This window comes from Thunnus albacares, chromosome 15 (genome assembly GCF_914725855.1).
Source record: "Thunnus albacares chromosome 15, fThuAlb1.1, whole genome shotgun sequence".
In the NCBI taxonomy this organism is placed as follows: domain Eukaryota; kingdom Metazoa; phylum Chordata; class Actinopteri; order Scombriformes; family Scombridae; genus Thunnus; species Thunnus albacares.
This window is the reverse complement of record NC_058120.1, coordinates 8,218,483-8,362,661: the sequence shown is the minus strand read 5'-3', so window position 1 is coordinate 8,362,661 and position 144,179 is coordinate 8,218,483. Positions and strand designations below refer to the sequence as shown.

The window sequence follows — 144,179 nt, the reverse complement described above, 5'->3', positions numbered from 1 at the left end:
ACTTGTAATGCTCTACTTTCTGGTCTCCCAAAAAAGAATATAGCTCAATTACAATTACTTCAAAACTCAGCTAGACGTGTGTTGACTAGGACCAGAAAGAGAGCACACATTACACCAATTTTAAAGTCTCTGCATTGGCTACCTGTTTGCTCCAGGATTTATTTTAAGATCCTGTTATTGGTTTATAAAAGTTCTTAATGGTCCTACCTATTTATCAGATTTGCTTTTTGCCTATGAATCCTCTAGAACCCTCAGGTCTTCTGGTAGTGGCCTTTTAATTATCCCTAAAGTTAGAACAAAAACCCACAGTGAGGCATCCTTTTATTACTATGGCCTTCCTGAAGACCTGAGGGTTGATATTTTTAAAAGCAACCTCAAGACCTGCCTTTTTAGTCTGGCTTTTAATTGAACTTTATTTATTTGTCTATTTATTTAAATATTTTATTCTTTTTACTTCTGGGTATATCCTTTTATTCATTTTTTTTCTGGATTGTTTTCCTTTTTACGTACTTCAATACATCTCCTCTCTTTTAGTATTTTATTATTTTATCTTGTGCTCTTAACTTTTCATTTTCTTTTTATCTTCTGTTTGGAGTTTTTATTCTATTTTTTTTCCATACCTCTGGTGTTTCCTGATTGTAAATTGATGAGATTTATAGCGTTTCCTCAGTCACTGTTTTTATTGAGTGCTTTATTAATTACAAAGTCATTTATCGCTTTGTGGGTGGGTGGGATGGAGTGGGGTGGGGGGGGGGGGGGGGGGGGGGTTGTTTCATTGTGTGAAACACTTTGTGTTATATTTTGTTTTTATGAAAAGTTCTATACAATAAAGTCTGATTGATTGTAAGGTGCACTTAATGTGTATCTCTCTCTAAACAATGCCACATATTTTATCCCTGCTTGTTCAATACATTAAATAACAGACGCATTTTACTCTGCCAGTGACGTCATGTTATTTGTATGAATTTCTATTCCTTCCTCACACTTTTGATTTGAATATGTTTTATGATTTTTTGTAATTTTGCCAGCACAAAACCTTGAAACTTAAAACATTAATTATAAGTAAAAATACTCCACATACTATACCGTATATCTGACAGTGTGTGATGCTACTAACCTCTTTGTACACACTTACAAAGTGTTTTTCTGTAGTCACAGATAGCTGTAGGGGTTGTGACAAATGTTCCAATTTTAATGAGCGATAATTAGTGCTTTCAGTTGTTGGTATTTGTCACTGACAAATGTTGATGACAATTAGAGCTTTTATGGTTCTGTGGTAGCTGCTAATTGAACTCTGTTGGATTTGGAGGTATAAATACTGGCAGTATTAGAATTAAATGAATGGTGACAATGTTGCTTCTAAGCTTTAATGAAGTGAAACGTTATCATTATGTTTTAATATACATGTCAAGAGCATTTTCATATATTAAAAAAAAAAGATCTTTAATGGTAGCACCTCCTTTTTTGGATTCTGTATCTCAGCTAATTTGCACTAAAAGGCACTTAACAGATGCTCGTTAAGAAACTAATTCTACACACTTCCAATAAGTTGCAAGTACTTGGATTATTACAGCAGGATTCACACTGAAGTGGCTTGTTTGGGATGATGTTAAGAGGCCTTTTAAAGAACAAGTTTAATGTGTCCTTGGAAGGTCAATGACCCATGTACAATCAGCTGACAGTTACAGGTGATGAGTCACACTCAGCTTTGTTGCATTCAGCTACGTGACAGATTCAATCAGCTATGTGTCAGCTTCATTCAGCTTACTGTCTGCTTGAGTTTACAGGCTGCTGCTTGGATCTGAACAGCATTGCACTTTGACATCCGACTTTCTGCCTTGGCTGGTTCTGGGCTAGTTGTCAGGTTCCAAAAGTGTCCTTTAAGGAGCTTTTAACAAACGGGTCCCTATGAGGCGGCTGAAACTGCCCAGTTACTTTCAAATATGAATGTTACATAATTCCTATTGTTGAGTGTGCTTGTCATGATGGTGGTACTGGGAGAGGGATGTTCTAACAAAGCAAATGGCTGAAAAACTTAAACAACATGATGTTAATTGACACAAGTCATTGTCAAGTCAAGTCATCCCTCATTTAGTTAAGTTTAAAAAAGATGAACAACCCAGACAACCTGTACTTGTTTGAACCGAAGCCAGCAGTAGTAGTAACAGTAGGACAAAATTTCAATGTAGGTAAAAGAAGGGAGTGATTTGTACAGCATCAGAGTCCATAGTCCATAGTACTCAGATAGTACGAAAGTTCTAAAAAATTGAGATCTTTTTCTAACGAGGTGGAATTTCGTTACAGCTGAGTTGAAGAAATGTCTGCATATTTAATATAATTTGCTTCATAGTATTGGCTCAAGATAAAGTTGTGTGTTGTCTCCATAGAATATGTTTAATGCATCTTTGGAAACACAAAATTTAACCTAAATTTACCTCTAGGTGCCCTTACAATTACAAAAGCAGATGAAGCATAACCAACTACAGAAACTACTCTTTCATAAACATGATATAAGCCAAACTTGGGCCCCTCCAGATAAACCCTCACACTGGTATCCAGCAGATACCATGTTCTCTATGTAGCTATCAAATGTAGCTGGAAGTTGAGAGACAACAAAACCGAGCTCCTACCAGAATCTGCATGCATCAGAATATGAAAATTAATAACCACAGTCTATGAAGACAGTTTTTTTCTGTTTTTCTGAATCAACTAGTAATAAATACAAAGAATGTGAGAAGAAGCAACTTTAAATCTGGATTACTGCTAAAAACTGTCAGATGTGGTGCAAAAATTTATTTGTGTGATCCATTAAACAGTGTATTCCAAACTGGGCTGCTAAAACTAAGACCTTTTAATGCCATCAGGTAGCAATAAAGAAGGTCCAGATTGTCCTGTGTGGGGCAGAGGGTAGCACAGAATTTTGAACTGCTGCTTCCAGAGCTGTTCAGTACTGCAGCGTCTGGAAATCCTTCAGCTGAAATAAATTACTACAGTTCTTCAATGCCAGGTTGGACACATCTTGACAAATATGTCACATGCCATCAATACAACAGTGAAATGAGCAAAATACATGAATAAAAAGAAACAAAAACTTGCCAGCCGTACTCCCAATACTGCATTCACGGTAATACCAATGTTTCTATCTGCCCAGCTTCTGTTGTCATGGTTTGTATGTGTGAATGAGTGTTAATCACCCGCATAAACAGACGAATGTCTAAGGAATTGGCTTAGTGTGGAGATTTAAAAGACACTGCCAAAGGGTTTCTCTTATTCAGGAGGTAAATGTAGCAAATCAATTGTATTGGCCTGCTCCCGATGATGAATCCACTAATGAGATTTTCACAACAAAATGGTTTCCAGATAATTATAACTGTAGCTCTACATCTCTAAACCTTTCACTATGTCCTTTCATCCCCCAACAACCCCTTTTCCACCACAGCATAAGAGTCAGCAGTATGTTGTATGTTGCACCTACACAAACTTTGAGCTGGGGACTATAATTAAAACATGTCAAGTATTTCACTCAACATCAAGCACTCAGAATGAGGTGTACTGCAGACAGTGTTTCAAAGAGCAGCAAGTCTTTTTTTAAAAAATTTCTCAGACTTGACGTGGTTTATGGCGGATTGTAATTTGGTACTGTTTTATTTCAGGCTGAATGCTTCCAGAAAAATACGTTTTTGCATTATTTGTAGATATTAGTGATGTCTCTTTGGTGTCAAATACTGAGGCAGAAATAACTAATGTAGTAATGTTTTAATGTTGCTGGTGAAGATGGTCATTTCACTGCAGCGCATGATGCATTGCTGTGTTTCCAGGCTAGATGTTGAGTTTAAATTCTTTAAAATCTTAAATGCACTGTAATGCTTTCACATGATATACCAGTTTTACAATGTACCGTATTTATTGCCATTATTACCATGAATACATGACTACTGTTGTTTTCAGTGCTCTTGCCTTGATTAGCAGTTTTATTTTGATTAGCCGCAAGAGAGGCTTTTTGAGAATAATTCTAACCATTGATACACCCACAAAAACAAAGAAAAAAATTAACACATGAAAATATGAATGGATGTGTCAAATTAAGGGAAACAGACACTGAGTTGCATTCAAAGTAATTCCCAGTCAACTGTATTTTTGGTGCTATAAAGTGTATTTTATGCTCATGCTTTTGCATTGCAACAAAGTTGAATCATATTATTTAATCTTCAGTGTTTGTTACGTTTGATAAAATCCTGCATGGTGTGAAGAAGTCATTTTATTGTATTTCAGTAAAAGCAGTATTTCAGGAAAGTTTGACACAATATTGTGATAACACTGTGATATTTTTGGCCACAATAATCGTAGCGTGATACTTTGATACTGTCTCCCTATTTCACACCTGACAGTTCATTTCTGTCTTTTCTCTTTAGTGTAGTGAAATACCTGTTATGATAATGTACTGTATGGCTTGATGTAGCTCTTGCATTTAGACTACACCCAAAATCTTACCCATGTGTCTTTCTATTTTTCCTTTATTCAGAAACCCTGGATTGACTGAAATGATAAACACTCAAATCCCTGCAACCTGAATCTTAAAAAACCCCCAATAAAATACTACAACAAAAAACAGCTATGTACATGGTGTCCATATGAAAGGCAGCCAAGTGTGTACTATAGCACATGCTGTAGTTTATGTCTTTAAATAACTAAATGCCACTAACACAAAAAGGTGATTCTGTGTCGAGGAAAGCAGAGAAGCTTGTGCCATATTATTCTCCCTCCTGTAAATGTCTGTATGTGAGGCCTTGTAGGTGTTTCAATGGTTAGACGAATGTAATCCGCTGTCTTCCTGTTAAGCCAAACGGTTCCAAAAGGTTGTTTTTATATTCTTTACAGCAAAGTTTGAAGTTGGGGTCATGTTGTAATGTGGTAGAATGCATTACAGGAGGAATACTGAAACTTAGGCCCTTCACACTGAACTGTTGTGAAATCTATCTCTTGAATAGTTCTTTTTTTCTTCTTGTGGTCAGTATGATCTATACACTATTTTAAAAAGTTTGATTCTTCTGAAGATTTTAATCATTAAAAAACAGGTTGTGAATATAATTATTTGATATAATTATTATCACAATTATTTTGAAAAAAAAAAGGCTTTGTTATTTGTTTAAGCAGCTGGGCACTGTAGTTTCTAGCAAGCGTTAGTCCAACAGGAGTAAATAGTGCATTATTAGGGACTATATTCAGCTGCAACAATGGAGCTCTATGGCAATAAGAAGAATAAGATATATCAGACAAGGAAATATTTGTTAGTTTTGGTCTTTTCATGGGATTTGCTGACAGTAAGAAAAAACAGCCTTTTCCTTTGACTATTCCATATTTCACGTCAGGATGCTAAGATGCTAAAGGAAGGACTCAAACCTTTTTATAATAGAATATCTATTTATACATGTTTTTCAAAATTTTACTTTTGTTTTATTTACATTTTCAGTTTGATTTAAAATGGAGTGACTAAGCAGAGTAACTGAATATTGTAAGTTTTAAACCAACATTCTGTGCATTGTATTAGTGTAGTTAATTTACATTTCAAAGGTTATTATGATACAAGAAATCAAGTGGTAAGAAAGAAGCAAAGTGAGGAGGAGCGTAATGGGATTTGAAACAGTTCAACAATGTTAGTTTTTACAGAGGATCTAGAAAAGCATTTACAAGTTTATTATCGGACTTCTACACAACAAGACCTCCAATGACCCCACTGCACCATTGTGATGCTGTATTCTCCTCATATGGGAATAACTGTCAAAACAATCTGACAGTTAAAAGCATTCAAACTCTTTCAAAGCCATCAAGAGGCAAGGATTGATGTTTTCTGACTGCAGATGAGGCTATTCCCACAATGCTCACATACATTTAATGAGTAATACATTTTAATGAGGCTTCACAGGGAGACCAACAATGTTTCAATATACAAACAATATCCAAAAGTTTCTTCTTATTCTGAGTGTTTTTTTTCTTGTAAACTTTATAAACTCAGAGACGTAAGCATCAATTGCTAATAATTTACCTCCTGCAAGCTTCATAATCTTCATATTATGTTTTAGTTGGAAACTTGCATCTTGGATGCAACACAATTTGAAAACTCTTCAGTAACTGAATCCATCTGAGAGACTACAATTCTACAGAAGCCACAGTCCCAGAAATGAGCTTCAGGTGTCCAGTATGAGATCCAGGAGGGCGGGGACACAGCTGCATGTTGGCAGCATTTAGTTGCTATTTTCTTTCATAAAATGTCATTTTCTCCTGTGGTTCAGCTCCAGAGCCCATTCTGCTTGTCTGTTCTTTGTCAGCTGGCTCTGCCGCTTGGTTTAGTAGCAGCCTTGAGAAGTTTATAGGTGTTTTCATGCTTTTTTCTGACTTTAAAGGTTTTCACCATCAGAATTCATTATAACTGACAGGAATTCAAACTGACCACAGCCTTTATGTTTTCTGAACAAGCAAACTACCACCCCAAAAGTAGAGCTAGACAAATCAGCCAGGCCAATATATCAGTGTATGTGTCAACGATAACAAGAAATTGCAATACACAAATATCAAAGATATGTTTGAGATAATTTAGAAATAGTGTCTCTAGTGTTTTCAACTGTAAAATGTCCCGTTCAGTACATATTATGGTCACAATTTTGTAATAACCAAATGTAAGGGGTTGTTGTTAAAGATGCACTTTTTTTTTATTATAGTTTTAAATATATACCGACAATTTACAGAAAGAAAATATATATACACAAACAATAAACACATGACCCCCCACCCTGAAAAATGAGAAAAACAAAAAGAAACAAACAAAACAGAGGAAATTACATCATAACAGAGCTGTGGTACACTATGTCTCATATTACAATCACTGAGGGAACATAATGTCAGAAACATATGTCCAGGAGTTATTTTCCATTGATATCAACTAATTTCCACTGTAAACTAGTAGGTGACTTACTCCCCAAAAATTAAATAAACTGGCTCCATATTTCCAAAAAAATTGTCTATTTCCCCTTTTGCAGCAAATGACCATTGACAAGTTTTTCCATTGACAAGCAGTAGCAAAAGTCTCTTGTCCACTGACTTATAGTTGGGGCTTTTATATTTTTAGAATTCTCAAAGTCCTTTGGAAACAGTTCCAGAATGCATACTTGTGGGCACAGAGGCAACACAGCCTGAATAATAGAAGATTTTCAGTACATTTATACAAAATCTTTGAATCTCTACACACAAGCAAATGCAGTGAAATATACTACCCTTTTCTGTCCTGCATTACACACACACACACACACACAGTCATTTGATCTATTGTTCGTGTAAAAATATTGAAAAGTGCAGCTTTAAAGTGAGTTGGCCAGCCCACACCTCCCCTGTGATTCAATTGGCCCTATCTGCTGACTCCACACTGGCACTGTACTTTGAGGGCAAACCATTTCCCAAACAGACTTTTGCTCTCACCCTCACAGTCTTCTAAGTTCTCATTCAGCATCTGAGGTGAACCAGATACTGACAGCAGGGGGCTGTAGCAGCAGTGTTTCACCTCCTCAGGGGCTTATTTGAGTGGAAAAAAAGCTGATACTTAAAATAACTACAACATACTGTACATACCTACATTCATTAATACTTTAAGTGGTACTTTAAGTAATGTACAAATCAAGTACAAACTGCAGGGAGGCCAAAATGAAATGGGTAGGTACTCCGCAAGGCCAGTTCAAGCAGTGCTTCTCACTGGGTGAAATTATATGAAAATACATAACGAAAAACATTATGAAATAATGTATATATCATGAAAGAAACCTTTCTTTCATGATGATACAGGTGACACTGAATAGGCAGCACACAGAGCAAAACTAAAGGGTCATGAGAGTATGGCAAAGGTCTGTAAGAGTGCGAGAGAGTGGGGTTGAATTCATGTAGGAGTTTGTTGTTTTCCAGTAAAACTGTGGCGATTTATCAGTGTAGTAGACTTTGTCCCTTTCGTTCTCTCAATCTTTCATTATGTTCATTAGTGATCCCTGTCCCTTTTTGTGCAGCTCTGTGACAGTGTGGGTGGATGTTATAGAATATTCTATCAGAACACTGGCTCTACAGTCAGAAGCAGTGAAGCTCTAAACACACATAAAAAATAAAAAAAACTAGTGGGAGGAAAATCAAATCTGAAGTGGCTTTTGTGCAAAGCATCAACACACTAAAACCTAGAGTTTGTCAGCATCATACAAAATCCTGCCAGTTCAAAATTTGCTTATATGCAGAAATTTCAGCCAATAAAGTTGGAGAAATGACTGACAACATATTATTATATTGTTGAATTATTACATGTTTGTCACCACACCGTTGAAAGGATGCCACAATAGATTTAGATATGCCAGAGTCTCAATACATTTCTGACTTAATCTTTGCTCTTCATCATGATGACAGCAACTATAAAGTTATATTTGACTCGCAGTGAGCCAAGATACAGTGAGTGTGACATCACCAGCTAATCCCTAGTTTTTTCTAGCTTCACATTAGTTTTGTTTCCCCAGCAACTGACAGTCATAACAATGCTTCATTTTACATTTTCTGTTCAAATATTATTACTATGCTGTGCCTTTTGCCTTTTTTTGAAGAGTTTCTCTTTCAAGTTCTTTCTGGCAAGGGAACATAGGAGGCAAACTACATAGTTTGTTGTATTTTATATAAGGCTGCATGCCTGTGCAGCTTTTTATTCAGTAAATATATCAATTACAACTAAAATCTAACTTGGATGAGTATATACTCAAAGGGAGACTATGTGGCTTATAAAAGAGATATACACAGTCTTTATTTTACAAATGAAAACCATAATTCAATTCAATACACTCAAGGGTTTTGCTGCTGCGGCATTACTTGGTCTGGTATGACCAGTGGCTTATGATAGCTAATGTTAACTAATGTTAGCTAACTTTAAGTAGATATGGCTGTTATACTGTCATTACAGAGTCAGTTTACAGATTGATTACTACTACTGTTAGACTATGTTTTAGTGTTTATCATTTTTCCATAATTGCCACTTTTGGCCACCATGGCTGCTGTTTAGCGAAACTTACATAGTCTCTGTGTTATTTTGCAGGGAAATGTATCATGGTCAGGAAACCCAATAAGTGAGTGTTTTAAGGTAACAGTTAAACTGCTGAGAGGTAGTTTAGGAGCAACAGAAACACTGAATTTCTTTTTCATTTAAAAGCTTTTTACGTGCAAGACTACAGTATCTTACTTGTATTTAATAAGCAGGTAAAACCACAGCCGCTGCTGAAGCCAGTGCATACGTGTCTTTAGCTACAGAACATTTCTTCTGATGGCTGCTCCACACAGGGTCTGATCTGACAGTTTTAAGCTTCTAGTTCCAAACCAGCAATGAGATGGTGGCAAGTAAACCTCCTAAAGAGGGGTTTTAGATAATGGTGTTCTAATGCCACATCCATGTTTTTTACAGTCTGTGGTATTTAACAGGCCTTCCAGCTAGTCTTCAGTCTTTGTCTCTGGACCAGATTCGCACACATTTTTTTTGGCACCTGACAGACTGCAATATGAAGGTCCCTCTCTGCTTGAGAATTTGAAACCCTTCCTCTCTTTGACTCCTCATGCCATCTTAGAGTACAATCACTAACATCTAACTTTTACTACAAACAAAACATTAACTGAAATTATCACACTATCTTACTCTTCAAGTTTTCATAAAACAGTTTTGTTTTCTCAATTGTATGCTGTCCTGTTCTGCCGTGTCTCTGTCATGCTTGGTGAAATGTATTAATACCTTCCTGATGCCATGACTAGGTTTCCATCCACTATTCCAATTCAGAATTTCCTGCTATTTTTCATGCAGGTTGAAAGACAGAGAAGACAATAAAGCATGGAGGGGGATGACAGGGAGGAGGGAGAAAAAAGAAAATAAGGCAAACCCACTGAAATTATTTATCTGATCTAATTTTACACCGGGTGGAGGAAGTACACCAACTCTGCTTTGTTTCCTGCTGTTTCTCTCACATGTGATTTTGTGTCATGTACATTTGTCTATTCCCTCCTCTCATCTGTGGAGACAGTGACAAAAAGACTTACAGCTGCACAGTATGTCATCTGCACAAACATGCAGTGATGAACGGTTCTGTATGTAACGTTACACTGAACATTGCACATAATATATTATTCATACCAACACTTGAGGATTATTTAATCTTAAGTGTTTTGCAAGAACTAGAGCAGAGAGAGCTAGTTCCATGGGGTACCATTCCTCTCACAGTACTTAAAAACAAAACTAAAATCACTATTAAAAATGTCACAGGTCAAATGGTTACAGAGGGAAGGTTGCTACCAAATAATCTGACTCAGTTGTAGATTTATCTGAATTGAAGACAGTTCTGTCCACTAGATTTTAAAATTAAGTTGGTAGAAATATCTGAAAAGTCCCCAATCTAGTGACACAGTTTCTGAGATGGCAAAATGAGTTTGGTTGAAAATTAGGTGAAATTGGCTAATTGACAACCCCCCTTTAATTAATAATTCATAATAATAGAAAAGAAAACATGGATTAAAAACAAGAGACTAATACTTGAAAAATTCAATATTACAAGAGGAAGAGATCATATGTAAAAATAAAATTCAGTTGTTATGATTTTGTAGGGAATTACATTAACATTTTAGATCATGTATCACCCTCTTGGGCCAATCAGTGTACATTTTCAAAAAGATGGAACACCATTTGCATTAAAACCTGATCAATGCTTTCTCTGCAAGTGCAACACCTGACTAGTGGACTAGGGAGTGATGTATTTGTCCTGCCAACAACATTGTCAGTTGACATGATAGCTACAGTAGGGGTTGCTAGGAGCAGTTTTTTCACACTGATGAAAGAGTTCATTTGCAAAAACAGATAAAAGCCATTCTTAAAATGAATAAACAAACACCTGTTTGATTGATACTCCCTGGATTGAACACACACAAAATAATATGATTTAGAATAATAAATGCATTATCCTGAAATTTAGAATTTTTTTTTTGATTGTTTATTCATTTTAAGAATGGCTTTTATCTGTTTGTGCAAAAGAACTCTTCAGTCGTTTTATCTGTGAATTGATTTACATCAACTTGTGCAGCTGCATCGATGTCATCCACACGTTTCCAAAATGCGGACGTTGTGTTATGTGGTATGCGTCTTAACTAGCTAGCTACCCTGCTGTTTTAATTTTCATGAATTTAACTAGCTTGCTGGCCTGGGATAACCCCTGACTGCATGAACAAATACATAGCCCTAATTATACTGTTTACGAAGCAGTGACATAAACAATATAGTGGACATTTAGCAGTGACAGAAGATGACAGACATATATCATATGCCAGCATGTGATTGTTAACTAATTTACACCTTGAGGATGCTTGTGAATATTAATGTGTAACATTTATGCACATAGCGTATGTGAATTATGATTTATAATGAAATCTTAAGCAAAATTTTTTTTCAGAACTTGTCTGTGCATACTCATGTGACTGCTTTTAAAACCATCATCATTTGTTATCTGTTTATTTATTTGACATACAAAAAAATATAACCATCTTATCAATTTTATCTTTTACCCTATCACTGCTCTGCAAGATTGAATATGGTGTCATGTCACATAAAAGTAATAGATATTTTTGACATATGAAAGCAGCTTTTATTAAAACCGAGGTAAAAGGTTCCAGAGGATGCTCAGGCTCTCCATTTGACAGGAAAATAGAATACAAAGCAAAAAAAACTGGATCTTTATATACCTTTGTATGAAAATTTGATTGGAAACAGTTCTGTATAGCTGTATCAATTTATTATGAACATCTAAGTAATAGGGCTTCAAAGTGTTTTCTCCTTTTTTACAGGCCTGATGAGCTTCTTATTTATTTATGAATTTCCTGTCAGACAACCTGTGACACATGGCGCTCGTGATTGTGATCATGCTTATGAACAAAAATAACTGCGCTTTGTTGATGTTTACCAGGGTTTTGTTTTTGTTTTTATTGTGGTATGTGATGACTCATAAAAGGTGCTGAGAGAACAGTAACCCCAGAGAACAAATTACCACAATCACTCTTTGGTGTATATCTGTGAACACACACATTTGCAAAGAGCTGTTCTCTGAAAACCTAAAGTTTCTGTATTATATTACAAAGTAAACAACCTTTTCACTTTTAATTCAATAATTAATTATTTTGTCAATTTGTATTTTATCTTAAAGTGGTAAAAAGAATAATTTTATCCCATTTAAGGTACTAAAATCTTATTAATCTTAACTGTCATGTCTTTTACGTTCATTGTGGTTTTGTAAGATCTTATCATGGTATGGTTTTCACAGTGAAACCTTTGGACCCTATTGTTTTCTTGTCGGCACAGCTTTGTGCCAGTAAAGCGAAATTTTCTTGATGAGCAGTGATAATTTCAAAATGCTGAACAGCTTGTGACTGTTTGGTGGGTGGCTGATTTGACCTGCACCAAGCTGTTGAATGTTAAGTACCATGTACTGGTGGCACATACGGGTGTCTTGGGGGCAAAAGTTCTTGCCCACCACTGCAAGTTCTTGACAATGGCAACTTTTGCTTGGTTGTGTGTTTAAACTAACATAGCTGGCTGTGTTCATGGGTGGGAAGCTGGTATAAGATCATGTTGAAGTGACCACTGACTCTGTGTAATGGAGGGAGCACATGGCTGTGTACACACTTCAGGCCTGTGAGAGTCAGCAAGCATGAGGGAAGTGTCCGTTCCAAATAAGGGAGAAAATAAGTGAAAAATGGTCCAAATATAGTTATTAATGGCTATAGAATCAGCAATTAACCAGTGGATTCAGCTGTTTAAAGGGTTTATAGATAAAGTGGTTTGTACCCTCCAATCCATTCGATTGATATGATGGATTTAGTCCACTTGTCTATTATAGAATTTTTGATGAATTAGTTTAGTTAGTTTGATCATTTGAATAGTTTCTTGTGAGGATTTAAGAGGTTTTTTTGAAAGAATAGTAACACATCATCTGCATAAAAGGCATATTTTACAATAATGGTGGTTTGTATTCCTTGGATGTCTGATCTTTGCCAAATAATGGCAGCTAACTGCTCAAAAAATAGCAAAAACTGAGGGGGTGAGTGGGCATCTTTGTCTTGTGCCAAAGCGTAATAAAATTTTGTGAGGATGTGCCATTAGTGATAAAAGTGGGATGTGTTAGTGATGTGTGCAGCATCTTAATCCAGTCAAGGAATGATATTATAAACTCAAATTATTGTAATGATATAAATGTGGGTTTTCAACTAACATTTTTCAGGTTATTTGCTGCATCTGAACACACACTTGCCCAAACTAAACACCCTGTAATTCTCAACCACTCCCTTGCCCACACACATGCACATACCCACGCATTCATTACTGTTTTGTGATGAATACAAAATGACATTTCAATTTAGCTTTTCCCTGTTGTGATGTTGTGGCACTTGCATACCATATCAGCTCTCTCACTCATTTCCCATCTCTGCCTCTCTCTTCATCTCTCACAGAATGAAGAAATGCAAATAATGGGGGCGGAATGTACAGGGGAGCAAAATGTGAAAGTTAACACGTTATATACAGAAAGGTCTGTGGAGTAGATTGTATCTGCCACTCATCTGTGTGTGTGTGTATGTGCATGCGCATGTTCCTGAGCATGTGTGTATAGATGTCTGAATTTGTTTGAACAAGAAACTGGACAGACTTTTTATGCATCTGTTATAAGACATACATTGCTCTGGTTCTTTTTTTTCCTTTCCACTTTTACCCATTTCAGTACCATTTCTCTCCCAAAGTTGGAAAAACTGCCCTTTTAACTCTGTGCGTGTGCATATGTATTGGCTATACAAAGTTTCTGTGTGTGTGTGTATGCATGGACTGCTGCAGGAAATCAACCTCTGCCCGGTATCGGCTTCCTCACCAATCAGTGGCTGTTGTTCAGAGTAAAATGTCCAGGCCCACCATTTGGAATAAAATGACAGCCGATCACAGGCTGCATTTCACATAAAATGGCAGCCAGATGACTCAGTTGGACCAAAACCTTCTGAATGAGAAATCATAGGGAGACACATGTTTTTTTCTAATATGAAAGAAGCATTTTTTTTAGTCAGGATTCAGTGAATCAGTGAACCAATCACAGTAGGTGTTATTCTGACTTTATGCTGTATTTTTTATACATATATTTAGTCTCAAAATGATCTATTTCTTCACTATCATCTACTAAATAGCATTTTTTGTGTCTGTATGTACTACTACTACTACTACTACTAATAATAATAATCATCTTTATTCACATAACACTTTTCTTAACAATGTTACAAAGTGCTTGACAAAAAGAAAAGAAAACCAGACAAGGCAGATAAAAAGAAAGTAGAGACAATAAAATGAATAGGATCAAATAAATAAAAGCATATATCAAAACATTTCCAAAAGCTTTTATAAAAAGAAAAGTTTTAAGACGAGATTTAAAAAGGAGCTAGCAAATTTGACTGCTGAACTCAGACAAACTGAGAGTTCCATAATGTTGGAGCTCTTATAGGAAATACCCGATCACCCTTAGTTACCAACTGTGACCTGGGAGTAACCAGCAGGGCTCCATCCACGGATCTTAATGGTTGAGAGGGCACATACTAGGTCAGTAAGTCAGAGATGTATCTAGGTGCAAGGCCATTTAAGTCTTTAAAAGTGAGCAATGATATTTTAAAATCAATGTGAATATAACAGGGGAGAGCCAATGTATGGAGGCAAACATGGAGATAATGTGATCATGCCTTTTTGTTCCAGTAAGAAGTCGAGCAGCAGCATTTTGTACCAATTGGAGACTGAGGAGGGAGCACTGGCTTTTGACCTCAGAACAGAGGTTAACATACAATATTGTCCCTAGATTTCTAGCAGCCTGTTTAATATTTTTTGACAGATTACTAAGATTAGCAGCAAAAGAGCTGATGAAATCTGGGGGACCAAATAGAATGACCACAGGCTTATCATCATTAAATTTAAGGAAGTTTTGGGACATCCAGGATTTAATATCAGAGAGGCAAGTTCTAAGATATGCTAGGCTGCTAGAATTTGTGGGTTTTAATGGCAGATATAACTGAGTATCATCAGCATAAAAATGATAAAACCCATCAGAGAACATGAGGGGGCCAAGAACAGAACAGAACTCAATGCTCAACTGAGCCATTGAGGTAGTTACCCAGAATAATGGAAAAGTTCTGTTGGAGAGGTATTAATGTAATAAACTGAGAGCTGTATGAATACAGATATTATATCATTATGATAAAAATACAAGGAACTAATTTTTTTTTTTCACTGACCGAAGACGAAAAAGCAAATTATATACATCAGAAGCTAGACACATGAGTACTTTCACTCTTTATGGAATTCCAGATGGGGTAATGCATGAAATTTGATTAATCCTTTGGGATGTCAGGTTATATCAGACAATATCTTACAAATGGGACACTTAAGATGCCTGTTATACTGTATACCACGCAATATTTTACAGCTTGTCTACTACTGTACATGCATTCCAAAAGCATGTTGTTCAATCCAACTAGAGTGGAAATCAAACACTTCTTGCCAGAGTGCTAAAAATGACAATAAACTAAGCTAAACCCCTTTACAGAAAATCTCCATTTTAGTTGTTGAAAGTCATGGGATTAATGTCAGGACCAACATACATATGTGTCCACAATCTAAATTGTTTCTCTAATGCAATGTTGATAATGAAGGCAATCAATCTGTTTTTGATCTACCATAATGAGAGCATTAAAATGGAAATGTGGATTATCAGAGGCAAGCCAGATCACTTTTCTCGTTATGACTGTCATGTGGGGTAGCAGGAGTCAAACCAAATGCAGAGTTGACAAAAATTTCCTTTAATCTTGAAATGGTCAAGAACAGAACAGAACAAATGATCCAACAAAGACTGCACAGAAAACCAGGGCTTAAAAAGTAACTGAACTAACAAGGAGATGAGGTGCAGGTGGGGAGATGGGTGGAGACCTCAGGAGAGGGGAGTGAGCAGACAGGGAGCCGATTGGCTGGAGAAACACAGGGAGCAGGGCAAGGCTGATGAGGCTAACACAGGGCAGGTGTGGGGAAAATAGAGCAGGGCAGGGCTAATGAGTCCAAATGCAGGGCAGGCATGGAGGACTACATGAACACACAAGGGAAACAGAGCAACAGAAAACCAAAACCCAGAAAATACAAACTCTCAACGCAATCTACACTAACCCATCCAAGAATACCCACGGACACAAACCCAAGTACACAATACAACAAGCAAAACATATGACCAGGAGGACTCAACAGAAGTGCAACACAGGACACCCCAAAGAACACAAAAACACAAAGAGTCCAAAAAACACACAAAGGCCAGGCAGGATGTGACTGTAAGTCAACTTTTATAGAAATGGTTCACCAGTCTTCCTTTCAGTGTCCTTCCACTCACATACATCATGAAGGGAGCTACTGAGCAGTGTCAACCAATGTTAAAACTAGGGCTGCAAAAAATGATTATTTTTTAGTGCTGATTAATCTGACAATTATTTTCTTGATCAATCAATACGTTGTTTAGTCTGTAAAATGTCAGAAAATGGTGAAAAATGTTGATCCTTATTTCCCAAAGCCTATTACTGTCATATTCATTTCACTGTCATATAAGACTAAAGTAACCAGAAAATATCCTGGAAACAGAATTTTTTTTCTTAAAAACTCACTCAGTTAAACAATTATCAAAATCATTGCTGAATAATTATGTGTCAATCGACTTAATAGACTGATCGTTGCTCTAGATCCTATTTCCTTTCATGGCTGGCTTTTTGGCTCTGTTCATGTTCTTCTTGACATCTTTTTGCCTTGAGGTCAGAGGTCATTGTGCTTCTGTGTTCCTACACACACACAGATAGACTATTAGACTAAAACATCATAATTTTGAATTTAGCTTCTTATGTTCCTGGATTCATCCACTACATGGCAATGGGCCTGAAGTTTTATCAATATGTAAAGAGGCTGATGGGTAAGTTTTGTTTGCATAGATTTTGTCCTGCCCTTTACTCCAATCAAGATAAAAGAACACATATTGGTATAACCAGTCCAGCAGCCAGTCTGTCAGTTTCACTACCATCCAGTTGCGTCTAAATCATTTAGTCAGCCAGTCTCTCCTGCACTGAGCCGCTCAATTAGTGGACCAGTCAGCTGCTAAGCCAGTCACTCAGCCAAACAGTCAGTCTCACCTCAGATAGTCAACCAACCACACAGCCAGTCAATTACATACTGAAGCGCAGGGCCACCGTGTGTGAGTGTGTATGTGTGTGTGTCTGTGTGGATTCAGTGATCCTTTAGATACCTTGCTTAATTTAGCATGCCTGATAAACTCCATGCTTGACCAACTACACAGCCTTGCCAGGAATATAGACATATGCACGCATTTTAAAAGGTCACTCATCATGTGCCGTAGTCTAGTATTTTAAGTCTTACGAAAAGAGACACTAGCATGAATACACCAGTCAATTTTAAAATCAACTGATCTGCTGATGCTTTGGTTTCTTTTTTGTTGTTGTTGTTTATAGTGTAATACAAGTGACCAACATGAAAACAAACAAAACATATGACACAGCATAAGACAAGACAGAGAACTAGACTCAAATGAAACTGAAACAAAAAACAAAAGCAAAACAGCAGCAACAATAACAACAACACGAACAAAAAAATAAACGACGAAAAAGAAAAAGCATAATGTTTGGCTTAGATTTTCTTATTGTAATACACATGTGTTTAGGTAGGTGTGTGTTTGTGTGGGTGATATAGAGGGGAGAGACCAAAAGGGGGAGACAGTATTAACCAAAGAAAGAAAGAGAAACAGAAGAAAAATTACATAGCTACAAATCTCGCCGGGGTGGATCTGGGCCGGGTCAGGTCAGAATTTTATGTATTTATTTATTTTTTATTTATTTTCCCTTCCTTCTCCTCCTTTCTTTTTTATTATTAATTTTTAATCTGTAGCTCCTTTCCCCCTCTCCTTTTCCTTGCTTTCTTAGCTCTTGCCTGCTTTAGGCCACCACGATAGGAGGTTGTAGGTCAGATCCCTTTAGAACAGCCCCTGCCCCAACAGGAGGGGTCTGTTCAACTGGGTCTGAGGAGTAGCTTTCTATTTAGAGAGGGGCTTAGCAAAAAAAACAAGTAAATTAAGAGGAGAAAAAAAGAGGAAACAAATGTTGAAGTAAATTGGTTGTTGTGTCAACAGGTTTGGTGCAGTTTATAGCCTCAGAGTGAAGATGTTTGTGTGTTGTTGTGCATGTTGTCATGTGGCAAATGAAATCATTCTTATCAGATTCAGATTCATATCAATATTAATAATAATAATCATAATAATAAGGGATTCTTCCACTGTATGGTGTTTAGGTTATTTTTTTGATCTCCAGTTTAAGAAGACTGTCTTCTTGGCAATAGTTAGGGTGGTAAGGTGAATACTAGTAGTACTGTGTAATTGTTGCCTAATGCTGATAGGTTGCCTGAGAAGCAGACCTCCAGGGATAAAGGGGTGTGGCAGTCCAGTACATAAGATAATTGATCTGTAACTTGGAGCCAAAAGTGCCTGATTGGAGAGCAGTGCCAAGTGGCATGCAAGTAAGTTACAGCTGTGTTTCGTGAACAGTGTGTGCATCTGTGTGATTCATTAAATCCCATTTTGTGTAATTTCTCACCAGTGTAGTGTATTCCATGAATAACCTTATACTGTATGAGTTGTAAGTTCATATTATTGCTCTCGTTGAAGTTATTTTTGCAGGTTTGGGTCCAGAGGTCACTATTGGTACTAATAGAGAGGTCTCATTCCCACTTTGAGACTGGCAGAGATATTGAGTTGTCTGAGCTGCTGAAAATTATGTAAATTCTTGACAGGATTTTCTTTGGACTGAAGAGGTTCAACATTTTTACATTAGAATTGGATGAATTAGACTGCAGAGAGTTCTATGAAGTTTTGATAGGATGGTTGATTTTAATTGCAGGTACTCCAGAAACTGTGCATTCCCAATGCCGAACTTCTGGATTGTTGAAAATTAACAAAGATACTATCTTGAATGATATGGTTAAGTTGTGTAATTCCTTTATCCTTCCATGCAGTGAAATTTAATGTTTTTTTTATTGATAGAGAACAAATTGGTGAGCAGAGGGATGGTACAGCTGTGGAGTTGGTGATTTGAAGTGCTTTCCACCAAACTGACAGGATTGAAGCTATGGTTATGTTTCGAAAACAGTAATGTTAGTTGATGGTTTGGCTGATAACTTTGAGGTCTGATAAGTGTAGTCATTGCATAATGCCTGTTCAGTTTCTAACCAGAAAGAATCAAGTTTGGGGGGGTTGAGCCATTTTTTTAAGATCTTTGAGCTGATTGGCTGGGTGATATAATGTAAAGTCCAGAGCTTATAATCCTCCCTAGGATTTTGGTTTTTTGAAAAGTTGAGAGTTTTATCTGTGGAGTTTTGTTTTTCCAGTAAAATTTGATATAGCTGAGTTGAGGAATTTAAACCAGGAAGTGATTGGAAAAAATACGGATCATTGAAAATAAATAGTTGATTTTTGGTAAGATAGACATTTTAATTGCTGCTATTTTTCCAGAGAGGGAATTAGGTAGGTTGGTCCAGTGTTAAGTTATCTTGTATTGATTTCAGTAATGGTGTGAAATTTAAATTGAACAGCTCTGACAGCTTTGGATATATATTATGCCTAAATATTTAATATTGTGGGGAGGGGATAAGGTCTGCTGATGCTTTTGAATGTTCATGCATTCTTTTTCTCTCTCATACCTAAATACACACGCACACAAACACTCAGTGCAGGGTGTATCAAATTGCAATTTTAAGTCGAGGCTTTCAAGCTATTCAGTATGTAGAGGGCAATGCAGGATTTCCACTCAAGCAAAGTCATGGGTAATTACATTCACCTGGTGTGCCAGGTGTAAATCAGTCCCTGATAAAATTGATAGAATGAAAACTAGCAGGGCTCTGAGTCCTGAGGAACAGGATTAAAGACCAGTGAGTTCACATTAGTTCGGGCAAGCCAATATATGGGGTCCAAATTGATCTTTTATTAAAAACGGGATACGGTCCAGTCAGCATCATTGATGTGATGGGAACGGCACAGTTTGTGTCATTGTAGTTATGCTGGGTGTCTATGGGAAGCCTGAGCTGATTCTAAAACAATGGATCCTGTTTCATGAGATTTTCCACTTTTGAGGACATTTTTGTAACGTATTATGGAACAGGTTGGTGGGGCTCTGCTCTGACTCCAGCACACCTGTCTCCACTCACACAATCACACACACAGGGACAGAGAGGGAGCCAGTGGGGAAGTGGCAACAGGGAGGGAGACACAGGACTGAGGCAGGAATCGTGACCATTTTTAGAGAGAAATAGATTATAGATATTATAGCTAAATAAAAACAAAAAGACAGGAAGGTTTGCTGTGGTTGTCTGGGGAACTGTTGACTTTATTTGAGGTTAAGGGTATCACCCTCCAAAATCTTGAATCTGTCTGATCTGAAGCACACATTAGGTCCCTTAATTAGGTCATTAATATTTTTGTTTCACATGTCATCCCCACTTTCTGCTTTGTATTCAATGTCACTCTCCTCCCTGTGCCATCTACTCAAGCAGAAACTCTACAAAGATAACAAAAAAAAAAATACTGCCCTTTAATTCAGACATCAGAACTGAGGAGGTGAACTGTGTTGCAACACGGCCAAGGTGTTGGAGACACAGAGAGATATGGTACAAAGAGGAAAAGAGCCACTTTAAAATGCTGTTATACCAGCAATCTGTGACCTACAAGCTGACATTCAACTAGACTGTACACACACACGCACGGCAAGCTGAAAAGAGCAATGTGAATCAGAAAGGTGGGCCAGTAATTGTTTGACCTTTTTATGTTGACAGTTGGGTTGAAACGGTGGACAAAGACAAGCTTACCATGACTGGGGAAAAGTTAAGCCTGACACTACATGCAGGCTTAGTGGCAGCAACCCAAAGTCCCCCGTGTGTGTGTTTCTGATTTTGAGTGTTTGCCCGGCTCAAAGTGTCAGAGCAGCTGCAGTGTTTTTTTGGAAGCTTAGCTGTTTGCTTTTCATATATACTGAGTTAAATTTACCTACCTATATTATATACAGAATGGAGTTTATCCACCTTTATAGACATGATATGAATGTTTAAAGCATTTATTCAAGGTATTCACTAGTGATGCCTTGCAAATGGATGTCATTTTCTTTGAATAAATGAAAAGAATCTGTTGATTTCCCCTTAAAACAAGATCAACAAACAATACTTGCTTCCCATTGCGCTACTGTAGGTACAATTATGAATGTGAACAAATATTTGCATGAGTTTCCATCTGTGTGAGTCCCTTTTTTCAAGTATAGCATACAGAGATGAGATGGTGAATGAACAACTGACATTTACACAGCACATCCAGAGTCTCTCATTAACAATTGATGGACTTTGCCTTCACTTTGAAAAAGTCACATGTGAGAAGTCACAGAGGATGGATTTTTAGGATGGATGCTGGTTGTTGAATGTAGAAATTTCATGCTGTTAATTTGAGGAAACCATCTCATCTCAACGCCCATTTAGTAGCTGTTCTGAACCTTTCTGAGGTCAAGAATGAACTTTGTAGGCAAATATAGATGAGAAATGTTCAGACAAAATGGAAAATATAACAAATACAATTTAATGATGGCTGTCCAAATGTATGATAAAAAGCTCCAGAACAGATTCAGGCATCCACCTGAGTAATCGGCCCCACACCCTTTAAAGATGGTGACAACACAAACAAGATGGTGACGCACCACTGGAGGAGAGGCAGAGTCTGTCTATCAATGTGTCCTTTTTAGTAGTGTCCTTGCCAATCCTTGGCCCCCTGTACAGTACGTGGTTTATTGGCAGGAGGAAATACCACAAAGGAAATACCCAGAACTACGTCTTCTTCACCATGCAGGCCTCCAAACAACCCTGGACCTCAGCAAAATAGAGGACTTCACTCGGCACATGCATAGATAGACCACAAAGGGGGCTTGAGCACCTACACGTTAGGCATCCTAGAGAGAAAGTGCCCTTTTCAGGGGTGTTTTTTTAAAATAAATAAATACGTGTTATTCCTGCTATATCCAATATTTTCAGTACCCCATCTTGTTTCTGAGTATGGCTGACAGAGAATTTATATAAGTATATGTTAGTGTTAACTGTAAGGTAAAGTGACTGTAGTTGATGGAACTCAATAGTGTGGAGCTAACGTTTGGGGGGACCATTATTGTCATTGCACATTCTGTGCAAAGCAGATATGGACACTGTCACGTTACACGTTTCACTAAGTTGTTTAAGTTTATGTGTAAGTATAAAATTATGAAAAAGGTTTGCACCTTTATCCCCCACAAGCTACAAGATATGATACACTTAAGAAACATGACGAAATTAAGGATGTTCTCCTCCCTTCTGTAACAAGCAGCCAGTGAGGTGTGTTCATTGTGAGCTAAGTTAATCTGAGTTTCTAGCATCAAAAAAAACTTGATACAATGAACATGAAGTGGGTGTTAATCAAGAAATTGGTAAAATTAGTAAGATTGGGTGTTACTTGAAAAATGGGAAAAGTGAGTAAAGGGGGGGTGTTACTCGAAAAATGGGTAAAATGAAAAGGGCGTCCGATTTTCCCGAAAAGCTGATAAAATGAATATGGGGTGGGTATTAATCGAGAAATGGGTAAAATTAGTAAGATTGGGTGTTACTCGAAAAATGGGTAAAATGAAAAGAGTGTCTGATTTTCCTCGAAACTTCATAAAATGAACTTGGGGTGGGTGTTAATTGAGAAATGGGTAAAATTAGTGGGATTGGGTAAAGTGAGTAAGGGGGGCATGTTACTCAAAAAATGGGTAAAATGAGTAAGGGGGGGGGGGGGGGGGCGTGTTACTCGAAAAGTGGGTAAAATGAGTAAGGGCAGGGTGTTACTCGAAAATGAATGCTAAATGTGCGCTGCGATGACATACTGTAAGTTACTACAATAGAAAATGTGACAATTGGTCCAAATCACAAATGGTCCGTAGATTTTACCATTTCATGCAGAAAAGTTGTGGTAATTTAGGAAAATTGCAAACTCTTGCAAATTTTTGAATTTGCATTAGTTATTGCTATCACAAAATTGCAATTCCTGGAGAGACTGTATAATACATCCATGATACTGACAGTGTGACAGACTGACTACCGCTCAGTGTAGCATGAACAGTGATGTAGAACTGGTAGTTGGAGATAACCAGCCTTGAGCGGCTGCTGTCAGAGTCTCCGACATCTCTAGAAACACATTCATGGCCCTTTGTAAAAGTTTCCGTGTAGTACCTGTGTTGTAGCTGAACTAGCAGGTCAGAGAGGCTGAGAGGCTCTCTGGTTTGTGTGTGTCTTTTAGGGAGTGTCAGTACGCAGCCATAGCCCTGCTGTTTATCATGTTAATGTCATCAGCCCAGCACAAATCTTATAAGGCTCTGAATATAGCACCGTTAGCTATCAGTGGGCCCATGTGTTGTGTTTACTGCCACAGAAAAGTAATACGTCTTTTGGTCATTTGCATATCTATGGTTCTCTGAGTAGCATGACGTCACCTCTCTGTTGTCTTATCAGACCTGCTAACACTACCAGCAACTCTGTGTAAGAAGCACAAACTGATGCTACAGTTAGCCAGTGTTCTGATGTTTATACTTGGCGTGGCAGCTAATATGAAATATACTTTGCAGTCTTGCCTATTACGTCATGATTAAAGAAGTTGACTGAACTGAATTTTCAAATCCAGGCAGACAGAAATAAGCTCATTTTGAGCAGAAAAAGTAGTATTTATATAGCATATGTGTATTGTCAAAAATCACCTGTATTAACATATGACAGCATATGTGTGTAAAAAATTTTTTGGTGTGTAGTTATTCAAATCAAATATGAAGTAATTGAGGGTAAATTGCAGATCAAAAATAATGATAACAATAGATGAAAAGTATTGATGTTACGTAAAATGTATCAAATATCAAGTAAGACTTATGAGATACAAATTTAAAATTACGACTTAAATTACGCAATACATATGAGATAGTATGTCAAAATTATGAAATACTAACTGAATTGGTATCTTTTAATTTTGACTTTAGTATCTCACATTAATGACATAGTAAATACAAATTTTGATGTATTATGAGTATTTATTTCTGTCATGCTCGCTTTTCTTGTATTTTCCTTTCTTTTCTTGGCAGAAATGGGCTTCCATAGCTTTTAATAATGTTATAATATATTTTAGCTCCCCAGTAAGCCATGCCAGAGAGCCAGCATAAATAATTCCACGACCCTGGAACAGGCACAAATGCAGCTGTTATAAAGATCATTAGCTCTACCTGCACATTTAGTGCTATGACAAGTCAAACTGTCTGCCATGAAAAACGTATATGCAGTGTGAGCATACTGTGCTTGGTTATTATTGCTATTAAATACAGCTGTATGGCACTGGGATGTTGGCTGGATACAAATGAAGTATGATGGGTTTCAAACAGTGAAATTCAGTTAATTACTTTACTCCATTAACCATGTTTATCACCATCAGCTTCATCATCATCAGCACCATTATTGCCTGTATGGTCACAGTCAATCATTGTCACGGTCAGCAGAGATTGAATTCCTCTGCGTTAACAGTCCACTGAAAATGTGTGTGTGTGTGTGTGGGATTGAATAGCAGTGATATTGATTTTGGGTCAAGCAGCACTGCAGGGTCACTTGGTTTAATCAGACACATGTCACCTAGCACCTAGTTCAGGTAGGAAAGTATGAGTGCGAATCCACTCAAGGATATGTCCTTTCTGTAGCAAGCCTTTCTCACAACAATACTGGAATGTTTTAACAACACTTTAGGAGTGTGAAAGAAAAATATTAAACTGGCCTCAAGTAATGTCACTTAAAGCATTATGTGTGTGTGTGGGGGGGGGGGGGTGAGACCGATGACTGTTGTGTCGTCTGCAAATTTCAGGAGTTGGACAGACAGATCTTCTGAGGTGCACTCATTTGTGTAGAGGAAGAAGAGCAGTGGGGAGAGCACACTGCACTGCTGACTGTCCAGGTGCTGGATGTGATCTCTCCCTGCCTCACCTGCTGTTTTCTGTCTGTTTGGAAATTTGTGATCCACTGATAGGTGGAGGCGGACACGGTGAGCTGGGTGAGTTTGGTGAGGAGGACTTCTGGGATGATGGCGTTGAATGCCAAGCTGAAGTCCACGAGCAAGAGCCTTGCGTACATCCCTGAGGAGTCAAGCTGTTGCAGGATGTAGTGCAGTCACATGTTGACTGTATCATCCACTGACTTGTTTCCCTGGTAGGCAAACTGTGGGGGGTCCAGCAGGAGGCCTGTGATGTCCTTCAGGTGGGTCAACACCTGTCTCTCAAAGGACTTCATGACCACAGACATCAAGGCAACAGGCCTGTCGTTGTTCAGTCCAATGATGGAGGGCTTCAGGCTGACCAGGATGATTGTGGAGCGTTTGAAGCAGAAGGGGACTTAACACAGCTCCAGAGATCTGTTGAAGATCCATCTGAAGATGGGGGCCAGCTGATCAGTGCAGACTTTCAGACAGGAGGCTGACACACCGTCTGGGCCAGGAGCCTTCTTGATCTTCTGCCTCTGAAAGAGCAGACACACATCTTCTTCACAGACCGTCAGTGCCAGGGGGGGAGTCAGAGGGGAGGGGGGAGGTGATAGCAGGGTGTGCAGCAGGTTGTGTGATGTCTGAATTTGAGCTTTTCCTGAAGCTGGTGATGTCCTGTAGGCCTTTCCACCCTGACACAGGATCATTAGCTGAAAACCTGTTTTTTCCGCTTTTCAGTGTAGCACCTCTTTGATACTATGATCTCTTTTGTCTTTTTGTCATGTCTCTTTCATGTTTCTGGCCTGGTTGTACAGGATCCTATCCCCACTCCAGTAGGCCTCCTCATTGGCCTGACGAAGCTGCCTGAGCTTTGCTGTGAACCAGGGCTTATTGTTATTGACGGTGCAGAAAGTTTTGGTGGGCATACACATGTTGTCACAAAAGCTGATGTAAGACGACTTGTATTTGTTACTGTAGTCTCCAGAGATATGGAAGGGTGGTCACAAAACAAGTCAAATTAAAAAGAGATGAGGAGCCTGTTTATGATAAATCTGTATAACTATTTTTTTGCCGGCAGTATTTGTTAGCGTTTTTCTAGAAAGGCTGTAAATAGCTTTACAGCCTTTATATGCACCACACATTATTATATTTCCTACGCATCCAACAATTAATCACCTGTTCTCTCAAAGGTACCTCTAAGCAAATGTGGGCTATTTTGTAATAACTACGACAGATTACATACATGTAATCACCACAGCTAACAAATGTATCATCACAATGCTTTGGGGTCGACACATAATGAGGTTATCATGACTGCCTATTAAGAAAGTCGATTAGTGTAATTTACAACTTAATTCCAGATTAATGGAGGTTGTGCAAGGAGACTGGATAAGAGTGCAAGGAGTCCAGAGGCTGGAGACCTGTGGGGGGAGGTGAGGATGGGTTAATCAGACACTATTGTTCTCTTACTGCACACACACTGTCTCACACACATACACAGCAATTTAGGCTACCAAGCGTAATCAGTCCGGCTCTGAAGCGATGTGAACACTCGACTGATTTTCTACAGAACCTCGCCACATTTTTTCTCGCTCTTTATTCTTAGTTCTTCTTCTGTGAAAGATTTTGTCCATAACTTTTCTTTATCCGTCATCCTTTAACTAATCAGATAATTGTATATCAGATACTGTACTGTCCACTCAGACTATTGTATGTGCTGAAATCAACTTCTGGTGCTGGGACAGTCACTAGTTATGACAGCTTTTCGGCATATTTGAAGGCAATTTAAAGGACAATCTTTTCTGACCTTATCTAATTTTCACAGTTTCTTTCTTCTGTTGTTTACTGTTTCATTACTGTAACATTCATGACGTAGCTACTAAGTGCACAGATTGCTTTCCTATAATTCATCCCACAGAATAGGATTGATACCTTACTGTTTGTAGGGTTGGTTTTAAGTGTTTTAAGTTAATCAAAGCTAATTTAGTGTATGCTCCATCAGACTAAAGGAGTGACATGTCATGTTCAGGCCCCATGGGTGCCGCAGAGCCTGTGCATATCTACAAAGTCCTGAAAAGAGATCTAATCAGTCAAAAATAACTCAATATGTGTGTGGGTGTGCAGGTATTTTAAATTATTCATGGTCATTTGCATCATGTCCTGCAAACCTTTTCAAAACCTCTTTTTTTCTTTTGCACACAGATTTAATATTATGTAAGCACATTCTCCTTAAGGTGTCCATTTGAAGTAGAAAGGTGCAGCTACAAGTAGGGAATTGTTATGAACCCTCTCATTACACATAGAACCACTTTTAACTATAAATATTTTCCTCCAAACACACAATCTTCAAAATATTGACTAAAAAACTTCAACCTTTCAAATATCCTCATTCATTTCAGAGCTTTATGAAATGGATCTGATGATTTCCCCAGTGATGAAGCTGCTGTCAATACTGGTGCCAGTTTGTCAACATAGTCATATTTGTAACAGTCCTCTGGGAACTTGTGTATTTATGGTTACCTCCTATTTTCAAACTAACATCCAATTTTTGTCTATATTAATAAATGTCCCATTTGTTGGTGACTTTTTTGTAGCATGTTTTTATCTGTCAAACAAATATCATCATTTATGCAGTTTCATCTGGTTACACCACTGAAACTACCAACACCTTGCACACTTACCTGCAACAAGAAAGGTCCTTATTAATTCATCTTTTTCATGTGTATCCAAATCATATTACATTCAAAGGTCTTGCTTGACAAGCACCAAGCTGACTTAACTCCCTGAAACACAGAAATCACCAATTTGCAAAACCTTTTACCCTAAAGTCAGGGATAAGATGAATAATAGTCACAACTAACATCAGGTACAAAGGTAGGCAGGTATTTCGAGGTAGGTCTTTGTGAATAAACTGATATTTGATCTCTACAAACTCATGAATCCCTGCAAAAGAACATTCACATTCTGTTTCTTATCGGTATGACCATGTTATGTGTGCCTGCTCACAACCTTGACTATCAGCAACCAAAACAATACAGCTGTGGTTGCTATGGCTACTCAAAGAGGAATCTGTAGCTGCATTGTTATTCATCAGCCACTCTGAGAGCTTGTTGGAGAGTAGAGATGGTGTATGGATTTTGTTTGTTTGTATTTTTAGGGGAAAAAAAAGTTTGCCATTGATGAATGATAAGGTTCAACTTCTACTGTGTCTCTCACATATGTTTACACCTCATAAATAAGCACACACAAACAAAGACACCAGAGACTCCATAGGGCCTAATGAAGTTCAGCACCATGGACAGCAGTGATTTATTTCCTTAACACTCTTAATTGACCTCAGTGACCATAAGACTGACATGCCAACCATAATAATGACCACTGAAAAGCTCTCTAACCATATGGGTATAGGGACACCATCATATATACACACTATATAGAGTATACTGTATGTACTGTATGTATATGTAACTAGTTTGTATTTAAGCTTCAGGAGGAATACATCAGGTCTATTAATGTGTATCACTAACAGCTTGCTATTAATTATGTAATATGTTCTACAGCTAATGGGGGAGTAAGAACCAAGCTGGCTGTAGTTGATCAATGACACACACAGAAACACACACACACAACACAAAACCACAAAAAATAAATAAATAAAAGCACACATGCAAGTTTACCTATTATCAAAAAACACAGTATATCGAAGGTCTTTTTGCATTTTTTGCTCTAATGATTTACAAATGATGGTCATTATGTGTCATGACTATAATGTATGATGATTACAAGAACACAAAAGTGTGGAAAATCACAGCACAGCTTGGATCTGTGTGGAAAGACACCTGCATGTTTTTTTATGACAGACTAAATGTATTTCTGTTATCACTTTAAAACTCTTCTTAAACTCTTTTAAAGAACTTTTATCTTGCTAATATGTAAAACTGTTAAGCTTGGTCATTTCCTGTATATCACAGTTCTTATAATTCTTGCTTATTAACATGTAAACATGTGTTACTGCTATGATATGTTATCTTCCAACATCTCTCCACCCAAGTCGAGGACCCTTCTCAGATTCATGAATGCACTTGCATGTGTGAGTGTCTTTGTAGATCTGCTTGACTACTAGAGGATGTGAACGTGTGTGTGTGTGTGTGTGTGTGTGTGTGTGTGTGTGTGTGTGTGTGTGTGTGTGTGTGTGTGTGTAAATCTCCCAGCAGCCAGAGATGGAGTTATCTCAAAACCCAGACTCCCCATGTTACCGTGGGCTGCCAGGCATAGTGATGTTTTTCCCCCTAAGTTTTTGTGAATCAGTAGAGCATTTTAACAACACACACACACAGACACACACAATTTCACTGACACGGCTACTTCCAGGCATTTCAACACTGCTTTTAAGGTAAACTCAAATTAAGGCTACATTTACACTGCAGGCATAAAGAGTCATTTCTCATTTTTTTGCCAGTATGAATATTTTTTTCTTTTGCTGTCTGTTTACATCTACTTTTAAAATGAAGTCATATATAAACAATGTGTTAACACATTGACAATCTGTTTTTTTCCCATCATTGTACAAAATCAATAATCTGAAAAGTCTTTTGAGATACATAATCTCTTTTACAAGAGACATATTCAAAATGAACACACACACACAATGAAATCACCACATTCACATATAGGAGAATAAAATTGGTCCTGAGAGGCAGTTAATGTTGTGTAAATTCACACAAATGTTACTCATACATCGTCACTTATGTTCTACACTGATGTGATTTAGGATATTTTACAAATGTAAGATGATTAATACATTTTCCAAGAAAAATACACCCAATCTAATGAATAATGTGGGATATTAGACATATGAAATATAGTGCACACGGCATAAGGGTATATTTCAGTTATATTACATATAGAGTTACATTTGTTCCTTTTTATACTGTCAGGGAAGTGTTTAAGATGCACTGTTGAGGCAGTGACTACAGAGGTAACTAATTTGAAGTGCTATTTTTTAGCTGGTGATAGGTTACGTTGTTATTATGTCTGCACACGAACTTCTTAATCATTTTGTCAAAATGTTTGAGATGATGCTCTGATGATTGCGGATGATTTGCACACTGATTGTAGGGTAGCTTTTTCTCACACATGTTCAGAGGCTCATTGTTGGATAGAACTCAGAGTGCCATGTATCACACCATTGATCCTTCAGATTTGGCTTGAGCAGGCGAGCCCTTGATTAATCTCTATCTCTTCTTTTCCTCTGGGGAGGGTGATGTTTTAAGACTGCTGCAAAAACAGATGTGTAACTGCTGTGACAGACCTGCTCCCTGTTGTAAATCACCCAAGACTCTAAGTAAACTTTTTACATTGAACTCTTGTCTCTGGTGTCTGCAACTGGATCCCCATTTCAGAATTTACTAACTTACAAGTGTTGCTTTTTGGGTCTTGCAAGTTGAGGGGTAAATACATGTAGCAGTTCTAAGCCTCTGAAATGTCACTGCACCCACTGGTAAACACAATCCCAGTAGCCAAAGGCAGTAGCAGAATTAGCAAATATTGTGTTTATGACCAATATGAGTAGAAAGTAGAAAACTGAATATTTGGCATAATGGTGGGGCTACAGGAAAGGTCATTGAGCCTCCAGATCAAGATCTTCCACCGGTGGCCTCAATTTACACTGCAAATTTTATTCAAACTGAGCCTTTAGTTTTTGTAATAATCAGACAGACTGAGGCAATCACATAATATCTGCTCCATGGTGGCGGTAACAGATATGCTTAATCAGTAGTGATGGTGACACTGTGGCTAGCTGCGCTATGAGGGCTCTTTTAATGGAGCTGTGTTTTGTCACCAGAGACAGAATTTATTTCAAGAAAGGCATGTAATAAATCCCAATTGTAAATATATATATATATATATATATATATATATATATATATATATATATATATATATATATATATATATATATATATTAACAAACAATCAAAAAAAGGTTTGCAAGATTCTATAATTTTGCTCAAAATAGATGCCTGTTATTTAGAGGAAAAAGTTCATTAGTTTCATAGTTAAAACTAATGTGTATTGAAGCCTTAACCCTGAACCCTACTTGTAATCGTTTTACCTACTGTGCACTGTGCAGAGCCCAGAGCCTCTCATGCATCAAAGGTTTCATTTGTAATTATAATCTAAAACCAATTACATTACAAATGCATTCAACATTAACTTGACATATTATATGCATGTCTAATTAGTCAAATTATTAAAATAGCAACAGGCACATACAGACAATGTTACTCAGTAATAACCCAACTGTAGGAGTTACAGCAGGCAACCTCAGTTTGATTTAATTTGTTCTAACTGTTCTAACTGTAGCATCATGTTTCTCATCTATGCTTGTCTATCTGTCAACCTGCATGTCTCCTTTCTATCTGCCTCTCTGTTGCTTTCTCTTTTTTTAATTGTCAGCTTGTAGCTGGATCGCAATCTCAGGAACAATGCAACTAAAGATCTTATGGAGTCTGATGGGGAGGGAAAGAGCATATAGTTGTGGATTTCTACTTTATTTATTCCATCCATTTCTAGAAGATGAACCTTTCTATAATCAGAAATACTAAATTACAAAACAAACTTAACCTGTCATTTTATTTGTCTTTGATTTTCGTATTCATCTTTCTCTTTGTTGTGTCATCATAATCAGCTCTAAAGGCAAGGTTAAACTTCTTCTTTCTGAATAAATCACAACTGAACAAATTATTAAGTTGTCTTTGTAACAAAGTCATTGAGATGAGATACAATTTAAGGCTTTTTGCATTGCTGTTCAAGGCCGAACATCATTTGAATTATGCAGCACATCACAAGTAAAGTATCCACTGCCCAAAACAGATGCATGAAATCATACAAATCTCCTCCATATACATGCATAGACTGGCATAATAGAGGATGTTTTTTATACGCAATATATTAGCATCAATATATCATCTATTATAGCGAGTACATACTGTACCGATTCAGCACCATGAGCAGCACTCATAAAAATGATTCATTATCATCAGCCTGTCATGTCCAGATAATTTGATACTGTATCTGTAGAGCCTTGGTTTATGTTGGGTTGTTTACTCTTTATACAAACTTTGAATCACATCATCAGATTTGGACAGTTTTACGCCCCAAACTGTCTCTCTTTTGCCTTCTCGAGTTATACTGTCGATAAAATGGATTTAACAGTAGCTTTCCTTTGTGATGTTATGCATTATATTTCAACTAGGTATTAAGCAGTTACACATATACATAAATAACCAAGAAAAAAAGAGTGTGTTTTTAATTATGTGCATTCTATACTGTTGCTATTTGATATAGCTCACAGTCTGGCTGCACCAGGATACTACAGAGGAGAATGCTGTTATTGTTTCAAGCAAACTAATGATGGGGAGGTTACATATATGCTGTGAAAACTTTTGTGCTTGCAAACATGTTACATGTATAAATAGATTAATTAGTTGTGTTATATTATCTCTATAACACACAGAGACTCTCTGGGGCTGTTTTCTGGAAGGAAATGGGACAAGATTAAACATTTTTCTTCACTCGCAAGGAAAGGAATCCAAAGATTTATTTAGTTTTTGACCCCAAAACATAGCATGAAGAAGGGGTTTCACAGCTATTCTTTACAACCTACATTTTCATTGCAAGAATTTTAATGATCCAGTTCAAGTCCTCTGGCTTAAACACACAGTGGTCGCTGCCAGTATTTGGACATCAACGCATTTTATTTGCTTGTTTTGGCTCCATACTCTTTAGTTTGGATGTGAAATGATGACTTTGAAGTACAAGTGCATGCTGACAACTTAGATCACTTTCAGCCAAATTAAAGGCCTTATTTATAGCTGTGACATTTGCACAAACCCAAACTTAACACTTAGGTATGCCACTTCCCACATAAAAGCTGTAACCTGAAAATCATGACTCAAGAATGTGTGCACTTATTGAAACTCTGACCACCATCAACAAACACATTATTTGATGCTGATGGCCAAAAAAGCCAAATGTTCCAATAAACCTTCTCTCACAATTCAGCTCTGTTCATTTTATACAACCTTTTATATGCATATACCTTAGGCCTTATAATGCTATGTCTGACACCATAAGATTGTCGCAATATCTTGGTATATTTAATGTTACTTGATTATGAAACCTGCCCTGCATACCAGCACAATTTAGCCAAATTAGCTAATGTTAAGTCACTAGCTAACGTGTTCCCAGTAAGATGGTGTTTGCTTCAGTCAGAGGTAACAGGGCGTATTTTCAGAGTGTGAAAGGCAACATCCAACACTCCTTATTTGGAAGGTCCAGACTCCAATGGAAAAGATGGCGTTGACCATAAGCAGCAACTCTGGGCTTCAAACCAGCTCCAATGCAAACCAATGGAAGACATCACACCTTGCTACGTCCATCTTTATATACAGTCTATGTTCTGAAGCAACACCCACTAGCTTATGAATGATTATGAAAGTGCAGTTTGTATATAAGGCTTCAGGTGGTATATGTAGCTAATTAGATAAATAGAAAACAATAAGAACCATGTTGCTGCCACTATATTTTTTTTTCATATTTTCAATTTTAAAAAATTGACTATTTCAATTACTAATCCCCACCCAACAATGTAACAATCATGATAAGTTCAGAAAAAGTTAATTGCAGGCAACACTAAATGGATCAACATAAATGTTATTGTTATCAGGATTACTACACTATTAGCTTCAAACAATTATTGCATATATGCTTTATCATAACAAAATTTCAAAAAAAATGTATTATTACCCTCAAGCAGTTGGCACAGTTTGTCTGAAAAGCATGTATACCTGTGAAGTCAGTGATAAACAATTCATCATCAAATAACTGAAGGTAACAGGCGGATTCCAGTATTAGAGTGAGTATATCTGCTTTAAGGTAAGGGCAGAGGACTATTTCATACACAGTTATCTTTCTAAACCGGGAGGGAAGTTACATGACTATGACAGCAATTGGTTTCCATTTACAAAAAAAAAAAAAAAAAAAAAATCCAATATGTATCACATTCGCTCTCAGTGAGGCCAGTTACTCTTTGATATTCTCTCATGAGCTCCAGCATCCTGACAGGAACACTGTGCCCCAAATAAAATCCATAGTTAAGCTCTGCACGGAGCTTCACACAATAGGAGGTATGACTGAAATGTTACTGAGGTGGAGCATGTATTGAGCTGCAGTACTTTTTCTTTACAACCCAATTTCTGGATGCACCCCAAAAATTGATTGGATTCACAAAAATATTTTGTATTTTAATGTATGCTATGGACTTCTTAATGCGCAATAAACTCTGCAAATCAGAGTCCCTTTTTAGATTCTTTTTTTACCTCACGGTACTAAAGTGTCTCTTTTAATGTCTGGCAGTTTGAGCTAATATACAGATGGATTGTAAACCATAAATGATAGATTTTGGCTCTAAAAACGATCCCTAACAGCTGAGAGAATTAGCAGTGTGCATGTGTGTTTATAGTCTCCACAGTGTTTACAGTCAACAGAGGCTTTCCTAAATCAGTCTAACGAGATTTTCTCCCATTGGATACTCCCCTGTCTGATTGGAGACGGGGATAATTGTCACAGCCACAGAGGAGAAATGACGAGAATACAAATTATCACCAGCAGAGAGGAGGGAGCGAGAAATGATTGCTATCACTAAAAGAGAGAAAATTACCATCTTAAGCAGAACTGATTGGTGTCTTGCTGAACGGAAGGCTTCACTACAATAATCAAATAGACTTTAGAGCCAATGAAATCACATGAGCAGAGCAGAATCTTTTCAGTCCTTACTCTATGGAAATATCCTGCCACCAACAAACCCACAGAAATGAGGGTTTCTAAGAGCTTTCCTGAAATTAGATAGTACATTTCTACTTTCCTCTAAGGGCCCTTGACTGTAAAAACTCGGGAAGATTTCTCTGGAAAAAAATATTCTGACTCTCAGGCAATTGTAATATGCACTTTGGCTGCAATTCCCAGTGGGCTGAGTTAGGGTCCACAGAGATATTTGTGGTAAACTATTCATATTCACACATGGACTACAAGGGTACTTAACTCACACTTTCAGCAAAATGTTGAAATCAGTCAACTGCAGCGCATGCCCACCAGATTAACTTATCTGATTTATTTTTAGGAAAAGTCACTACAGTAATGTCATACATCAAGTCCCCAATGAGTTTTATTAAATGAATTACAAGGTTAGACTGTACTTTTGTACTAGTAGTATCTTAATTATATTACATTAGTGGTAAATGACATGGCTTTGAGTAACAGAATTTATTTGTAAGCCAAAGTTAAATTCAATTTCTTAGTTTCAAGATGACATAACTTCCAGATACCAATTCCAGATATTTAGCAACAAATAATAACAACTTCATTTGTAAGCCTGAAATTAGAGACATCTCAGGACCTGTAAACTTGTTGCCAGAAATGTATTTGATACAAAAGTAAAATCTAAGTCTGAACTTCAGTGCACACAGTCACTGTGTTAAATCCCCTCTGTGTAGATATACTATAATTTGAATCATTAGTCATCAATTTTTCACACAGAGAATATTTTATGTGAGAATAGTCATGTTATTCCTCTGTTTTATTGTGGGATGGTGATGTTGGTCAGTAAGCTGGTTCATTACTACGGTCTAGACGAAAAAATCTCAGCTAGTAGTAGAAAGATTGCCATGAAATTTGGCACAGACACCCATGTTGCCCAGAAGATGAATCCACATTTCTTCTGACCTGTTATTTATCACCACTTTCTGTTCAAAGTTTTTAATTATCCAGTAAAACATTTCAACATCTAGCAGGATTGACAGAAAAAGTTGTAAGGACTTTCACTGATCCTAAACAATGAATCCTGATGACTTTGATGATCCCTTGACATTTTCTTTATGCTCCACCATGAGATTGACATTTTCTTTATGCTCCACCATGAGATTGACATTTTTGCTGTTAAGTGAAATGGCTCAGCAACTCTCTTGATGAAGATATGCTTCATCTCGAAATGGTAGTTGCTGCACCTTATTAAAAAGCTCCAACTATAACTGTGTGCTCCAGACCTCATCGCACCCAATCATGTCCCAACAACTATTGGACTGATTGCAATGAAATTTGGTCTGGACCTTGATGTTCCTCACAGGCTGAATTATGATAACTTTTTAGCCTCACCTTTAGTGCTTATTGCAGTTATGTACAAGTGTTAGCATGTTAAATTAAGATGGTGAAAATGGCAAACATTACCTGCCAAGCAATAGAATGTTAACAGCATTCATGGCACCAGTGTGCCTACAGTGAGTACAACCTCATAGGTTGTATGTTCTTAGCCTTGTTTTAACCTGCCTGAAATGCCTGTCAGGCAGCATGTACTGTAGCATGACCTTGGAACAGATATTGATGACCTGTAGCACAGAGTCATGACAAACTGCTTGATCTGCTTTTTGAGTTTGCATGTAACTAGTGACAGAGCAGATAAAAAAGGCAGAATGCTGCCACGTCTTTTGCAGCACCAGAAGAATACAATATACTGAAATTGAAAATACAGAAGTAGAAGTCTGGTCTGACAGTGGTTTATAAGGACATTTTTTTCTACTGGCAAAAGACCTTGGAAAATTTAAAAAATGGTACGTTTTAATTGCTGCCGTAACATCAAGCCCTCAGCCCATCTCTGACTGTGTAAGGATGTGCTCTCTGTTCTTGTGAAATTCAAACATTCTCCAAAGTCAATGGGAAAAATGTCATCATGCGTGCTTGGTGATGAAATAATGCGACATGTCAGTCTACGACGTCAATGACCATTACCTTCATGCTTCCCCTCTTCTTGGATTTGGCGTGCCCAGTAGCTTTATGGATGATGGTGAATCAAAAAGAACCAGCCCCCCAGGGACGGAGATGTAGCTATAAATTTGTGTTCCAACACAAGCCATCACCATGCAGGGCCCGTCAGAGCCGAGGACCTGTCTGAATATGTATGCCTGGCACAGAGCCTCCCTGAGGGGCTAACCAGCCTGGAAGAGAGGGCCCACTCTGGAGGTCACCTATGTGTCATCTGTTTGTGTGTAGGTGTGTGTGTGACGGAGAGCCCTGACGGCAGACTGCAAGCTGAAACACACACACATGCAGCAACAGCTTTGCTCTCACAGTATAGGTTCACACTCTTTTGGCTACATTTGGGGAAGGAAATTCCATTTATTTACATATACTTCCTCACCATTACATTAATCTAACTCTATATTCTAACCCTGAATTAGCTGTGCATAGGAAGAAAACCTAGTAACAAACACACACACACACACACACACAAACACACACACAGGTCTATGTGTGGGAGCAGAGAACAAGCCTAAGGATAGCCATGTATCACCAACCCACTGCTCAGTGTGACAGAACAGGACAATATCACACAAACGCACACATGCACACACATACACCTTACTAACACAATGTAATGGAGGTTGCACCGATAGGCACTCGTACAAAATAACATGGCTTTGTGTATGTGGAGCTGAAAGGAGATGAGGGGAGATTAGAAGCACCAAAGAGAGGCCTGGCGTCTGAACAGAGAGGATTTTAGCTCAAACTCAGGAATATGTGAGCATATTTTGTAGCAAGCTTTTCAGTCCACTGACCTGCCATTCTCCCTGAGGCATTGAGATCCAACATTTTTTTTTTTACACTATCATTCATACTGCCTACTCTACACCATTTCACCCCAATCCTTGTCCCCTCCTTGTGGACAAATACCAGCTACAGTGGATCAAAACGTTTCCCATGAATTATAATCTTAATATACCTTAAAAGAGTACAGAATGCTGCAGTGTGAGTGTGTTTAAGTGTGTGTGTTGTCCAGATATTCTGTCCCCAGCCTCCTATTGTCCCAGTCTCTGCCTCATTGCCTTCACAACTGCTATTGATTTATGGCTGGGCATTGTTTCCCACAGCCTCAATGGATACTTAAACTGTGTCCCTGCCTGTGTGTGTGTGTGTTTGTGTTTATTGTGTGCGTGTGTGTGTATGTGTGTGTATTTTTAATGCTCTTTTTGTGTGATTTGTGCTGTAGTGTAGACCAATCGTAGTTATTGATTTTTCTTTCATTCTTTTTTTTTTTGCAGAGGGGAGACACAGATAACCACAGACAGAATAAAGACAAAAAATGGGGAATTTAATGCTGGGAGATAGAGAGATAAATAGAAAGATGAACACGAGGAGAAAGATGTATCATAACATTGTCCTGCCTCGTGGTGCATGAAGTAACTAGGTGACAGCCATTTCAAGAAACAGCTAAGGTAATATTCTGTCATGTTTTTATATAAATAAATGTTCTATCAGCTATTGCTGAAATACAATATTAATTACACTTATGACTTGTTCATGAGACCTTTCACGTTTCAATTTACTTATATTTTGTATTAATCTTTTCTTTTCTGCATCTTTTTTGTGTCATTCCATTTGTTTCATTTCCTCAGACATTTGTTGACACTTCTGCTGCACTAGAAAGACTTTTTTTAAAATCATTAAACAGTAGTTTAATGTTTAATGCTACATTAAAATGTTTTTTTTTTTGTTTAATCAGTATGTGTAGAGTTAGTCAAACCCACAGGAAACGATCACCTGACTCTTCAGCTATCCTCAGCTGCACATAGTGTTTTAGCGTCTTTCAGCTCATTGTTTTGAGCTCATTGTATACCTGTTTGCTTTCTTGGGGAGACTCCAGTGTGTCTGATGTACACATGATCCAAATGCGTTGCTTTCCAGCACCATTGCATCTTCTGGAGACGATCTGCTGATATTCTAGCTAATGAGTATGTGTCCACAAGGTCTGTGACAGGAGCGATCTTTTCCCTACTCCACTATGTTAATGTGCAGGGTCTATTTTTGCAGCTATTTAGCAGCTCCCGTCTCTAGATCCTGAAATTCATTCATTCATTCCATTTGTTTCTGGCATTGTCTTCACACATAAACAGCAAAACTAGATTTTTATTTTTATTTTGTTTGTTGTTAGTGTGAAAGAGAGAAAAGTGAGTGAGTGAGAGTCTGTTCAACCTTCTGCCCTCTATTATTAATAGTTTTAATGCAGTCAAACTTACAATATATTTGTTTTCATTTGCATATTTTTCTGAACAAGTATGAAATTTGATCGTGGCTCATAAATATTATGTTGACCAGCAGTCATCATTACCCGCTTATTTCACCTGCTGAGCTGCAGGTAAAATCATTATTTCATGGTTACTACACCGTCAGACAAAATAAACAAAAACACAAGTTAATGACAGCAGCTGTGCTGTGAGATCGGCTGCACTGGAATTTAAAATGAGTGATGACAGAGAAAGTTGTTGTCATATTCAAGTACAGCCACAAAGCATCTGTTGCCACATCTGAATGAGCTTCAGATGTGTAATAATTCTTGTAAAACACAACAAATGTCAGTAAACTAAACTATATTATAAATGTGTCTGCTGAAGAACGGATGCGCCACTTCTGTAATGTTTCCTGTGTTTATTGAAACCACAGTGAAATCATGACTGAGCCAGAGTGCAGCCAGAATGTGATGCAGCACCTGCTTTGAACGTTATCACTCAATTGAATGGGTATCATCAGTGGCTATGAGTCTCATAGATATGGTTTAGAAGGAGCCTGCTACACCTTTGAGTTAGTAAGTTCACCTTTGAGTTACAGGTGCCATCCAGCAGCTGTAGTAATTATGACCCGGGGAAGTGACTTGGTTCAGATGACGTCAATATAAGATGACTTGATAAAATGATTTTTCACTAGATAGGAGGAGGTGGGTTGTGTGAATGGCAAGATAATGGCACAAGCTTCAAGTTGCATGCAAGAGACGACAGTTCGAGACCACCATTCGCATCCGTCGGGACATTTTCACTGAATTTTGCTGCTGTTTAATCTGATGTTTTTATCACATTTTACTGCATTTTTTGCACCTAAACCTAACCAGACCTTAACCACAGCGTTGTCACATCACGAAATATGATTATTTTGCAGCCTACTGGCTATTACCTACTGGTAGGTGCCACGGTCCAATCCCAGTGGATTGATATGCACCTACTAGTACAGTAGGTGTAGCAAGCCCCTTCTAACCCATATCTATAAAGCTGATAACCACTGATAACACCCCTTCAATTAAGTGATAACATCCAAAATGGGTAAACACAGCTGGAGCCAGGAGGTGATTAGCTTAGCTTAGCATAAAAACTTGGAGCAGGGTGAAACTGCTAGCCTGGCTCTCGCTTTTAGAGATGCCAGTAGTACACTTTTGAACTTTGGACTGAGCCAGGCTACCTTAACCCAAGCTATGCCAATAGGTCTTTTTTAAACAGAACATGACATGTCACTGCGCAAAAAGCACAAGTGCAAATTAATAATGGCTTAATTCAATTAACTACTTTTTTGGAGGGTCTTGGTATTATACATGCTGGGTCACTTCACTGTCGTACTGTCATGGTTCACTGGGACAGTGACACTAGTACAAAGCTATCATTAATGTTATTAGTAACACCTGTGCTTTTCCTACGCTGATGGAAATTCATCTAAGTCTCAGCATGATAGCTTATAAGTGTGTTTTCCAAAATGACAAACTATTCCTTTAATGCCCTGACTGGAGATAAATCTGCCACTCAACAGCAGCTTTTAATCTGTTTTCACCTGCATAATGCATCCCGAAGGCTGTCCCAGTCACTGATTGTGTAATGAGCTGCTGCCTTAGTAAATCAGACACTAATTACATACAGTTGGAGTACAAATTGAATGAAAGGTGCAAATCTGGTGTCTGGTAGGTCTTTCCATGGGAAAACACAGTGACATGCGATGCAAAAAGATGTGATTTACACAAGCTGTCTAGTTTGTCAGAAAATGCAGTGAAAAAAATATCACAGTAACATTCAGGTGGTTTAATAGGTTATCTCTTTGAAGTGTGGCAAATTACAAAAATAGCTCCTATGCTACTACTTTAAAATGCACTCTTCTAAAGTGCTGTGTGTATAAGGAGGGTTAAAATAGAGAGTCTGCTCTATCATACAGGATAATATGATGAACACTTAGGTGAAGCTTAGCATATGTTGAGATTTTAACCCAAATTAGCCTCAGAAGACATAAAGGAAGACATCTGCAACAGAGGGCAGCTCATCCAAACTAAACCCATTAACGCAATCAGCTTGCTGTGTTGCCTGCCACTGGGGGAGAGTGATATCTGACTTATCTTTATTGAATTTCACATAAGTAAAATTTACAAAAAAACAGTAAGTTACATTAACCATGAAGTGCAACCAATGCCAAAGTGCAAAATATCAATAAATTGCATAGAGTTGAACCTGATTAAAGTGCTGTCAGTTCATAAGTCCAGTATATTCCAGGGGAGGTGCTGAGATTTGTCCATACTTCTCCTCCTTTGGAGGTCAGTAAGTCTGTTTGGGTACGGTTTCGCTATTGATTACTGTCTGTTGTATCATAGCACATCTTGTTTTCCACAAGTCCAACACTTATAATTAATTGTATCCGTTCTGTATGTTTAGATGGCAATTAATCTTCAATAATACAGTCCTCATACTCAGTTGATATCTAGCCACAGTAATGAATGATAGGTGGATTAGGTCTAAGAACAGAGCAAAACAATCAATAGAATAGATGCACAGATATGTATTCATATAAGTTACAATGTGCTGCAGTATAGGTATAAAATGTATTGTATATTTAAAAACCAGAGGCATTATCTCAATGTCACTTGTCTGTCAGGTGCCTCAGTTTGAACCAGCATCTTACAACCCCAGCTCTACCGATCAGCATTTCTGCTAACAAGCCAATTCAGAGCTTTGATTAGCTTGTTAAGGAGTCAGTTAAGCCCTACTGGTCCTCCTCTGGTTTGGCTTGATGAGTGCCTAAACGCCATCGACTCATTGGCTCCGTCTCTTTATGAAAGCAGACAGAGTTCATTAAAAGTCTAGTTAAGAGTTAATTGAAAGTCGCTGAGCGCTGGCAGCCAGATATTGTAGCTACTGCATATGAGTGTGTGTATGTGTGTGTATTACTGTCTGTGTAAATGAACTGAGGAAAAAATTGTGATTGTGTGTTTGAATGAATGAGACTGGCAGAGAGCAAATGTGAGTGGCTGTGATTTTTGCTCTTTTGTTTCTGGAATGCCCACATAGCTCTCCTTCTCTCATTGTTAAATGGATTTTTCTCCACACCTGTCACTGAATCTATTTATACTGTTAAATTAAAATAAGAGTGGGAGCAAATCCCCCCCAAATAAGCAACAAAATCTAAATCTGAGTGCTTGGAAGGGAAAAAAACCCAGTATTGCTTTCATGGGTGACACAATATAGGTACCTTATTAATTCAAAATCTGGATATTTTATGTAGAATTCTGTTACTTATTGCATACATCTACAATAATTCCATCCATACAGTAGATTATAATCTAATCCAGATATATGAATATCTTGTTATGATATACCCATCTGCTGCCTACATACCTCACTGTTAAGTTATCTGTAGTTGGTAACTTTATAAACGTTAACATGCTCTCATGTATGAAAAGATGCCACCTGTAGCTTTTTAAATCATCATTCACCACATTTGTCGTTGCCACATTTGTTTTGAGACACTGGTATGATTATCAGTGAGAAGAGTGGCAGTCTCAACCAGCCTCAACACTGCATTTTACAGCGTGTTCTACCACACTGAATTTAAAGCTGAACTGATTTACAGACCTTAGCCAATCAAAAGAGAACACTTTGTGGCAAAAAGCAACAAGAGGAAATAGATCTATAATTTTTGAGAAATGCTTTCATGACTAGCATGAAATAGAGGTGTATGCCGACTGTGATATTTATTTATGGTGATTATACCAATGTATCACACTTCAGAACTATGAATACAGATGCACCTTCCAATGCTTTTAAGTTGTGTTTAGGGTTGTAACTAATGATTATTTTCATCACCAATTAATCTGCTGATTATTTGACTAGTATTTGGTCTATAAACGGCAGAAAAGTCACAATTTTCTGAAGTGCAAGGTGATGTCTTTTTTGTTGTTTTGTGTGACCAACAGTCCAAAACTCACAGACATTCGATATATCTTACTGTAAGAAAAGGAAAAGCAGCAAATTCTCCAATTTTAGAAGCTGGATCCATCAAATGTTTGACATGTTTGCTTCATAAATTACAAATGATTAATTGCTTACAAAAATAGTTGACGATTATTTTTAGACTATGTCTGCATTAATGTGGTGTACTGCAGTTTCACACAGGAACTTTCAGGCAGTAAACCAGTGGATCCATAATTTAAAATCAATACTGGTGTGAGCTTGGAGGGAGAAATGAGTGTTAAACATTTGGACATTGCAAACACATATGATCACAACCACAGAGCTGTTCAGTGTGAAACTGCCAAGTGGTCTGTAAGCTACAGAGTAACAGTGACACCAGTATCCAGGGTAACTCCCCGGCTACTATGCAAGCAGGATAATCTTGGTAAAAACAACTGTTGCCCGGTGAGATCCCTTAAACAACATGATTATGGCAGCTCACCACACCACAAGGGGGTCTAAGTACTACACTTAACAGTAGTACAAGATGATAGTAACTGACAGTCATGACATGATAAACTCACACAGAGGAGAAGCAGCAGATGGGACAGAATACAGCTGGAATGAAAACAATGAATGTCGAGGATATTGTCATTAGCTGAGTCATTTGGAAGGTTGTGTAGATATCAATGTGACAAATATTATTATAGCAGTTTACTACCAGCCTCGGGCCAAAGAGTTTCTCTGCTTTTATAAAATATGTGATTTTGTTTCGGAGTTTCCACATGGGAGATGATTGTCTATCAGTGCATCTACAGGTCGATTAAGTCCATAAAACTAGCACAGACAGTGGATTTTCAAGAGGATTTTGTTTAAATATGATACATTTTAGTATAATTTAAAAAATATATTGGTATACTAAGAGGGATATATTGAGTTGTTGTCTGGTTGACAATAAATAGCACATACAAATGTAAACTATAGAAGTGTAAGGTGTAAGTTCCAGAGGGTTACTGACTTTTAAATCAGTTGTGTGGCTGTGAGTGCGGCCATCACACCTTCAATCCCTTTCTCAGGAATAAGTAACAAACCCGTAAGTTTGCCTTTAAAGTTACAGTCCTGTCTCCTCTTTTCCCTTAAGTACCATTTTTTGTTGCACAGAAATTCAGCTTTTTTCCTGTCTGGTCCCCTCGGGCAATGTCAGTATCATTCTCTACATGGAGCTTTGACTCAAATCTCTTGATGCAGTCACATCCTTCGCAGCAGTCTCCCTTTCCTTTTGGGAACATGTGGAAATTTACAACATCATTTCTTCTTCCCCTTGACATTCTGAATGAATTGTAGGCCTGAAACACGCATGCCATTGAAACGTCTCAAGTGAGCATATTGGTATGTATAGGAGTGTAATAAGAAGAAAAGTTTCTCTTGGCAGTAGGAAAATAAATCTGAAATGCCTAGGGGTAATGACAGTTTATAAAAAGTTTTTTATTCATGATAGAATGAAAAGTTCACATGAAAAATGAAAATTGTCTTATTTTAGGGGTTGCTTATTGCAACAATTCACAAACTCACTTTTTCCTCCCGTTTGGCTCAACTCTGTGGTGTTTTTGCAATGCATTATGATGAAGTCTGAGTTTCTCTTTTCTTTGCTCTGCCATGGTGGTGCCATGTTGACTACCCAGTTCTTCTTCTGTTTATTTAAAGGGGACATTTCATGCTTTTTGTGATTTTCTGTAATTTATATACTATTATAATGTCTGATTTTTACATGGTCAAAGTGCCAAAACTCAAGGTCAACATATGTAAAACATGTTTCCTTACATCAAAATCCAGGGCTTCAACCTGATTGTGATTACATCCGATTGTTCATGTATGCCAACAAATGGCCGTCTGTTTCGTAGCCTAATTTTAGAAGTTTCCATTTCCAGTAAATAACAATAAAAGGAAGTGAAATCCTACTACTACTGTTTATTTTCTGTAGCCTCCCAAGCTGCCTGGCCAATCAGAACAGAGTGGGCTCATCGGGAGGGGAGCCTTAAAGAGACAGGAGCTAAAATGGCCTGTTTCAGACAGAGGCTGAACTGAGGAGCTGCCTAAAGGGCCAGTGTAAGATAATTAAGGAGTTTTTTGAACTGTTAATCATGCAGACTTAGAGCCCCAGAATAAAAAATATAGACCTGGAAATGTGCCTGATACATCACCTTTAAGACAAATTGCTTGTATGATCCAGTTATTTCTGACAGTTCTTCATTTGAGTGAAATGCTGATCACTAATAAGCTGTGAATTCATCAGATCGTACAATTGTTATGACAGATCTTTGCATCAGCTTTCAACTCTTGCATAAAAGCCTTGAGGTCTGTCAGACCATCTATTGTGATAATGTCATATTTTTCAGATTTTCATTCATTACCAACGCAGTCTTCAGGTAGACAGCACACTACTGTATGCAAGGAGAGTGTTAATGCTTGAGTCTTTGCCTTCTTAAACCATTGTCTTTTCATCAAACAATGAAAGAATAAAACCCTGCAAAGGGACTTCATTGCTTATCCCTGTGCCTTTTGAAAAGGCTGTGCATTGTTCTGGCATATGCGCTTGTATGGTTTTATACAGACGAGAGTGCTACCCATTGATTTCCTGCCTCTCTTTGACAGCTTCTCTCTGGATTTTGATTGGAGTGCTCTGCTCTCATCGGTCGCCCTTGATAGCATTGAGATTCAGCAAGCAACTGTAAAACGTGTGTATGAGGATGGGTGTGTGTGTGTGTGTATGTTTGTATGTGTGTTTATCAGATTCTGCTGGTTGTATTCCTATGTGAATGTGTGTATGGATATGTGTTTGTGCACGTTATCTGCTACGGTATGGACCTGTGTGAGCTAATGCAGGTGGGAATGTTTGTGTGAGTAAGAGTGTATATGTGTGTGTGTGTCTTTAAGCTTCCTTCAGCCAACAGATAAAATGCAGCAGCTTCCTATAATTTAGTCTCAAGACACATGGATGTGCAACCATGGTCACGAGTCATCAACCCACAGTGCAAGTGAGAGAGAGAAGGAGAAAGAAAGAACATGTCAGAAAAATGGAAGATGTAAAATGATAACTTGCTGGAAACACGCTGTAAGTTAATGCATGTTGTGACTACTGGAGGGAGGTGCTCCCACATTTCATTTAACAAACAATTAACAAGATCTTTTGTTAACTTTTTTATTTGGTTTTACTGGTCTTCTTCGTGAGAGATTTTGTCAGCTGTCATAAGTTGAGAGGAAGTCAAAGAGGAAGAAGGAGAAAATAAGGAAAAGAAAGAGGTGGAAGTACTGTACATACATAGCGTACAAGTACAGTATACATGTAAAATAAATCAGTCACAAACATACACAACAATCGTATTTTATTGACCTAAATGTAAAATTCATATAGTTTTACACATGCAAATAATTTTAGTTAACAGATAAAGTCACTAGTTTGCTAGTTGTGCTAAAGCTTGTGAGTCAGTAAATGTGAGTTTTCAGTGTCCACAGAGTTCATCATCATGTAGCTGCTACAGTAGTAAGTGCCTATTAGATCCACAGAACCTGCAATGCTGGTTGACAACTGCCTATGTGATGTCAAAAACTGGATGTCAAAATTTTTTTCTTCAGCTAAACTCAAACAAAACAGAGATCCTTGGCATTGAGTCCCAGTATGTTGCGAAACAAATTCTGCCATCTGCTGGTTCCCTATTGGAACACATTAAGCCTGTTGCAAGGAATCTTTGGTTTGGTTTGATAGTAATTTAAGTTGTGAGTAGTACACCACAAAGCTTGTGTACTCATGTTTTTATCATCATAGAAATATCTCAAAAATACAATCTATTTCTCTTAGTACCATACAAGCCAGTACGTATTTTGAGATCCTCGAGCAGAGGTCTTATCTATTCCAGAGGCCTGGCTGAAAACTAAAGGGGACAGAGCGTTTGCAGTCAGGGCCCCGAGGCTCTGGAACAATCTGCCCGAGGAAATCAGGTCGGCTGAGTCAGTGATTTCTAAAGTCTATTCTTAAAACCTACTTTTATCGGAAGCCTTTCCTGAGTTTTTCTTTTCTTTGAACTGTCTTTTATATCTGTTTTTATTGATTTTAAAATGTATCTTGTTTTATCTTAAACTAAATTATTTTTACCTGTTTTTTAAAACCTAATGATTTTATGATTTGTCTGTTTTATATTGCAGCCTTTGTGAAGCACCATGTAAAGTGGATTTTGAAAAGTGCTCTATAAATAAAGATGATGATGATTATTGATGATGATGATGATGATGATAAAGTCACTCCGGGTTGAGTCAATTAACGACAGCCCTAATCTTGTGAATTTTAGTTCAGGGTTTTTCATTCTCCTTTGACAGATTATGAACAAAAGCGAATAAGGGAGGAGGTGAAATTGCCATGGTAACAGTGTAAGTAACTTGTTCCTTTTTTTAAACATGATGTCATGTCTTTATCCCACATTCCTGTCTGCATGTTACACAGACACACGTGCAGCAGAAACACACTGTACCAGAATGTTCGCTAATTTAATAATTAAATGTAGAAAGCTATAATTTGCATAAGACTCTTTTAGGATTTGTTTGTCAACTTGGTAAATCTAGATTTGGGGGATTTATCCCTCATTCTGAGTCAAGCTGAATGAGGAGCATTTGTCTGCAGCTATCTTCAAGTGCTTTCACAGATTTTCAACAAGGCTCAGCTTGTTGCTTCAGCTAGGCCACTCACACACTTAAACCTCCTTCCTCTGAATATATTCCAGCGTTTGGCTTTGTGCTCAGTGTCATTGTGCTGTTGGAATAGAAATTGTTTGCTTGCTTCAAGGTTTTTTGGCACGTTGGATCTGCCTGAATTTAAAGAGTCCATCCTTACAAATTTGTCTAATTATCTAAAAAAGGGTGGTATTTCACTCCAAAAATATTAGACATACTATTGCTTGGCAGTTAATTTAGTGTTGAAAACATCGCACACAAAGGCCGGTAATGATCTGCCAATAACATTGCAGCACAAGCGGTAAGGAATTTCCAATTTACAGCTGTATGATACTGCCATTTTGAGTGTTGTGTTCCATGTGAAGGTTTGTTATAAATATTCTGCTGACAGTGTTCGCAGCAGAATACATTACCACCTGACACACCTAACTGGAAAACCCTCACAGGTTTATTTAAGGAACCCCTGGAAAGACTGGGTCGGCAAATTAATACTTTTAAGATGGAATCAGACCCAGTGTTTCCTCAGCAGAAGGGATTTGTTTTATCTGGTGTCTGCAGGACCTCAATAGTGAACTGAAACTTCACTTGTGAAATACTATTGTGTTAAGTTCTAATAAATGTTCATGATATCAGTAGCTTAAATGACTGGTATAAAGACAATGCAGAAAGCATTGTTATTTTCATGATGAAAACTGTGACGAAAAATATTCGTTAATGCACTTTTTTGAAGACGAAATTTAAAAAAGGGACACAACCTTTGAAAACAAGAACTAGGATGAAATGTATTGCATGTTTCGTGTTGTTGTTTTCATCTACAATCCACTAAAAATTAACCAAGAAGTGGAAAAAAAGCAGCTAGCCCAAACTACAAAAACATGCAGGCAGCATGCTAATGTAACTTGTGATTATCAAGTGCTGGATGTAATGTTAAAGGGGACCTATTGTGCTATGCTTATTTTCAGTCATATATATAATGTTACAGTGTCGGAATGCTAATTCAGTGAGGAACACATTTTACAACCTGTAAATTCTTCACAATAAAAGTCTCCCGTTATTTAGTAATTTAAGACTGGCTGTTAGAGACAGAGGCTGAACTGAGGGGCTGCATAAAGGGCCAGTATAAAAATAAATAAGGAGTTTTTTGAACTGTTAATCATGCAAAGCTACTCTAGTGAAGTCCCATAATAAAAATATAAAGCTAGAAATAAGCAGAATAAGTCCCCTTTAATGTTGCTTTCAGTCAAGTATGTTTACTGTTGCTATCTGAAAGAATGAGTAAATTCAAGGATTAATGTCAGCAGTCAGTCTTACTCTAGATGTTCACTAAATAAATATGGCTATGCTATCTGACGTTTTAGCTTCTCCTCCTCCCTTGAGCTAAACTCAGACAATGAACAGTATTTTGAACAGGAGAGTGAATCCTGCTTGGAGATCCAGCAGTGGAGAGCACAAGCAGTTGTGGTAATGCTTGGTGAGCAGGAAAAGTGAGTGAGCGAATCTGCTCAAACAGACTTTTGGAAATGACAACTGGATTTACTGAGGTGAGTCAGCCTGTTGTATTAGTACATGGTCACATGGACACTCTGTATGTCACCTGTGCCTTTTCCACTAACCTTGCAATAGATTAAAAAAAACACATGTAACCATGTCAACTGTACACAACAAATATGGTAACAGTGGTAGCCTCAAAATGCTTTAAGCTCTTACCAGGAACCCCTATTTTTGTGCACAAATTATTGTTCCCAAAATATAAAGGTTACTCTTCTTCAGCACTTCATTTGAAAGGCAACTCTTTAAATTTTCCACCTGCAAAAAGTCAGTCAGTCTAGTCCATTCAACTTAGTGACCACAAGCTTAGAATGTGTTTCATGATACAGCCTTGCTTCAATGAGTAGGAGTGTACTGTATATCCCATGATTTTATATATTCTTTAGAAGAAGTTATGAAATGGTGCAAAGATTGAAAATACCCAGCAAATGAATAAGAATCATAACTATTTGTAGAGTACCTTTCTTGCCAAGATGCAGCCCAAAGTGCTTTACAAAGCAGAATTAAAAACCAAAAAATAAGGCCAAAAATAAAAATGAAAATAAACAATAAGTATAACATAATGTGGATAACAGAACAGAACAATACCAATAAAACCAACAGGAAAAACTAATAAAAATACCAAAGCTTAAAATTTAACAAGGTTTTAAAAAAATCCAATTTGAGATTAAAAATATACCCAGGTAGTTTGCTGCCCTAAGATCAAAGTAATGCATTTGTATAATCTTTGCAAATGTCAGGAAAAAAAAAAAAGTTTTAAAGAATTGATTTTTAAGTTATTATTGTTCTTGGCAGAGAGCTATTTCTTCCAAAATTGCATTCTGTGTGAAGACAAAATGGACTTTGCAATATTATAATGCACTAGCTGTCTATAGGGAGAGATCGACACACATGTAGACCATCCTAGGATAACATTTAAAAGCAATCAATTTTACACTCTGAGGTTTTGAGATTGAATCATTCTTCTGTGTAGTCATTCTGCTATGTTTTTCAAAAATAGTATCTATAACTATTTATCACATAATTGCCCTATTGACAACACTTTCCCACTGTACAGAGTTTGTACACTGTGCAAACTTTTTGGATGATGGAGTTTTTTCCATTAAGCCTTTCTAATTCAAGACAGATCCAAGAGTACTTAGACAGAAAGCCAGCTCGTGTCACCCATCACCCTTACCCAATGAAAATTGCTTGCCAGCAGTGTTTGAACCTGATAACAATGAGAGAGCAGACACGTGCTGTAAAACAGACAGCAGCTTTTTCTCTTTCTCCCCGTCCATCTTTAATCTGTTTGTTCTCTTGTTTCTTTGTCTGTGTGTCTAAACCTGTAGCCTTTGTAGTTGGATAACAACAAAGGCAAATACATATCTTAGCTGACATGCTCTCTGTCTCTGTCATCTCCAGCTCTCTTAATAAGCTGTTTATACTGCTGTTTCTTTATGTATGGTAGTCTCTGACGGGGTTGAGCCTTTGTAGTCACATAATGTGAGCTCTTCTAACACATCAGCCTTCCAACAACATAAAAGTGTTAAGTTGCTCTGTGTGTGAAAGGCTTTCCATGTTGCTCAGTTTTGGAAGGCACTTTATTAATAATCACACTCAGATTACACATTCTCACTGCTGGCAGATATAAAAAAGTCAGCTTCACAGGGAGGGAGAAAAACTGACTTGTTTTCCCTGCTGACCCTCCCTATATGCTTTTGTGTTTCCAAGGCTTTTGAAAGGCAAGTAAAGGGGCTTGAGACCATGGAAGACGCACAGCATGTTATTAAAGATCGTGTCTAATTTTTGTTCAAGTAACCATATTTAAATAACTCGACAAATTGGAGTTTAATTTTAGATGTGTTGTGACGTGTGCGTTCATACCTGCAGAAGGGGAGAGAAGCTGAGAAGCAGAAGCTTAAAAAAAAAGTCAGTTGAGTTGGGTTGTTGAAAATTTTACATTGATTTTGATTCTGGATGTACATATATAAGACAATTAGTCTTATTAAATTAAATTAAAAAAATTAATATATTAAAATTGTTTAATGGGTCAAAAGTCCCCCCAAATATTCCTTTAACTGTGCCTTTAAGTCAAACAATAGATAGGACTTATGCTTCATTGAAAGACATCTGTGGTAACTTTGATCATGATTGGTGTTGCCAGTGGTTGCATCATTTAATTGCCCCGTTTACTTTATAGCCTTCACCTTTTACACAATGGCTTGTAAATTAAACACACATGCACTAACTCACACTAAGACACATGTGCACTTATAAAAATGCTTAAATTAACATACAAAATTAATGGGAAATTAGGCTGTTGGTCAACTAGCATCTACTACGAGATGGCTATGCTTGAACATCATCTGTGTGTATGGGCTTGAATGAGAACAAATGAGTGATTAGTTTGAATGAATTGAAGTGAAATCCATGAAGCCTAATCTTCAAACATGTTGTAGACTTAGCATTGTTGCGTTCATTCGCAGTGCGACCTCACTTAAGTGACAAGCCAATGTTACTGTGTGGCAGTTACATTTCACAATGTCAGCAAACAACTTTACCTTTATTCACCTTTTTTCCATCTGTGACATTAAATCCAAAATGCTTCCTTCCCAACCACATTAAATGGTTTGATGTTCAGCACAACTTACTAGTTTTCTCCATTTTGTGTGCTAAAATAGCAAAAATGTTGTTGTTTCAGTTGGACAGTTGCCTGTGGTCTGCATGTTGTATGCTGAGAATTTTGAATTTGAACAAAACATTAATGATCAAATTATTTCCTATGTTTCGACAGGAGTTCATATTTAAAAAAAAGATTTAGTAGTCACAAGAGCTCATGTAACAGCCGTACATTTTCTGCAGCTAGCTAGCTAGCAATGTGCCTGCTGTGTTTGTGTGACAGCTTGGACTCTGACTGATCCCAAAATTTACCAGGAAATCTAGATCTTTTATTACTTTCCTCAAGGTCTCCAAGAGTTATAAAGCCTAGGGATGAACATAGTATTTTTCACTCAAGTTGAAACATTTTCATCTTGCCTAAGTTTGGTCCTCCTGTAGCGACCCCACATCTCTTTGTGTCCGTATGCTTTGTTGCGTCGACTTTATATGCAGTCATACTGCCAATGTATTCACTTTGTGTTTACTCTGAACACAGTTTAGTGATGGTTGGCTGTTTAAAAAGTGAGAAAATAAAAACTTGAACAATAAAGCTAAATGCTACAGTAGGTATGCTAACCTTAAATCATGTGGTCAAGTCCCGCAGATTTGTGACAGAGGCTGGCAAAGTTGGCATTAAATATGTATGTCTCTGCTGTGACTTTGACACCACAGTAACTTTCATCAGAGCTCCCTGCATGCTAATCACCTGTTTGACAGGCTTGCATCATCAAAAAAAAAAAAAAAGTATTTCATACATATAACCACGTCAGTCAATAATACTGATATATACACTGTAATAAGATTTCTGTCACATCCCTGGCTAGACGTGGTTCTGCATGTATGAATCTGTGATGTGATGTTCTCATGTCAGCTGCCAGTAATCAGTCCCTGGTATGTGTAGGTGTATGGAGAGGAACAGCAGCCCTGTCTTTGATATGGAAATACTTTGACAAAGTTGATGAATTGACAGACAAGGGGAGGCAGGCTGTGTCTGTGATGTGAAAATAAATTTCAGAAAAATATTGCAGGTGAGAAAGTAAAAGAGCAGAGAGAGCAATGTCATAAGAAAGACACCGGGTTACTGACAATACCATCATTACATCATTTATATACACCGTTTACTGTTCATATGTGTACACATTCCTTGCATGTTAAGGCACCTGGGGAACATGCCACAATTTAATTGGTCATAAACAAAGCTGTTAATTAACATTATTGTGCAAATAATTATCCAATAAATAAACTGCAAATAGTGATTTCTTTATGCTAGTTTAGCTTTGTGTATAATGATCGATGGAGTGATTGTAATGTGGATTCATATAACATCTGTGTAACACAATTGTGTTTTTTTTTTAATATGTATACAAAATTTTATGACCAGGGGAATTAACATTACTGTGGTTGGTAGGCTCAATCCTTACATACAGTATGAATGAAAAGGGAGAGAGGAAGAAATCCCATTAACATTGTGGTGACCCCATTAACCTCCATTAATAACATGAACCACGGGGATTCATTATGTTAATATCACTCACTATAATATCAAACAGTATAAAAAGCTTCACACTGTTAATGATATCGCCAATCTTATTTAAGAATAAAGGAGCATGACCAACATGAAAAACACGTAATGGAATGATTTGAATATGCAAGAAACTACACATGAAGATTTCACAAGCTTTTTTATGCCATTTAAAGTGAAAAATGATCAATTATTTTTGCCTGTTGCTGCATTTTGTAACAGTATTTAGCTAATGATAGCTGATATGATTTTATCACTACATTACATTTACACACCTGCACTTATGATGCACTAAGTTGATCATATGCAAAATATGATTCATTTTTATAGATTTAAAGGCCCTGAATACTCATACAGCTGTTTGAGTATGCAGTGCTTGCCCCTCCCTCATTACCACCACTGAGGTGACCTTGAGTTAGGTCCTTAACCTCAACTGCTCCAGTGGAGCAGCTCATTGGCCAGCAGGTTGTACTGGGCAGTTTCCAGGTGTGAATGTGATCAAGGTGTTCCTGCAAAATAGAGGCTTCCTCTCAGTGAAACTTCCCTGAATAAATGAAGTTGAAAAAAAAAAAAAGTCTTGCTCATGTTGGAGTTGTACAACGCTATGTTGGGATTTACGTGAGGTCACCAAACTCCATGTATAATAAGAAAAATAAAGCTGTACTATAACTTGACCCAATCCAGCCCAGTCTGTGCATGCCCACACACACGGTCATGAGAAAACTGACAAAAAAGTGGCTTTTCAGGGGCAAAAATAATAATTTTATTCCATGTACAAAAGGTGAGTTCACTTCATCTGATTAATTTATGGTAAATAGGTTAAAAAGGTGTGTAAAGAGACCATCCCTTATCTGACAAGATGATTTGCCTTGATACTGTAGCAGTCTGAGCTGATGTTTACCTCTTGCTAAAGACACTAATTTCATCCATAAACAGAAAATCTCCTATTGGCTTACATAGTGATGATGTCTACAATCTAAACACACTGTTGGTCACTTTGTCAGTGTGTGTTACTCCCACACTGTTGTCAAAGAAACGTGATTGTTCTTGTCATCTCTGTCAAGGCATAAATAATGTATAGATGTTGAATACAATCTGCCCTCTTGAAAATGTGCAGTTCTGGGAAAAGACTGGTGAGGATGTCAGGAAATATTAATATCACTCCAGGTCTGTTTCCCCTTCAGTCTCCATCCTGTTCTTTCAATCTGTCTTTTACTTTCTGTCTTTATATATGTTTCTGTGTGTGTGTAGTTTCCCTAGCTGTCTTCCTTTGTGCACACAGTGTGTACATGTAATATGAACCCAGTATCCATGGAGTTATTCTTTCCAGTAATTATGATGTTTGATCTCAGTTTATGTAATCCTTCACCTTCCAATCCTTATCATTCACTATTTATCTCCACTACTGAGGAATTGTTGCATCCCAGATTGCTGTGTGTGTGTGTGTGTGTGTCAGTGTAAATGCCAGCAGCATCATTCAGACTGAAGGCCAGACTTTTACACTGACCTTTAAACCCTCATCAACCTCTCTGTCCAACTGCACACACACTCTGTCTGTCTCTCTCACACACATACACACAGCCTTCCTGTGTAGCAGCTAAAAAGCCTCTGTTACTCTCAACTGTTTTCACCTCCACTTAACCTGGAGGTAAATATCACACAGTCCACTAACAGTGCTTCCAGCACTCACTCGTCCTCTCCTCCTGTCTCAATTTAATTCCATTCAGTCTAATTCGGTTTTGTTATGTCCTGGTATTTTGTAATGCTAGGGCATTACAAAATGAATCTCAAAATCTGTATGCATGTGAAAATGTTCATCACTGTAAAGTTTAAGATGTGTAACTGATGGGCTAAAACATGCAAAACCACAAATATTGTCAACTAAGATTAAGAGTAATCTTTTTTACCATTAGTGGACATCTGACTGACTATGTAACACGTTACACGATTTTTTTCAGTAATGAGTATTGTGAGGGATTACAATTTGAAATTCAGTAATTATATTGCAGTAATCCCATAGACTGTATCCCAGTAACACTCCGTTACGTTTACACTTGGGGGTTGGTGCTGCTGTCCTACCGGGATTACTGGAGGGGTGATACATAAGTGTGGTCTCTGCAATCAGCTGACAGATGCTCTGGAGGAGAAGGTATGCAACTTGTGGAAATTCCAAAGTTGTCTTATTTATATGTTGTGTGTTCTTAGCTGACTAACGTTAGCCACGGGTAAGCCTACCTCAAGTCACCTGACGCTGGTTTAGTTCAGAATTACAGGGTGTGTGAATCGTGCAGCTGAGGTTGGGACTTCTTGAGTGTTATGTGCAGTCACTGAGGCTACGTTAACATTAGCTGTTGGACGGTCAGTAAATCCTTCCAAACTGTATCCTGCCTGCTAGTTAGACCACAAAAATCTAATTTTCTACATGTGTTGAATACAAAAGATGTAGTGTGTGGCTGTGCAGGATTCTGAGTTTTTTTAAAGGCTTTGACAGAGCCAACAGCTGAGTAACAAAAGTAAAGTAGCGAATAATGTAATGCGTTACTTTTGCTCAGTAATAAGTATAGTACATTTTTTGCCATGCCCCCTGTCTAGTTCCGCTCTTGCAGCTGAAGTTTATGGGGATGTCATTAGTTTTGTCAGTAACTTAAGTACTGGACAAATTAAAACTTTGACTTGATGAAAAAGAATACATTTCTGTAGTTATGTTACTATTTTATTATTACTAGGTATTTAAAATCTAAATGGCATACTAACACACCTAAGTAGCCTACACATGCATGCATACATGGATTTAATTAGGAAACTATCAGCATTAACTAAAGGACATGTCTCTTTAAAGGGGAACTATTATTCTCATTTCCAGCTCTATATTTTTATGTTTGGACTTCACTAGAGTAGCTTTACATGATTCACAGTTCAAAAAACTCCTTATTTATCTTATACTGGGCCTTTATGCACCCTCAGTTCAGCCTCTGTCTCTTAACAGGCAGTCTTAGCTCCTGTCTCTCTAAGGGCCCCGTCCAGATAAGCCCACTCTGTTCTGATTGGCCAGCTTCAGGAAGCCTGCCCAGAGGCAGCACATATCAGAGGCTTGTTAAGTTACCGCCGATGCAAACCCAACATTTCCTGCTTTACTGCTTCAAATTAAAAGCTTTTAAATAACTAAACAATGGGAGACTTTTATTGCGAAGAATTTACAAAAAAAATGAAACATCACTGAATTAGAGCTAGATTAGAGCTTTGTTAGGGGCAAGATATGGAGATATTTGGAGCTCTTTGTTCAGCGGATCAGTTAAAAATAATGCAGGGAGCAATAGTACAAGCAGAAACAGCCACAGTGATGATGATGTGTGATGAATAGCTGCAGATCACCAGCACACCTCCAACAGGTAAACAACTTATTTTACTTTGCAATGCTGTGTAATGGAAAAACATTCAACTCATCTCAAGTCGCAGCTTGGTGTGACTACCCCAAAACAATGGAAAAATGCCATAATATTAGTGGTGCAGTGAACTCACATGTTGTGCATGGAACAGATGACCCCATAAAGAAATCTGTCACAAGCCAACATCAGCTTATTTCACCACCTCAAGCAGAAGCACCAGGTTGAGTACGAAGACAGACAGAAATCCTGTGAGGAGTATTTTGTCATAGCGTTAAGAATATCATTATTGCAGTAATACCCTGCCATATCGCCCACCCCAAATGTTCATCATTGTTCTAGCGTAGTGTGTGATTGTCTTGCATATCGATGATTATGATTATTATGATTATGATTATGATTATGATGATTATTATTATTATCACTATTATCATTATTATGGTGTCCCTCCAGTCTGGTTCAAGGTGTCAGGAAGAGACGTGGGTTTGATTGAGGATGGTGTTTGTAGGAGTAGTACTTCAATCACCAGAGTGTATGACAGTCTTCTTGACACCTGCATCACATCAGTACAATGTCTGCAAAGGAGGAGAAAGATGAGGATTGGTGGAAGAAATGCTTTTGTGGTCATTGATGAGAGCAAATTCTGCCACAAAAGAAAGGTGTAGTACTGTATTATACATGCTATAAATGGTTTTTGTTTTGTGTGTGCAATTAGTTTTGGGGAGTAATATTTATAATTGCACTTACTGAGTTTGTCACATACATGAAAATAACTGTACTAATGAGTTTTCCATTTCATTCAACACAATCGTGGAAGATTTGGCAGAATGTGGAGAAGACACTGCTCATGGGTATTTGGAATGCTGGAGGTGGCAGTGGAACGTCAAAGGCCAATATTGAAATGGGCGAAGTGACGTTCCAAAAGGCTCCTGGAACGTATTTTGGAGAAATACGTGAAGCCTGGAAGTGAAGTAATCAGTGACTGCTTGAGGGCATACACAAACTGCAGCAGAGAGGCTACAATCACTACTAGGTGAACCACCAGCGTTTTTTTGTCCATCCACAGGCTGGGGCACACACGCAGCATCTTGACTGCGCTTGGCACACCTACAAAGACATTGTATACAGATTTCAGAGCAGATTTCAGAGCACTCATTGAGGAGAACTCAGGCTTGGAAAACAACATTGACATTGACACCAATTGGCCGTTTTCTCCACGACATTAGAAAGGTGCACAAGGTGCAATGCAAACACAATATTGTTTATTGTTAAAAATGTATTTACATAATATAATATATGCTGTTACTGTTTGCTGTGACGTGTTTATAGCTTAAACAATGTATGTGCTTTGGTCTATGTAAAATATTTTTATACCCTGACTGGCTTTGATATTAAAATATTTGTCAGTAATAATAAGCAATTTCATTACCTTTTCTTAACACTTGTTATGTAATAAATCTGATTACTACTCAATGAATAATCAACAATGTACTGTGTCAACATAGCAATTATGATAAGATTGTCTGAAGACATACAGTGAGTTTAAGTATATTCAAAGGTAGTGAGTGAAATGATAGAAATTACTATTTTAAGGTCTATAACACTGTTTTGTAGGTTTGAGCAAGTAGTATAATTGCTGTATACTTTATTTCACTGCAGACCAATATCCAATTTTTTCTGCTCACCACACCAATTCGCTGACATTGCACTGCTTTTGGCTTGTGAGTATTACGAGTGTGACAGCCCTCTGGCTTTGCCAAGGCCTTTAGGTTTGTGTTTCTCCCTTCGGATCCAGGTAGGCAGAGACTGTGTTAGTGCAACAGGGTGCACCTAGCCAGTCCATCCTGAATGCATTTAGGATCAGCCATCCCCATTCCTTGGTTTCTCACTTCATTGCTGGCTCTCCCCCTTGCACCACACGTTTTCTTTTGTTTGGTTGTGTTGCACTTCTCTTTAGTTTACGCCATACAACACTACACATTCACATGTCCACTCACCAACACTACTGATCTACTGACCGACCATTCCCCACATTAGATTAATATTTTGTTGCAGCTTCTTAAAAAAATAAAAATGCTTGATTTTGAGTACAACCGTTTGTATTTCCCTTTATTTGTCATGGCCTAAGAGCAGGGTCATAACACAAGTGGCAACTCTATTCAACACACCGTATTCGTTTTCGATTGAAATAAGATTTTAAATACCATTAAGGCATTCACTATGATGTCTAGTACCCTGCACAACTTGTATTTGCTGTAACAATAGAGAGATAGCCTAGAAATCCAAACAGACGCCAACTTCGGCGTCATTAATGTAAATGTTGAGTCTTTACAGCAGAGCCAGTTCGTCAGCAACGTCATTCCAGGGACGGTTTCTATTTGCCTCCCTTAATGTAATCAATTAATATTTTTTTAAATTCTTGGCAGATGTTGAATATATAGAAAGGCATATATATGTTGAATAGCCTATTTTTTTCTTGGTTGTTACACTGGTACTAATGTTGAATGTATTTTTTCTCTAACAATTAGCTAGTAACAGCTCCCAGCACATTATCCAACATAGTTTATTTTCTTTGCTTTTTCTTTTGCAGTTCTAACATGGAGAACAGTCTGAGAGTGGAAGCCGTGGTGGGAGTGATGCAGACAGTTAGTAGTGCTCCAAATTCCTGCTATGATACAGGTAGTCTGTAGACCTTTTGATTATGTTAAATGTTGTATTTAAGGTTGAAATAGTGTCGGTTTGCCGTAGAATAAAGCAATCTACATTAGTTTGACATGTTCTGTTAACATAAAGTACATGCAACATGTCATATACAAGTGTCATTAATATAACAAACCATTATGATTTACTTTTCAGCTTATACTAATAATTCATGCAGTGACTTAACTGTTACCACATTCAATACTTAAGTCAATTAGTACAGTTCTATAACTTTCTTACAATTACATTTCCAAAACTCCAAACTAATTGAAATTCATCTTGACAGTTAGTGGACTAAATTGAAATTTGTTGTCAAATAAAGTCTGGTTACACCCTCAACACCTAGATTTTCCTCTTTTTTCTCCCCAAATATTAAATGTGATGTTAATGGGGATACAGGTCTTTGCACAGACATGTAGAGGTGCACAGGTTTACACAAAAAATTGTCGGACTTCTCTAGTGTATCACAATACAGTTCATTTTCAATTAAAATGAAACAAAACTAAAAACTGCAAGCTATTTAAATAACCCTAAACCCTGAGAAATTTAGCCTACAATATTCTAAGTTGTAGGTAGTTAACGGAACTGGTAAATGTACCTGCACCTTGCAAGTACATTTTTTTGAAATGTATATATTTTGGGTTGTTTTGCTTTGTTTTTTTCGCCAGCTGGTCCTTCTGAGAGTAACACCCAATGGCAAACAAGAAACAGAGGTGAAGCGCCCACTGTCACACTTCAACTGAAAAAAATGAGAGAGGAAAAGAAGAGATTAGTTGAGAAGCAGGATCAGCTGAGAGCTGACCTCAGCAAACTGGCAGACTCCACAGTTGTTCCAGGCTGTTTCGACCCCGCCCAAATCCCTGGCTTCCTCTCCTCATCAGTCAAGTTAGTGTTACATAGATCTGACAATGTTTGGAATGGTTGAGTGTGTTTTTAAACTTGTAAATCTCTGCAAGTGACAGTCACATGGAGAAAATCCAGACATATTTTAGTTCCTGTATTACTTTCTGAATGGAGGACTATATATTAGAGTTAGTGTCACATCCTACCGGGACTTTTTCTGTTTTTTGGACTCTTTGTATTTTTGTTCTTTTGACTTCCTTGGTTTTTGTTATCCCTCTGATGCCCTCAGACTTTTTCTGTTTTTAGTTGGACTTTTTGAGGGACTCTTTCATTTGTGTTGCATTTGTTTCCTGGTTTTGGTTTTTTGTATCACCTGTTTGTTTACTTTAGTTTTATTTTGAAATATTTCCTCCTTGTGTATGGTCACTGTACTTCCTGTGTTTGATAATTTCATGTGTCTCACCTGTATCTCGTTTCCCTCATCTGTGTTTCATTTGCAATCACTCCCTGTTTATTTATAGTCCAGTGTTCAGTTTGGTCTTTGTCGAGTACTCTGCTTTTGTTCTGCCTTCGCACTGTGTATGCTCCGAGTTTTTTCCCTGCGTTTATGGTCTTTGTTCCTGTTCCCAGTGTCTCTTGTGATTTTTGAGTTCTTTCATTAAATATTCAGCATCGTATCCAACCTGCCTGCCGTCTCTGCATTTGGGTCTACCTGCTCCATTCATCCACCTTTGTGACAGTTAGAGCAGACTGGGAGATACTATATTAACAAATCATTAAGTAACGATTACTCCATAAACGTAATACCTAATCATGAAGAACTAATACTTAAACATTACTCTGTATGTTTAACCCCTAAAAAAGTGATGCATCATACTGAGTAGTTATTAAGTAGTCCATTACTTCATGATTAGTGTTACTTACCATTTTTGTGCCTCCTAAAGTAAATTGGTGAATCATACTGAGTAGTTACTGGTAAGCAGATCATTACTTCATGATCACCTGAGTATTACTTATGGGTATTCACACAACTCATGAGCAGCTACTTATGTTTTTACTGGGAATCCTGTCAGCCAAGAAGCAACCAAGCTGAGGAGACATCGGCCTCTGATGGCTCACCTCCAGCTGTCAAAGCAAAGCAGAGCCGGATGAGGAGGCTCTGTAAATACTTTTGGAGGGTCATTAGAACTGTGTTTGGAGCAAAAAAGAAAACGTGATTTTTTTAAACTTATGTAAATAAACTCATTCATTATAATTCCTTCCTGAGTGTGCTTTGGAGATCTTTTTCAAGTACTGCGGATAGTTTTGGTCAAAATGGGCACGTTAGTGTTGTGGCATTTTATTTCAGGTCATCACTCTTGACTATGGCCATTGTTTCTTTGCAAATCAGTCTCAATGGTCTTCCCTCAGGCAAAATGAACATGCATTTCTCAGTCCTCTAATCCATTAACACACAATTTTCACTGTCAACCTTTCTTTTTTGTATCGGCTAGGTTTGAACGAGCCATAAGGTGGCTTTATACTCCTTCAGACATGCTTGTCAGATAGACCTTTCCGACAGCAGCGCAGGGCCATTTCTGTCACTTTCTCACACCCACAAGCTGTCATTCACACCCAATTTATGCAGCGATTGTTCAGTTGTTCAGTGGGTGAGGGAGGAGTCAGGGTTTGAACTTCTCTCTCAGCTCTCTTTTTCATTCTTGACACATCTATTTCTGTCACTTTCTATATGAACAACAAAGTGTATCGCTATTAATGTCTTCCACTATTATCCCTGTATTTAAATTATATCACTTTTTTTTGGATTGGCAATATGGCCGTTAATATTCCACAATTCCAGCCATATAAAACAACTTTAAATAGCCATACAATAGCCTACATTTAAACGGCAATAAAACACAAAATACACAAATGCTGTGATCTAACAAATGCATTTTAGTCAGCAGAATGAACTCTTCACAAACTTTGCAAACTGTTTTATTTTATGGTTGTAGCTTGTATGCTCAAATAGTCTTGCTGTTGTTAATTAAATGCAGCCATGCGGGCAGCCTGCAGCTGCAGCTCCACCACCACCTCCACCTGCTGCGGTCTCCCCGAGCCCGCCTCTCACCGGGGCCGGGGAAAATTGAACCGGCTGCATCATGTATCTGCACTGCACATGTGTTGGAAGGTGGTGAAAAAGTTAGTTTCAACCCCTGTAAGTTACTTTAACTCTTATGTAGCCTGCTATAAGTTACATGGTATAAATAAATGGTATAAATATCAACAGCTGCCAGTCTTTGACATCTTCACATCAAAATTGGAGATTTTGCAAGACGTTTAACATTGAATGAGTTCATTACCATGAAACTTGCTAAGCACATTCGTGCTCCCCATAGGATGAACCCTTTTCGTTCCAGGCAACCCAGGAGAGAAGGCATCTAGACATTAAATTCCTTTTGTTTACCAAGTACTGGAACTGTTTTAAAGTTACTTTGGGCAGATATGATAAATATTGCCTCCCTACTACTAATTATTGCTTGTCTACTGAATTGTGTCAAGCATGTTTCTCACCATCAGGGGTGGGTCTAATGTTTAAATGTGGGGGAGCTGACTGAATGTACATTTAAGGTTAAACTGCTTTAGCACAAAAAACATAAACCCAGGACAGTGGTAGATGTCCTTTTTTTAGCTGAATCAAGGCATCAGGAAACATGGATTGTGCATTTGTGTGGACAGATACTTGTGTAATATAATGTATAATTTAAATGTGTGTCCACTGTTACTGTCATTTGCCTTTCCTATTACGTTACTTAAAAGGGAAATTCTGGTTTATTTCAACCTGATGTACTGTATATCTCTTAAATGTGGCCATTGTGGCTCTATGGATCATGTTAACTTTGCACTTGCCTACTCTGTTATAGAGCTTTGGGGAAATGGAGACTCACTCAAAATGACATGTACTGGGGTAAGCTGCTGAGCCTCATACAGCTTTCCAAATATGATTTTACATGAATCATTTAAAACATTTGTCTCTGAGTCTGTATAAAAGGCTGACTGGATAGGGATCTATATCTGGGAAAACTTTCCAGTTAACCAAAGCACCCTGCATCCACCCTTGCCAGTTTGTTTACATGGACTATTATGAGGACGATCGACAGTTCACTTTTGATTGCCAACTGTACTTAGTTGAACAGGAGTCCAGAGAGGAGCTAAACCATTTTATTTCATCTAAATTACTACTTCTCTAGCATGAACACACAGTAAGTTATCTGCTTTCCCTCACAGATCGATGAGCAATCCTTATCCCTACAGGTGTCTCGTTTCTGTGTCTGAGCAACCTGCTGAACCTGCAAGTCCAGTTTTTGTCCACCAACCTTTTTTCATCTTTGTAAGTGTTAGAAATTTTTGCAATTATTTGTAAAAGTAAAAAAATAAGAGTCCCTCTTTGACTGATGCTGCTCATTTTTCCACCACACTATACACCTCAATACTGCTGCCTTTCATCCTGTTTGTAAGGGTCCACCATCCAAAAACCTTACACTCACACTGCCTCATTTCCCAGAGTCTCTATAGAGGAATATGAGTTGCAGGTGGAAGTAGCCAAGTCGCCATTACTGTGGTGGTGCCTCACTTGTGAAATTGCATAGCACTGTAATTTATGTAAAAATATCTAACTGGATGTTTCTGCCAAGAAATGTCCAAGAGATCCTATAAAAGCCGTTATGTTGAAAATATAGTCTTCATATTCCATTAAAATACAGATTATAATCCACTAAACCAATTTTTTTTAGCTAAATCTACTTCCATTTTTACAGATGGCCTTCACTGTGCTCTTATTATGAGCTGCTCTACAAAGAAAGTGACACTTTTGGTGGGTGGGGGCCGGACGGAAATAAAAGTCATAAGCCTCATGAAATAAAGTTTCTTTAAAAAAATCTCCATCAAATCCTCATGTTTTGATCACATTCTGACCAACCAACAGGCACTGCTAAAGACACAGGGCTGACTCACAAAGGCTGTGTCCTAATTAATGTCGTACTCATACTGTCGGAGAGGGCAACTGCCGACTGTGATTAACCCAAACATACCTGCTTTCGCTGTCAATATGTTCAGTTAAAAAGTGCCACTGCAGTAATGGCGGCATAAATCAGCTGCTGGATTCATCTATAACAGAACTGGAGAGTGCAAAGTTAGCTTGGTACCCACAACGGCCACATTTATGGGAAATACATCAGGTTGAAATAAATCAGAATTTCACTTTAAGAAAGTTATTAAAATGGTCATATTCAGAGCGCCATTGCCACCCCGCTGGCCATCCTCACTTATGAGTCAAATTAGTAATATATGTCTTCAATCATTCTACTGACATCTTATGGACACCAGAGAGAGAGAGAGAGAGAGAGAGAGAGAGAGAGAGAGAGAGAGAGAGAGAGAGAGAGAGAGAGAGAGAGAGAGAGAGAGAGAGAGAGAGAGAGAGAGAATTTTATCTGTCATTTTGCAGCTGTTGAGCTGTGAAACTGATTTCAAGGTTTGCAGTTATTCAATATAGATGGTATCCTGCAGGAAAATACCACTATTTGCATTTTTTGCTATTAGTGAAAGCTGATGTCAGGCCAAAAACATTGATAAAAACTGGTAAATGTGGTGAACAGATAAAAATCAAAAGACAAATGAAGTCACTTGAACTTTCAGATGTTTGTTTTTTCAGAACCCTGAATCTGATGTTATACTAAAATCTAATGCAGCAGCTTCATGTTATGGATTATGGATTAATGTCACTACAGTTGTGTATTCTGTGATGCTTAAATTGTGATTAGATTTGTGGCATCTCACAGATATGATTGTAAATGACAAACTGTTTCACATTTAGCAGGCTTTGAGTGCAGTTGATTTTGTCAACAACAACTATGATGACAAATATTCTTGATCTTTTTTTCATGATTAAATCAAGACTAAAACTAAATAAAAGTAACCTTGAATAAAAACTAGAGGATAATGTGAGAGATTCACAATTCATGTTCTCCCACAGGATAAATTGTAATTACCTTGTTCAAACTGACTTTCCATTCAGCCCCGTTATCAGATTAAATACTTAATTCATCAAATACTTTGGTTTATGACTAAATTCCTGCATTTCTGCAGTAATGACACTCCTGTCAGCCCCAGCTGTACTTTGTGTTCAGCACTAATTAGCAGATGTTACCATGCTAACACACTAAATGAAGATGGTGAACATTAAACATTATACCTGCTTAAAATCAGCATATTAGCACTTTTGTTGTGAGTGTGTTAGAATGCTGGAGTAAACATGCTAGCTAAAAGCACAGCTGTGCTGTTCTCAAAGAACTTTCAGCTTGACTCTAGACTATCTTGTTTTGTGTTTTTTTCAATATCTCTTCCCTAGCATGGTTTTGTTCTTATAATTACTCAATCTAGGACCCAAAATACAGGACACATACTCATAGATAGGAGTTTAGACCAGGGTTTATTGCAAAACAGTCTGGTTTGATATCACCAGAGTCCAATGTAGGAGCGGGGCAGAGAGTGGCAGATGGAGCAAGTGGAGTGGACAGGTGAGAAGTTCTGTATTGTATAAACTGGTTGGAGAATGGGGTTTGCAGCAGAGCTGGGCAGACGATGAGTCAAGGATCCAAACCAAGCTGGTCGTGGCAGGCAACTGTGGCAGACTGGAGTGTGCACGTGAAGCACAGGGACACTCAGAATTAGCAATGTGCAAACTGATACAAAGAGCAACTAACCAGAACTAGCTTTCATGTTTGTCCTGTGTGGTAGACTGAACGATCTGGCAGAGTCTTGATGGATGAGCTGGGGTTTTATTGTGCAGTGGCTTGTTGAGTTGATTGGGTAATCAGCTGCAGGTGCACAGGCTGAACAGCGGGAGAAGGAAACCAGGATGCCATGCCCGGCATACACACACAAACACGGAGAGAGACAAACTGGGGACAAACCCACACGCAAGGGAGGGAAAAACGGAGGAGAACATGGAGAATATGGGAGACCTAATCCACTCATAACATTTGTAGAGATATTTTGCTTTTGTTTCTTGTCAGTCCAGAGACAGCACTGATCTTTAACAGAATGTTTCTCTGTCCTTGAACTGAGCAACAATTGTGTTGAGCCTTCTCATCCAAAGAGGGAATCATTGAACTGCCCAACCCCACCCCCAACCTTATATCACAGAAACGCATGAAATGACCATGACCTCTTAACATCGCATTACATGGTGGTGGCACGTAATGTATTAAAATTACGTGCCGACACCACAGAAACAATGCCAATGGAAAGTCAGTCAAGATCGTTTGTCGTGCTGACACACACAAATTCCCTGGTTCAACATAATGCAATGGGCAGTGGTTAATGTTCCTTTCTTGTCTAGAAAACTTTACTTTATTGTTATTTTTACCATCATTTGACTAAATTTATTAATTATATATAATTATATTATATACTGGCTTAGTTACAATTTTTTGTTCTCTAAACATTGAATTGTGTGTGATATAACTGTCATTCTGATATAATGAAGTAGGTTTGAAGGAATGTCAGAGCTTAAGCTGTGTCAAATAGATTGTCCCCTTTACATTATTAATTAGGCAATTATATGCCTCTTTTATCATTTTCTCCCTAATAATGATAATTCAAAATGATGAATATGACCACTCCCCCCTCATTGGAATGACACATTTGTTATGATATGATGACAGTGCTCACCCATGGTTAATGTGACTTTTGCTTTATTGTGAATTTGCATATAATTCAGGTTGATATGATTTGAAATTGTGTGAATACTAGAGCTCCAACATCATCTGTGTTATAAATAAATATTTGTGGTTGCCTGTACATTGTTACAAGGCGGATATATATTTTTTCAAATGTATTTTCTTTCATAGTAATATATTAATAATAATAACAATGAATCAGAAGAGGATACGTTTGTAACCACGGCAATGTCATGGCACCACGCTTCTTACCCATAATCACAGCACTTTCACTCATTTCACCTACCACTGGACTATAGTAAGTATGTCAACCTAAGGGGTGCTCATTTGTTCAAAACACAAATAATATTGCTGTTATTTCTTCCATTGTAGCCCAGTCGCTGTAGCGTTTCATCCTTGGAGATTAGGTTGAGTGTGTTAGTGTGTTGCATTAACTTTTACACAGCTACCTGCCAACCATTTGCCAAACGCAGCTTACTAATGCTAGCTGTCATATTGAGCTAGCAGATTCAGGTTATAGTTAGCTAACCAGCTAAATGACAACTAGCTGCCCCTGGCACAGTTGGATTGTGGCACTGCCAAATGGAGCTGAGGTGGGCCGAATGAAGCCTGGTTGCTGAAACAACCCACCTAGTGGCTAGCGACCTGTCAATCAAAGCAGCCATGTCTTTAATTATGCATAACTTTACAGCTTAATAAAATTTGGGTGAGTCATACAAAAATTCATCCCCTGTAGAGTTGTCATGAACAGGGAAATTTCTTTCTTTCAATCACTCTCTTTTCATTTTGTGTATTGCCTGTATGTTGTGTCTGTATTGTTAGTATTTGTATGCCATGTCCCTCAATTCTGACGTGAGGGTCCTTGATTATCACAATGAGGCCAGGATCCACGTGCCAGCATTAATTAGTGATGCTCATCTCCATAAAGCCAGAGTGAAACTTTTCATGATAAGCCAGTAACCGAGTCAGTAATATGATCATTGCTATTACTGTTAATTGATGTGATGTAAAGGATCAGTTAGACCTTTGCAACTGTTGTATATGCTTAATTATGCTGCTGTCTTATGCTGTATCTTACAACTTCGTTGTTTAGCTTAAGTTTGATTGCACTCTGCAAACATATAGGCTGCCATGGCCATGGAAAACCCTGCCTTTCCTCAAAGAAAAAAAGAGGACAAGCAGGAGGAGATCCCTCAACTCTCAAATCTCTGTGTGTGAATGTGAAATGTACATAGCTGATTGACAAAAGTATGATTGGTTTAGAACAGCTTGTTTTGGTCAAAAGAGAATTGTGTCTACGTATAGTATCTTAGTATTTTGTGAAACATGCTTAAGCTTTTTTTTTTTTTTTTTTGCTTGGACACAGTGACAATGACAGTTGGAATAGTGCTGTGGCCAGTTGTATTAATATTGAGTGGTTTTGAGGCACTATTTTGAGAATAAGGTTAGAGTTCTGGGGAATGCATCTAAGGGATTGAAGAAAAAATTGTAAATACACTCTTCATAACTTCTTTCTGTATTGCAGTATGTCAACTGCCTAATTATACAACAAGGTTCAATCTGTGAATGCTCTCATGACCTCACAGTCACTCCAAGGAAGCATATTTCTGTGCTCACCATCAATAGTATGCTGTTCTGGAAGCCCTCCTTTTTGTGGAAGTAGTATTGTACGACAGAACTTAACTGTGTGCAACGCAAAGCTTTTTATCACCATGGTCATTTTCGGACAACTCTCAAATGCCATGTCAAATAGCTAAAATATCATATATGTACATCTCTGTATAAAATACAATATTTACAATATTATCAGGCAGTGTGCTTGAGCCAGGCCTTGCTAGGTCAGTTGATTATTAGCCATAAATTTTTCTTCAGTTTAATCAAACATGGGTTTCTCTTACAAGGACTGAACTGTTACTGTGGTGAAATATTTGCTTATCCGATATTTCTTCAAAGCGAGATGTCAAAGAAGGCAAAGATTACCTTCTTCGGTATGGATGTTACATGCAGGTAATCCTCATTGCAATATTGCAAATCACCATGTTTAAAATGTCCTGTGCCTCAGCTTTATATTGAAGGTAGTCACTTTAGATATGGTTGTCATGTCAATTGAAAATGGATCTTTGTCAGACTCACAAAATGCTGCTCTTGCTTTTTAGTTATTGGCCTTACCTAAACAAAATAGCGGAAGGGTTACCAGAGCTTCTGCCATGGACAGAAATGAGGCCATTTCTTAGTGTAATGCATGCTAAAGCCTGTACAGCAAAAAGGTACATGCGATTACTTTAATTCTGGTGTGACAGTAGCTACAGGGAAATAGTGGGCAGGCTAATAGAATGTGCTGTGTGTTAACCTTCACCGACTGCTTGTCAATTGCCTGTGCAAATTTGTAGACCAGGGATTTAGTTTTCCCATCCAAATGAAAGGTTATTTCATGAGACCATTTATAATGCTATTTTTCAAATATATTAATGTAAATAAAACATACAATCTTTAATGCAAAGGATTTTTAAATGTTGTGCATGTCATGCCTGATTGGATTATGTTATGTCAAAACTTACTAAAGTAATGCTACATAACACTTCTCACGCTGTTGCAGGTTAAGATGTTGTGGCAGAAGCCAGGCTGGAGCAGGAAACACAGTGGGAGAGGAAGTGGAACAAGTATGTTATTAACATCATTATTGTAACTGTATAGATACAAAAACATTAAATATACTTATTTGTCATCTAAATGGCAAGCCTATGAGTCTATCCATATCAAATATATTATCAACAGTGTTCAGCCAGTGTCTCAGGGTAGCAGGGTTCTCTTTGCACCATTTCTGGGCGATTGCCTTCTTGGTCGCTGCTAAAAGATCTGTTAGTCTTCATGTTGAACATTTTCCCTTGTCAGGTTGCCTAGATATAACACCGCACATATCTTTGGTAATTCATTACCCAATATCGCTTTCAACTCCACATATACATCATCCCAGTATTTTCTCATTTTCATACATTCCCAGAAAACATAAGTATGATCTGCATTTTTCTCTCCACACAGTCTCCAGCATGTCTGTTGTGTATATGAAAATTTACTTTTAGTCTTGGGAGTAATGAAGAATCTGACTATGTTTTTCTAATAACATTCTTTCCACATCCTGGAGCTGGTGGTTGTTTGCTGTATGTTAAATATATTATACCAGTCTTCTTTGAACAATTGTATTTTGCCTTCCCCATTTTCTCCATTTATCTCTAATATATAGTGTGGAGATTCCTCTGCTCATCACTAGTCCTTGATACTGCACTGATCACTCTACCTGTATTATTCTTGTATGCAGCATTACAGTCACTCTGACTTGCAGATAACTAAACAAATCTTAGTCCTCCAAATCAAATTCTTTCTTTAATTTTTGAAAGGATTTGATTTTGCTCGTGTCAGTTATTGTGCTTATCTCTTTAATGCCCTTTGCCTATTATTCAAACCTGTTATTAAGGGTCCCTGGTTTAAATGTGGAGTTTTAAGCCATCTAGCTCAAAAGTTTAACCTCTCTCTCCAAATTGTATTTCTCATTTTCCTATTTGCAATCATCTTTTGGACATGGCATCTAGTACTTTTAATCTTCCTCTATAATCCAATTCAAATTTCATTCCTTATTATCTTTAATATTCAAATTATATTCTATTTTTTAATGCTCAAATTTGACCTATTATTAATATTTATTATGTACCTATACACTATATTCAGACTTATGCATTGCTACTGCCACTATCAGCATGTGGTTGTTATACATTCTCTACACAGGAAGGCGTTCCAACATTACCAATAAACAGGTGATAGCTTTCTTGCTAAATAATAATAAAGTTTAGGCACAAAATGAATAACATTAACTAAAATATAAATATCAAATAAGCTTTCATTGTGCTGGATCATAGTAATTAAACTATGCACTTAAATAAAATATAAATAAATTCACCTCAGTATGCGCTTGTTTACATCAATACATAACGTGTTATTTGGGTCAGGATGCACTGCGAGCCCATATGATAGCGTGAGTAGGAGCTCTGTGTCCAAACCCCCATACTGCAGGCTGCAGCACTGATCACTCAGGTCTTTTACTGGACTGCTTTTGATTATTTTTTTCTGTTTTGTGGATGGAAATCCAACAACTTTCGACACATTGCTTTTTAAATGGTCAGGAGTGGTGATCTCCATGGGTTCATCGCTCTCTGCCATTTCTGATACTGTGATGTCACGTTAGCACATTGAACATGAGACTGTGTGTGTTCATTAGATGCAGATACACCCATGTATTGCAAGCCCAGCAGCCTGCAAGGCCTGAGCTGACCCCCCTGCCAGGCCTAAACATCTGGGAGTTTAAAAAAAATGGATTTAAAGATGTTTTCTAAACTAAAATGTGTTATACAAGTAGCATAGCTCCTTTAAAGAACAGCTCCGTGCATAGCGAGTGTGCGGTCTAGAGAGAAGCGGGGTTCAAAACTGCATACTAACGTACTGCCTACTACATACTCAATCAGTATGTACTGCATACTGCCTACTAAATGAAAGACTAAATATGCCTTTAGCAAACTGTTCACACTGAAATATACAGCCAAGTATCCCAGAATACATTTCACACCAACCCGTAGCAATAGTGGAGATTTTAAAGCAGGCTAAAAGCAGTTATAAATTTTGCTGTAGGACTGTCAATATGTCATTTTATTAAGTTTTAATATTTTTTCAGGCATCTAGATTTCCAGTGCGTGCTCAGTTTTTCCAAATAACACCTGTTTGTAAATCTTTTCAGAGAATTGAAGAGGACGCTGGCTGGGTTTGTTTACTCAGCTGTACCTTAATGTCCTGGGTCCCGCTTCACATTCACTCGCCATAATCTCATTAACATCTTATATTAACATCTTATTAACAAAATTTATGGCTGAGCTGGTGTATTGGATTACATTAGATTGTACAGGTGGACCTAATAAAGTGGCCAATGAGTGTATGTTTGATAATTAGTAGATATGTATGAATAAATAAATAACTAATAAGCAAAATAAATAGTGCCATGTTCACATTGTACCACCTGGACAGTTTGCTGCAGACTACTTTAACCAGAAACTGTTCCGTTCTGTCCAGTTTCAAGCCGTCTGTGACAACAAGGGTCGCTTTCTCAATGTTCACGTGGGCTTCCCTGGCTGTGTGCATGATGCCAGGGTCCTCAGGTGCAGCCCCTTCTATGTGCTCCAGCTGTATCCACCTCCAGGATGGTACCTCATTGGTGATTGAGGGTATCCATGTTTGGCTCAACCCATTTGCCTGATGACCCCATTCCGTGAGCCTGTCCAGAATGCTGTTGCGGGCAGGTACAACACAAGGTTGTCCAGGGCAAGGTGTGTGGTGGAGAGAGCATTTGGGGTGCTGAAGACCAGGTGGAGCTCCATCTTTTTGAAGGCACTAGAGGTCAAGGTGGAGTATGTGTCAGAGGTCATTATTCACTGCCTTTCCCTCCACAACCTCTGCATCAGTAATGGGGACATTTTGGAACCTGATGAAGGTGGTGATGATGGGGATGACTGTGATGAAGCCAATTAGCCACCCAAGCAGTTTGGGGACAACCTCAGAAACAAGCTCAAAGCTGCAGTGTCTGCTCCAGATGATCCCCGTACGGCAGGAATATGATTATTGCGAAGTTTTTGTTTATTTCGACCTTTACTCAGGGAGTTGTTTAATTTTCCTCATTTCAATTTCAATGTTATCCAACCCTGGTGAATACACGTACATAGTTGTAGTGAAGTTAGTTCACATTTACATTTTTACATTTTACATATTCCCTGACAATACTTTGTGCATTCCTGCAAAAAACTGCACAGCTCTATTATTTAAAAATCTTATTAAAAAACTTATTCTTGTAACAGTTTTTCATATCTTTTATTGTTAATTTGTCACTTATGTTTCTTGTATTTTGCAGTACTTAGCTGTTTTTGTCCTTGCACTGTATATTGTTATGCATCACCAAAACAAACTCTTGGCAATAAACCTGTTACTGACTCTGACTGCACTGGCTGTCTCCTACATTTTCATGAACCCTTTTAAGTCAACAATCCTGCCAAGATATTATTATTATACTAATAATTGTATTACTTTGATTTAGACAGGGGTCTGTAGCATGGAGCCAAGATGATGATCATGGGGATCAATGTTTGCTCAATGCAAGCATCAGACTACACTACTCTCCCTGTTGGTATGAGGTGTATATACATAATTCCTTATTTTATTTCACTATTGTGTCATTACTGTCTCTCTGTTCTATTCATAATCCATCTGAAAAAATGCTATAAAATAATCAGAAAAAAAGACTGCAAATCTTTTGTCTTTTATTTCTTTTTTGCAAAAATGACTCTAACATCACCATTAATCTTTCCTCCCTAGCTCTGCTGTCCATGCCCTCTTGCTCCCTCCTCTCATTGTGCCTTCTCTCTTCTTCTCTCCTTTCTCTCTCCAGTGCCTCTCTCTCTTTCTTCTCCACCCTTTCTCCCTCTCCTGGAACATGAGCCACTCCGACTCACGTCTTCTCTTAGCTGGAGTGCAACTTTCTGCTCTGGAGAGACCACTGCTGCAGGGGTTGGTTCCATGGCAGAGGAGATGAGGGTTGGTGGGGTTATGGATGGTCTTTGCCCCATCACCTCATCCATGATACCAAACCACTTCTGTGCGTGGTGCCTTTAGTTCCTACAAAACAATATATGCAAAGGTCATCTGATAATCATTATTTAGCTAAACGTTTCACCACTAATCATATACTCTGTGATTACATTAGGGAAACCAGGGACAGCAATGTTTTAATTAATTGTAATTATTACCCAGCACTGACTTTGCCTGATTATTTTGAAGAAATCAAACCTCATAATCAAACATCATCATGTTTCATTTGTGTTAAACATCAAGACTGTAGTGCTTTTGATAGTTCAACTCACTTTGTAGTTGCTTTAGATTGTCCCACTTTTTCGGCCCACCCAGCCTCTACCTTCACCTCCAACCTGTGCTCCTTAACATACATCCTGTACAAGCATAACATTGGTCAAGTTACCATAACCTTTTCACAGGGGATAGGGTGTGAACTTTTTAAAAATGTGAACATCTACCAGCCACTGACAGATAATTGTTCAAATTCACCTGTCACTAAAGAGTAAGTAATTATTTTGTGTCTGAAATCCACCATCCACTTTCATATTTTACCGGCATTTGGCTGGTGACTGGTGCTAATTTCCCACCTTTATGGTCATTGAAATGATCCCTTAACAACAAAACTAACTGGTTATCAGCAATATGTAAAATAATACATGTCAGGAGAGCAGAACATTAACTTATAATGAGCCATGCATATGAAAATTACAACACTTAATAACACAACGTTATTTATACGTTTACAACGTTATATGTTTGCCAGTAAAGAGGTCCTCATTCTTAGCCCTCCATTTAATGAGTCGCTCAGTGTCTTCATCAGTCCCTTGTAGAAACCAACAATGATGTACGGCGTTATTAACCACAGTTACTCATCACACATCCACATTTACAGTTCAGTTGTGATTACGGTGTTATTAGCCAGCTCGCTAACTTCTATGCTAAATTACCATGTATGCTAACAAGCTAGCAGGTCAGTCGAGCAGTACATATAATTCCAACAATAGATACATTCATTACGAATATAAACGTCGTCATTTGAATATTATTTGACCACGTACAAGCCGTATTAGAGTTTGGTTACTCACATTTGTAAGCGCTCTGTTGCTGGCTGAAAGCTGACACGAAAGAGACACGAAAGCTGTGTTTGAAATCGCATACTAACATGTTATTCATACTAAGTAAGATGTCAAATTGAGTATGTAGTGCGTTACAACTTCATAGTATGTGGATTTTGTGTACGTGAGAAATACCTGGATGTGTACTACATTAGCAAGAATTTCTGAGCATGCAACATGAGCTTACTGGACATACTCAACTGCCCCACAGTACTCTTCAGACTGTGCAATGGAGGAGATGAGCCAGGCTAAAAACTGTTGTAATTTTCACTATAGGACTGTTAATGTCAATTGACTACATTTTAATATCTTTTCAGGAGAGAAAGTCAGTCTAGCAAAAATAGACCCTGCACGTAAAGGTAGTGGAGCCTGACAGAGCCAGACATTACACTCCACCTCTACCGGTCCCTGTAGGCTATATTGCTTTTTAAATGATCAAGCAGCAAGAGCTTTCCAGGCTTTATTGTGTGTTGCATTGATGTATGAGCGTTTTCTTTGACAATTTACTTTAAACATTGGAAAGGCTGCTTTCAGTAATTGTAAATGTTTCCATGCGCGCAGTAATGTCACTGCCGCAAATATCCTGATATTTAAGCAGCAAAACTAAGAATAGTAGTTATCAACTTGACAGGACAGATGAAACTCTCTGGGGGAAAGAGAATTAAACTTTTAGCCTCTGAAATAATATTTTTAGACAGTTCTGATGGAGGTCAGGATTTATCAGGAGGACAGCTGCTTTACTCCAAACAATATCACTGTATGAACCTGGGCTGTGTGTGTGTAATGGATCACTTTTTGGATGTGTAGAAGAACGCAGAACATTAATTATCATTAGATCCTGACCGATCCTGTCGGTGTGTCTGGAGATTTAAATAATCAATGAAGTTACACCGCTGTGCCTTGTTAGTAAATGTGCACAGCGTCTCTGCAGGGGGGATCACTGCAGGTATTTAATGAACTCAAAAACTTTTTGGGGAGGCAAATAGTCAGAAATCCCGGACCCCCACCTGAAATCATGTTCCCGTGGTTATGTACCTGACTGTACTGTGACAAAATAATGTCCACTCAAAGCTCCACTAACACTTTTTTTCTCACCAAAAAAATAACCTAATTAAAAGAGAGATGTAGTATATTATGTTATTCAGTCTGTAATGTAACTAGAATAAAAATCCAAACTGTTATGTAGCTTAATAAAATAAAATGAAATTTAATATAGACTGATCTGTTCATTTTACTATATATATATTTATTGAAATGTGGTGACAATCTGTAGAGCCGCAGAGGCAGCGCTGTTGTTCTGTCTAGTAAATACATTAAGATTTACAGTCAAACTAAAGTGGCAGCTACAATTGTTAAGTCTTCCAAAAGGAATTATATCATATATCAAAATGCTGCAGAGACATTAGAACCAGTGGTAAATCACCAAAGAGCTGCACAGATCAGTTCATTGGATCATGTTATCTCCCCGGGATGACGACACAGTCAGGCTGCTAGCAGCTGAGATGACTGGCTGGTCCCAGCCAGCGGCTCCTCACACCTCCAAAAACGTTGGAGCAAATTTCCAAACAGGCAGTATTTGGATAAACTGACCACACATTGTTAATCTACATGGTTACTTCCTCGCCTGAAAACTTAATAAAATGACATATTAACAGTGCTACAGTGAAAATTACAACAGCTTTTAGCCTGCTTTAAAATCACCGCTATTGCTGCCGGTTGGTGCGAAATGCATTCTGGGATACTTTGCTGCATACTTAATCATTCATTTAGTACACAGTATGCAGTACGTACTCTTTGAGTATGTAGTAGGCAGTACATTAGTATGTGATTTCGAACACACCCAGTGCATTGTGGGGCAGTTGATAATGTCCAATAAACTCATGCCGCACATTCAGAAATTCTTGCTGATCTAGTATTCATTCATCTGGGCATTTCTTGCGTACACAAAATCCACATATTATGCAGTTGGAACTCAATACATACTCAATTTGACATCATACTTAGTATAGTACGTTAGTAGGTGGTTTCGAACACAGCCAGAGAGAGAGAGATCATGTGTAATAGTGAGGCTGTAGCTGGCGGAACCCCTGAAATGTGACAAAAGCATTTTGTTTTCACATGTGCGCAGGCCAAGGCGAGAATGGCAAGATTTGCTAACGTTGGCCAACACGTTTGCAAAAAAAATTTAAAAATACACATTTGAATAGTAATTTCAGCATTCCATTGGTATCATTTTTTTTCACTATTTGAATTATATTCAACTCCTGAAATTTGTTCCAATGGCCCTAATGGCATCCCTCCGTACTTTCCATCTTGTATTATATCTTTGTCAGGGACCAAGCAGTAAAACTCAAGAACACAAGATGTATAAAGCAAAAATTAGTAATTTATTTACAACTCAGTTTCAACTTAACAAATTATTTTTTCAAAATACAAAAATAGGAAAACTAGAAGAAAGTAATTTCAAAAACTAGGGCCCCTTAACTCAAATTGAGGTCAACTAAACAAACAGCAAACTGAACTGTTCTGAACATAACAGATCTGACAAATGACACATAGGGGGGGGTTTATATACACACCGGCTAGCCTACACAGACACACAAGGGGGGTAGGAATAAATAATTAACTCTATAACACAAATTAACCTTGATCTCAACAAAGATTTAAATCAAGAAACTATTTACAACCCAACTAACTATCAAAGGCAGGAAAAATAAACTTAAAGTCCTAAAGTAACTGAAGTTAACTGGATCCCGAAAGGCAGACTCCCCTCTGGCGTGCCCAGTTGGTCCCTTCCACTTCCTGCCAGCCACAGTATAAGAGGCCATCTTTACCGGTGCTGACTCTTTTGGCCAGAGGGAGGACTTGCCGGATCCATGAAACAAAAGACAAAGGTAAATCAGAATTTAACACAAGCAAGAAATATTAAAGACAGAATGTTAACCAAAATGCGTGCACTCAAATTAGCAAACAAACTGTCAATAATAAGGTGTGTGCTGTATGGAAACAAAAGACTATGTGTACTGTGATTATTTAAAAAGTTTGTATGTTAAGTGTTACAAAAGAAAACTACTAACACTTGCTCACATGTGGTGCGGCCACCACAATCTTGTATCACACCAATATACCAAAGGTCAGAGCTGTGCAGAGTAATAATATTCTTGGAGATTTGGTAGAGCCACCCCACTTCTGTCTTTGGGAACTTAAAGAGTTATGTACTTAATTCTTGGCTTCTTTCTTCCCCAGATTAACCTTCAGATTTTTTTTGTCCCACTCCACAAACTGTAACTGAGGAGTTTCTACTGGCAGAGATTGAAACAGATACATAATTCTCAATCATATCTTTTCTGGAGCTAAAGTCTGTGAGTACTGACCACCTTTCCATATCTTTTTTAATTTCCTGATTTAGAGCTGTATAATTGGCTTCATACAATTTTGTTAAGTTATTTGTAATAATCACTCCTAGATATTTTATTGTTTTTGCGTTCCATCTGAAATCATATGGTTGTTGGATAGCTTGTGATGAGGAACACTTCATGGACACAACCTGTTCCTTTGCCATATTGAGTTTATAACCTTTAAAGTAATTATAAGATTTAATTAATTTAGGGAGACAGGTATTTAGTTGTTTTAAGTAGATCAAGACATCATCCGCAAATACCAATTTTGAGTTCTGTGCCTTTCACCTTCATCCTCTCAATGCCTTCATCTTGCCATGTTGCTTGAACCAAGGGTTCAATGAAAATTATAAAGAGTGGATGACAGACAACATCCCTGTCTGATAAATCTTTCCATCTTAAACCAATCTGTAAGATTATCGTTTCTTTTTATTCTTGCCCTTGGATCTTTATGGCGTGTTTTCATGCAGTTTACTGAGTCTGTATTAAAGCCAAAAACTTCCAGCAAATGCTGTTGAAGACTTTTCTGCTTTTAAGCTAAGTAGCACTGCACATTCTCCTTTTTTTGTACTTTTTCAAATACATATGTAGTGTCCTTATGTTGTCTTGTTTTTGGTACCCCTTAATAACACCTGATTCATCCTCACTAGTTAATTTTGACATAAGTCTCTTGGATATAATGGTTGTAAATATCTTATAGTCACAGTTCAGTTTTGATAGTGGTCTGTAGTGTTCACAGAATTCTTTGTCTTTACCTTCCTTGGGGATTACTGTAACTATGGCCTCAATCAAAGAGAGAGGGATTTTGCCATTTTTTAAAGTTTCATTGCATGATGCAAATAACAGTGGGCTTAGTTCCTAATTAAAAATTTTGTACCATTTGGACAGGAAACCATCACTTCATGAGACAGACATACAAGTTTATAATTTCATTTTGTTTTTCTCCTATTGCTGGTAGATCTAATGAGTTTAAAGAGTTTCTTACCGATTCCTCAACCGCTGAAGCTGGCTGTGAATACTTATACTGCTTTTCACAATGATTCTTGAATATTTTATCTATCTTTCCTGGTTCAAGTTCTGCTGTGTTGGTTGTAGGGTCTCTGATTTTATGGATTGCACAGCTGTTTCTTCCCTATTCATCTTGCTAGTAGTTTTGTTGCTTTGATACCTGCTTCGTAGTTTGTTTCAGGAATCTAAATTTCTTCTCTATTTCATTTCCTAGTGTCTCATTCACTGTTTTGTTCACTTCTTTAATTTGATGAAGTAACCCTGGGTCATTTGAGCTTTTATGTTGCTGTTCTAAAATTTCAAGCTCTCTAATCCTTTTCTGATATAATTCTAACATAGTTTTTTTTAAGGTATGCCAATCGAGATATTAGTTTTCCATGCATAACCGCCTTCATAGCATCCCAGAGAGTAATGCAGTCTACTACCTCATTGTCATTCTCTTCTCTGTATGTGTTTCCTTTTTGATCTGCTCGAGAAATCCTGGGTCATTTAAGATACTAACATTCCTTTGCCAAGTTGTATTTTTTCCCCTACTGTATAAGTTTAATGTCAGGTACAGGACGCTAAATCCGCTATTGCTATCTTGCATTCCACTGCTCTAAATCTATACAGTGTATTCATGACAAAATAATATATTCTTGTATATACTGAATGCGGGGCTGAGTAACAATCCTTAAATCCTTCTCAAGTGGGTGTAGTTCCCTCTGAACGTCTATACGTCCCAGTTTTGTCAATGCAGTATATACGTATTGAGCCCATTGTATTTTACTGCTTTTCTTTGTACAAGTTCAATCCGCAGCTGTCCGTGTACAGGTAGGCTCAGGAGTATATCTGTGGCTTTATGATTCAGTGTAATGTTGTCAGTATCATCCACATGTCAATATCTGTTCCGTTTCTAGGGCAATGACATCAAATAAATTCTTAAAGGAGTATTTGTCACTTTCCAGGGGTGCATAAACAAATAATCAGTGTAACCATTTGGTTACATTTTCACCTTTACCAGAATGTATCTGCCTTCTTTCAAACATTTCTTTTACGGTCTTAAATTTTGTTACATTTAATATTAAAATTGCTACCCCCCTCTTATTACCCCCTTTATATAAACGATGTAATGTATCTTTAAATTCCAACTTTTTGAATTTTTCATGTTCTAGCTCTGACAGGTGTGTTTCTTGCAAACCCGTGTTTTTTCCTTTTTTAGCTTCCCCCTTTTCATTGGATTATTCAACCCGTTCACTTTCAAAGACATCATTTTAAAATGGTTAAGCTGCATCTGGTCCTTTCTTTGAGTATTCCTCTCTCCCACTAACAATTCTAACATTAGAAACATTAAGAACATTTCTCTATAGTCTTTCTCTACCAGCCAGATTATTTCTTAAAAGAAGTCTTTGCACTAGGAGGTAAGTAGCAGCCTTGTATCTCTCTGTACTTGTAAGCAGAATGAAAATATGGCACCAACAGGTAATTTATTGTCTTAAATAATACTTCTTTCTCAACACTTATGCTGATCAGTAATTAAATATGCTGTGCTGCTCAGCTTCAAAGCATGGCCTTGTTTTTTTAAGATCATTTGAAAAAGATGCCCTACACACAGCTTTTCCTCCCATATGTCTCAGATGTTTTCTTTATCTCCGAAACTCGTGTAGTTTTATCCTTGCACACTGAGTTAACTTGCTTTGCGTTCCTGGTTCTCTGACGCATTGCCATGACAACACTCTTTGTACCCGGTCCTCCATTGAGTGTCACTTGTCGGTTTCCTTGATCCGCTCGTCCACTCTCCTCTTTCTCATCTCTTTGCTGCACTGGCACTTTATTATAGAGCCGGCATCCTTAGGCTCAGTGGATTCAGGGATACAACTGAGCCATTTGTTCCTCAACTATCCTGGCAGTCGGATCCCTTTTGTAGTAACAGCACTAGCAGTTAGCCCATCATTGTCATTCCTCTAGACTGACACGTTCACTCAAACAAGAAAGTCTAAACTACCTAGCTGGTAAAATGAATGGTGCTGATACCCAAAACACTATTAAATACAAGTTTTTGAATGATTAGCAGTCAGATAATGTACACTGTTTATTAACAGTAAATTTTTTTCACATAAGAAAAATCCCGCCAATTATAAATATCAGCACACCGGTAACTGTAGCCTCAGTTTGTGCATTCACAGAGGCTGCTGGTAGCGTTAGCAAGTCTGATAAGAGACAACAGAGAGGCAACGTCATGCTAATAACCCAAAGATGTATTCTGCTTCTGTGGCAGTAAACCCAACACATGACCTGCTGATAACTAACTGTGATATTCAGTAACGTTAACATGATAAACAGAAGGACTATGGCTATGTACTGACCCACCGGAGAACCTTTCATAGTAGAGCTGCTAGCTCAGCCACAACAGTTACCACACACAAATGGCTATGAATATGCTTCTAGTGACTGTTAAAGCTCCGGCAGAACTCCTGTGTTTCGTATGCAGACACGGAGAGTCTGAAAGCAACTGCTCATGGCTGGTTGTTTTGCTTACATTTCTTTTGTTGTCACCTACAGTTGCCATTCATCTGACCGTCACCAGTTTGTTAAACGTCTCCATAAGGAGGCAGAGGGTAATGGCGCTCTGGTAGTGGTAAGCCAAAGTAGCAGAATCAATTCAATTGCAGCTGTAGTTTAAATCACACAATGATGAATTCACTTCTTGCCTGTGGTCCAACACAAAAAGGGAAATGATAGTTCAGTTCCTCTTCTCTCCTTGATACTCCCCCTTGGAGAAATGGTGCTCCCTCAAAATACAGATCTTGCATCAGGCTGCCCTCAGTGGGTAAAAGGGCGGCGCAGCTTTGTGGGGAATAGCTGTTCATAAACAGTCATTTCTGGCCCTGGTTTATTGGAGGAAATGCTGTTTTGGATTAGCTTGTCCCACATCTCACTGACCAGGGCAAACTTGTCACTCAACAGTGGGATGCGCCTAGTGTCTTTTCGGTTGAACCGTACATACCGCACACAAAAGAATATCAATATTTATAATTAGTTTAGCTGGAAGTTGTTTTTCATTTATATAGCACCTTTCAGAACATAGTTACAAAGTGCTTCACAACCACAAAATAAAAGGAAGAGTCCAGTAAAATTTCAATAAGTAAGAGGAATATAATTGTCGTATTAGTAATGTAAAGGGAACAATCTATCTAATCTATACAGCTGAAGCTCTGGCATTCCTTCAAACCTATCTCATTATATCAGAATGACAGTTATATCACAATTCAATGTTTTTAGAGAACAAAACTAAGGCACTATAATAAATTTAGTCAAATGATGATAAAAATAATGATAAAATAAAGTTTTCTAGACTAGAAAACAACATTAACCACCACCCAGTGCATGACATTGAACCAGGGAATTAGTGTGTCCACCACAACAAAGGATCCAAACTGACTTCATTGGCATTGTTTCCGTGGTGCAAGCACATAATTTAAACACGTTGCGTGCCACCACCATGTAATGCAGTGTTAAGAGGTTGTGGTCATTTCACGTATTTCTGTGAGATCATGTTGCCATCCCTGACCTACCCTCTATAGCCAGGGCTGCAACACACAGATGACAGCAGTGAAACTTTCTCTGCTATATTTTTGTTAGTTTGTGTAGAGCTGACTCCACATTCTCCCACTTTCTACTTTAGGATTGAGTCACTTGAAGTCTCAGTCTCCACCCTCTGAGTCAAAGAAGTTTTTACTTGTGAGTGCAGTTGTTTTTTTTTCTTATTATTATATTCCCTGTTTTACCTTTTTGTTATTTTGAATCCATAGACACCAATGCCCTAAATTCTAAAGTTTACTCATAACTTCTATCCTGAAACTCAAAGATGTTGTTCACCAAATTCGAGTCATTCTTTTTTAATTTTTGGAGTATTTCATTTTTTGTCTTCAACTTTTACAATTTGACTGAAATTGACTGCAAAATTGTTGCTTCTGATTGAACATAAAGAGTAAAGATAAAGTTTTTTTAAGTCATATGCTTTGTTGATCCATCCATTCATCCGACCTCTTCCTGCTGTTGACTTTGTGTCTCTGTAATACCATCACACTACTCCCTTCTTTGCTCCCAACAGTCACACTTACTTACTACAGCAGCTGGAGGGCTTGGTCACTTGTATGTAAACACATATCGTTTTTAGGGCGACTGATATTCTCCTTTTTCATGGGAAGACAGTCTCCAAAGTCAGGCAGTCTATGTGCCCAACCATCCACTCTGACCTCACCCCTAAGACAACAACATCTTGCGACTTCTATCTGTGAAAGGATGTAAATGAAAATGATGAAACCTTGTGTTGGTGGCTAAGTTATACTGTGTAACCACAACATCCTGTGTGTTAAATCTGCACTTTGGTGTAAGCAACCCCTATTCCTCCCTCCCATCTTTCCTGTCAGATATCTTATGATACATGCCAGCTGGCTGCGGGTTTCATGTGCCGCTTCTGAAATAGGGCAAAGCATATGGTGCAGTCTGTCAGGGCATGGTTACACAGAAAATTATATTTCCTCATTTTGGAGTTAGCATCAATACATGAACGTTTAAGACTGGACTTCGAGTGCCAGATAAGCTCAGAGTAAAGCCAAGTTAAGCAGTGACCAGGATAACAAATAAGCACCAACTAGCTTCACTTCACTTGCCAACAGAGTGATCACTGTCAAGAGGCTAATAGATGGGCATGTGGTGTCCCAGTGAGGTCATGGACTTTGATGGCTTTCCTCTGACCTGCTCAGAGGAAAGCAAAGTTCATCACTGGGCATTATGCCTGATTTTTTTTTTTTTAATGATAAAGAAGAAAACAGGGGCAGAAAGAAAGCTGAGCTTCACAGTATCTTGACAACATGTTGAAGATGACGTATCATTCACATTTTCAGGTTTATATTTTTATTGTGGGGCTCTACTGGAATATTTTTGTATGATTTAAAGTTAAAAAAACCTCCTTGTTTATCTTATACTGGCCCTTTATGGAGCCCCCTTCAGCCTGAAAGAGGCCGTTTTAGCTTCTGTCTTTTAGCTTAGATATAGACATGCAACATTATAACAGTATATAAATGACAGAAAATCACTACTATTCAAACCCCACTACTATACATGAGTGGTTGTTAAGTGTGTTTCAGTGGTTGGGGGTCCTGAGACACCCAAATGGTCCCATAATGGGGAATGAAGCAAAATGAAGAATAGTTCATTACAATCAAATATAATTCACTAGAAATTGTCCTACTTGTGTGAGAATCAGCTTTTTAATCAAATGTTTCACCCTCACTGCCATTGTCTAGACAGATTAAAAAATAAGTAAATCCAATAAAAAGCTCATGAGGACCGAAATCGGACAATGCTGCATTAAATAAGGGCTTTAATTTGTGTCGATGGTATCTGTGGTTCTGTGGCAGGAAAATGTTTGAGACCTTCTGCACAAAAGGACCTAAATTGAATTTGGCCGTGCAGTGTCATTTTAATTGTTAAATAACAGTCCCTTCATTTGCCTTTAGGAGCTCTAAAAAAATAAAACCTGTTAATTCGCTGCTGTCCTCCACTTGTCTCTCCTGCTTTCTGCTTCACTTTATCCATGACCTGCTTTATGGAAAAGCAAAAAAGAAGAACTTTGCCCAAAGCAGCCTTTCCTTGCTTGTTGTACATCAAAAATCCTTCATACATTGATCGATGATATTGAAATTGGGAAGTGTCTGCAGGATTTCTGAGAAAGATGAAACAAAAAGATGACACACAGACACACACACTTTAGTAAGCCTTAGCCATCAACCAAGTTAGAGCCTACAATTTACAACTATCCTCTTCATCTTTCTGCACAGCTCTCTTCCTGTTTAATATTTAATGGATACAGCTATTTTTTTTCCACCTTTTATGCGTTCATAAAGTTAGGACTCCTGAGAGATTGCTAGAGCTTGTCTGTGTATAGTCTGTGTATGTGCATATGAGAGATCTTTATTTGCTACATCAGGGCTTTTCTAGAACAAACACCAAGTAGTTACATGACACTTTTTTTCAAATCAGTGTTGCAAAGGGATGTGACAATTAAAGTATGACATTTTCATGGACCTTTTCACTTCTTACTGTATGAGTAATACTATGAACAAATCAATATGTTGAAAGAATGAGTCTGCAAAAGTTACATGACTGAAGGCAACCCAGTCTCACATCAAAATGTGTACTAGCTTCTTTGGTCTGTAGCCCAAAACATTAGTTTCACAATAAAGGCTCTAAAATTGTGAGATGCCTACGTATGTTTGTTTTTTTTTTTGCCTATGGTTGTCTATTGGCCTGCATCTGTGTCACATGACTGATTCATGACGTGTGCGCACCGGCCAATTTTTGGTCTTACCACCATGCGTATGGTAGTGAATCAGAATCATTCTACATTGACAGGCACAGGCCTGCTATAATTAATTAGCATACTACCACGCCCCCTTTTCTCTCGGTGCAGCAGTGGAGAGAGCTGTCATGTAAGAGGGCTGTGATGGTAAAAATGTTGAAACACTTTACTGCTGGTGAAATGCAAACAATAGTTTCAGAAGTAGAAACCAGAAAAAGCAGATTTGGCTAGTAAACATGTCACTGGCACAACCATTTGGTGTCCTGATTGTAAGTGCGGTCTGCATACCTGTTGCACCACTACCACGCAGTACATCTGTAACAAAATATAAGGGTAGTGAATGTAGAGATCCGTGGAATTGATCTAAATAAATCTCTACTGCCGCGCATCGTGTTTCGTCTCTGTCCACAACAGGCCGTGATGTAACAAAAGCAGAGCGTCCCTACTGCCACTACTGAACTGTCAGGCAGTGAACGCCACTATCTCTGTTAAGAAAAGGCGTTTTATAGCCTGTGATTGTAAAATATGAAGTTGGTCATTAAATTGTACATTTCCAAGAATATGTGGTTGAGGATATTTAATATGAAATTATCATATCTTAAACATAGTCTTCCTCAATTAATACTGAGCCACGTCATCCACTTACATATTTATGATACATATACATATTTGCAGATTAATTTTCTGTCAGTTGACTAACTCTAAACATTTTGTCATTTTAAATAACATTAGCTGTATTATAATGACATTTTTGTATTAGCTTTATGTTCATCTGTCAATCTGCTCATTAATTGAAATTGAAGCTCTTTTCACTTTTCTGGGAGTTTTCCACTTGCTGAGTGAAAAGTTACTCTAATAAAGTTCTAAAAGCACAATCACTCCTATGGTCTGCACTTTGAGATCCTCTTCAAAAGTTTTCCCTCATCAGCCTCTAAAAGGGTGAAAGGGGACATCAAGGCTAGACCTTTACATTAGATATGTTGTATCCTTTTAGTTCATATTACTGCAATAAATGAAATGGTCAGTGCTCGGTTTTGTGGTCCAGATCTCTCCATGATGCTGCAACAGCAATATAGCAGTTGTGGCTACAGACCACATTAATACTGTAACTTGTGGATGATCATTTTTACAAATAAAAAAGGGAGACCAGTTTTGCAAAATGAGAACTCCATTAAGGGTAGCCTGTTGAATTTTAATTATACATTCAGTATTTCTCACCAGTGTACATTGTATGTGTCCTTAGTGTCTAACAAACACTTTCCGCCTCACCTAAAATGCTCCGGAGTGCTCAATTTGTGCTACTGAGTCATCCATTGTCAAATCAGATAAGGTTGTTGCAGCACTGTCTCAGATTTTCTTCAGACCTTGTCTATATCATGAATGGGTCCCAAAACCAAGGTCTGTAAAATATTTCTCTTCAAATACTATGTTTTCATATTTTTTCAGCCCTTAATATTATTTCATTTTTATAGCCTCAAAAACACCTTATCTGGGAAGCCATGTTTGGGCATTAATATCTTGACAAGTATTGTTCCTAGCCTCACCAAACTTTGTAGGATGGAAGACAAACATGTGTTCTGTCAAAACCATTAATCATCTGTACTGCATGTCATTTTGTTTTTATAAGGCCCTAGATTTTGAAAAAAAAGTGCAGAATTGCTAAACGAAAGTGACACTGAGGGTACTACAAACCCATTTTTTTGCGCCCATATGGTATAAATCATTATTTTTTCTTCAAAAACAATCTTTTACTAATTTTGTGCCAATATTTGAGGTCTCTACCACTAATTGACATAAAGATATTATGAATAAAATAAGGCGTGGTAGTATTTCATAGGACCAAAATAGTATGTGGGTTAGCTAGAAAGAACATAAAAATATACATGGAAATTGGAACTGGTACAAAGTGCCAATGTCCTTCCATGTTTCCTTTATACAAAAATAGACACAGATTTGAGAGATATTTTTATCTGTGGCAGAAAAACGTCCATTTAATTTCAGGGTTACATTTTTTTTCTTAGTGTCCATGCTTATTGAATTCCTGTGTCATAGGAATTGTAAGAAATAAAGGATAAACATGTTTTCAGTATGTTCATTGGAATAAAGGGCATTTTAGATGGGAATTGTGTCTCCGGTAAGATCCTGGTTATTGAAAATAAGTGAAATATTTTGATAAAATCTCTGGCATGTGGAGGAATAAGTGGTATCCTAAATGGCCTTCTTAAGCTCCAGTGGGAATATCTAAATGTGTTTCCACATAAAAGGTTGGATGTGTTCATACATGTAAATTTACAGTGTGCATGTTAGAAAGCTATATGCCCTGATAGTAAAGAATATAGCCTATATTAATGACATATAGTAAAACGAGCCTACAGAAAATATGTATTTCTTTACTCTAATTAATATTTCAGATGCTGCGGCACATAAGTACAGATAATAAGGGAACACCCTGCTTCTTCACTATGGATGTTTTTTCATAGAGCCAAAACAATGCCTTTAACTATGTGTATTTATCTATGATGGAAGGACACTAGCACTTTGTACACTAAATGACCATACATTAAGCTATTTCCACATACATTTTTATGTTCCTACTAGCTACCCCACATACCATTTAGGTCCTATGGAAATGACTGAAAAGTGCTACCATGCCTTGTTTTAATCACAATATCTTCATGTCCATTAGTGGTAGAGACCTCAAATATTGACACAAAAGTAATGAAAAGATTATATTTGAAGAAAAAATGATGATTGATACCACATGGGTGCAAAAAATGGGTTTATAATACCCTTAATATCACTCTTGTTTAGGAGTTTTGCACTTTTTTCCAAATCTGGGGCTTCATAGAAAATCAATATGCATGCAAACTTTTAATGGTTCAGTCATACTGAGAACATGTTTACATTCCATCCTACAAAGTTTGGTGAGGCTAGGAATAATATTTTCCAAGATAATAATGCCCAAACATGGCTTCCCAGATAAGGTGTTTTAGAGAGTGTAAAATTAAAAAAATATCGAGGGCCAAAAAATATAAAAACATTGGAATTGAAAAAAATATTTTACAGGCCTTAGTTTTGTGACTCAAACATTATGTAGACAAACTTGAACAAAATCTGAGATGGTGCTGCAACCACTTTCCTGGATTTTGCCTGATTTGACATGGAATGACCCTACTGTCAAATCAGTTCCAGTTTGATTGTCCCACTGATGGCAATTCATTTCACATAATGGAATTTGCGGTTTTGTCACCCACTTTGTACGTGTTTCACACAGTTGTCTAAGGCTCTTTCAAGAGGGGCAGACTTAAACACCTCAGATGGCAGAGTATCTGCTCTTTTTAGCCATTGTGCAACTCCAGGCCTCTGAGGCTCTGATACCACAGCTGGCTTGAAATCAGCTGACCTGAGATGATGCCATATAACATCCCTTATCAAATCCTATTTTTAACACACTGGCTGCTACAAAGCAGGGATCAGGCTGATGACACTGAGCTTCCTCCAGGAGTGACTGCCAAGCAGGTTGCTAGAGATAACTACTGTAGGAGGCAGCTGTTTCCTTCCTCTGGGCTTCTGGTCACCTCATACATGAGTGACAAGCCCTCGGATTTTATGGAGTTGTGCCACAGCTCAGCCTTTTCTTTCTGCAGATTTTCCTACAGTCAGTTTCCATGTTGTTAAAGATGCATTTCGATCAATCTCCTGTCCTGTGCTTTCTGTCATACAAATCTGCTGCAACACTTGAGCGAGGGCTCACGTCTTTGATCATATGAGTGTCATGGCCACTAGCGAGATTTCTGATGCCCCAGCTGGCCTAATGACCATTTTGTGTACTGGTACAGCCATTGGCCAATAGTTTGCCTGGACTGATCAGCCTCATCATTGGCCTCACCCGTTGAACTAACTGAACAGTATATATCTTGTCAGTCCTTTTGTCAGACAAAATGTGAATACTGAATGATTCTGCAAAACCCAAATTACATCCAATGACAATGTTCAAAAAGATTCGGCATTCTGTAGTGTGGTTAAGGTTAAGGAAAGATCTTGGTTACTCTGATAAAAAAGCTTTAATTACAGGTCTGTGACAGAAGAAAACTCCAGTCTCCTGCCTGAAAGTCTGACTTTACTCATGCCTGTCTACCAATCTGTCCTCCACACCGTTACAGTACTTTCCGCCTCACTACATAAAGGACACACTACTCCCTGCATTGGCACTGAATGTTGCCACTGGACATAAATTGGATGATGTGGATTGTCCAATATGGACTTAATTCCTTGCACACTAGGATGATCTTGTTCCAGAACCAGGTTGCTGAGAGTTGGAGATGCCAACACCAAGCAGTCTTTATTCCAGCTAGCCCTGCCTCAGTGCTTGTTGTCAGCACACATAGTTGTTTCTGTTTGTGCCCTTTGTGACAGTGGCATTCTACTGTTTCATGTTTAACCTCGCAATAATCACATCAAGTCAAAGTCTAGAAGACAGAAATCATTAATGGGCTGTTTTCTCAACAATCAACAACACTGTGATATGAGAAATTTTAATGTTTAATTTTTCCCACTACATTTTCCCATTTTAACCCAATTAAAATGCAAATAAAATGCAAACTTATTTTATATGCTGATTTTAACTCAGTCAAAGAAAGTGCACAGAATAGTTGTAGACCGAAATGTAATGAGCCAAATGTGCATATTAAAGGAGACATTGCTTAGTAAATTTGATATATTTTGGCATTAAAGAGTAACTTAACACCAAGCTGAAAAGTATTGTTTCACTGACCTCTTCATGGTTGAGTCTGTTCCACCAGCATCATTGTCAGGTGAGTCTAAGGCTGCATACTGCACCAGATAAATGAGAGAATTAAACAGTTTGTATTAGCTACAAAAGCTAACAGTGCTTTTAAAAGTCTCCACTCAGACAAATAAAGTGTTTATTTGGCATTTAGCCAATTTGAATTCTAAAGTTCCCACTATGCAGCCTGAATAAACTGCTTCTATAACCTAAAAATAGGCCAATTCCCTTGTCTTCAGTGTATTGTATCTGGGGCTGTTTAACAAGTGCTCCCATAAGGCCTTGTTCCGTCTCTCCACCCTTCTCTCTGGTCTCTTATCTCCTCCTCTCACACTCTCATACCTGCATTACATTTTTCCCTCCCTCCCTCTCCTTTGTCCTTTCAGTCTTTCTTTTGTGGTGACTATAACGCAGATCCCATGATGCCTCTCCTTCGTCCATCGGTTCTTGCTATACTTTAAAAGCAGACATCAGCTATTGTAAAGTTGCTCCCTGCTGGCCCCCTACTTCCCACCCTAATTACATCCTTACATCTTGTCCTACAATCCCCCCTTCACTCCCTTCTTCCTTCACTCCCTCCTTATCTTATCGCTTCACTCCACGTAGCTCCCTCTTGCCTCCTTCTGGCTATCCCATTCCACCATCTTCCCTCCCTCACATTTTCTCTCTAACACTCATCCACAAAAGACACACAAACAGACATGGATGGTAGAGAGAATAGGAAACCAAAGAAATTGTTCTGCCACACTTCTAGAACATCCTTTTAGTGTGTACACTAAAAGGATGTTCTAGAACCTGCTCAAGTTTGTGTATTCTTAAATGTAAAATTTTTCTAAACACTAGAGGTATCTTAATTAAGCCTGATGTGCTTTTCATCTCCCTGAAAAAAACAAGTAGAAGTATGTCAAGGAAATGTAGGACACAGAGACACAAAGAGACAGCAAGAATTAAAGTAGAAGGTTTTTTCTTTCAGGTAAATGAGGGATTTAGCATAATGTGTGCCTTGCCTGTTATGGCATCAACAGAATATGAGGTTGGGTAAATATCTCTGTTCACCGTGGGTAGAGCTGATGAGGGGATTATTGAGGGAATAATCCTTTTAAATGTGACTCTTGTCACTTCTGTGTCTCTGGCTCTCTTCTGTTGCTCTGTCTCTCTCTGCATATGTTTATGGTTCCCATAAGAATGAGTGTTTCCATTTGCTGAGCCTGTAGTTCTTACACCGTGTCTACGCTAAAAGCGTCTCAGTCGCGTTTTTCAGACGTCCATGTCACACCTCTGATGGAACAGTATGCTTTAATGTTAATCAATAGAACTGTCTACACAGCCCACGCATAACCACGACCCGAAGAGTATGTTTAGGCTTCAAGTCTTGTTCTACGCACATAGCTACAGTCATTGTGTGTTGGGCTCTGAGCGCTTTCAAAACGTGGGTGACCTACGCTCAACACTGTACCTGAATGCCTCCAGTGTAGACACACAGACAGAACACTCACTGCTGCTGCTCTGCTAAACGTGCTGCCCACGCTATGCTTTTCTGTGTAGACACAGTGTTAGGCTGCATTCAGACTGCAAATAGTCCTTTGTTAAAACAATGCAAGGGGCTGTGATGGTGGTGACTTGTTGTTAAGGTACCAGTGAGACAATGAAATACAATCCAGGCACTCAAATTCGAGCTACAGATTAATGCATTTAAAGGCTAATCAGACACCAAAACCCTGCACAGTGGTTTGTAATACTCACAGACAGGATTTTACAAAGTTATTGTGGCAGCAACTTTTGTTGTGTTGATCGCAAGGTAAACAGTCGAATACAGCGTTCATGTTACAAAGTAATCCAATGGGACTGTGCACTTGCATGTATGTGATTGGCCACCGCAGTGCCTCATGTTGCAGTTCAACTTTTTTGCCAGATTACCCTGCATTGTTTTGTTAGAGTCCTCTACATTGGCACCCCTGCTATATCAACTTACTTCACTCATTCAAATTAAGTCAAAACAATGTTTTTTGTCAGTCAGAACACCAGCTTAAGATTTTGAAATGGCCATATCTGTAAAACAAGTGGCAGTAACCTAGTAAACTATTAAACCAGCTACTGATTATGAAGGTACTTACGCTGATAATCTTTTGCATCTTTACACCGACTCCCCTGTGCTCATCATTTCATAAGTATGTTGTACGACAAAGTATTACTCAAACTTCTAAATTATTTTAAGTCATAGACAATTTCCAAATTTTCCAAAGGTACTAGATGTGTCTGATGTGCCTGACTCACAAGGAAATGTGTAAAAGCACATTTTATGCACAGCAACCAGAATATTTCTAGTCCATGGTGTAACAAGAAAAAAAGAAGACATTTTGGATATTTGCTAATATGTAAGAATTGCAACAAGCTAATTTTGAACTGTACTAATGTCTTAACTTACCTTCACTCCTCTATCTAATTGGTTTCTTTTAATATCTTTGGTTAAAATATTATCTTTTCAGAAAGTCCTGTGTCACCACAAAAGATCATGTTTCCCTGTCAGCTGCCTTAATATTTGGAGTGCCTCAGGAGTCAATTCTTGGTCCAGCAATGTTCTCTTTGTAAATGCTTCCACAAGTTAAACCTACTTTGTCATTTTGATATTTTTAATTATTATTACGCTGATGATACACAGCTTTATCAATCATCTAACTACCATGACTATATGAGGCCAGACGTAATTCAAAATGGCCAATCTGTGATAAAAGGAAAAATGTTAAAAACAGGAAGTATTTTTATTGACTCAGAGGCTGTTATCCACAATTACTCATTTTCACTCAAAATGTTGAATCTCAACTTTCTGAATTTTTACTGTCTTGTGGAATCGTTAGTTTGGGCCTGGTTGTTTTAGCTAAGAACCATTGAAAACATCAGGCAGCCTCTTTGACCTAAATATTTGGAAAGTCATCCATTCTTTCATCACATCACTGTGTGACTACTGTACTGTAGCACCTCTTTCAGCCAGCCTCTCAGCTTCAGCTCATTCAGAGAGCTGTAGCTTTTAACGAAAAACAAGCAATTTAGGCAATACATTAAATTGAATATAGCCTCTCTTCATTGGCCCTCCATCACCTTTAGAATCAATTATATTTTACTAACAAGTAGGCTCCTGTGTGCAGTTTTTGTCCCCTTTCACCAAGTCTGCCATCACCAGAGAAACAACTGTATTGGTCATTTGTTCAAATGCATAAAAAGACAAGATACACCTGACAAATGAGGTAGTTGTGCAAATAATTACCATTGTGATAGTGCTGCAAACCTCTTATGGGAAGACATTGTGGTGGACAATTGACTGCACTAAGTGTCTGACTTTGAAACTACAAGCCACTTTGCAAAAGCTGTTTGCATCCTTTCGTTGACCAACAGTCAACATTGTTTTTTGTTTGTTTTTTACCACAACTACAATCTTTCCCTATCTGTAACCAAATCATTTTACTAGGCTAAACTTAGCCAAACTTCAACCAAAGAGGTGGCAGGTCACTAAATGCTAATTGTTTTTCTAACAGTCATATAGGTCATTTTGTAGAGCATAGACAATTGCCATTGACCTATTTTGTCAATTAGGCATTTGGTGCTCTGACACTGGGATCAACCTCAGGTCCTCAGATCAAACACTGTATGCTAATGCAAGGTCAAGGCATAAAACTGTTGGTATCTGTACTTTGGGTGCTGTTTCTCATCTTGGAGGCAGCCTTACTCAAAGTCTCAGAAAGGCCAAGTCAGTGTACCCTTTGAAAAAGCATCTCAGAATGCACTTGTTTTAATTTGCATTTTGCTGAGATGATAACTTTATGCAGTATTTATCTTCTTGAAGGTGTCCACATTTTTACATTTTGGTCTATTTTTCTTCTCTTTTTACTTTCTTACTTCTGTCATTACAATTTAATGTCCCTTGCTCATATTTGCAGGGGTAGGCAGAGACACTGACTCAAAGGTTAATTGAACCGAAGATACAGGATGTTGGCTCAAGCCAAGGTGTACACAACACACAAACACACACTCACACAGGGCATTTTGTAAAGCTCCTTGTATGACTCCCCAGTTTCTTTTGTCCTCTCCTTTTCTATAATTTTTCTCCCTCTTGTTTCCACGTCTTTGCCCTTCTCTCCTACTGCACCACCGTCTCCTTATAATTGGCTGTCATTGTCAAATCATGCTAGTGCAGTAGATGATTGTGTGTGTGAGTAAGCGTGCATTGATGCACAGCAGGTGTCACTGTTTTTGGTGAGGGCTCCTTATTAAGAAGAATTCCAAGTATAGAGAGCCAATTATTGTTAGTGGGATACACCATACATGTGCAGTACCGCATATACATATGGCGGGATCTGTAATGTTGTACAGAATGTTTATGTCAAATTCTAGTGTCACAGTTTTTCAAATACATTGTAATTTCATGTAAGTTCAAAGAGTAATGACATGTCATCATGGCAGTAATAGTTGATGCCTTTTTCAGATGTCTTCTACAGGCTTCGGGAATAGCAGCAGACTAGTTAAAGAGACATCCAAGACCCTGCGAGACAAAAGTGGAAACCTTAGAACAAGCTGTCATGCCTCTGCAACAGCCGAAAGCTGTCTTATGAATGAGACTTTGATCCAAATATCACTTTACAAAATAATTGACAGCCCAAAATTAAAGCACGCTTCCTTACAGATTAGTCAACATCCTTAGTACAATCATGCCCTTAAATGTTTTTTTATCACTTGTAAATATTCGTACGATTATATTATCAGTGATGTTTAATGAATAGCAGGTCATAATTGACTCTGTATTCTATTCATATTCCCAAACTTGCTGTTATGTTTGCTTCAGTTAGAGGTTTCTGAGAATAAGTTTTGACAACCAGAGTGTAACTGAAATCTGGTGGGAACAGTGATAACAGTGGTGTAAAGTAAGGTGGTGGATTTTTCTAGTAAAAGAAAACATTCATGCCTCCCTGCCCAATTCAAAACATGCATTGCATTTTGGTCCATTAAGACTACTGACAGATACTTGAACATCTGTCTTCACTTTCTCTCGCAGTTCCTGTTGAAATGTCATAGTCTAGACAGAAGGCCGTTTGTGGCACTGACACCAAAATATGGCAATGCAAATGAGTTTTGAGACAAAAAATGCCTGTCTGCCAATCTAAACATAAATTGATTGTATATTTGAGAATAAAGCTGACATATCTATTTTTATTCAGAACTAATAGAATGATTTGGTCAAACTGGAAAGGACTAGTGTGTGTTTTTGATATTTGTTGTTGGTTCCAGTTAGAGCTGAAAGGCTTGAATAGCTACTAGAGAATTAGAATAGAATTTTTATTGCATTCATTTAGATCTACAGGTGTTGGTCTCAGTAAAATGTGGGAATTGATTGTGACTTGATTGGGACCATGTGGGATTTTTTCTGAAGTGGTTCAAATGAGTAGTTTGCAATTTAAAACCCACTCAAAAACGAACAAAGGAACCACATCAGAGGAGTCCAATAGTGAGAATGGAAACAGCAGCTATTAAAACACCTGTGTCTAATTCACTCGGAGGGTTTGTTGGAGTTGGGTTTCCCTTCCTCACCAATGGTCAGGTGATGTCCACTTCCCAATGGTAGATAATTATTCTTGCACACTACAAACAACCATACATCCTATTATTATGCAACTATTCTTAACCACATTAGCATGGATCAAGGGATGGCATTGTCAGCCTGTCGGTTGGTCCACTACTTCGGTCCAGACTGAAATATCTCAACAATTATCAGATGGCTTGCCATGAAATTTTGTACAGACATTCATGGTCCCCAGAGGATGAAGCCTATTTTGGTGATCCCCTGACTTTTCCTCTAGGGCCACCAAGAGGCTGGCAGTTTAGGTTTTTAGTGAAATGTCTCAACAACTACTTGATGGATTTCTATGAAATTTGGTATTGACGGTCATGTCCCTTCTGGGGTGAATTGTTTTAACTCTGTAGATCCCTTATCTTTTCCCTTATCACCATCATCAATTCATTTTATTTTCTGCAATACTTTGGTTCATGACCAAATACCTGCAAAAGTGATATCCCCATCAGCTTTAGCAAATTTGTACATGTAGTGCTAATTATCAAATGTCTAAGATGGTGAACATGGTAAACATTAAACCTGCTAAAAATCAACATGTTAGCATTGTCACGGTGAGCATGTTGGCATGCTGACAGCTTTTGCTGTCCAAACATTCACTGAATTCTGATAAACTATAGAAGCTTCAAGGTCCTTGAGTCTGTGGCCGGACCAGCCAAAAACTCTTCAATCCAAAAGTTAAATAAAGATCAAGATCCATTCTGTCAGGACAGTGATCCAAAAACGTAGCCCAATACAGTAGTGACACATAAAATTAAAAACAAAAATGGAAAGATTATAAGATCATCACTGTATTGGTGATAAAAAGTCACCTTAAAGTGTAGTAGACTTTCAATAATGCCTCTAAATCAATTTCTACAATCTCGTTAGTGATGTAGAAAAACAGCAAAAATATTACTAGTTGAGTGGTTTAAAATTTTTATCTTATATAGATACAATATCTGGATGCATCTACATTTGGGATTTTAATGTAAATGAGTTTTGTGGTGATGGGTGACTACTGTATATCAGTAAGTTAAACAACTAGTCTATCCTCTCAAATGTGCACAACCAGCACTGAACACTTCTGAAACAGAAGTGGCATAATTCAGACATTGTCACAGACAATTCAGTCCTCACTATCACATCAGGACTTTGTGCAGCTCAGACAATGTGGCATTTTGAATTGATGAAGCCAAAGGGACACTTATGTAGTATTGATCTGCAAATGTGGTGTAGCTTGTCATGCAGTGCTCTGTTAGGGTTTGGTAATGAACAAACTAGCCATGTCTGTCAACAAACCAAATATAACTTGCAATGTTAACCTCTGTTGTCATTGTCAAGCATAACCATGGAGAAGAACTATTTAAACTATAACATCTATTTATTCTATTATTTTGTTTGTGGAAAACACTGCAAAACTCGGACACAATTGGCCAAGGATGTACTGTGGTGATCTTAAGCCTCCATTATGTTTATTTGTACTTTTTTATAAACCACTTTGCATGGAGCTGAACATCATTGAGTGTCACCTTGGTGTTGATGAGTATCAGTGACGCTCAGTTTCTTCAGTTTTGGTCAATCGGCTCTAACAACACACCAGTGACTCATGAACCAGGAGCAAAATGCATTACAAGGATAATTGGGAAAGGTGTTATGTCATTAAAGCACAGCTAGTGGCACAATATGCAGGCAATTGTTGCAAGAATCACAACACGGATGCTTTTAGTGAATCAGAACCGCCTTGAACCAACTGCTTTGATTCATTATAATACATATCAATGTAACCTTTTGGGAAGGACTTTAATTTATCTGCAGGTTCAATGCAAATGGGCATTCTGAGTTGTAATACAGCATGCATGACAAAACATCTCAAGATGCAATCTTCACCACTTTTTTCTCTGATTTTTCTGTTATTGTTTTTCTCAAGCACAAACCCCTTTCAAGTTTCACACCCCAACCTTTACAAAGGTCCTGTTTTTTGCCAAGTGCTAACACATCCATATACAGTTGTGCTCATAAGTTTACACACCCTAGTAGAATTTGTGAAATATTGGCCATTTTTTGGAAAATGTGACCAACCATTTATTTAATTTATTTGAGCCATTTATTTTCACATAATTCGGTTTGCCCTTTTTAAACTATAATGATAACTGAAAAAGTTTACATACCCTTGAATGTTTGGCCTGATAATAAACACACAAGTTGACACACACTGGTTTAAATGGCTATGAAGGGTAAGTTTCCACACCTGTGACTTGTTTGATTGTAATTAGTGTCTGTGTATAAATAGTCAATGAGTTTCTTAGCTCCTGAGAGACCCTGCACATTTCATCCAGGGCTGCTCTGACTTTACTAGATACTGAGCCATAAGGAAAGCAAAAGACCTGTCAAGGAATGCGAGCAAAGTGAGTTGAACTTTATAAATCAGGAAAAGGATATAAAAAGATATATTTGAAAATGCCAATCAGGAGTGTTCAAGCTCTGATAAAGAAGTAGAAAATTAAGGGTTCTGTTGATACCAAGCCACGGCCTAGTAAACTAACGAAGATTTCAGCCACAATTGCCAGGAAAATTGTTCAGATTGCAAAGAAAAGCCCACATTCAAATTCAGCTGAAAGTTGCATGTGGTTGTTTCAAGATGCACAATAAGGAGGTACTTGAACACAAATGGGCTGCGTGGTCAAGTTGCCAGAAAAAAGCCATTAATGTGCCAATGGCACAAAACAGCCTGCTTACAATATGCCAAACAGCACCTAGACAAGCCTCAAAACTTCTAGAACAAAGTCATTTGGAGTGATGAGACCTAAATTGAGTTTTATGGTCACAACTATAGACACTATGAATGGTACACATCTTGCATATTCTGCCAGGGTATGTAAACTTATGAACACAACTATAGTGTCTTGATGCGATTTAGCTGTCTCTAAATTTACACTTGATAAAATGTTTTTATTGTATGAACATTATTTTTCTTCTTGCCAAAGGCTGCCATGGATGTCAATTACTTCTGTAATATAGCATTTCCTTATTCCTTACATTTCTTTATTCTTTTTCCCATTCACAAGAAATCTAACGATTGATTTTTGTCAAAAAGTACAATTTTCTACCAAAATCCAGTGTACCAATGTCCTATTGTTTTAGTGACTGGAAGTGATGGATGAACAGTACATATGCTTGGATCTTCTGTCTTAACACAGTCTGATAATCCAGGCATGTTAGTGCTATGAGAAAAAAAGGTCAGTGAGAGGACTCATTTTCAAAGTCACCATCAAAAAACAAGCGTGAATTAATTGCTGAATTACATCAAAAGTGAAATTTAAGTTTCATCCGAACTCTAAAAGAAAAACTGGATGTCAAAGAGAGAAGTCTCTGTTTGAACATTGCGATAATGAATAATTACCACTGAATGAGCCAAACTCATGCTGAGCTGTGCTTTCTTCTGCTGATCATCTCTACTAAAGATAAGAAGAATGGAAGAAACGGGAAAATTGCAAACGAGGAGATGAAGAGACAGTTAAGGAGGGGGTTGATAAACAATAAACAGAGCTGAAAAAGAGATTGATAGTATAAAAAAGATACAAGTCAAGAGAGGCAGAGAGAAAGCAGGGAGGAGAAGGAGCCATAGTAATTATAGTCATCTCCTCCCCTCAGCTCTTTGGTAAATAAACGAGCATCAATTAGCCATGATGGCTTCCAGTTGCCTCAGTGTCGGAGTGCTAATTAATTTCATCTTTGCATTCTTGCTGCTCTCCTCCCCCTCCTCTGTTGTCCCTCTTTTCTTTGTTTGTTTCTCTCACTGTAATTTTTTCAAATGTCTTTTAATGAGTTTTTTTTCTTATTTAGGATCTTTTAAAGATTCAACTACGGCTCGTCTTCAAATATATTTGGCTACATTTGAAAAGGTTTCATGTCAAAATGCTGTACAGTAATGCCACTGTAAGACAATTGTAAGTTGATCTTCAGAGTGGAGGTCTTCACAGGTCCAAAATGTTGGACCGGGTCCAAAACAGACCAATGGAAAACCTAACCGAACCTGACATGCATAAATTAATTTTGAGAAAGGAGAGACCCGATCCGAATAGACTTGAGCCTAATAGACCCAATCCAAACTGTGGTCAACTCGAACTGACCCTAACAGAGCGAGAACACAAACACCAGCAGAAAGATGTACTATTAATTAAATCAATCAGCTAACAAGCATCCATAGTGGGAAAGAATATAATAATGATAATAATAAGTTCTGAAAATGAATGTTAAGTTATAGAAACTAAAATAATTTGTTTATATGCTTCAAAGACAAATTTATATAAATAATTGAAAGTCCTATTCTACCTCCTGTACAAACAATAAAACTGTAGCCAACTGGGTGATAGATAGACAAAAGACAAAATTCTAACCTAATTAATATCTGTGAATCAAATTCCAAAAATCCAAAATTCATTTAACAGCGTAAATCTTGGAGACGACTGATTTTCCTAAAATCAGATCAGCTTCAGTTCCCTTGTCAAGACTCTGCTTTGTCAACTATTTGCATAAAACAGGAGCAAACAGCTGATGTGCCCATTGGTTTTATCTCTTTAAGACCTCTATTTAACTGTTGTATTTTGCAATAATACAGACAAATGTTACTTTGCTACTTTAAGTAAAGTAATATATAATTAAGTAAATATCTGCAAAAAGACAGTTATGTCAGAAATCACTTTTTGTTAAATATCACATTTTGTAAGGTTTTGTTAATGAAAGAAAAGGGTTTTTTTTCACCATTTTTTTTTACATTATATTACATTTACACTATATTAAATTGAAAATGAATGTGTGTCTTGTTGCTGATGCCTATGGCTGCTCATGATGAATTGCTCAAAAGCAGCTTTAACCAAACACCATCCTTCACAACCAGGCATGCAAAATAGCAAAACACTATAAATTTGTTCACAGGTTTTGTGATGATGATTTACAATGTGACAGTGTATATTCATGGAAATGAACACAGGCAGCATGGTGCTGCACTGTTTCAGTCATCAACTGGTTGCCTTTGAGTGACATTGTAGGACAATGAATCCCTTCCAGCTCCAGGGCTACTGAAATGAAAGAACTGATTACTCATTATCTGCACGCATGTTAATGTCTTGATTGCGCAGAGCTCATTTCTTGGCTAATGCAGCATGGACATACATCTACACACACCCTGGATAAAATCTTGTTACTTCTGACAGCAGCACTGAAACTAGTGCAGAGCATTTTTTAATTAGCGAATCACTAAGATGTAAATTTTGCCCTGCTAGCAGTTTGGCTTAAGGATGGCATTATCTTTCAAGTGGTCAATGAGATGTCCAAGACATCTCAACAACCACAGGCCAAATTGCCATGAAATTTGGCATGGTAAGGTTCACAAAGACAGTTTTGTATCTAATGTATCTGGAAAGCTACTCACCACATACCAATATATTGTTTTTCATGTTCCCTAGAGAATCCTGATGGATAGTGTGGTATGTTTACATTAGAGGAGCAATTAGAGGGATACCATATAGAAATTAAACTTCTGCTAGGCATGTTAAAACATTTCAAAAATGTATCATGAAAACGATATGAATTCTTGATGAGAACATATTGAGTGACCCTGCTAACAGACCAATCTCAAAATATATGCTACAAAGGACTCTCCTTTGATTTCACTAGTCTTACCCAACACTTCTCACTCCCCTGACAAGACTGCTTAAAACAGCTAATTCTCAGTAAATTTTCATACAGATGTGTTTGAGAAATAAACATTTAAAACATTACCAATTCCCGGTATTGCATATTACAGAGATGTTTGCAAAATAAATGTTTAAAAAGTAAATGCTTTTTAATACAGAGGTGTTTTCCTTATATTCTGAATCACCTTACAAAATATTCATCTTAACTGAGGATGTAACCTTTCTACCGAACATGCATTGTTCTTCTCTGCTGATGGGGCCCATTGAATGTATCAGGTGTCCTTTATATTTTTTCGCCCCTGCCCCTCAGACAGCCTAGGACAGCCACTGGTTGGTGTGTGTGTGTGTGTGTGTGACCGCCTGATGTATCCTGTGTCTGTATCTAGCTACAGTACACGTCACTATTGATTGCTTCAGTTCATTAAATATAATAATCAGTGTGTGCAGAGAATACTGTACACACAAGCACACATACTGGAAATGTTATGTTAATACACATTGATCAACATTGTTCTGATGTTAAACAATTTATACAATTCAGTAAAGACATAACTAATAATTAAGTCATCTGTCTCTGCAGCTTTATTCAACACTTGAAATAGTGCAGGCTGATGTCAAAATTATGTTCAGTAGGGAGCTGGTAAAAATGGTCTTTTCAAAAAAATATGAACAGTACAGAATGTACAGTACTTATATGTACAGATACTGTATGTAAGGTTGCAACACATATTTTAAAGGGAAAGTTCACCTAAAATGAGTATTCTCTACAATTTTGACAGTGAGATAATCATCAGACTTGATGTCCATATTTGCCTACAATCTATAGCAGAGAAGGTATTTAAGATAATTGGAAGCCAAGAGGAAGTGTGGAAATTGTCTTGTGATATTTTGTCTTGGGGATGGATGTATAATAAAGGAACCATTGGTACAACTTGCTAATAAGGCACCTAATTATAAAGCAGTTATAAGTTGTAATGGCTTTATCAATGGTATGGCAGGTTTCCATTTGTTGATGTTTATCATCTTACAGCATGACACTTGCTCTGTCTTTTAAGCTCCACTCCAATGGATGGTTTGACCAGTTAGCTTACTATAAGGTAAAAAGACGTTGACTATATCAGAGCAAGTAATTGCGACTTGGATGTTGACATGAACGGTATTTACAAATTTGAAACTTGTCATTATGGTAACTCAGATATGACATGAACACAGCATAAAACTTTTGTCTGCGGAAGCTGCCCAAAAGTAGCCCAAGTTATCACAACCCGTTGAAAAACTATTTTGTCTTCAACCCAATTAGCCCAAATGGGTGGAAAACTGTCCAAACTGGCAACACTGCTTGCAGTTTAAGAATGAATTCATGCTGACTTATGGATTGTCCTGTCATTACAAACAATGAACATTGTAACAAGGAGTCAAAATAAATATCATAAAACCTTGAAAGTGTAAGGCCAGCCAGATACATTTACTAACTTGTTCTTTGCTGTACAATGTAAGGTTCATATCAAAAGATGAATAAATAAGCAGCAAAAGAATACTGTCAGCTTGTGATGATGAGACTCTGTGTTGTGTTGCCATGCTTGCCTTGAGCTTTTTTTTTCTTTAAGAGATGATGTAAATTCTATATGTAGGGGTTTTTCTTTCATCACATATCCCTACTGTACAAAGTATTTCGTATGTTTGCTTCATTGCTCACGAGTCCTTACCAAACTCCTGCATGTAATGAATATTGCCTTATAGTCAGAGGGCTGTTCACTGTGTTCGTGTATTCAGGTTTGAAGGTTTTGGTTGCAGTTGATTGTAGATGATGAGACGTTGAGAATCAGACTTTATTTACCAAGTACATGTGTACAAGGAATTTGTTTTAGTGCAGGTGTCTCAACAGCAAAATAAAGAAATATGACAGCAATAAAATAGAAAAAATAAGATTAGATAGGCAAAGAAAAGAGATAATGAAAAAGTGTAGTAACAATTGTAAATTTTAAACATGGCGGCTGTGGCTCAGGAGATAAACGCAGCTCATCCACTAATTGGAAGATTGGCTCCTCCAGTCCACATGTTGAAATGTCCTTTGGCAAGTTACTGAACCCCAAATTGCTCCCGAAGGCTGTGCTATCGGTGTGTGAGTGTGTGTGAATGATTAGAAACTCCTCCTGATGAGCAGGTTGGCACCTTGCATGGCAGCCTCTGCCATCAGTGTATGAATGTGTGTGTGAATGGGTGAATGTGGCATAAAGCGCTTTGAGTGGTTGCAAGACTAGAAAGGCGCTATATAAAGGCAGTCCATAAGTATATAAATACACAATATATACAGATAATATTTTACATATATTGAATAATGGCTGCACATAAAATATTAGATTGATTTTGTCTTTTGCCATTTTCATATCCTAAAGTTTTTCCCTCTTGTCTTTTCCAGTGTGTCCCCATATGATGTATCAGACTCTATCAGTCCCGTGCACCGTCTATGCTCTGTGTGCTCTGTGTGCATGACTGTGTTTGATCAGTGTTGATCCCACCCCATCCGTCTCTGCCAGAAATGCTGAAAGTGATGTTCTGTGTGCTCACTTGTCTTTCATTTGATCCGTCTGTGTTTAAAAAGAGACAAACATGGCATCATAGAAACCCCACTTGTCCTTGGCAAAACGCTGTAAACCCATACTGACATCTCACTAGCCAAAGTTTACACACACACACACATACACACACACACAGCTGGCACAACACACATTTGGCTAACTGTCCTCTTTCATCTCGTCCTCTGACACTTCCACTGAGAGCTACTGTTTGTCTCTGCTGAGATTACTTGGATTGATCTGTCCTGTCATATACGAAACTCCAAGTCTGTCAAAGTATTTTCTTTTTTTTATTTCAAATGAACTGATATTCTTTCGCTATTAAAGTTTCTGTTTAATTTTATGATGAGAGAGAAAAAAAAAATCCTCCATACTAAAACGTAAAAGTACATATCTCATTCAGTCAAGGTGAGAGATTTTGAGGGCAGGCAAAGTTTAAAGATGCGTTTTTTAGCACAAGTAAATCTGTGTGAAAATATGGTGGAGATGATTGTGACACCAGAGGTGTTTCCACTGCTAATATTCCTTTGCAGGATAAGTTATGTAAGCAAAGTTACACAAGAAAATGCCCACAGGTACAAAAACAATACAAGGCAGAGATGATGAATGTGACAATGGGAAGCACATGACGTTTCTGAGTTAAATGATTGTTGACCAGCATAAGTTAGAAATGACACGACATGAAGGCCATGCTGTGGGCTAACATGCACCTCCTCAAAAAACTGGGCTACAGCGGCTACAGAGATTAAGAGAGATCATGTAGAGACTGCAAGGAGCTTTGGCTGCTAATGTTTTCTCCTACAAGTTGCTGATGTCAGTAGAGATTGTCCAGAGTAAATACAAAATGAAACAAGGTGACACACATCTATAGCAAAACCATTTTCACAGCAAACCTTCTACTCGTCACAATCGCACAGTGAATGAAACAATGTAGACCTGCATTGCACAGCAGGAGTCTCAGATGTAAACACAATTAATGTGGGGACTATAATTAAAACACAATACGGCCTGATCACGTACAACACATCGATCTAGTGTTGTGGTGGTTCTATCAACGGGTGAAATCTGACGCAGATATAAGAATTAACCGTAGGTATCTCCAGCATGATTGCTGCAAAAGTTATGAATTTTATCATGTATTTATGTCTGTGACTTGTAGTTTAAAGGTATATGCAGCAAAGTCAGCTTGATGACAGACACCCTGAATGAAACCCTGATTACACTTCTGCACATACTGGACCCATTAACACTAACGCAATCACATGCAGTTCTCTCAGAATGTTATTAACCTGCAAGATTAAAGAAGGGAGGATAAGTGCTTCGGTTAAGCACTAATGCATTCTGCCTGCCTGTACTGTGAGCAGCTTGCTAAAAGTGGCTGCTAACAATGAAGATAAAAAGTGACGCACTAACAAGTACATGTGGTGAATATTTCTGCCTCAACGGTTAACTTCCAGTAAGTTAAACAACATGTCCTCTGGCAATTTTAGCTGCTGGTAATACAGTACAGATAATGGAGCTAAAAGCTGACGACTCTTCTTTCTGAATTCATCCTGTTATATGTTGCCTCACTATACAGACACATTTGATTGATCTTTTCAGCCTGTTTAGAACACATCATTTCCTTTCTATCCAGAAGTTATCTCTAGTGTGTTTCCTTGATCTCCACATCCATCTGCACGCATGCTGTGTATACCTGTCCTTAAGTAATAGACCTCTATTGTGCCAGCCCCGCTGTAACGGTCCAGCCTCTTTGTTTTGTCAACCCACCTGCCTTGTTTTTTGACCCTTCCCTGCCTGTTTATGCCCCTTTGGTCCTGGTTGCCTGTTGTGACTGTCTACCTCTTGGTGAACCCATGCTCCGATCAATGACCTTGTAAACTTTGCTTTTACCTTAGCTGTTCTGTCTACGGGTCATGCTCATGAGTCTTCACCCTGCTGAGCCACAGCTCAGACGATCTGTCTTCAAAACATACCAGAAATGATTTTTTCATGTTTTTTTTTCCTCCAGACCCTCTCCCTTTTGCTGTTGTCTCTGTCATAATGATGTGGAGTCATACAACAGGTTGAAACATTTGTAATTTGAGTAGATGTTTCCTGAATTTGTGATGCTGATATGGATGTACAGTATGTCTGTTTGGTGGTGCAATTTGATTGTGTTATGGAACTTAGCAAAGACAACACCAAGTAGTTAATTTAATTAATTTATAAGAGTACCACAAATTCATAATGCTCCTTCACATTGATCGCCTCAAACCTATTAGACACAGCATCAGCAGCTGCTTTTTGGCTATAATAGAAATAAGAATGGTACTTTTATTAAGTTATTTTGTTACTTTGGTTTTAACACACTTCAGAGATATAAAGATGCATAATGACATCTGTTTTGAGACATTAAACAATTTCATCTTTAGATGTTGGATTACTACAATACACAGGACTGTACTTTATTAGATGGTATTTATGTCTAGAATCTAGTTTCTTGTTGGCAACTGTTAAAGTACATTACTGTTTTATTTATGAATAATGGAACTTGTTAATATCCTATGAGGTATCATTTGCAAATTTGACCGGTATGACATATGGTCATCTCAACTCAAATCAGATTGAACTACTGTACCGTAGTGAGCCAAGTGGAATATGTAAAACCTAAATCAGGTATCATTCATCAATTATTAAATTTAAGTAAACACAGGGGGAGAGAAAGCTTGCTTTATACAATTTTAAAATTTTAGGGAGGAAGTGGAATTTAGATTTAGTTGTTTGTGACATTTAATACTCAAGTCTACTACAAATAATAATAATTTCTCATTTCAGAACATTAAATTTTAACAGCTTGAAAAACCAGCTTGAAACCAGCACATTCTCTTACCATAAGGTATGGGATTCTCTTTTTTTTCAAATTTGTGAATTAATGGTGCTAATAAGTGTAGTCTTATGCTTGGTGTGTAACTGTATTATCTATAGCCTTGGTAACTGTGAAGTGCACCAACCCCTAGAGTAACTACCCCCAGGCAAATAATCTTGCTTGCATTGCCAGCTAGTGCTGACTGCATGCTCTTACCACACCCTGTGGAGCCGCCAAGTAGCGCTGGACTATAGTATAGTCGCTACTGTGCATTTCAAGTGGTCAGAAGTTTAACAGATCCATACCTTTTAACCCACAGAGGTCAGTGCAGCAATGCTTTTCATTTTCATTTTTTTGTTTGGCTGAAAATGCATTCAGTTTAAGTTGTAGTATGCATCAGCACATCATGAGTTAACAAGATTCTATTGCTCAGGGTTATATAATATTTTGACAGTTTTATAATTAAAAGTAGCAAGATGAATGGATGATTTGGTAACTTTGGGTATGATTGAACCAGACCAGAGACCAGATATAGTTGGAACGGCTCAAGATTTATGTCTGAACTCAACAGAATGTAATGGGTCATTCATTGATTATTATCTTTAATTTCCTTCTTTTCTCTTTCCTCTGCATTCCAGTGGGTTCTCATGTCATTTCTCCATCATTTTTACACTTTCTCTCTGCTCGTCCTTTTTAATTCCTCCTCTTACTTATCCATCTTCTCATCCTACCATCTTCTCATCCTTCCCTCTATTTGTTTTATATTTCTGTTTTATGTTTTTGCTGCAGGAGACAGATGGTAGACCTGTCCCAAAAAGACAACTAATTTCCTCCAATATTTGCCAGTCGTGCAAACACACATGCTCACTCAAAAACACACTCATTCACAGCTAATAACAGAACCTGACAAACACACATATTTAGAAGTCAACAGGAATAGTCAAGCCATCATCTTCTCCACAGGAGATTGTCATTGTCTTCTCTTATTTCGCTAACAGCACCAGACTTTATGAGATGCCTTCATGTCACTGACACGATGACAAAAATGACTGATGGAGAAATGTTAAGGTGCCTTTCCAAAAATATAAAGAACTCCACATACTGCACACTCTGTTTTGATTCAGCTTCCAAAGCACCTACAGAGAGTAAAGGTGCCAGTATATTAAAAAGCAAATTGAAGTGCTGTCAGACGTAGAGTAGGAAAATATACTCACTGTGACAGGTGCTGTGTTCGTTTATGATGCGCCACGTCAGTGTTACAGGTTTCTTTATATGGCCTCTGCTTATTGAGTGACACCCCTGTAACAAGTCTATCATCAACTTTCTTCTTGCTCAGTAGGCCATGTCTGTGAATGCCGCTGTGATCATATCTGGTGCAAGACTTTTAAAAAAAAAAAAAAAAAAAAAAAAAATGTCTGCAAACACACTCAGCACCCCATCTTTTTTTTTCAACTTTAAGCTGCAGCTGTGTTTAGAGTAATCCATCCATCCGTCCATCTGTCCATTTGTCCGTCCATCCATCCGTCTGTCCGTCCATCCATCCATCCATTATCAATACCTGCTTATCCAAGAACTCAAACAAGAGGCAGGGAACGTGGACCGGCAGCCACTCTATTAAAGTCCATTACCAGGCTCTCTCATAGGCTAACACATATACAGAGACAACCACACTTATTTTCACACTCACAGTTACTGGCAATTTAGAGTCTCCTCTTAACCTAACCTGCTTGTCTATGCAGTGTGGGAGTAGGAATGCACTGACATTCAAAATCTAAAAATCACAAATTGAAAAATCTTTGATCGTCTTTTAGGACTGATCAAAAGTATTCTGTAAGGCATACATACTCAGCAGGCAAGCTCCAGTATGGATCAGGACCAAATAACAATTTAATCCGCTTTAATAATATAAAAAATCAAGGTTGACAGTGAAAAACATGCTGGACCCAGAAATACGTGTATATTTTGTCCAAGGGAGACAGAAGACCATTGTGCTTGCACTGAAACTTTGGCCATAATGAAGAATGGGGTCGCAAAAATCCACTAGGACACCAAACATGACTTTTTTGAACAAAACTATCCGAAAAACAGAGAAAAGAACCACAAAACTGAACAGTTAAAGTCGTGATATCAAGACTCCAGCAAATAACTGTAAAATCAGATATTTTCAACAATGAATGCAGTGAAGAACTCAGTGATGAACACTCACACCAGTGTCTCCACCTGCTAATTTTTATGCTCAAGTTTAAGGACTTGGTTACACGATGAAGGTGTCACATCTCCCATTAATACAGAAATGCAGTTCATGTACATATTTTAGGAGTCTTTGTACTGAAATATCATCATGTAACGCACCCTTACTGGCTCTTTGATGTAGTGGAAATGTATTAAGTGGACCTCTAAGACCTGTATTGGAGCACCCCTGCTGTAAGGTAACATGAGGTTAGACGTTAAACATGCATCATTTCTTTATTGTAAATGGAGATCTTACCTTGAATTGCATTCATTTACATCTCTTTACCAAACTATTTCAGCTGTGTGGTTCCATTGTTTCTTAACAACATAGTTCCTCTGCAGGGTTTTAACTACAGTTGATAAAAGTCCTCAATAATAACGTCAGTCCTCGTTTTCTGAACTTGAGATTTGTTAAACAAGCAATTGAATGTATTTTGCTCACATGATGTGTCAAAACAACCTCTGACAAAATGTTGATACATTTTAAATGTCACATACTTTTTGTATTGTGTGAATTTAAAGAACTGAATGGAAGATCAACATTAGGAAAAATGAGTTTCTTCATTAAACAGAATTTCAAGAGCTTTCCCCTCACCTAAACATGCACCCCTGCACACATACATATTTACATGCTCACCATAATTCTCACGTCTCAGTGCTGCATATTTGAACTCCTGCCATCTGTGTTGTAAGCCATGTACATAACAGCGGATATCAAAGGCCTACACACCCCCTTAAAAAATTCTAGGCAATTTTCCCTGTCATCATCGTTTTTACAGTTCCGCATAGTAAACAGAGAAAACAGGATACAAACAGCTGCTACTAATTTCTGCATTTCCCTCTTATACCCATTATAAATCTCCAATGAATTATGACAAACATCAATTAATTTTCCATTTTCCTTCTATTATCACTATTTCTAATTGTTGCTTTTCACCATCTACAGTGTAATCCACTGGCTTAAAAACTTTCAGATTTTACAAATTCTCTCCTGTCCCTCCTATTGCTATGTGCCATTTGGGCTGCCAATCCACATGACAGCTGTCAATCAAGCAGTAGCTGACACATATGTATGACAGGGGAAATCACTGGCCTGGGCAGGAGAAGGGAGGCTGAGGATTGCCTTCGAGGCGGGAGAAAGTCTGGAGGAAGTCTGTTAGCAGAGACAGTCTTAAAGACCCCACTTCATCTTCCTGCAGACCTGAAGAAATGGTTACACCCTGTACTGACTGTGTGGTAAGAGACGTGTGTGTTTGAGACAGAGAAGATCTGATGGTCTGAGGCCCATAATGCTGCGTCGTGGGTCAACTAAATGACCATTGTTTTACAGACGCATTTAAAACACACCACTACAGACACCTAACAAAGGACGAGGGACCCATCTGCCGAGTGCAGCCATTTATTTCAATTACCTGTCACCTATGTGCACACATTTACACTCACATTCACACATTTCGCCTGTGTCCACACACACACACACACACATACACAGACAATCAGGTTGGCCTAAGGTGATCTATAGCTTGATTGTGTGTGTGTGAGAGAGCGTGTGTGTGGGGAGGCGACAGGTAATTGAAATAAAGGTCCTCTCTCTCCTGAAGCTATAGCCTTGAGCTGCTCTGGTAACAATTGGGATGTGGGAGAGGAATGGAATAGCTTTTAGAGAAGGCTTCAAGCATTATGGGTCTCTAAAGAAAGACATGAAGAGTAATACATTCAGGAAAAAGGTGCTGATTTTGTATTCAAATATTCAATTTAATAAGTAAAAAAATAAAAATGCAGCATTTTGATATAGACTGATATCCAAAGACAATGATGTTCTCTATATGATAAAACAATGCAGGTCTGTTTTGGAATGTACAACTATGGATGGTACGGTATTATATGAAACAGAGTGGACAACACATTAAACACACCTCTCAATAAAATGCAGTGCAATACAACACCAACACTAAATATTGCCTAGAAAATTACCATAAAGCTGAATCAACACTTCTCTGATACATTCTGCAAAAACTCAACGTTGCAAACTTCCAGGTCTCACTGCAGGGCTCGTGCATTAGATTGAATTCGATTGTAGAAGTGTTCTTTATAAACTGGTATTTAATAAGTGGGTCTTTTTGGCCTTTGTTTAAAGGTCCAATTGAGCTTTTTGTTCTTTTTCTTCTACAGCATATATCTGCTCTGTAAATCACATGTCCTTTGCCCTCTTTCGACAAAAAGATCTTTGCTTAGTTCTCAATCTACATAGATGGGGAACTTGTTTCCATACAGCCAATCATATTGCTTCATTCCTACCCATTTTTCCATAAATCAGTAACGTCAGCGTTCTATCATAGGTAGAGCAGACAGACTAACTGAGTCTGATGGCATTCTGCCACACAACAGCCACAGACTCAGAACCACAACCTAAGTTAACTTTCCTGCTAAAGTCTCCTCCTTATCCAACTTACAAACATGAACACATGTCTTTTCTTGCAACTTAGCTTGTTGAATGAGACACCAAACAAACATTCACCACAGATAAGTGCACCGCTAACATTAGTTAGCAGGCTAGGTAGCAAACCAGCTGCTCAGCTGAAGCACATTAAGCAGCATGTTAACACATCTGAGAATATCATTTTGGTCCATTGTTAAATGCTGGTGTTTCACTTACTCTTTAATGCACATGTCTACTTTGTCTCTCCTTCCCCTGCTGGTGTTCATCCTGCTGTCAATCAAACACAGACACCAACACAGTACTTCACAACTTGATCTAAAAAAGATAACATAGAGCTTGATTAATTATTAAAGCGTCAAGAATTAAATATGTTTTGAATATTTTACTTTTTTTTTGAGAAAATCTACTTTTTTAAGAACCAGCAGCGGCTCCCAAGAACAAATACCAAAATATGTCATGTCCACATTAATTGTAATTGAACAAAAGATTAATAAATGAATCCAATACATATTACAGGTCAAACCATTAAATCAAGTGGTATTGATAGATGTTTTCACAGTTCGATGCAGTGTCCCTGGCACGATGGTGTGTGCACCAAAAATGACGTCATGGCATCTCTCCTGTCGAGCGTGAAGGCCCTGCAAGCTGTCGTGGTATTTGGTCGTGCACCTCTGAATTTTTGTAACTAGGCGCATGCTGCTGAGAGGGACTTCCTAAAGGAATAAAACAGAGACAGCTGCTCTTCTCTACATGGTTTTGTTTTTATTTTTGATTTACATGTGTGCAAACAAGTTTTTGTATTTACAATGTTTGAGTGTGTGTGGCTTATTTCACAAACAAACAAACAAACAATACATCACTAATTCAAACAGCCTCTCCTCATGACTGTGTTAAGCAATGCACATTATTTTATCAGCATATTTGTACAGTAGCAAGTTAAAATAGCATATGACTGAAAGTTTTTTATATTAAAATATTAAATATTAAATACCTAAATATTCATGACCATTTGAATGTGGAATTATGCCAGTGAGTTGATATATTTAAAAAGCACAATATTTGTTTATACATTTAAGTTACGTGTCACATTTTGAAGCTCAGAATCGAAGAAATGTTCTCACACGAGACCTTGAAAGTCCTGAGGACTCGTTGACCTCTTGCTTATTCACAGAATATTTTGTTTGTTCGCCCCCTGGCATTTCAGAGAATACTGCAACAAACAACACGTTGAGCATGAACTCTTCTGTGCATTCTTGTAGCTCGTGCACCATCCGAGGAGGCCCACGCCATGATGTCTAAACAAGGCTTAACCAGAAAATGAATTCAAATGCCTGTTGATAGATTGAATATATACTTGTGATGTGCCAAAATACATCTTGTGTCCCACAGTTAAACTTTTGAAATAAGTAATATCTCCATATCCATATATTCTGGATTTTTTTGTAAGAGTAAATCTAATTTTAAAGTTTTTCGTGGAAAAAACATATCAGACACAAATGATTATACTGTGCATAGCAGAGTACTCTGATATGTCTTAAATCATGTCTTAGAATGTTTCATTGTTCAGTCCTGCTATGTTTCAATGCCTTGTGTTTGATAAAGTGTAAAATATTACAAATAGACTTTTGAATTTCTTGATTATATACCTTTAACTTTAATTATATATTTAGGTGTATCAAAGCTGTGGCTGTTATTTGCTAAAACATCTGTGCTCAAATTATTGTGATAATAGCTTGCATACTGGCCTCTAGCAGCGTTTTAATAACATGACACCTTCCCCAATTATCCCCGTAATATACTTTGCTCTTGATTCACCAGTCACTGGAGTGCAGCTGTATGTCCAATTGACCAAAACAATTCAAATTTAACAAAGTTGAAGTGGATCACTGATGCTTGACGACATCAGTGTGTGTGACCTTGAAGACGAGACAGACTTTTCTATCCTATGTTACAATGTGCGGATCTGTTAAGAGGTTGACAAGTCATCTGACCCTGAACTTCTGTTTGTATCCTTCTTCAGTGATAAGATCAAAAGTATTAGACATGCTAGCAGTAAGTCTGTATCCGACTATGAAACCAAACAGTTTCAACCACCAAACAGAAATAATTAGGTCAGAATTACTCATCTCCATGTTGTTGACAGTGAAACTCTGGAGGAAACAGTGCCGCTCTTTAAACTGACCACCTGCTGTCTTGACACCCGGCCAAACATCTTTTTTTTTGAACTGTTGTCCTGCAAATGTTTTCCCACTCCAACCATATTATCTGCAGTCATTAAGCATCCTAAAAATAACAGCCTCATTATTTATGTACCACATAATTCTACCTCCAGTGATCCAAACTTAATAGGACAACATACTGAGAAACATGCTTTTAATCAGCTCAATAATAAATGAAAATGGATATTTTGACAATGTACGACCTAATTTGAGAACTGAGATTTCTTCCTGTTAAGGTTCTGACAGTTGTGTAAATCTAGATTCGGGAAAAATAACTATGGATCACAGTACAGCTTTTCATATTTTCAAACTATACTACACTAAATACATTTATTTTACGTAATCTTTTTTTAAGGTAATTTGTTCTCCTCATTGTCTCTTAAAGGTTGTTTAATGCTTTATTTAAAGCATTTTGAGTTGCTGTGTGTTTGAAAGATTCTACCCAAATACACCTGCCTTCCCTTGCTTTGCCTTGAATGATTTTCAGTTTCTTGTATATCAGTCTGTCAGTCTGAACTGAGCACAATAGAGGTTGTAGGTCGCTGCACCCTTGTTCCATTGTATCCTGGTCTTTCAGTGCTAGTCACAGGATGAATGTTTTGAACATTTGCCACAATTAACAGCAAAAGCCTCACCTTCTTTCAATATCCTTGAACACTGTCTCTGTTCACAGTCACAGGATGCAGTACAACTGCACAGACAGAAAGTCTATTGACCAAGAGAAAATACACATAATCTTTACTGATGCATGGAATATACCAGATGTTTTCAGTTTCAAAACTACTCTTGCATTAGTACATGTTGTGATACAGTAATTCCTTAACACCATAATGTACTGTCAAAGTACAGATGTCCAACTAAGTGCCATGGAGAGCTGAGGCACAGTATGTTTTTCTTTCCATCCAATCAACAGCTGATTAGTTCCTTCTCTCTGGCTGAAGTGAAAATCTCTTAAAGCCTTCAGCCAGATAAGACTTGAAAATGCTTGTACTACCATATGAAACATTACATGCACTCACACCATCTCCTTTATTAAACTTCACTGCCCCTAATGTACCCTCTGATCACAGGGTGCTAATTACATCACTGTCTGCACAAAACTCCACATTGCTGAAATCATTGTTATCATTTTTAGAAATCCTTCTCAAATCTTCAATATTGGATCCAAACTAATCCAACCTAGACTAATCCAACCAAGAATGAATATTGAGATATGAGCCTGGTAAATGGGCAAAAGCAGATCTGTGATATTCTGTAAATGCATATATATATATATATATATGTGTGTGTGTGTGTGTGTATTTGCATTTACATATAAACATATATATACACCCTCTCTGAAACATAACAAATTCAGTTATTTCTCTTTACAAGTAAGACATATAGTATTTGGGGTTCCTATATGATGCAATGTTCTTTTCCTTTATCAGTTACCAAAGATATGTCAATACTAAACTGGAAAAGATGTTTTTCTTGTCAAAATGGTAAAAGGCCATGTCTCAAAAATGAGTACAAGGGTACAAGAGGATAAGCAAATCAATGTTATTCAGTCAGAGCACAGTAGCAAAAGTGATACAGAAATTCAAAAAGGATGGACTTCAAAAACATCCAGGTTGTCGTGGTAAGCTTTCACCTTGTGATGAGCAAGTTTTGCTGAGAAAAGTGTAGGAGAATGGGCAAGCAAGTGGCTCAGAGCTGGGAAAAGCTGTGGAAAGCCAAACTGGAGTGACTGTTTGATTCACACAGTAAGACAACCCTGCATAGATGTGGAATGCACTTCCACACAGCAAGCCACTGCTGAAGCCAAAGCACATCAAGCCCGTTTAGCCTTTGCCAAGGCCCATATTGACAAAAGTGAAGAATTTTGGGAATTCCTACTCTGGTCTGACAAGACCAGAGTCAATCTTTTTCGAACTGATGGTATTCAAAATGTATGGCGTTGCAAGAGGGAGGATTACAGTGAGAAGTGCATGGTCCCCACATTTCTTATATGGGGATGTATGAGTGCTGAAGGTGTGGGGGAACTGTACTCCATTGATGGCATCATGAATTCACAGATTTACTGCAAAATCTTGAAAGAGAAGATTCTACCCTCTCTCCACACCCTGGGTCGTCGGGCACTTTTTCAACATGACAAGGACCCCAACATTTTTCCAAGGCCACTGCTGCAATCTTAAGGAAGAACAAGGTGAAAGTGCTGCAATGGCCAAGTATGTCACCCGACTGCAAGCCTATTGAGCACTTGTGGGGAATTTTGAAGAGACAAGTTGAGCCGCATTCCCCATCAAACATAAAGGCACTCAAGGAGGTCATCCTCCAGGAGTGGAACAGGATGGACAGGACAATATGTTGCAAACTTGTACACTCAATATCAAGAAGGGTCAGTGCAGTACTTAAAAGTAAGTGAAGACATACTAAGTACTAGAATATTACACACCTGTTGGATTGAATCAAGGATGTACTCATCTCAGCAACCCTAGATTTAAGCAAAGTTGCCTAATTTACTTATTTCACAGATATTGATGATATACGTTTCATAAATTTCAATTTTGTCATCTTCCTAATGAAACAAAGAACACTTTGTTTGGAATAACTTGTGTCTAATATTTAGCCTCCAAACTAGTTGTGATGTGAAAAGGAAAGAGAAACTTTCCCCCTTTAGCAGATGAATATGAAAACAGTTTTTTAGTGTCAAATACATCATTCCGCAAAGTGAAGCTCAAACATCTAAGTGAAGTGACAATAACTAAACACTTTTCTGAGTGGAGGGTGACTTTAAATTTGCTGCTCAGTTCAAACTTTTTCATTACTAGTGTAATATACAGTTATAAAGTTTAGATGTGATGCACTAAAGTCTTAAGATGTGTCACCTTGCCTAAGCCTAGAAAATGTGTAAGTAATGGTACCATATTCTGGATAGAGAGTGAATATTCCATCTGCTGTCCAGGCAAGGAGTACAAAAAGGTGCAAGAAAAGCATTTGAAGCCTTTTATACATTGTACACATTCACACACACACACACACACAATGGGCAACAAAGAAAAATTGAGTGAAGCTCTTTCTACCCAGAGGAGGCCATTGTGTTTTCTATGGAACATCGATCCATACACAGCAGACCACAGCGAAGGTGTGTGGGCATGTGTGCGAGGGTGTGGGGATAGACAGAGAGGTAGTGAGACAAGCTGATTGACCAGATCCATCAGGTGGAAATCATCAGAAGCTCCGTTGTAAAGCATTTCTCCTCCTCTTCCTCCTTACCTCCCTCATCCATTTTATCTCTAATCCTCCCTCCTGTCGTCTCATGTCTCTCTGCCCTTGTTTTCCCCATCACCACTCCTCTTCCCCGCCTCTTTTGCTCTTCCACCTTGACATTTCACAATCTTTCTCCCAACCTGTTTTACTCTCCGTTGTTCTCCACCTCTTTTCTTTTTTCTTTTCATTCTTCTCCTCCCTCTCTGTTATTGTCTTTTGGTAAAGTATTTCTGTCTGTGGAGGAGGATGGTTCACTGTGCTCATCAGTCACTGTTGGCTGTCACTTCTTTTTTTTCTGTCACTTGCACATAGTGTGTCTCTTTCTTCCTTGTCTATAACTTTCTGCTCTTCCCTTCACTTTATTGCTCTTTCATGCTGAAATGTTCCCCCTTTTTCAGCCCATCCATCCATACGCCCCCTCTCATTCACATCTCTTTTTATTGCTCTCAGTGACTCTTACATTCATTCTCAAATTCACTTTTCTTTCAGGCTTCTCATGCCATCGTTTTTCTTTCCGTGACTTCCTCGATGTCTTTCTAATATATTTCTCCTCTCTCACCATCAAAAAATATGATGAAAATTTAACTTCGAACGCAGTATGAAACTTACCACGGAAGCTTAATGTTCCTTCCCTTTTTCAGTTTTGATTTCAATTCCAGCTGCAAAAGTGAAAACTCTTTAAAGATCTCTGACATCTTTTTTACTGTAAAGACAAAGTAAATAGTCTCAAATTCAAATTTAAATTAGGAAACACATTCCAAACAAACATTAGGGAGCTCAGATAGTGTTGATAGTGTCAGAACAGAGTTGGCTCATCAGCAGGGGGGCCTCAAAGAGACAGGAGCTAAAATGGCCTGTTTCATACAGAGGCTGAACCGAGGAGCTGCATAAAGAGAAATAAGGAGTTTTTGAATCATGGTATCAGATATGAGATATTCCAGTGGAGCCCCAGAATATAAATATAGACCTGGAGATGTGCATGATAATCCCCTCTCGGTCTTTTCAAAGTCTGGACCCAGGCCCACATCTTGATTGAACTGCACATCAATCTGGGCCTCACTATATATTACTTATTATGATAAGTAGCAGTGTATTTTCTTGTGCGTGCCCATCTTCAGTTAGTTAATACTGTGTGACACATAAGACTGTGTGTGAGACCACACAGAGCCGCTTGTGTGTATATATGCGCACGTCCCTCATCAGTTTCTTTGTGTGTCTTCGCTCCAGTCCTTTAATAAGAAGCATAATGTCATTATTCACAGAACCTCAAGAGCTTATCAAGAAAACTATATATTTTTTTAAATCTTTGCATGCCACTGATGCATTTGTGATTACATGATTTTTAGGCACTGATATGAGATGCATATTCATGCCAGATGGAAAGAGGGGCATTGACTTTATTTGGAAGGTGCACCTGAGATAGTCACTTTGATGTGTGAACAGCAGGCTTCTCGCTTGTTCAAGTAACACCACCTAGCAGCTGTTCTGCCTTGTTTATTTCAAGCACCACTTCACAAAAATTTCTAACCAGTCAACATGAGAATTTATCTCATCAGCCAGAGTAACACGAGATATTATCACTACTGTCACAACACCCAGAGGAAAAAAGGTATTCGCCTTTCCCTTCTCCCTCCCTGCATGGGCCATTACTTTGAAGGTAAAAAACTGAATTTCTTGAATAATAAACCATAATTAATGTCTGTACTCGGGCCAGAAGCTTTTATGCACCATAGTGCTTGTACAAGTTGGGGAGCTCGCTTCCTCCCTTGGACATGAAGACACTTTACATCTAAAAATAGGAATATTTTGACGATGAGTTCTTCTTTCCTGACCTCCAGTGGTGGTGTGTGGTCTATCATGGTTAATTCATAGAGTACTATTAGAAATATAACCCTGCTCCCTTCAATTATTAACCACAACTAAGGAAAAGTCGACTGTGACTGTGTGTCTTCGTATTTAAATTCCAGCTTGTGGTCAGTTTTTTTAGTAGCACTTAAATATATATTTCAGCTGCCATCATACCTGTCAGAGTGGTTTCTGAATATCAGGTGCTGGAATTCTCCAAGGAAGGCTGTGTGAATGTATAAATATTAGGAATAGAAAGAAACCTATCACTGCTTTGTGTCCAGCAGCAAGAGTGGAAAATAAAAATCCCATAATTCCTTGTGAGACTGCCTATAGTATTTAGAATAAAGAATAGAAATTATAGCAATATCCTCTTCAGGCCTGCGGAGCTGTTCTGTTTTTGTGTCTTCATCCTCTATAAAACACATCCAGTTCAATGGATGTTTTTTTGCATGGAGATAAGAAACAATCCTTTTCATGTACATTTCATGAACTTGTTAAGCCACACATGTGCGTCCACACAAACAAACACACAACAGCCTTGGATCAGACCTGTTAGTTCAGATGGAGGCCAGATAAATGTGCTAAACACAGAGCTATGTGATTAAAGGCTTAGTGACTACAGAGACTGGCCTGAGGGCAGTTGGAAACTGAGGAAGGGAGAGCTCTAAACTGAAGACATAACATTCATAATAAAATGTTTGAAAATAAACTCGTAGTGGTTATGAGATTATTTCATATGTATCTTTCCTGAAGCACATTTTAAAAATTCTTGTTAGAGAATGGCCATGTTTTCTGTGGATTAGGAGTTAGCTTTTTTTTTATTCTTTCAAGTGAGGAGGAGATGTGTTTCATATAACTGATTTTACTAAAACACTAGCGCTGGCCTAGCAGGACTGCCTTACTCATGGACCCTGATGAGACATGAGGAACTGAACCCTCCTCTCTTAGTTTTGCTATGCCTGTCAAGTTTTCTTTTCTCGTATGACATGTGCAGTTTTCAGTGGCAGATTTACCACTCAAAAGTCTTTTTATAATAATAAATTTATTATAAATTCATAGTATTTTTTTTTGTAAACAATTGGTCCTTGATTTCTAGCTGACAATAGTCAATTTTGCTGGCTGAAATGACAGGTGTGGCTGGAAGATTTTATCTCCATGAGTTGGTTGAAATTGTGGCCACCAGCTGACTTTTCAATGTTTCCAGATGACTTGTTTTAAAATGAGAAGCTAAATGGGTTTTCAAATATGGACGTGATAGCTACAGACATATGATGCTCAAAGACAGAGGCTAAAGCTGCATGTCCCAGGAGAAAAAAAAATCCTCTCCAGTTGATGATCCATGTAGAAGACGTAAAATGAGATAATTATGAATTTCTTCTTGCATTGCTGTGTAGAACTAGTTACTCCTGGTATTACTGGGAATCCACATCAAAAGCGAGACGTGGCTTGGAAGCAATCTGTCTGTCCAGTCCTACACCGACTCAGACCTACATTAAGCCGTCTGTCCTCAGCAGCAGCTCCTGTGGAGCTGAGAGGACAGCTGCCGGCTAACCAGGCTGACTCACAGCAGAAATTTACTGAACAAAAATAGTTTTTATGAAGGCTCCATAGGAGGAAATCAACAGTGTTTAGATTCATTGATCCAGTGATTTTATTTTCTCACCCTCTTCTGCCTATAGGGAAACAGACAAGCTACCACACTGGGAGCCTCGATCAACAAATATCGATACTGTCAATAACCACAGAACATATAAACAATTGGAGATTTGAGTGATTTAAATAACTGTCCGCTTCACTAAATGTTTAGTTTATTTATTTAGTATAACACCTTTCACAGAAATAAAATTCACAAAGTGCTTCACAAGAATACAAGTTTAAAAATAAGACCATGAAACATAAAAACAATAAGAACATACACCACAAGTTAAAGTTAACGTCAAAACAAAACGCAGGCAAAGCACAGGCAACAGGGTACCCCAAAAGAAACAAACAAAAGAACACATCTCAAGGTGAAACAAAGGCTGGAGAAGAAAACAACAGACTTGAAAAAATGTATTTCTTTTGTTTAATCAAACTGCATTTAATCAGGGAAGTTTCCCTCTGATTTGCAGGAACTCCCTGACCATTTTCACACAGTTACACACATTCACACCTGGAAGCTGCCCAGTACGACCACAGTCTCATCTGCTGGCCACTGAGCAGCTTCACTAGAGCAGTTGGGGTTAAGGGCCTTGCTCAAGCACTAATGAGGTAATGATGGCAATTGCTGCTTTTTCACTTTCCCCACCCATTTGGAGCATAAAAAACCATGGCGGGTCCCAGGGTGACGCGCTTCTGAAGGCATGTCTGAGTCAGTGTGGAATACATTTAATAAAATGGAAACATATCTGTCGTCAAAAAATCTTGTGGATCTATGTGGATCGGCTGTTATGGTAAGGTGAAATGTAAGATCAGTCTTATTTGGTCCCTATTTGGCTGGTTATCTCACATACTTAGACTTGTGCTAATGTTAGTAACATCCAGGATCGGATCCCACACAATGGGATAATACTACACTCTGGATGTGCTATTGTTTTTTTAATGTAACCGGTAGCCTCACATGATGAAGTTAGCTAATGAAATACTGATTGGCCTTAATGTATTCCAAATCTATTCTTTCTACTTATCCCTCTCACTACAGCCCCATGCACACCACTTCCACATGTGGAGAAATCCAAAGCTTGATAGGCCTGCTGTGCTTAGTTTGGGTTGCTAAGCTATGATTGGTCAATCGCTGTTAAGGGAGGGGGTTGGTGAATGGTCAATCATAGGGCTATATCTTTAACAGCCAGCTAGCCAGCTTAGTATGATATATGGCAGGGAAACATGCTAGAGTCATAGACTTAAATTACATTTTTTCCCCACTGATCTGTCAACTGAAATCTGCAACTCGCATCTCTATCCTGTCTCACTTCACCTCAGAGCCCCTCTATGTGTCACTCCGCCATCCTGTGAGCTATCCATCATTTTCTGTCATCACCACCTCACTCTAATGCAGGTTTGTTAGAGAACCAGGCGCAGTCACTCCATCAATGCCAGTCATCCTATCTGTAGTACACAGTATGTCTTTGGCTGTCCAAGTTGTCCAGGTACGTCTTGAAAAAAGAAAAAAAATGAAGGAAAATCAAATATTTCAGTAGGCCTACTGTTACTGAGCTGTTTCTGTTGGTCAGCCATAATCTTGTTACTTCCCACAGGTTATGCTGTTACTGGAATTATGGAAGATGTGAGTTTGTATTTATTTATTTATTTTTATTTAAATGCAGCACATGAATTATACAAACAAACAAAAAAACAACAAGGGGGATTAAATTACTTATTTACTGTATGTCTCAGCAAAAGACTATTTCTTTATAAGTTATATTAAAACACTTACAAAACTTGTAAGCAACAGGAGAGATTGTTGTGTGAAAGACGATGCAGGATTTTAACCCCAGAGTGTCACATGTACACAGTTTGTGCCACAGAACACTTCTTCCTAGACCGCCCATTTCTCCTTGTCTCACCTCTGGTGAAAACCACAGGAGAGGCTTGTTCTTAAGTGCTGTTAGCAAGATCAAGCCGCTCTCTCTCTGACTTAAATATTTGAACACTTTTTGTGTAAGAACAGTTGTGTGCGCATACATGTGTTCAGTTTGTGTTTTTGTACTTGTGAGGAACACTGTCCACTGTATTCTGTTATTTCTTAGTTAAACTGGGGAATTTATTTGTAGTTCTATCGTGGTCCTTGTAAGCATATAAATACATGATAACAGTTTGCTTGGATTTTGATTATAACACCATAGAAATAATATGTGTATCATGACCACATAACAGTTTCATTGTTGTAGCATCAGATAATGTCCTAACATTTATTTATTTATTTTTTATTTTTATTTTTTTTGCCTAATCCCTTTGCATTGGCATCCTTACTGTGTCAACAGATTGGGGGGCTGCATTTTTTCACTTTTACGAGACAGTTAGAAGTATACACCCAACAGGTGATGTCAGGGTGTATTAATCACACCCTGACTACATGCGGAAAATACTGCAACAAGTCACTGGATGTCGGAAAAAGAGCTTTACACGGTGTTGTGTTGCCCTGTAATGATCTCATCTCATAACTGACATCAGTGATAAAATATAATCATAATCATTACTATGACATAACAATATACCAGTAAGACACATTGTAAAAATACATAACTTAAATATCACTTTCAGGAAAATAAGAAACTCTGAAACCATGATTGAAATTAGAGTGATGAGATTATCAAACTGCTATCTCCAGTTTGCAGTTTGATAATCTCCTAACCTCAACCCTAACCACTGCAAATGACAGCAAGGCAGTTGCGCCATTATCGAATTGGTGTCCCATCACAAAAGCAGCTGAATGGACCTCTTTTGATATGTTTCTCATTTTGAGATGACTGTGAAATAATCACTTTATTTCTTTTCTCAGTTGTCATCCCTAATGGAGTGACAAACACACACACACACACTCTCACAGACATGGTAGTGTGTATCCATTTCACTTCGGTCTTGTTTGGTTGTGAGCTGGCGTTAAATCCTCCCATTCTGCACACAAATGGATGTATTATTTGGTGAGGATTAGTGTTAAATGGCTCTTTTCTCTCTCTCTGTAGGCTTAATAGAATGAGAGAATTAAACGCCAACTACCATCTAAACAATACTTAACCAGAATGGATGTGCACCCATGTGTTTGTGTGTGAATAGAGTGCTTTGTCTGTCTGTGCATCTCTATATACCCTGGGTTTTTGTCTGCCAATGAAAAAATGAACAATTAACAGCATTTGTCAGTTCGTCAGTGGTGTGATGGTATTTAAATGAATGTATGCCGACTATGAGGTAAGATACGACTCCCATTTATTCATGAAATTCTGCTCAGGGATGAACAGTTAAAATGTGTAGAAAATGATAATGCTACATGACAATGAAAGTGAGTAGAGTTCAGGTTCTTGAGGTGCTCTGAGCAGAGGTAACACCACCACAAAATAAAGTCTCATGTGTGTGTCATGAGAAATTAATGGTATATTAAAACAATAAATTGCAGCCTCTGCCATGGTAATTTGGCAAGCAGGACTGGAAGTGAAGCCTCAGGCTTCGGTCAACTACCATTAACATTTAAAGCCCCATAGTTTGAGTTTTCAAAAAAAGACTGTCAGAGTGAGATACTTCATTACTTTATGCCTGGCTGCTATCAGACACCATCACAACATAAAATGCCAGACAGAGGCAGAAAAAAATGAACAACTTTCAACAAATAAAGTGGCTACGTGTAAAATTCTGTTTTTTATGAAACAGACATTAACTAACTGCACTAATCACTATTTTTACATTAACAGTGGATTAAATGCTTATATATAATATGAAAGGTGTTGCTTATAGTGACAAATTTACAGAGGATTAGCATCCAACTTTGCAATTTCCCTAAGCTCTACAGAGCTGTCTTTGGGTTAATTGTTTTGGGTTTTAAGGCTTGCAACTTTAATTTTTTGGTTCAGTCTTACTGCTCGACCTAGTTTTCAGATGCAGCAAGCAGCTGTTTTCACTGAAAAAGCTCTAAAAACCCACTCAATGCTACCTGTCCAGTACCAAACAGCAGACAGACAAACTTAGTGACAAGCTGGTGAACATATTGGAGCATTTAGCAGCTAAAGTTTCAGACATATCCTTCAGGAGTTGGTGGAAAGATAAAAACGGGGCGAATATTGGACTGACATTTTCTAGGTTGCTCCATGTCCTCTAGATGTTAAGTAAATAAACAATTCTTGGCTAACACATATCAACTTTATAAGGTGATAATATGTTGATTCTATGTTTACATGTTTGTTATACTGCCCCCAAGTGGCCAAAGAGTGTACTATTTCTGGTTTAACTATGAATTTAAATACATTAATTGAAGATTTTCACAAAATTCTCACAGTATTACTAACAACTGCACTTTTGCAACATATTTTGATTTGTTTGAATTTTATTTAAACATAAGGGCCCTGTGGCATTGAAGGAATCTAAACTGCTTCATTTTACTTCTCTTCTTGAAATCTCTACAGTTGGATTTATTCTATAATTTAAAATCATCATAAGTTTATTAGCTGTTTTAAACAATTGTTGATGTTTTAAATGTAGAGGTTTCAGCTGTCAGGTGCTATGTGAGCTTAATAGCTGGTGTTGGTGTTTGACAGCAGTTAACCCTATTTTTTTTAAAAAGCAAAAGCTCCAGAAGATAAATGAGGTAAACAGCATCTCATTTTCTCTTAGCAAAAGGTGTGTGCCTTCGATAATGTACAAAACATGACATCTATCAACAGAATGTATTTGGTACTTTCCTTTCAAAATAGTCCAACCTGCAGCTGTTCACATTCACAAAGCAGCACAACAGCTAAAAGACTCGCAGCTGACACTTTGGGAAATGATGACTGTCAGGTGTATTTCAAAACTGTCTGAATATAGTTGATATGATACTTTTAGTTAAGTGTGGATTACATTTAAATGGATCAATCTAGCATGAGAGGCTAATGTCTGCCTATTCATCCTGCAAATTCTAACTCCCTCTCATCCATCTCTCAATACCATTTCAAGTTTATTTATATAACACTTAAAAAACCAGAGATTAGAAAGTGCTTCAGAAGGGCAAAAATGACAAAGCAAAAAACAAACACATGCAGACGAACTCCTCAAAACTGAGGAAATAAGGTAAAGAAAAACATCACAAAATAAAAATAAGAAATGTAAAAATTATATAGAATAGATATTATATATAGATATAGATATTATTTTTGTTTTCAGAAGCACTTTAAAAGAAGACACTTATTTTGTAAGTCCATTGGGCAGGTTGTGGTTGTGGTGCCCTAACAGCAAAAGCTCTGTCCCCTTTAGTCTTACATCTTGACATGGGAACTGCCAACAAATTCCTGTCTGAGGACCTCAGACTATGTGCAGGTTGATAATTCAGAAAAATCTAGGAGAGTCGCATGATTAACTGCCAAATGGCCAGTGCGGGAATGTCGCATCCGACATGAGATTTAAAAACTCTGTATACTGTGAAATACAGAGATTTATCTGGCAGTAATAGGCTTAATCAGCATTGTGTGAACTCCTTTGGCAAGGGCTTGAATGTAACGGACATTCATTTATATGTAAAAGTTGTGCACTGCAGGTTTAACATCTGGTAATTTTAAGAGTGGTTGTATGCAAGCTGTTTTCAAATAGTCAGGGACACATTCAGAGAATAGTGACATATTGATTATACTGAGAAACCAGGGGCTGATGGCATCATATACACTACGGATGAATTTAGGGGGTATAATATCCACAGGACTAGATGAGCATTTGAGGTGAGACATAGTGTCTATAAGTTCATTTTGGGAGACTGGTGTAAAATGAGATAGAGAGGTGTGATTGGAACAAGGGGCATCGATCAAAGAAGTGGGAACCTCGATCTCTGATCTTATGCCATTTACCTTATCAATAAAAAAGTTTTAAAATTCAAACCTTCATCAGGAGAGGATCTACTCTAATTAAAACTTATAGGGTTTCTAAGATGATCAATATTTTATTAAGATTAAAAAGAACCCTGGGAATTTGCTTATTTCACTGTATTAAAACAGAAAAATACATGGCTCTTGCATTTTTTGATCTGAACTTTGTCTTTTTCCACCTGCACTCTACTCTCCTGCATTCTCTTTTAAAAGTGCGAATGTCATCAGTGATCCAAGGAGGCAGATTTTTATTATGCTTGATTTTGGATTTAAGAGATGCAACCTTATCTAAGGTAGGGGTACAGAGAGAGTTAAAATGGTGCACCAGATTTTCAATGTCTAATGCATTTATTATAATATTACTGGAAAGAATGGAAGAGAATTTTGATAGGGCGAGAATGCACCATTTATGGTTGATTTACTGACTCACTCTGGAGGACACTATCAAATATGGCTACTGTCTTTAGTGTAATAAGCAGGCAGTGACACAGGACGAGATTTACCCGTGAGGACTCCACAACAGACGCCCGAAAGTAGACTTGTGCACACAGGGGGGTCCTACTGGGAATGGGACTTACTGGCACAGGCCCAAGGACTGGGCCTGCTGCGATGGATCAGCCTCCAGTAAGCAGGTTAAATAGTCGCGGTTTCCTCCTGGTTGGTGGTGATAGTGTAAAACAATGGTGATGGTGAATATTGGCTAGCTAACTCCCATGCTAAAAACAAGCGAGGTTATGTTGTGGCAGACTATCCTGACCAGGAGACTTAAAACTTAAGATCTGAATGTCCAATAATTAGAATCCTTTACTATGTTAAAACAGATTGATAAAACAACCAGGATCTGAAAGTGTAGTGTAAGAATGTGACTTAAAACCAAATAAAAATGTAGATTTCTGACAGACAAACACAACACAAAGGCATGCGCAGCTTGACTTTGATGATTTCCTGACATGAGTGAAGGTAGTGAGTGAAGGTCGCAGATGACAGCCATCCCATCACACATTCACTCTATAAAACCACATGAATTGGGCTGAGAGGGACTACAGAGGGAAGAATTTTAAAAATGTATTGGTTTAAAGGGACCTGCAATCGACTTGCAGGTTCCTATATGATCTGTAAGTATGTAATACATATTCATATATGTGTGTATATTTTTATTTTTATGGCTTAATTTTCTCTTCTCTTTTTCTTAATTTTATGTATTCACTTTGTGAATGTCCTCTTTTTCTTTGTAAATTACTTTGTTATTTCTGGTTTTGATAAGTGCTACTGTATGTAAACAAACTTATATTAACTGCTGATAAAGATAACTTCACTCAGCCACCTATCTTCCTGCCTGTTTTTCTGCCTTTTTTTATTCATTACTTTTCTACACTTTTTTCCAACATTTATTGGCCCATCAGGTTTTTTTTAAAGAAAGAAAAAAAAATCTGACATACTGTATAACAAGGAAGGGAATCATGATGAAACAAAGAAAAAAAGTCAGTATTTATGTAAATAAAGTGTATGACAAGAATATGTTAAACTTGGTGTGACAATAGTGTGACAATATGGAGAGGATTGCAATAAGTATCAATATAGCATGAAATTGACAATTTGTACATAACTTATGGTGATCACAAATATATGTGGAACAGTTGCCAACTTACACATTCAGCAGACATGGACCAACATTTGTATTCATTTGGAGTCACATTTCTGGCTATGAGATGAATATAATTTCAATATTCACTCTCCTTTTAGCTCTGCTTTCATCTCTGGCAACTCCACTATGTTCACCAGCATGTATACAAATTTTCTTCCAAAGTTAGAACAGCTTTGGTTATTTTACATGAGAGATTTCTGTATTTCTATTTCTGTCTGAACTCTTCTCACTGGTTTGAAGTAGACATCTCTGGAGCTGGAAAAATACGAGTTTCTGTGCACCAGAGTTTAGCAACGTTGAGTTGAAATGTAATAACAGCCGTGGGGTTGTTTGTTTATATTGCCAACACTGCCAATCAAATCTGATCACCCACACAGTCCTGATGAAGCAGATTATCTGTGTTTTTGAGTGTTAAATGCTTAATAAATAATGAGGTTTTTATTTATTTATGCTTATTTAGTCACAGATCTTTAATTTTGTGGATAGATAAATAAGATTTGAAGCCAAGTTTTCAGTTGCTTTAATATAAAAATATTGATTAGTGCAGCTGGATTAGCGCAAGTTAGGTTGACATTTTTGAAGCTAGTTCAAAGCATTTGTTCTCACCACAGTCTGTTTACAAATTGTTATTCACATTTGCTTCTTCCACTTCTGAGACTTATTCCTTTCCATAAAACTATAGCTCAATACAATATGTAATAAAAGTAGCTGATTATTTTGCCTCCTCATAAAATCCACTCTACTATAACTCCTTACCAAAAACCCTTATAATTCTAATATCCCAAACTTTATTTTTAACTCTTCCACACACCAGCAATCACATCTCTCCAGGTCTTGTCTCTCTTCACTGGAAATCTCTCAGTATAGAATAGATTCCACAGTCTCCTATAAAGCATAATTGGCTCTGACTTCATGCTCATATCACAGATCATTTAACCCCCTCTGAGCCACTTTACAGCCTCTGAACATTAATCTCCAGTCCAGGTTTGAGTGTAGAGGGGGATCCTAATGACTCGCCCGAGGAGCAGAATCTCAATTGTCTTTTTGTATCATTTTTCAAAATATATTGAAGAAGCTTTGTCTCAATCTGATAAGTGGCAAAATACTATTATTTTTCACAATTCTTATTCTATGATGTGATATCTAACAACTAGAGTCCTCCTCAACCAACAGACCCTGCTCTCATGTGTTTGTTTACCACTGCATATACGTGCAACCTCTTTTTATTTATCTTATTCTTTTCCGAACGTATTTCATTCCTCCTCACTTTCCAGTCTCTCTCCTCTACCTCTCTTCTCTGCCTCTTGTCCTCTCTGTGTCACTCCTTCGGCTGGAGGCAGACGAGTGCCACCTCTCGTCCTCCTTCACCTCTCTAACCCGCTCATTTAATCCGCTCTTCTCACCTCTATGCCCGTCATTCATTCTCACTCCTCCTTCCACCTCCTTCCTGCTCTCCAACCCTCGCCTTTCCTCTCCCTCTCTCTCTCTCTCTCTCTCTCTCTCTCTCTCTCTCTCTCTCTCTCTCTCTCTCTCTCTCTCTCTCTCTCTCTCTCTCTCTCTCTCTCTCTCTCTCTCTCTCTCTCTCTCTCTCTCTCTCTCTCTCTCTCTCTCTCTCTCTCTCTCTCTCTCTCTCTCTGACAGTCACACAGCTGTCCTCCCCCTCCTCCTCTCATCCTCCTTGTCTTTAACTGTCATTCTCTCCATCATTTCCATCCATCGCCATCCTCTATCTAATACAGTGCTCTCCATGTGACTGATAAACTTACTCCATCATAATTGTATACTGTGTCATTCACTATCTGTTCCTGCTCCTCACCTCTCAAGCGCACCATTTTCTCATCTCATATTTTTAGCTTTTTCACAACAAATGCTCACTCATTAACTTACAATAATAAATGAAAAAAGCAACAGCAACTTTAAGTCCACACTTACATGCAGATAGCCTTTCATATTTGTATTTGACAGCACATCCTGCTACTATTGTATTAGAGTATTACTAAACCCTTGCCAATTTTCATACATGTTTGCAAGCGGGATACCATGTTTATTTGCATCCAGCAAAGCATGTCAGGATCAACAACAGTGATCAAAGGCAGTGTAGTACAACAGCAACACAGACACACAGATTTGTATACACAGCACATGGATAGTCAGCTTTGCAGGCATCATTAATTTGCCACTGCAGATGGTGCTGGTCTTGGATTTCTTTTTTTTCCCCCCTTTCTTACTAGAAGTGAAAAGATCCAACGTGCTAATTGAAACGGAAATATATAAAACCTTTCAATCACAATTAGGATTTTTTTTTTTTTTTTTTGAAGTTACTTACTCCAATGGTTGCTAATGAAGGGTAACATGAGTTTGTATACAATTCCTGGGAAGCCTCTGCAGGTGGCGCTCCTTGTCTGCTAAGTCATGGTGGCCTGCTCACTAATTATTAAACTAATGATTTGTGTATTTGTAATTGTGTATTCCAAACGTCTCAAAAATGGAAAACACATCTCTTCCTGTTTGTCAGCAAATTCAACTAACTCGTAGGCGTTTCCAAGAAAAGAGCTTCCTGTGAAAGCCATAAAAGCTTTTATGACCTATATGTTAAAACTTTAAGTGGTAGAAAAACAGATATTGTGTCCTGAATTTCCCGCTCCGTCTGTCCCTATTTCATCTCTTTACCTTCCATTCATGCTGTTTTAGCTCTTCACCAAACTTGCTTTTCTTTTTCCTCTGTCATTACCTGTTTTTTCAAACACTTTTGTCTTTATTGTTAAAAGAAACAATTTCATCTTTACCTCGTCAATATGATTTAATTCCCATTGAAACTGGATTTTAGGGTGAGACATACCACAGAGCAGGGATCTAAATCAGTGGTTCCCAAACTGCATCGGAGTCAACATTTACCCTTAGACATCAGGTTACGGTCTGCACATAGGCCAATTTAACACCCATTCAGTTGTTTTCATCCCTCCGTTCCACCTGGCAAAATATACAAAAAACCAGGACCTTCTTCTCAGCCCTTCAATGTTAATTCACAAAATGAAAAAAAGAAATAATTTGACTGCTTAAAGCTTAACCAAATAAATAGTGCACCAAGTGCAATTAGGCTTCAAACCAACATTTACAAAAACATGAAAAACACAGCAACAACAGTTACAACTAATTCTGGTTTATTCAGGCTTTTCAACCCAGGCCAGTACTCCACTGCATAATATGTTTTCTTTTTTAGTTTTTATGTGTTCAGTGTGAGTAAAACCAAGTTTAATATATTCTTGTCATGCTTGTGTTCACCCTGTTGTTGAGCGAGCTAGCTTCTTCTCCTCTTTTTGTGCTACCAGCAGCAATGAGCCTGAAAGTCTGCTACAGCCAGCAGATGCGCGAGGTGAAGGTCACATGACCGTCAGAGCTGACACCTATTCTGTATGTTGTAGCACCACTACTCACAAGGAAGCAGGCCATGATGCTTTAAAATAAAAGCGCTGTTTCAGAATTGTGCTACATTTCAAAGTGAAGCTGATCCACATGATCCTGGTCTTAGCTGTGGAGTAGCAGTTAAAGAACAGCAACTGAAAACCAACAAGTTCAAACAACAAGTTCTTTCTGACCTCCAGTGGTTTAATTTCTCACCTTGCTTAGTGATGTAGTAGTGCACTCTATGGTGTGTCAGTACATTATGACATCACTGTTGGGTGCAGTTATAGGTGCAACAGAGCATATTTCTGACTGCAACATTTAATCCACAGTATATGTACAGTTCAAGTCTATTTTAAAGAGGATTATAGGTGTAAATACTTGCCATCTTTGTGTTCTTGGGTGCTAAAATGCAAGAACATATATTTTCTTATTTGCAACAGTGGATTATGCTGTAAGGTAGTTTTACTGCATATGGGAAATAATGCCCTAAAAAAACGTGCTGCTAAGATATAGAGGAATCTGCAAATAAGTTCAGATCGAAACAAGTTTTTGACCGTGTATAGCCATGTACAACGTTTAATGTGTTAACGTGTACATTTAGGTAGCAGGTAATAATGTGTGTGCCACAGTTTGGAATACAACATCAAGTTGGTAATGGATCAGGCTTTATGTGACTTTAAAAGAATTAGTTTCATTCAACATTTTGCTGTCTCCTGTGGACTTGTGAGCACATTGGGTTTCACAAAAAACGTGGGTTTAATTCAGTGTAGCGCAAGTATAAATTGCAGATTAAATGGCTGAGGAACTTGGAACTGAAATGACCACTATAGTGTGTATGTTGATGTTCAGTAATTTAATTCTATTAGAGGATTCAAATAAAGTCATACATTTGTGCCTCAAGCCACAACACAAACTTATTTACCTTGTGTGATTATGTGTGTGCACACGTTTGTGAGCTGAATAACTTTAATCCACTCCAGAGAGAAGCCCACAAATCCACCTCAACAAGAAAGAAAGACCATTACATACAGTATCTCATTCATTTCCACACTGTCTGTCAGTCAACTTTGTTTTCCGAACCATTTTGAAAGAACTCCATGCTTGACCTCAATCTATCTGTCTGTCAGTCAGTCAGTCAGTCAGTCAGTCTGCCAACTCATCTGAGACAAATTCACTGACATGACCAACCCTCTGTGTCTACTGGGGAAAGACTTGTGTCTTGACAAGAATATCTATCAACAAAATAGTTTAATCTTATCTTTCTTTAGTGCTTTTATTCCTTTTTACCACATGAAGGACATAACAAACAGCAATTTCTCTGAGAATGTTAAGTGAGACAGATTGAAGGACAGATGTAATGAAAACCAGAAAAGTAAAGCTGATTCAAAGAGGTCAAATCACACGAACCGTTGTTGACACAGTGTCATGCGTTAATCAGAACAGCTCTTCCTTTAGAATTTACAGAGCTCTGCTGGCACTGTCAGCTAATGTCTAAGTACAAATGTTCAGCCATTACAGACACATAATGTCAAGCTAATGACTGTAATATACAAGTCAAACCGGAGAGAGACACGTCTGTTGTTAGAGGCACATTATTTAAATATAATGACAGTGACATATAAGTTATCTGGAGAGAAAAAAAGTTTATGAAGAAGGTTGAGATATCAGAGAGATGAGGCCAAATGAGAGAGAGGCACTTTGAGGAAAGCCATAACAGCTTGTGTGTATATGTGTGTGCCAAGCAGTGAGTGGCTCCTGTATTATTGATCAGCTATAGTTAGAGAGAGAGATCGAGAGCGACAAGTACAATCTCAACAGAGGACACGCACAGGTTACACAATATGAAAATGCACATGTTTAATTATTGGTGTGGACTGTATGTGTGTTTATATGCAAGTCTGTGTGTGTTGTATGTGTGTGTGTGACCTTAAATGTCTCTATTATATCATTTGAACATGTTCTTACAGACATGACACAGCAAAATTACCATGCATGCCTGCACACACACACACACATGCACAATGAAATATCCGTGTTGACAACATGGCTTCCAGTTGCATCTACATGTCACCTTTTGTCACTGGAACATTGTGTAGTGTAGCATGACAACTCTGTGTACTGTAAGTGTGTGTGTATGTTATTGTGAGTTGTGTGTATAGCACATATGGTTTAATATGTGTCTTCTGTGTAGTACTGTGTGTGTTTAGACAGTTCCTCTTGGTGAGTTATGAGCTGATATGCGTGCTATGAGCAGTTTAATGTGAATATTGTATGTACTGCATACAGTATCTAACTTCTGGAAGTTTTATAGAAGTTGACAGTAGACAGTGGAGTATGTCACTAGTTGCGAGTGTGAGAGATATATGCATGCTTTGTATACATGCGACTGTTAATGGCTGTTAAAATCATTATGAGATGGGGAACATGCCAGTCAGTTTTAATTAAACTCAGTAGAAGTGGGGATTGTGATAGAACATGAGAGTACAGAGATGTTTGGATTGATGGGTGATATATGGAGAGAAACCAATGGAGGGTAAGGGAAGAGGCGATGGCAAATGGAGATTGAAAAATTGACCCCTAAGATTGAAAAATTGGTCAGCAATATATCAAGCTTTTTTAAAAAGTGACTGGTTTTGAACAGTTCTCACTTTGTATTGAAGGTACAGTCCAGTTGTTTGATTAGAGGCAAAAAAATACTTAAAAGGCATAATAAGTAACTTTTCCATATTAAAATGTCTAAAAACGACTACGCCTATGTTATATATTTTGTTGAGTTGTATACTTACATTATCCCCAATGTTTCCAACAATGTTCAAACCCAGAGAAATTCGTAATTTTAATCCAGGTAATGGTCTGTTTTATTTGGTCAGCAGTCAATGGTGTCAAATTCCCTTTGCACATGCGTCAGTGTTGTGGTTGTCTGCCAGAAGCTATCAGTTTTAAACCACACTTTTATGATACACTTTTTAGATTTTGGTTGTTTTTACTCTAGCTGTTAACCAGACAAAGGATTTAAGTAATCAGAAGTCTGGATGTTAAGTTATCAGAGAAATAAGCTGCAATAATAATCTGACAACAGACCAACACAGAATATGACATACAGCATTATAACTTCTACCAGCTGATTAGCTTTAGCTAATAAGCTGCTAGCTTGCAGCATCTCGTGGACACTAGCAAAGCCCCAAACATATGTTTTTATGTTCCATTAATACTTCATCCATTTAGTTTCATCCAGCTTCACACTCAGTCAGTCGACACATTCATACTGGGAGCTTCGCTGTAGAACCAGTCTTGCGCTATCGGACACAACTTCAGCTGTCCACTCAATTCAATGTTGGATCAAAATATCTCTCTCTGATGTGTCTACACAAGGACAACTGTAAATATCTTTAATTAGGATACATGAGGTCAAGTTATACTCAACTCCTGAAAATACCATTTTCCATTTCTGCCTCGTTATGTGAGTGCGTATGTGTGTCTGTAAAGCTAATATTATGACGGAATTAAATAGAGGACCAAATTAGATTTCTTAACAGCCAGACTGATTAATTAGCAGCTTCAATTAACATGGACCCTCATTAGTGTGTGGGTTAGCCTCACTGCATTTGTGTCTGGGGAAGTAAATTTTTATGTATCATAAGTCTTTCTTATGCTAAATCTTATTCTGCCTCCCAATTTTCATTTCTCTACAGGTCTCCTTATATTCGTCTTTGTCCTCTCTCTTCCTCTCTTTCACTGATCATCAATGATGAAAATAAACTTATGCATTAATTGAGCTTTTGGCCACAAGGGAGCAGTGCAACAAACTATAGACACAACATTGACTGTTATCACTCCATACAGGTTTTCTATGGTGAACCTCAGCAAACAGTTGCCTTTACACTTGGAGACATCGAGCAACATTACCATTTTTTTGATGTTGTGTTTATTCACTATCCTTTGTAGCTCTGTTTGGGTCTGCACCAATTGAGGGGAATATCCAGTCCATGAGCTACTAAATGCTCCACTACATTCACCAGATGATCACAGTGTTGCCAAATCTGTCTACTTTGACAGATTTAAGAATAGTAAGTTTATTCCAGTTTCTGGATCATCTCTATATTTATGATACTTCAGTTACACAATCTATGCAATAGCCATAAAATAATTTTTTAATATTAGAGGTAGATTTAGATTCATATTAAGCTTGGACTGTAGCTGCTTGAAAGCTAGTTATATAGCTAGTTACAGTCAATTTCGACTTCATTTTCTGAGTTTTCTTAAAATCATGTATATGTAATTGCGTATTGATGTCACATATATGCAAAATTAGCACGTGATGTCATCTACTGACACCTAGTGTCAAGACAGCTTTAGCTACTTTCCACTGAAATCGTTGGCATTACTAGATAGTTGCTAACTTTTGGTCTGCTGTTTAACACAGCACAGTTTTAAAAAAAGGACACAAAACAAAGACAAAATACACATGAAAAGGAGAGAAAAAAATTAAGAACCTATAAGAAAACCAAGGAAATTCTCCCATATTTAATTTCTATCTGTGTCATATATCTCTCTCTTATCTACTGTTTATCATCATTTCATAGGACATTAATTTAGTTAACAAATTCATCCATTCAATGAATGTGGGAGCTTTAGGGCTTTTCCATTGCCTACGGATAAGTCTCAATGTTGTGATTATACCCAGACTTAACACTTGAAACTACCTCTTATTAATTCCTTTAAAGGAGGAATAGGAAAGCCCAGTCCCTCTTTCATGGTCTTTAAGATTTCTTCCCACAGTGGATAGACAACAGTAAAGTTCCGTGGAGTATGTATTAAGGTCCCTTTCTTCTCATTACACTTCCAACATAAATCGTTTTCTGACAGACCCATCCTTTTTCATTTACCAGGGGTGAAATATAATCTATATACAACCTTAAACAATATCCCTTTAGCTTCAGCTTCTTGCCTGTTCTTTCCAATGTTTGAAATTATATTCGACCAGGAGCTTTGATCTATCACTGTGTCCAAATCTTTTTGCTAGGCAAATCAGATTCTCACATTTATCACCTCTTGTGTTTAGCAGCATTTTATAACAAGTGGATGCCTTTCTCTTAGCCCTTGGCAAAAAGATCTAAAATTATGTTACTATTCTGATGTTCTTTCTTACATCACATACACAATTTTTGGTTTGCATATACAGTATCTCCAAAGACATGTAGTATGTTAGGGTTACTCCTGTCAGTGCCCCTGACCACTGGCACTGGCAAAAAGAACTGCAGTAAGTCCACTACCCACTGCTCCTAGTGTATAAGATGGGTCAGATGCAGAGGACAAATTTCATTTCAATGTATGAGTGCTGAGAAATGACAATAAAGGGGGTTTTAATCTTAATCTTAAATATCTTAACTGCCAATTTTAAAATATTCTGTCATCTGTTCAAAGGAAAGAAAAAGTTAATCTTTGTGTAGGTCTCCCAGCATGTAAATACCTTCTCTAACCCATTTCTCCCAATATATAGATTTCTCTCCAACAGAGATAGCAGGATAATAGAAAATTATTGAGGCATATTGAAGATATGTTTTTTTTTTTTTTTTTTTCAATCATTCTATGTGCCATAGACCATATTGACTTTGCACGGAGTATCTATCACTGGATTGGAATCTTGATTTCTAGTGCCTTGTCTTTTCTGTGAGAGAGTATGAAAGTATGAACAGGTTTAAAAGGGGATGTGTTCTTCCAAATTAATCCAACCTTCTATCTTCTCTCTCTCCCAGTAATTGGCCAGTATGTACAATTCAAATGCAGAATTGTATAACTCAACATCTGGGAGCGTAAGCCCTCCATTTTCTTTAAGATCATAGTGTTATTTCTGTCCTTGGGACATCATCTGCCATGCCCACTACTTCTAATTCAGTGCCTCTCTAACCTGCTGCCACTCCCTGACTGGCTCTCTCCATGTGTGTGTGTGTGTGTGTGTGTGTGTGTGTGTGTGTGTGTGTGCGCGTATGTGTGTGATTGCCAGCAGGTGTGCCGGAGTCAGAACAGAACCACACCAGCTGCATCTCATCTCTGCAATCAAGCCTCTACAAATACTCAGCCCTGCCACTTTCACTCTGCCAGATCGTAGACTCTGCTAGTGTACCAGTTAGTATTGCTACACTTTGAGCAAATTTATTACCAGTTTTGCCGTTCAGCATTTAGTTCTTGGTGCCTGTTCTCCATTTCCCTTGTATTCCTGCCTGTTCTGACTCCAGTCCCTGTTTCCTTCCCCTCGTCTGGTCAAGCCCTGTTGTTCTGCCGTCAGCCCTGCTGCTCTGCCCTGGAACTCTGCATTACTCAGTCTCATCAGATCTCACTCTGGACCTGCTTCCTTGGCCCCTAACTGCCCCTTCCCCAGCCTCAGTTCCTGGCTCGCAGCTGCCAGCTCAAGCTTTCCCCAGCCTGCAGCCCATCTTCTGCAATAAATATCTTTTTACCTCATTCCTGTCTCCTTGTCTGCACCTGGGTTCACTTGTTCTGCAAACCCATGGTACACATAGACTCTCTCCATACTAATAGGGAGCCTTTTCCCTTCCCATAGAAAATCCTTGACTAACATATTAAAGTATGCCTGCGGTATGCTTAATGGTAGCATCATTGAAATGGAGTTAAACTTTGGGACAACCATCATTTTAATTGCATACATTTTTCCCCACAGACTCAATCTGAGCAATTTTCATTTATCCAAACTTTGCTTTATACTTCGTAACAGGTGACACATTGAGGTGTGTGTGTGTGTATATATATATATATATATATATATATATATATATATATATATATATAATCTAGATCTGATGTTAGTAGAATTCTCAAATTTATATAGAGTGTGTGTGTGTGTGTGTGTGTATAGGCCCATTTAAAATTAAAAGGTGTAACCTTTGCTGATTGACATGATCTTGAAATGGCCATGGCCTCAAATTTATGCCAATTGACTGTATAGCCAGAAATAACCACAGATTTGTGTATTGTTTCCAACATTGGTGGTATTGATGATTTTTAATGAAAGCTAAAATATCATCAGCATACAAAAATAACTTACGCACTTTACCGCCAAATCAAAGGAATAATAAATAAAACAAATAAAAATTGTGAAATCATCTTACATTTGTATAAATCAGGTTTAATCATCTTATGAATCTTCATCCATAACCAAACCTTTTTTTAAATATTTCCATTCAACGCTGCCAAAGGCCCTATGGCCAAAGTTGCCATAGGGCACGTTACTAATTTGTTTGACCAAATCAAGCGCAAAAGTCACCTGATGTTGCCGAGAGGGTTCCTGTTTTTGACAAACCCAGTTTGGTCACTATATATAATGATTAGAATTATCTTTTCAGCTCTCAAAGCCAGAATCTTGGAGAGAATTTTAATATTTTTTTCCTTATCTCTCTTCAATATTAAGCTTATAACTGCTTCTGTAAATGATAATGGTAAACTGTTGTCCTCTACAGCTTCCATAAAAACCTTTATCAACATAGGAGCCAAGATTTCAATAAAGGCTTTGTAATATTCAACAGGCAGGCCAACCGGGACTTCCCATCACTAAGTGAATTAATAGTCCCTTTTACCTCTAACTCAGTGATTGGGGCATCTAGACCCTCATTTAACTCAGGAAGGATTTGGGATAACATCAGCCCCTTAAAGAAGTTAAAATAATCAGTCTCTGTGGAGTGATTTATAATTTTAAAAAAATACTTAATTCCCTCAGTATCAGTAATTTCCCTCTCATTCATCATTGCCACACTAATATTATTTGAATCTGTTCTTTTCAGCTGATTTGCTAGTAGTTTTCCCACTTTTTCCCCTCCTTCATAATAGGAGCTCTTTAGTTTAAATAATGTGTAATCAGCCTTTGCATTATGTATTTCATGTAGCTGGAATTTTAAACTACTCATTTTCCCTAATAAATCTGATGAATGATGCACAGCAAGAAATTTTTCTAATTCGGAATATAATTTTCAAATTTTATTTTCCTTTTTGGCTTTTGCTGTAAAGCTAATAGTCTGTCCTCTTATAGATGCCTTAGATGCATCCCACACCACATTAATTTTGGCTGTACCCAAATTTCCAAAAGTCAATATTTCTGCTGTTTGCTTTTTGAAGTCTTTTTGAAAACTTTTTTTCAATTATTTATTTATTTATTTATTTTTTACGTGTGGCAACATAATTTTCATCTCTACTTTAGCATGATCAGTTAAAAAAATGGTTCCAAGATCAAAACTTAATACACTCTCCACAATCTTATTTGATATCAAAAAGTAATGGTAAATGGACTGCATTTTATAAACATCCTTTCTAGTCTTATCAACCACTCAAAGTGCTTTACAATACATGCCAACATTCATCCATTTACACACACATACACTGATGGCAGAGGCCGCCATGCAAGGTGCCAACCTACTCATCAGGAGCAATACAGTGCTTCCTATGCACAGCACCCCACACTCACACACCAAAGGCACGCCAATTTGGGGTTCAGTATCTTGCCCAAAAACACTTCGACATGCAGACTAGAGGAGCTGTATCGAACCACTGACTGACCACTTCTGATTAGTGGATAACTTGCTCTACCTCCTGAGCCACAGCCGCCAGAATTAATCAGTTCTTGAATGTGTTGTATGCTGATGTGAGAAAAAGGTATAATCTTACATTAAAGGAATATTTAGTATTTAAGGAATATTTAAATGATCAATGTGTAAGATTTTAGGGGGATCACTTGGCAGAAATGGAATACTCATAAGTATGTTTTAATTAGTGTGTAATCACCTGAAAATAAGAACCATTGTGTTTTCATTACCTTATAATGAGCCCTTTGTATCTACATAGGGAGCGGGTCCTCTTCCACTGAGCCTGCCATGTTGCACCGCCATGTTTCTACAGTAGCCCAGAATGGACAAACAAAACACTGGCTCTAGAGAGGTCCTTTTGTATTTTTTCACAGCCACTGTAGGTTCTCCTACATGCTTGGAAGGGGAGGGTGAGGGGAGGGGTATTCAGTTGGTTGCAATCTTAAATCTCACCACTAGATGCCACTAAATCTTACACACTGGTCGTTTAAGGAAAGTAATAAAGTGCTCTTCTGAAGCAGGATCAGGTGCATTTCTAGAATGAACCTTCGTAGTGCTACTATAGTATTGGTCATTCAGTGTCCCAGTCTACTTTATTTAATATAATTTTATTTTATTATTCAGCTCTAATTTACTAAGCTCTGGGGGGGAAACATTAATGCACCATTATAATTGCAGTGTTATGTCTCTACACAAGTGTCCTTGTTAGCAGCCCTCTCACTGTTTTGCAATTCTGAATATGCGCTGAATTTCCTGGCTTAAAATGAATTGTGACATCAAGTTATTACATTGTCATAGGAAAGTTTTTGAAAACTTTGACAAAGTGCAAAATGAATCATTAGCGACCCTCACAGGATTTTCTCTAGAAATTTTTCTATACTGCCTGAGACAGTCTCTGGCAGTTATTTTTGTCACATCGGTAGCCAATTAAATTGTACTGTAGGTGTTTAGCATTTTGCTGCAGTACATTCCAACCTGCCTCAAACAACAGCAGAGAAACAACCACATCTGAAATATGTGTCACAATAACAATAAATTTAAAGGATAAGGTGTTATGCCATTATACCATTGTACCATTGTGCAGTACACCGATTTGGCCAATTAATAAAACCAGAAAATAGACACCAGTTATGCAAAAGGCTGAAATGTGCCTCATTGTACCCCACTGTGCCGGGACCTTTCATTGACTCGGCATGTTATATCAACACAGTGCCGCACAGTGAAAGCTTTGAAGCAGTTTCACATCAGTTTTCTGTAGCAGTTCTGCTTCTTCTTAAAAGTCTGGGTATCAAATGAATCTAACTTTTTATTCTATTTCTAATAATAGCTGGTGTCTGCAAATATTTATACCTTTTTCCCCTAAAGAAATATGTCAAGAATTTTGGATGTGCTGTGTCAGTCTGGTATAGATGGAGAATCCATCACATTCAAACTCAGTTTCCACAGTTTGAAACTGCAGTTATACAACACCTTGAGTGTTAACTTAAATGCAGGAGGTAACTAAAAACAGTCCTCTAAGATTGCGGTATTAGTCAACATCCTGTGCTGTAACTGTGCTGCAACAGTGTTTTATTTCATATCCAAGTGATAGGAGTACAGATAAATCTGAACCATTAATAGGTGTTTTGCTGTACAAAAATCTTTTAAGCTATATGTTACTAGAATCAGAACGTAAGAAGTTTTGTAATATAACCTATAACATTGTGCTGCACCCCATTAGATGTGTGCCAGATACTGTTTTGCACCAGAGAGGAGGTGAGAGAATGATCCTGGCTCTGTTGTGCCTTTAGTCAGTTATTTTTTTCATGAACCACTAGGGGGTAGGCTAACAAAGAGTGAGTAAGTGAATGAATGAATGAATGAATGAATGAATGAATACACTGAATGAGCCCATAAGCTGCTATGTGTTGTGAACATGTTTAATGTGCTGGTGTATGTATCTAGATATTTGTTTATGTCGGTGACTAACAGAAGCTTCTTGAAATAATTTGTGCAATTGTTGTTCGCTGCTGGTTGACAAACTGTATGTGTATGTACATTTCTCTGCAGTGCCTGTGTGACCATAAAGCTAATATTATGACAGATTGACACAGAGGCTCGAATTGGATTATTTAGCAGCAGGACTGATTAATTACTAGCCTCAATTAACATGGACCCTCATTAGTGTGTGGGTTAGCTTTGTGACTTCCTGTGTCTGGTGTGGGCAAGTTTTTTTTTTTATAGATCACACCTCCTCCTTCTCTCTCACTTTCTGCCTCTTTAGATTTGTTCTGCTTTCATTCTCTCCAAATCCAGTGTTTCTGACTCTCCTCCAGTGTGGTTCAAACCAACATCTGTTCACCATGTCCTTGTGTTATGTATGTGTGGCTGATGTATTTTTATGCATGTGTATCGGTGTGAGGGCATGAAGGTGTGTGCGTTAACTTGTTTGTGTCCCTATTCTCTATTCTAATTAAGACGATGGTCTGTGAAATTGCTAATTGCAGCCTTTTTGACCCAGCTAAGGTTTTAAAGGGCTGCATGCACATGCTCATGAGCCACTTTGAAAAAAAAAAGCTTTATAAATTAAGGCAGTTTTCAAGCCAATGGTGACAACCTTGTTTCTATTAAAACTGTCAACTTGTGTGGGCAAGTTGTCATTGTTCTCTCCTCTGAGGATGAAAACAAAGAAATGCATTTGCTAATGTTCTCATTATTTAATACCCAAAACAACACTTGACACTCTACACAGAGAAGAAGGAGAGAATGTCATTAGTTTTGCAAGTGTTTTGTCATAAATCAAACTATTGGATCAATTGAAAATTTGACCTGATGATGGTGCTACAGGAAAGGTCAGAGGACCACTAAACCTATTACAATTCACCCTCAGGTGGACACCTAATATTTGTTGAGACATTTTGCATTTGCAAAATGTCAAGCTCATGTTGGCACTAAAGGAAAAGTAAAGGGGATCACCAGAGTCAGTAGGATTCATGCTTTGGGGGCTGTGAATATCCGTCCAAAATTTCATATCTTATATATTATAATCTGGACCAAAGTGGTGAATCGACCACCTGACTGACAGATTAACATTGCCATCCATACTGAACAAACTACATCATTGACTATTAATCTTTGAATTGAAATGAGCAAACACAATTCAAATCAGCCAACTGATTTGTAATTTTCACCTCTATTATGGTAGTAGTTAGTTGTATCATAAAAAGCAAGAGGAGTGGGCAGTTGCAGCATTAGAATACCTCTAAATGACCAGTAGCTTATGCAACAGACTTCACTCTGTTTCATCAGCTCTGCACCTGCACCTTTAGCTCCTCTTGGGTTTCTTTGATCATGGCTTCACAGTTTCCACTTGGGAACCAACATATCTGCTTTGTTCACTATAATGCTATTAACAAGCAAACTACTTTGTCATTAGTTGTGTGTAACTAGATTAACTGTGTGTGTGTAACTGGATTGGGATTTTGTCAATTCTGGTCAACAGGCTGTGTTCTTAGAGGATATCAGGCCTGATAAAGAAGAAATATCACTTTTATGGGATAGTTTGCAAACCCTCTCCTTTGGAACTATTTCAATCCCTCTTATGTGCTGAAGTTGCAACATTTTAACTGCATTATCTTAATTTGGGTTGCTGTTATGGCTTCTTTAGTGAGTATG

General features: G+C 37.8%; 4 long non-coding RNA genes across 7 annotated transcripts; 2 read left to right on the top strand and 2 right to left on the bottom strand.

Annotated features, from left to right (window-relative positions):
• Positions 1-69,311: 69,311 nt before the first annotated feature.
• On the top strand, positions 69,312-73,595 carry LOC122998561. The gene is made up of 3 exons (XR_006407450.1): positions 69,312-69,608; positions 69,938-70,001; positions 72,454-73,595. It is a non-coding gene; the product is annotated as an uncharacterized LOC122998561 (long non-coding RNA).
• A 79-nt stretch (positions 73,596-73,674) lies between these two features.
• On the bottom strand, positions 73,675-75,858 carry LOC122998560. 2 transcript variants are annotated; one of them, XR_006407449.1, is made up of 3 exons: positions 75,087-75,858; positions 74,292-74,375; positions 73,675-74,046 (listed from the first exon to the last, which is right to left on the bottom strand). It is a non-coding gene; the product is annotated as an uncharacterized LOC122998560 (long non-coding RNA). The 2 variants fall into 2 exon arrangements; XR_006407448.1 differs by lacking the exon at positions 75,087-75,858 and having other exon boundaries at positions 74,292-75,057.
• A 523-nt stretch (positions 75,859-76,381) lies between these two features.
• On the top strand, positions 76,382-138,478 carry LOC122998987. 3 transcript variants are annotated; one of them, XR_006407554.1, is made up of 4 exons: positions 76,382-78,010; positions 78,363-78,478; positions 137,942-138,060; positions 138,201-138,478. It is a non-coding gene; the product is annotated as an uncharacterized LOC122998987 (long non-coding RNA). The 3 variants fall into 3 exon arrangements; XR_006407552.1 differs by lacking the exons at positions 137,942-138,060; positions 138,201-138,478 and adding exons at positions 82,064-82,139; positions 83,187-83,261; XR_006407553.1 differs by lacking the exons at positions 137,942-138,060; positions 138,201-138,478 and adding an exon at positions 83,187-83,262.
• Positions 83,515-91,347, bottom strand: LOC122998988. The gene is made up of 3 exons (XR_006407555.1): positions 90,643-91,347; positions 85,047-85,232; positions 83,515-83,796 (listed from the first exon to the last, which is right to left on the bottom strand). It is a non-coding gene; the product is annotated as an uncharacterized LOC122998988 (long non-coding RNA).
• Positions 138,479-144,179: the final 5,701 nt, after the last annotated feature.